The 144,179-nt window shown below is 42.7% G+C and overlaps 1 protein-coding gene across 1 annotated transcript; it reads left to right on the top strand.

Annotated features, from left to right (window-relative positions):
- Nucleotides 1-33,468: 33,468 nt before the first annotated feature.
- Nucleotides 33,469-143,675, top strand: LMTK2 (lemur tyrosine kinase 2). Its single transcript, XM_030213629.1, is given in 15 exon segments — nucleotides 33,469-33,937; nucleotides 64,544-64,671; nucleotides 66,440-66,584; nucleotides 70,523-70,596; nucleotides 72,338-72,456; nucleotides 73,401-73,488; nucleotides 88,329-88,462; nucleotides 101,963-102,047; nucleotides 116,849-116,970; nucleotides 121,472-121,494; nucleotides 121,497-121,620; nucleotides 124,762-127,840; nucleotides 135,582-135,723; nucleotides 137,569-137,814; nucleotides 140,887-143,675. Coding segments are annotated over 15 exon segments (4,650 nt in total). The 5' UTR covers nucleotides 33,469-33,825; the 3' UTR covers nucleotides 140,916-143,675.
- The last annotated feature ends 504 nt before the right edge of the window (nucleotides 143,676-144,179 follow it).

Here is a 144,179-nt window from a genome sequence, read left to right as displayed (position 1 = left end):
CCAGTAGCAGCATACCTATGATGTGACTGACAGGGATCCCGAAGCCCCACAAGCTGAAAACTCTCAACAACTGACCCTCCTGCATACCTTGTAAATAGCAGATCTTCGCCTGGAGTGAGCAGCGACTGATATATACTGCTCGCACCAGCCCCACAGCCTTACCTCTGACGTATTCCCACCTATGCGGAAACAGGAAGTTCATCAATGGAAAGGCTGTGCAGCCAGCATGAGCAGTGTGTATTAGTTGCTGCTCGCTGCCGGTGAAACTCTGCTATTTAAAAGGTATGCGGGAGAGGGGGGATGTTTGAGAGACCATATGGCATGCAGGTGAGAGAAGGAGAGACCAAATCACCTGTGGGATGGGGCGGGGTTCTTCTGCCCACCCATCTTGGCCACAGGCCCACCCAAAGTTGGGTGTCTGGCTACGCCCCTGGTGTCGGTATTTAGTCTGTCAAATAATCTAACATGGAGGACTGCAGAAGCAATGAAATGATTAAATGTATATTATAAAGCAAGCAGTACTCCTTTCTTGAAGGTTTTTCATGGCCAGTGATGAAGAGAGGATCAATTGGATCCGATTCAGCTCTATAGAGATTAAATATATCCTTGAGCTCTTTGAGGCCGTTTTCCTTCTTTAAAACTCTAAAACCGGGGAATATTTTGCAGATAAATTAACAAATGTTATCATCGATTAATAGGATTTAGTTGACTCTATATATAATCTAGCAATTTGATAATCCTACCCTTATATTTATATTTTTTAAATTTTTGCCAAAAATGGACGTGCGGCAAAATGAAAGATTACCGCATGTCCATTTTGGGTCTGAGACCTTACCGCCAGCCATTGACCTAGCGGTAAAGTCTCATGCGGTAACCAGGCAGTAATGACCTACGTGTGGCAAATGCCACTTGGCGCGCGTCCAATACGCGCGGCAGAAAATAAAAATTATTTTTGGGCCACGCATATCGGACGCGTACCAAAAATGAAATTACCGCAAGAGTCACGCTGTAGCCGTGAGGTAACTCCATTTTGGCACACATTGGGTACGTGTAGAAGCTTACATGGCTTAGTAAAAGAGCCCCTCAGTCTATCAGATTGATAATAGTATATAGCCAGGGCTGGCGCTACCATTGGACAAACAAGGTGATTGCCCAGAGTGCCAAATATTTTGGAGGGGGTGACAGAAAGTGCCCTCCAAAAAGCCCCCACAGTGTAGTCTGAGTGACCAGATGGGGAACTCTTCAGCATCTCCTCTTCAATCTCCTGCTCCTTCCACCCATCCCCCCTCCCCATACAGGTTTCCCTTCCAATCGTGCTCCTGCCATCCTGCCAGCTCACCATTAACACTCTTGCACCACTGTTGCATATGCCTAGGAACTGTGACAGCAACAATAGCCATAAAACAGAAAGGAAGCACAGCACAGGGCTTTTAAACCCATATGTGCTCTGAACACCCTGCTGCATCTCAGCTGGCGATAACAGGAAGTCTTCATCAGAAGGGGTGAGATGAAGCTGAGTCCACGTAAAATGCCAATTACCGCCCGATTACTGACGTTCAAATATTTGAAAGGTATTAATCTGCAAATGAACCTTTTCCGGAGACGGGAAGGCAGTAGTAACATAGTAACATAGTTGATGACGGCACCTTTAAATCTAGACTGAAAGCCCACCTCTTTAACATTGCTTTTGACTCGTAACCACTTGTAACCACTCGCCTCCACCTACCCTCCTCTCTTCCTTCCCGTTCACATTAATTGATTTGATTTGCTTACTTTATTTATTTTTTGTCTATTAGATTGTAAGCTCTTTGAGCAGGGACTGTCTTTCTTCTATGTTTGTGCAGCGCTGCGTACACCTTGTAGCGCTATAGAAATGCTAAATAGTAGTAGTAGTAGTAGAAAAAGACCTGTACGGTCCATCCAGTCTGCCCAACAAGATAAACTCACATGTGCTACTTTTTGTGTATACCCTACTTTGATTTGTACCTGTCCTTTTCAGGGCACAGACCGTATAAGTCTGCCCAGCACTATCCCCGCCTCCCAATCACCAGTCCCACCTCCCGCCACCAGCTCTGCCACCCAATCTCAGCTAAGCTCCTTAGGATCCATTCCTTCTGAACAGGATTCCTTTATGTGTATCCCACGCATGTTTGAATTCCGTTACCGTTTCATTTCCACCACCTCCCGCGGGAGGGCATTCCAAGCATCCACTACTCTCTCTGTGAAAAAATACTTCCTGACATTTTTCTTGAGTCTGCCCCCCTTCAATCTCATTTCATGTCCTCTCGTTCTTCTGCCTTCGCATCTCCGGAAAAGGTTCGTTTGCAGATTAATACCTTTCAAATATTTGAACGTCTGTATCATATCACCCCTGAACTAGAACTAGAGGACATGAATTGTGGTTGAAGGGGGGCAGACTCAGGACTAACGTCGGGAAGTATTTTTCACGGAGAGGGTGGTGGATATGTGGAATGCCCTCCCGCGGGAGGTGGTGGAGATGAAAACGGTAATGGAATTCAAGCATGTGTGGGGTAAACACAAAGGAATCCTGTTTAGAAGGAATGCTTCCGTGGAATCTTAGCGGAGATTGGGTGGTGACACCGGTAATTTGAAACAAAAAGGGAGCTGGGCAGACTTCTACGGTCTACGCCCTGATCGTGATTGAATAGATAGGGATGGGCTGGAGTGTAAATTTTAAAGGACTTCGATATTAGCTTCAGAACTTAGTACAAGAACAGTACTGGGCAGACTTCTACGGTCTGTGCCCTGAGAATGGCAAGGACAAATCAAACTCGGGTATACATAGAAAGTATCACATATCTTGTTGGGCACACTGGATGGACCATACAGGTCTTTATCTGCCATCATTTACTATGTTACTATGTTACTGCCTGCGCGCCAGAAAATAAAAATATTTTCTAGCGCGCGTAGCAGACACGCTTCAGAAATGAAATTACTGCAAGAGCCACGTGGTAGCCGGGTGATAAATCAAAATTGATGCACATTGGGCGCGCGGAGGCACCTACGCGACTTAGTGAAAGGGCCCCTTAGTAACAGATAGCCAAGCAGATACAAAAGTGTTTCTTAAACCCAGTCTGCAACAAAAGAAATGCCAGTGACATAAGAAATACTTATTATACTTATCTACCGTTATATTTCCGGCTTCGTTCTGACTTTGATCGTTCCAGGTGTGTCGGTTCTTTGTTTATATTATCTTTTCTGAAGTTGTTTGATAAGTATTTCATCGTTTTCTTTTGTGCTTTCTATCTAAAGTGTTATCTACAATTAATCTATAATTTCTTCATTCTTCTGAAGTACAATGCTGTATTCTTTATTTCTTTCCAATTAATTTCTATTCTCGGTTGTGAAGTATAATGTGTAATTGGCCTATCATTTAATTTCTGTTCTCACTTCTGAAGCATGGTGTTTAATTACACTGTCACTGATTTTTCTACGTTATGTTCTAAAGTTTTAACGTATAACCCTTATCTAACTTCAATTTCCTTTTCCCTACTGCAGTGGTAGAAGGGCTGAGAGATTATCTTAACCAGCATCTGGGTTGTCTTCTTGATGGGATGCACCCTTTATAGCTGAGTGCCGATATTTTTGGGTACCAAATTTTGAGCATGATTTACTGAATTCAGTCCTAAGTGCTGTATGGCCCATAGGAATAAAGGATCAGATTTTATATATGGCACCTAAGTGTTATAAATTGTAAGGCAATAATTGGTGAAGGGTGTTTGAATTCACTTCCCTGTCTTATTATGCCATTGTATAACGCTTGATAAAATACATACATTACAAAAGATATAAAGGCACTCTCCACTGCACAACAGAATAAAAAGAGAAGATGGTAGAGGAAAATGACAAGAAAATAATCAAAAACAAAAGATGACTGTATTTGATTGAAAAGCTGCTACGTGTAATAAACCATAAAATATCAAAACATTCCAGTATACTGTAAACAATTATTATCAGAAATATCATACCAAATACTGAGTGACAAAAATAGAGAAAGCAGTTCACAAAGGTACATTAAAAACAAAGAAGTCTTGATGTCCTTGTCTTCAGGTTTTGGCAACCAATGCTTGCTGCAAAGAAAATTAGGCAGCTCAGTGTAGGTGTTCTGCAGTAGAAATTTTCAAACACAACCAACTAGCTTCCTAACTCCATGTTTCGGTGGTTAGATCCGCTTTGAAAGCTGTCTCTTTTTGTCTGGAGAGTGTGATGAGGTTCTGATATTGGAGTGGAGGAGTGGCCTAGTGGTTAGGGTGGTGGACTTTGGACCTGAGGAACTGAGTTCAATTCCCACTTCAGGCACAGGCAGCTCCTTGTGACTCTGGGCAAGTCACTTAACCCTCCATTGCCCCACGTAAGCTGCATTGAGCCTGCCATGAGTGGGAAAGCGCAGGGTACAAATGTAACAAAAATAAAATAGATACTATTGGAGATTCTACATGGAATGTTGCTACTATTGAGATTCTGTTGCTACTATTGGAGATTCTACATGGAATGTTGCTATTCCACTAGCAACATTCCATGTAGAAGGCTGAGCAGGCTTCTGTTTCTGTGAGTCTGACGTCCTGCACGTATGTGCAGGACGTCAGACTCGCAGAAGCCTGCACGGCCACATTGGTGATCTGCAAGGGCCGACCTCTACATGGAATGTTGCTAGTGGAATAGCAACATTCCATGTAGAATCTCAAATAGTAGTAACAGTGGAGGAGTGGCCTAGTGGTTAGGGTGGTGGACTTTGGTTCTGGGGAACTGAGTTCAATTCCCACTTCAGGCACAGGCAGCTCCTTATGACTCTGGGCAAGTCACTTAACCCTCCATTGCCCCACGTAAGCCGCATTGAGCCTGCCATGAGTGGGAAAGCGTGGGGTACAAATGTAACAAAAAATAAATAAATAAATTGCAAAACTGTACCAAAAGAACAAACCAAAATCCTGCTTTGATACATGTTTTTGTACATATGCTGGCATTGAAGAACCTGTATAAAGGGAGCTCTTAGGAGCAGCAAGATTTCTTTGTGCCCACATTCCTTCTTAGGTACAGACATTTGCATATGGTTATGACTCCTAATCAAGGACTAGGCAGCTTTCAGAATACTCGGGGAGATGCGCAAAGCTTATCGTGCTTGCAACGTTTGCTTTAGACGATTGTAGCAGGTCTAAAGCAAGCATCATTTAGCATCTAATGCACAGAAGGGTTCTGCATGGCTTTAATTATTTGCCCTAGCAGCAAATGATCCAATGCAAATCCAATGCAAATATATTACAATGAGCTGAGCATTCCGAGTGATGCACAGAAAGGAGCACCTACCTTTAATGTGCAAAATTTCCTGCAGGTCAGGAGCTGTCCTTGTGTGACCGATACCGGGCCTGGGACTGAACAGAGAGTACCCCACGGATTTGGGGGTGGCAGAGAACCCAGGAGAGGGAGGGGACCACCAGAGACCATATAGCACACAGCCACTGTCCGAGAGGAACGCTTCTCCATCCGGTAACCACCCTGGCAACTTTGGGGCTGACCCCCTGTCATGTTCCCTTCTCTCCTTCACCTTTTTGCAAAATATTTTCAGACTCTTTTCCTCAAGGGTGGGGGTGGGGGGGTTCTTCTTTTCATCTCTATCATGCTCCACATTCTCTATGAGCTTTCTGCGTTTCGCACATGAGCTCCATGTGCTTCTGTACTTCCTTCCAGGATATGGGGATTCATGTGGCTTTTCCTTTTCTTCTTCTGTTTGCTATTTTTTTTCCAGTTTTTCCCTTTCTTCCCCTCTCTGGCCTAGGCACAAGCAGAAAGTGAACCCCTGGATTTGGCACAGGCAGGATTTCAGCCCACTGGTAGGGCATGCAGCAGCGATTCCTGGGCAGGCGCAGAACATGGACACTTACCAAGAGACTGTTCTGAGCATGCCCTAGGTGCTTTCCTTCACAGAATTTCCATGCATCTAATTTGCATGTGATTCCCTTTGTGCATTGGTCGCTGTTTATGAATTGGCAGCTTCAACCGCGGCTGCCATATTTAACATTTGAGCATCAGGGCCTCAGTGACTTCACAATGTGCTTTGGCTTCCCTGAGATTTCAACACAACTGATCTAGCCTTATTCCCTATTCCTTATTCAGGAAATCTAGACTGCCCCAACTTGGCATTTCGTCCTTTAGATTGTAAGCTCCATTGAACAGGGTCTGTCCTTCTTTGTTAAACTGTACAGCGCTGCGTAACCCTAGTAGCACTCTAGAAATGTTAAGTAGTAGTAGTAGTAGTAGAAGTATTACATATAGCAGTGATTTAACCAGAGCTGAGATTGTGATGTCATAATGCCTCATTCCACCAATGCCTAAGAGCCAACCTCATCAGTGATGTCACAATGGCTTGATTGTCCTATATTTGTCTCACTTATCTATTAGATTGTAAGCTCTTTGAGCAGGGACTGTCTCTCTTTGTTAAATTGTACAGCGCTGCGTAACCCTAGTAGCGCTCTAGAAATGTTAAGTAGTAGTAGTAGTATTACATATAGCAGTGATTTAACCAGAGCTGAGATTGTGATGTCATAATGCCTCATTCCACCAATGCCTAAGAGCCAACCTCATCAGTGATGTCACAATGGCTTGATTGTCCTATATTTGTCTCACTCTTATCTATTAGATTGTAAGCTCTTTGAGCAGGGACTGTCTCTCTTTGTTAAACTGTACAGCGCTGCGTAACCCTAGTAGCGCTCTAGAAATGTTAAGTAGTAGTAGTAGCAGTATAAGAAATAAAAAGAAACAGGAATTCCAAGTGCTGTGGGTGCCAAGGGCATATGGATGGAGTGAGCAAGGGGTCGCCCAACACTCTTTGACCTGTGAATGGAACTGGATGAACAATTCTAAAATTAGTGTGGAGGGTATACAGGAGTGGATGCAGACAGGGCACTTGAGAAAAAAGGGGATTGCGTTATTTTCGTATTGATAGAGAAAATAGGAACTTGTTTATAGGCCAAATAAGAAGAAGTTTGCTTTCCAAAGAAGCAGCACTGGCGCCTCTGAAACAGGGAAATGAGCAATTCCTGTAGAACAAGGTATACAGTGTTTACTCTGCTTATAAGGATACTGTTATCATGGGCGGACTCTATCGACATTAGTTTCAACCTACAAAGAACAAAAGAAGGAGAAATATGAAAAGGGATAAAGGTGGGCTTTGAAAAACTTGTACTTAAACCTGGTTTGCATGGTATGGTTTTGCTTAGGTGGTGAGCTGCAGTCTTTAATGTTTCGTATTGACTCGGTATAAGAGATAGCTAAAGAACTTATAGCATTACATACTGGCTAATAGCAAAGTTTTGCAGGTCCAGCTCCAGTGAATTTTGAAAGGAAGGTAAAAGGAATGGAATTTGACATACCACCTTTCAGGTGGTAACAATCAAGGTAGTTCACATTGCAGTGTTAAGTGATTTGCCCATGGTCACAAAGAGCTGCAGTGGGAATTGAACCCAGTTCCCCAGGGATCCAGGACTGCTGCACTAACCACTAGGCTACTCCTCCACTAGCAACATTCCATATAGAATCTCAAATAGTGAAAGGGAAATGGGACTTGATATACTGCCTTTCTGTGGTTACAATCAAAGTGGTTTTACATATTATATACAGGTAATTATTTTGTACCTGGGGCAATGGAAGGTTAAGTGACTTGCCCATAGTCACAAGAAGCTGCAGTGGGAATCAAGCCCAGTTCCCCAGGGATCCAGGACTGCTGCACTAACCACTAGGCTACTCCTCCACTAGCAACATTCCATATAGAATCTCAGATAGTAGCAACATTCCATGTAGAATCTCAAATAGTGAAAGGGAAATGGGACTTGATATACTGCCTTTCTGTGGTTACAATCAAAGTGGTTTTACATATTATATACAGGTAATTATTTTGTACCTGGGGCAATGGAGGGTTAAGTGACTTGCCCACAGTCACAAGGAGCTGCGGTGGGAATCAAACCCAGTTCCTCAGGATCAAAATCCACTGCACTAACCACTAGGCTACTTAACAGCTTGCTAAGACAATTAATCTATGTATGTAGTTATAGAATACGCCTAGATTTATGCACAGAACCACATGTAACTCTAGGCGCACTATTAGAATCTGGGGGTTAGTGCTGGGAACCATGACTACATTTTGGCACAACCATTTACAGCAGTGAAACCTTGCTCTAAATCCCTGCACCTAAATTCTATAACAATGCGCATAAATTATAGGAATACCCATGATTGGCCCAAGACCCTCCCAAGGCCACCCTCCCGGTGCACCAAAATATGTGCATAAATTTTAATTAATGCCAATTAGCATTGATGATTGTTAGGACCCAATTATTGGCACTAATTGGCTCGCTATTCAATTAAGTTGTGTGCACAACTCATAATGCCATATATAGAATTCAGGGGTTAGTGCTCAAATTTGCACGCACAAATTAATATAATATTTGGCTCTTAATTGGCCTTAACAGCCAATTATTGGCTATAATTGGGAGTTAATTGGTACTAATTGGTACCAATTTGCAGTTGTGCGCACAACTGTCCTTAGTCGCTATCCTGTAATCTGGGCATGTAAATTCTAGGGCGTGCATCTGCAAAGGGGGTGTACACATGGGAGGGTATGGCAGGTCAGAGGGGTGCCCAGAATACACGTGAATAGGTTACCCAATGCTTGCATTTCCATGTGCTTTTTGCAGATTTAGGCATCTGCATTTACAACGGCCTTTGAGCTGGGTGTGCATGAATGCAGCCTTACCTCCCTGTTTAATAAGCCAAGCTAGCGTCTGCCTTGCGCTAATGCCGACAACGCATTCACTTTGAATGGGTTGTGTCAGCCTCTAGCGTGGCTTAGTAAATGGGGGGAGGGGGTTAGTTGCTATTATATAATGGAAGTATGCACAATCTTTCTGTCATTGAATAGCCGCTTAGCATGCAAGTTGCTGGTGCTTAAACGCGGGCACCCTGTACAGAATCTATACCCAAGAGTCTAATTTATTCAGTCTATGGGGGAAAAAACTTTTGGTAAATCACATTCAAAATATAAATATTTGGCCATAGCCAACAAAACTAGACCTACCTTCTATATATGCTGAGCGCTGAACCCTAGGGGGGACAGTTTAAAGGGATGAGCTAAAATCAGGCAAGTGGCAGAAGAAGAACCAAGTCCTAACAGTCATTAAAAACAGCTTCTGAATGTTGACCCCCCCCCCCCCGTCAAAATCGTGTGAAGGAATGTATTCTTTTGCTAAAGCTGGAATTGTATATGGGGTATTAAAATGATGTTCAGAGATCTGGCCAACAAGCTGACAACTTCCAAATGAAAAGAGATGTCTCAAATGATAGAGGTCTATAAAATCCTGCGTGGTATAGAATGGGTAGAAATGAATCAATTTTTCACTCTTTCAAAAAGTACAAAGTCCAGGGGACACTCAATGAAATTACACGGAAATACTTTTAAAAGAAATAGGAGGAAATATATTTTCACTCAAAGAATAGTTAAGCTCTGGAACTCTTTGACGGAGGATGTGGTAACAGTAGTTAGCGTATCTGGGTTTAAAAAAGGTTTGGACAAGTTCCTGGAGGAAAAGTCCAGACGAGACATGGGGACAGCCACTGCTTGCCCTGGGATTGGTAGCATGGAATGTTGCCACTATTTGGGATTCCGGAATATTGCTTCTGTTTGGGTTTCTGCCAGGTACTTGTGACCTGGATTGGCCACTGTCGGAAGCAGAATACTGGGCTAGATGGACCATTGGTCTGACCCAGTATGGCTATTCTTATGTTCTTAAATAAACTTTATGGGTGAAGGAAGGTCGGAAAATTCTGGCTGCCTATTACATTGCATCATGCATGCATCCACAGGATGATTTCAAAGGCTATGCTCTTCTGGTGTGTCAAAGTCTTCCTCTACAGAACCAGAACACTGCAAAAAGAGGGGACACTATGATATCCATGTACTCTGAAACACTGTTGAATTCCTGCATTGGATCCCTCACACTCACAACCCCTGGGATGTGATGAGAGGCTGTTACTTCTTTTTAAAGGGTACAAAAATAATTATGAATGGTTAAACATTGACAACTCCTCCTTAGAAAGCTTTTCAGAGACATTTCACCTTTCCTCACCCCTCACCACTCCCTTTCTTCTCTCCTCTAAGCCTCTTTGGAAAGCAGAACACCTCACTGCTGAACTGAGTTGCCAGAAACGTTTACACTCGCCCCGGTAATGTTTAGACTGGCCACAGTGCCCGTTCAATACTATCAGATAACAGGAGCTCCACATCAGCATTAATATATATCTAAGTAAGTACAATAGGAGGGTGAGGTAGATGTGAAAGAACGGGAAGAGTAAAAGTATAAAAACCTAAAAGGATATAAAAAGAGAGAAAGAGTGGAAGAATCAGAAAACTATCCAAAGATCCCTAATCTTTAGCCAGTCATCATTTCAATTGTCCTGAACCCCAGCCAACCAACCTTCTTGCCAAGATGTCTCTTTACTGTAAATATCAACAACCCCATGGATGACCTTGTAATATTATCCTAAAAGCAAAAGTCAGATGGGCACTGGGCACAGTATAATTCCTGGCACTTATTTTACAGCACCAAGCTAGGGGCTGACCTTGGCAAAATCTCAACCCTTCTCCACTCCATTTCCTTGCTGCGGACTTTTGAGACAGAAGACAAACATTTGAGAACTCAGAAGGTGATTCTCAAAAGGTTGCCTAAACATAGGTACCAGGATGATGTGCGCTAATTGTGAATTCTATAATGGCAGAATACTGACGTTATAGAATTCACATTATAGAATAACGTTATGGAATACTAGCGTAAGTCCGAAGTTACGTGCCTCACTTTGGGCATGAACACATGGTGTAAATTCTCATGCCTAACTGTACGCTACTTAACAATTGTCACCAATGTCCAAAAACGTAGGAAAATCTTTAACACATTTTTAAAATTTTGTTGTGGATCCTCAGAAGCATGGCTAGCTGAATGCATGTAACTTTTTCAATTGCATACGCTGCCCTTTCATCATTTGATTCAATGGAGAGTGCCACCTGAGGACCCCGCCTCAGTTGGCCTAATGGTAGGGCTGCCACTGGGTATACCCATATCACTTCAGTTTAAAATAAAATTAATTGGTTGCCAGTTGAGCAGCAAATAAAGTTTCCTCTCTTATGAGGAAAGGCTAAAGAGGTTAGGGCTTTTCAGCTTGGAAAAGAGATGAATGAGGGGAGATACGATTGAAGTCTACAAAATCCTGAGTGGTGTAGAACAAGTAGAAATAAATCAATTTTTTACTTGTTCCAAAAGTACAAAAACTAGGGGACGCTCGAGGAAGTTACATGAAAATACTTTTAAAACAAATAGGAGGAAATATTTTTTTACTCAACAAGTAGTTAAACTCTGGAACTCTTTGCCGGAGGATGTGGTAACAGTGGTTAGTGTATCTAGGTTTAAAAAAGGTTTGGACAAATTTTCCTGAAAGTCCATAGTTTGCTATTGAGACAGACATGGGAAGCAACTGCTTACCCTGGGGTTTGTAGTGTGTTGCCACAATTTGGGTTCTGTTAGGTACTTGTGACTTGGATTGGCCACTGTTTGGAAAACAGGATACTGGGCTAGATGGACCATTGGTCTGACCCAGTATGGCTACTCTTATGTTCGAAGATTGTCTGTTTGTTTAGTTTTCAAAGCACTTCATCAAACGATCTCTCCTATTCTTACCTCTAGTTTGTGTCTCTCTATCAGCCTGTTAGGACACTCTGTTCCGTAGTCAGAACCTACTTGAAATACCTTCTTTCCATCTTATTAGACTTAAGGTCAATAGGAAATCTATGTTTAGAATTGTAGGTCCTAAACTTTGGAATGAGCTTCCTATGACCCTTCGCAGGATTACTTCCTTTGTCCAGTTTAAGAAGGAACTAAAAACATGGTTATTTCAAAACCAGGGACGTAGCCAGACAACAGATTTTGGGTGGGCCTAGGCAAGAAGTGGGTGGGCACCAAGTGTTCTCCCCCCCCCCCCCCAAACAAATATATCTTAGCTGGCGGGAAAACGCTTCATTCTACTTTGGCAGTCTGAAGCAGGCATGACTGAAAACTGAGAATGCAAAGGTGCCGGTATCGTGAAGAGTAGTGCTTTCATTACCATCAGGGGGAAATCTTCAGCTGGCGGAGCTTGGAATCCCCACCAGCTATGGCTAAACATGTGCTACTGTTGGGTGGGCCCGAGTCCTTAGTGGGTAGGCCCTGGCTCACCCAGGCCCACCTGTGGCTACGCCACTGCAAAAGGCATATGGAAATTAGAACTGTTAAAGTATGCTTTGTTATGTCTGTTATGTTATTTTAAGAATATATTTAAAATAGGGTTATTTTATGAGGTATATTTTTTAATATATTTATTTATTTTTCTTACATTTGTACCCTGCGCTTTCCCACTCATAGCAGGTTCAATGCAGCTTACATATTATATACAGGTACTTATTTGTACCTGGGGCAATGGAGGGTTAAGTGACTTGCCCAGAGTCACAAGGAGCTGCCTGTGCCTGCAGTGGGAATCGAACCCAGTTCCCCAGAACCAAACTCCACCACTCTAACCACTAGGCCACTCCTCCACTCTATAGCAATTAGACTTGCTAATTAGTTTATGTTTTTCTTTTTTCTATTTTTATTCTCGGTCTTAATATAGTGTCAGTTGTATGTATTGTCATCTTTATTTACTATGGGGCTAATTTTCAAAAGAGGAAACCATCCAAAAAGTGGCATAAATCTGCATTTGGATGTTTTTTTCTCATAGAAACATCCAAATTAGTATTTTCGAAACTACCAAAGTTGGACTTAGACATCATATCGAAAATGCCCCTCCATGTACAGTGGGGGAAATAAGTATTTGATCCCTTGCTGATTTTGTAAGTTTGCCCACTGACAAAGACATGAGCAGCCCATAATTGAAGGGTAGGTTATTGGTAACAGTGAGAGATAGCACATCACAAATTAAATCCGGAAAATCACATTGTGGAAAGTATATGAATTTATTTGCATTCTGCAGAGGGAAATAAGTATTTGATCCCCCACCAACCAGTAAGAGATCTGGCCCCTACAGACCAGGTAGATGCTCCAAATCAACTCGTTACCTGCATGACAGACAGCTGTCGGCAATGGTCACCTGTATGAAAGACACCTGTCCACAGACTCAGTGAATCAGTCAGACTCTAACCTCTACAAAATGGCCAAGAGCAAGGAGCTGTCTAAGGATGTCAGGGACAAGATCATACACCTGCACAAGGCTGGAATGGGCTACAAAACCATCAGTAAGACGCTGGGCGAGAAGGAGACAACTGTTGGTGCCATAGTAAGAAAATGGAAGAAGTACAAAATGACTGTCAATCGACAAAGATCTGGGGCTCCACGCAAAATCTCACCTCATGGGGTATCCTTGATCATGAGGAAGGTTAGAAATCAGCCTACAACTACAAGGGGGGAACTTGTCAATGATCTCAAGGCAGCTGGGACCACTGTCACCACGAAAACCATTGGTAACACATTACGACATAACGGATTGCAATCCTGCAGTGCCCGCAAGGTCCCCCTGCTCCGGAAGGCACATGTGACGGCCCGTCTGAAGTTTGCCAGTGAACACCTGGATGATGCCGAGAGTGATTGGGAGAAGGTGCTGTGGTCAGATGAGACAAAAATTGAGCTCTTTGGCATGAACTCAACTCGCCGTGTTTGGAGGAAGAGAAATGCTGCCTATGACCCAAAGAACACCGTCCCCACTGTCAAGCATGGAGGTGGAAATGTTATGTTTTGGGGGTGTTTCTCTGCTAAGGGCACAGGACTACTTCACCGCATCAATGGGAGAATGGATGGGGCCATGTACCGTACAATTCTGAGTGACAACCTCCTTCCCTCCGCCAGGGCCTTAAAAATGGGTCGTGGCTGGGTCTTCCAGCACGACAATGACCCAAAACATACAGCCAAGGCAACAAAGGAGTGGCTCAGGAAGAAGCACATTAGGGTCATGGAGTGGCCTAGCCAGTCACCAGACCTTAATCCCATTGAAAACTTATGGAGGGAGCTGAAGATGCGAGTTGCCAAGCGACAGCCCAGAACTCTTAATGATTTAGAGATGATCTGCAAAGAGGAGTGGACCAAAATTCCTCCTGACATGTGTGCAAACCTCATCATCAACTACAGAAGACGTCTGACCGCTGTGCTTGCCAACAAGGGTTTTGCCACCAAGTATTAGGTCTTGTTTGCCAGAGGGATTAAATACTTATTTCCCTCTGCAGAATGCAAATAAATTCATATACTTTCCACAATGTGATTTTCCGGATTTAATTTGTGATGTGCTATCTCTCACTGTTACCAATAACCTACCCTTCAATTATGGGCTGCTCATGTCTTTGTCAGTGGGCAAACTTACAAAATCAGCAAGGGATCAAATACTTATTTCCCCCACTGTATGTTCTTTTGTAACCTGCCCTGATCTATGGATGGAGCGGATATAAACCTGCAAAATAAATAATAAGTTGTCTTTATCATTGGGTTGAAGAATTTCTGCCTGGAGCACAGTACAAGAGACCGATGGAGTTGAAGGGAGTTGCAATGGATGGGGAGACCGCAGACACAGGGGAGGGGGACTTTGAGACAGAGAGCGAGAGGGCAAGGGATCAGGTGGGGCTTGAGAGAGAAAAAGACCACTGGGGACAAAGTAGGGCTAAGAAAGAGAGACTTCTGAGGAATGAGACTGGTGTGGATGACAAGGGTGAAAGAGGGAGAGAGAGAAAGGAAGTTGAAAGAGAGGAGGACTGGGGGGGGGGGGTTTAAAGAAAGGGAACTGCTGAGGATGAGGTGGAGGGTTTGAGAGAAAGAGAGACTGCAGATTGCTGAAGACAAGGAGGGTGACAGAGAGAGACTGCTGGGGGTGAACGGGGTTGAGAGAGAGGGGACTGCCATGGATGAGGTGGAGGGTTGAAAGACGAACTGATAGGGAGAAGCAGGATTTAGTGAATGGCGGCTGCTAGGAATGAGTTGGAGGGTTTCAGAGAAAGATTACTGAAGACAAGGAGGGGAACAGAGAGGGGAAATTGCTAGGGATGGGAGTAGAGCAGGGTCTCTCAGCCATTGGTTTTTCCTTTGGGTCTCCTCCTCCGGCATCTGGCACCTAGATTTTTGGGCTGACTCCTAGATCCAAAATTTATCTATCTATCTATCTATCTATAGATATAGACATATACACAAAACATCACATTATAATAAAATATAAACACAGCGCTCCAGGAGTCCAGATGCCCAAGAGAGGTTATGCTCTAATTTATTCATATAGATTTCAGTGTCTGTAACACTCTACTCTATTTGTCTACATTTAGCACACGCAGTATTTCCCGGAGTTTGGCAATGAAAACAGAATTAATTAATCAACTGCAGTCCTTGTTAGTACCCACATCAAACTCCAGGCTCCAAAACAAATTTCTGCACTGAAGCTAGAGCTGATTGAAATCATGTGGGCAGTGAATTATCCAGATGAATTCCAAGCAGCGTGCTAGCAGTATGACGGTAGCACCCCCGCCTCCTGGTACAGAAATGACTTAGCCATCACGCTGATGAATTTGAACTGAAGCCCTATAGTCAAGAACACTGTAGACTGAAAATCATTGATAAGCAGAGCTGGGTCAGTGCAGACAGCTTTGGCAACAAGGAGCAGAGCTAGCATTTTGAAATATTTGTTTCCTTTTTCAGACGCTTCTATTACAACATAACCTTTGCTGCAGTGAAACTACCCTTAGGAACCCTTATCCCCAGCACGTTTTAGCGTTTGCAGTCTGGATTGTACTGGTGTCAAGAAAAGAAGTTTCCAAACTGTGGGCTGAGACCCCAAATGGGGTCACAAGACCTGTGTTTGGGGGTCACAACAGCCCTGGATTAGCCATTAAGCAAAATAAGCAAGTGCTTAGGGCAGTGGCATAGCCAGACAGCCGATTTTGGGTGGGCCTGAGCACAAAGTGGGTGGGCACAACATTTTCTCTCTCCCCCCTCTCCCCCTCACTTCCCAACTCAAAATATAAATACTTTAGCTGATGAGGATCCCCAATCTCTGTCAGCTGAAAACCTCCACTAAAGATGGCCAGAACTCCTCTCCACCAAGTCCAGCAGGCAGCAGCAACTCCTCGAGCCACTGGTGCCAGCACCCCATACATGCTTAGTTGTCAGTGGCTCCAGGATGCTGCCCCCATCTGCCAAGCTCAGTCGAAGGCAGCTCTGGCCAGCTTCAGAAGAGATCCCCAGCTAGTAGGGCTTGGGGATCCCCACTAGCTACAGCAAGGGTCAGGGCTGCTGTTAACCATGCTGGTTACTTGGTGTAAATGGACATGCCTAGAGGCATGGCCACTAGGCGTGTTGCATAAACCAACTAGGCGTATTCTATAAATCATGCCTAACGTTAGGCATAGTTAATAGAATACGCCTAGGCATATTGTTTTTTCAGTGCAGGTTTTTAAGGTGCTATATATAGAATTTAGCCCTATACCTAGATAATTTTACAAAAGGGCTATGTTCTGAGCAGAGGTGTCTTACAAAATTACCCCCAATAATATCTTGCTAAAAAGCTGAGGCATAGGAGTCAGCTCTGTAGGTGCTTGAGCACATGACTGTGTCTAGGGAGGGATAATTTCCATTGGGTTTGGCACCTCCAATCATTTTGAAACGTTGGCTCTTATGAGCTGGGGATCTATATAATGACCATCTTAGCAGTGAAGTGCAAAAATGCATCCTATTGGAGGAGAGAAATATGTTGGAAGACATAGGCATTGCAGCTCTGGGATCCTGTGACTAAGAAGCCTTCAGCAACGAAGTACAGAATTTGTATGTGTGTGTGTGGGTGGGGGGTGGACTGTGAGTGACCACAAAACAACTAAAGACAGGCTGCAGAAGGTCTAAGCTGCATTTGGTGTAAACACTTTCATCTTGGCTAAAATTTAATGAGGAGCAAGAAGGTGTTAGAAAGCAATAGCACCCACGCTGCTCTACCTATCTGCTGTCTCTACTGAAATTCTATTTTTGTTAATGCCTGAGAGTTTCCATGACAACCAACTATTTCTGGGCTTTTTTTTTAAGTTGAATTTGCAAGGCCGTCAGAGCACAGATGAATCTTAAGGTGGCTAAAATATTATTACACTTTCAGGCTCATTTTTGAAAGAAAAGGACACCCATCTTTCGACACAAATCGGAAGATGGGCGTTCTTCTCCCAGGGTCAACCAAATTGGTATAATCGAAAGCCGATTTTGGACGTCCCCAACTGCTTTCCATCGCAGGGATGGCCAAAGTTCAAGGGGGCGTATCGGAGGCGTAGTGAAGGCGGGAGTTGGGCGTGCCTAACACATGGACGTCCTCGACTCATAATGGAAAAAAAAAGGGCGTCTCTGACGAGCACTTGGACGACTTTACTTGGTCCTGATTTTCTTACGACCGAGGCACAAAAAGGTGGCCAAAATGACCAGATGACCACAGGAATCGGGTATGACCTCCCCTTACTCCCCCAGTGGTCATTAACCCCCTCCCACCCTCAAAAACATCTTTAAAAATATTGATTGGCAGCCTTAGATGTCATACTCAGGTTCATCACAGCAGTATGCAGGTCCCTGGAGCAGTTTTAGTGGGCGCAGTGCACTTCAGGCAGGCGGACCCAGGCCCATCCCCCTCCCTACCTGTTACGTTTGTGGAGGAAACAGCGAGCCCTCCAAAACCCACCAGAAACCCACTGTACTCACATCTAGGTGCCCCCCCTTCACCCATAGGGGCTATGGTAGTGGTGTACAGTTGTGGGTAGTGGGTTTTAGGTGAGGGTTGGGGGGCTCAGCAGACAAGGTAAAGGAGCTATGTTCCTGGGAGCATTTTATGAAGTCCACTGCAGTGCCCCCTAGGGTGCCTGGTTGGTGTCCTGGCATGTGAGGGGGACCAGTGCACTACAAATGCTGGCTCCTCCCACGACCAAAGGGCTTGCATTTGGTTGTTTCTGAGATGGGCGTCGTTGGTTTCCATTATCGCTGAAAATCAGAAACGACCAAGTCTAGGGACGACCATCTCTAAGGACAACCACATTTTCAAGATTTAGGCGTCCCCGACCATATTATCGAAATGAAAGATGGACGTCCATCTTGTTTCGATAATACGGGTTTCCCCGCCCTTCCATCGGGACGTTTTGTGAGGACGTCCTCAACAAAACTTGGGCGTCCCTTTCGATTATGCCCCTCTTTGTAAACTCTTTTCTCTTTCTCATCCTATTAGCAGTGGTGAATTTAACCCTCTGGCCGCCTCCAGGCACTGGGACAGCCAGCTGCTCCCCTTCAGCTGGTGAAGGGGCTGCTCCTCCAAAATTGTTGATTGCCATAGGCCGGGAGGATTTGCCCTCTCAATGTCACATTGGTCAGCAGGCCCAAAATAAAGATGGAGCTCAATCTTACACACTAGATTTACAGAATACTGTAAGTTATATTATGGGCATCTGCAGCATTTCGGTACTAACACTTATACCAGCTCTATGGTTGGCATAAGAGCTTGCATCTAAGTGCCTAACCCCTGGATTCTATATATGGGACCCAGATTTGGGCACACTGCCAAGATGCACGCACACTTAATTGGCAAATGAGCAGTTAACCATCAATAACTGGATGCTAACAACCAATTATTAATGTTAATTGGCACCAATTAGAATTTGCACACACATCTGGCTCCAAAAGGGGGTGTGGCTATGGGACAGGCATGGGAAGGTCATGAGCAGTCCTAAACGTTGTGTGCAGGGTCATGGGTGGCCCAAGGCAATCTGCTGCCTGAGGCAGGGATGAAACCCACCCCTACCCACGCCCAGTCTGGCATCTCCCCCTTCCCTCCTCAACCCTCGTCCCCACTTTTACCTTATTTTCTTCTTTTCGAAAAGGCAGCAGCCATTCCCATAGGCTGCTCTACCATGGTGCCATCGGCACCTGCCTCTGTCCTCTACTGCATACCGCCTCTGAGAAAACAGGAAGTTACGTCAGGAAGCAGGCCACAGTAGGGAGAAGAGGCCAGTACCAGTGGCAGAGCAGCCTATGGGAAAAGAGAAAAAATATGATAAACATGGGGAAGAGGGTTGAGGAGGGAAGGGGAGAGTGCTGGTCCTAGAGAGTGTTGCCTGAGGGCCCTGCCTTGGTTGGCCTAATGGTAGGGCCGCTACTGTGCAGGGTTATAGAATAATGGGTCTCTGCCTCTCACTTGGACACCATGATTTACACCATCTTTCAGCAGGTGCCCAGAGTTGGGAACGAAAACCGGCGCTAAGCGCTCTTCTGTAAAGAGTATATGCCCTTTATAGAATAGCGCTTAGTGCTGAACTTTTACGGCACTCACTTTTAGCGCCATTCATAGAATCCCCACCTTAATGGGAAGATTCTATATATGGCACCTAAAAAAATCAGCGTGGAAATCATTGCTGACTAAGCATAGTCCATAAGCAGCACCTAGATTTAGGCGCGGTATATAGAATACGTGTAGCTGATCTTTCAGCACCTAAATCTACGTGCCTCCATTTACACCAGTGAAAATGTGGCGTAAATCCCGGTGCATAGATTTAGGCTCACTGGGCCATATTCTATAACTTGGCATGTAAATTTTGGCACACCCACGAAATGCTCATTTCTCCGTCTATAAAACCAGGCCCCTTTTTCCTGCGCACACTAGAACTTGGGCACACTGCATTACAGAATACACTTAGCGAGTTCTGCATGTAAATTCAAATTATTGCTAATTAGACCTCATTATTGCTTGTTAAGAGCTGTTATCAATGTTGTTTAGCTTGTTAAGCCAATTAAGTTATGAGCGTTGTTATAAAATACGCTTGGATTTCGGCGCAGATTTCAAGGCGCACTATACCGGGGGGGTAAGTGTGTATATTTCCAATTACACTACTATTAAGGAAAGTGGCTCCTGCTTTCCTTTCTAGAATAGGCTCCTACCACGTGCCATCTGGGCATCTAATTGGGATATCATCAGCGTAATTCATGGAACACAACCTTGTTCTTGAATAAGTGTAAATAAAGGAGAGAGGAGGAGGTTGAAGAGAGTGGGAGCAAGAATTATTTCCAAACCCTGTATGTTTGCCTTTGCATATGTGCATGTATCTGTGTTTTGTTTGTGTATCTGTATGTATGTATATCTGAGTTGGCTCTGTGTCTATCTGAGACTGGGAGAGTAGAGAAGAAGGGAGAATCAGTCAGAAAACACCATAGAAATGCATTGGCCCATTTTTTTTAGGAAGCTTCTTTTAACTTTATGTATCTTACTGCTGGTTTTTTTTCCCTCCATGCCAAATTTGGTCCCATTTCATTGAATTTTCAGAGAGTTATTTTGCCCCTAGACAGACAGATCCTTTAATATAGGCATATTTTAGGGGACATATGAGGGGTAGTGTCTCCCCCCCCTAAAATACTCCTGGTTTCGCTGCTGAATTGGATCCCCTACCCCACTGCTAATAAGCCCTCTATACTTCTTGCCCTAGTGTAGTCTCATGGAACTACCACTAAAGGTCAGGCTGCCTTATTTGTGAATTTATTTGGTAGCCCATGGTGACTTATAGTGCATGTTGTTGGTTTTTTTGGTGGGCTTATTGGCGTTCGACTGATTTCCACTGTACTCGAGTGACTTATTGATCATCAGTTGTACAACCAGCCCCGCCTCCGCCACCCAATCTCGGCTAAGCTTCTGAGGAGGGAATGGATCCTCAGAAGCTTAGCCGAGATTGGGTGGCAGAGCCGGTGGTGGGAGGCAGGGCTGGTTGGGAGGCGGGGATAGTGCTGGGCAGACTTTTACGGTCTGTGCCCTGAAAATGACAGATACAAATCAAGGTAAGGTATACACAAAAAGTAGCACATATGAGTTTATCTTGTTGGGCAGACTGGATGGACCGTGCAGGTCTTTTTCTGCCATCATCTACTATGTTACTATGTTACTATGTAATTCTGCGCCCATGTTGTGAGATTCTCTACAGCAAGTGTCAGACCCCTGATGCAGACAGTTGTTCCGTCGAAACACAGCCCCGTGTCAGGTCATACACTACTGCGGTACTGAATAAATGGTGTTTTTATTGATCCCTGGCTGTGAAGATTTCTTGGTCCACCCCTACTTCTTGGTTTGCTGTTTGGACTACGCGTAGGGTTTTTCTTACCTCTACCTTTGGGTTTGGTTTGGTGTTATTGCTGTTTAACATATCTTAAGCGGCAAATAATGTGCATTATTGTTTTAACGCACCTTAGTAACTACCCCCCACACCATATCACTGCTATCCCAATCAAAATCAACTTCACCCTGTCTGGAGAGTGCCAGGGCAGAGAGTGGGTCTTATTTAGCTAGCAGTGATATTTTTATACCTGAAGCAATGGGAAGGTAAATTGATTTGCTTAAGGTAACAAGAATCATTCAGTAGGATTCAAACCCTGGCTTCCTCTAACCAATCTGTTCTACAAAGCTTGGTGTATATAGTACTACCAGCTTGAGCCACAGAGCTAACCTAAATGTTTTAAGTGTGGTCTAGCTAGCAGGTGGTATACTGACTGCTTTCCAGCTGCCTTCAATATTACCCAAGGGTTTTCCTCCATGGATCAAATAGAAATAAAAGCACCGTTTGATCATGGAGATCAATCAACCAAGGTTTTTTCAAGTAGTGGCAACTCAGCAAGTTATCATATATCAGACAAAAAAAGGGGGAGAAGGGTAGATAGGCCCTCTTCAAACACAAAGCCCAATGTAACAGATAGACATACTGGGCCTCTTTTACAAAACCGCACCACCGATTCCCAGTGCAGCAATTGAGAGGAAGCCCATTCAATTCCTATGGGCTTTCTCTCATTTGCCGCACAGGAATTGCTAGCACGGCTTTGTAAAAGAAGTCCACTGTTCCTGCTTCCCATCCCAAGTACTAGCTGCTCAAGTCCGTCCAAGTTTCCTTTTGTATTTCACCTTGCTTTCCACCTTTGATATCCCATGTAGCTTAGCATTCTCAAGTAGTGTAACCTTCAAACCTTGCAGAAGGAATAGTCAAATACAAAACGTCACATGAATTGATGTGATATATAATATTTAACTTTAAACTCCAGATGACCTGATTAAAGGGAGAGAGAGCCAAATCAAGAACAAGTCATGAAACAGTGAACAGATGCCACAACTGATCGTAAAAAAAACTTTAGCAGTGATCAGAAGCAGGTAGAACAATATCGTCTGACCTCTTTGATAGCCTGTCTAGGCTAGTATCACTTTGTTCTCATTTCAAACTATGGTTTTCCCTCTAATTCTTAAAAGATGCATGCCCAAATTTGCATGCATGAGTTATTGAATAAGGTCAGTTACATGTGCAACTTAATTTAATAATGAGTTGATAATTGGTGTTAATGAGCAAAAGAGAAGGGTAGATAGTGGGGTTCCTCAGGGGTCTGTGTTGGGACCGCTGCTTTTTAACATATTTATAAATGATCTAGAGATGGGAGTAACTAGCGAGGTAATTAAATTTGCTGATGACACGTGGTTATTCAAAGTTGTTAAATCGCAAGAGGACTGTGAAAATTTACAAGAGAACCTTATGAGACTGGGCATCCAAATGGCAGATGATGTTTAATGTGAGCAAGTGCAAAGTGATGCATGTGGGAAAGAGGAACCCGAACTATAGATACGTAATGCAAGGTTCCACATTAGGAGTCACTGGCCAGGAAGGGGATCTAGGTGTCATCATAGATGATAGGTTGAAACCCTATGTTCAGTGTGCGGCGGCAGCTAAGAAAGCAAATAGAATGTTAGGTATTATTAGGAAAGGAATGGAAAACAAAAATGAAGACATTATAATGCCTTTGTATTGCTCCATGGTGCGACCGCACCTCGAATATTTTATGCAATTGTGGTCACCGCATCTCAAAAAAGATATAGTGGAATTAGAAAAGGTACAGGGAAGGGTGAGAAATGATAAAAGGGATGGGACAACTTCCCTATGAGGAAAGGCTAAAATGGCTAGGGCTCTTCAGCTTGGAAAAAAGACAGCTGAGGGGAAATATGATAGAGGTGTATAAAATAATGAGTGGAATGGGTAGACATAAATCGTTTTTACTCTTTCCAAAAATAAATACATAAGTACTTAAGCACATAAGTATTGCCATACTGGGACAGACCGAAGGTCCATCAAGCCCAGTATCCTGATTCCAACAGTGGCCAATCCAGGTCACAAGTACCTGGCAAGATCCCAAAACAGTACAATACATTTTATGCTGCTCTAATTAGCACCAATTAGCAGCTATGAGTGTAATTGTTCTTAGTCGCAATTCTTTAAGTTGCACGCACAGTAGCATTTTTAGTGCATGCTAAAAATAAGCATGTGCTAAATTCTAGAAACGTCCATATATTCCCATGGGTGTCTCTCCCTTACATGGTCTGTAGCCCCGCCCAGCACATCCCAGGATGCAATGGGCGAGGCTGGGCACCACCATTTTGCGGTGGCATCAACAGAAGGAAGAGGAGGGAGGCAGGCTGCGTCCTTCCTCCAACTAAAGGTAGGGGGGGCCGGAAGGGGGGGGGTTGTCCTTACTACTACTACTACTACTTATCCTCACACTGGACCACCAGGGATCGGTCGGACAACGCTGGAGGGGGGAGTTGGGGTGGGCTGGAGGTCCACCGGACCTCCAGCCCCCCCCCTCGCTCGCTGGGTGGGAGGGTGGGAGAGGGTTTGGCTGGCGGCCACTTGACATTTTCTGGGGGTTTGGGGGGGCTGGAGACCCACCGGATCTCCAGGCCTCCCTGAACCTGGAGGGGGGGGGGTAGGATCGTCGGGGGGACCGGAGGTCCACCGGACCTCCAGCCCCCGTTGCTCGGGGCAGGGGTAGACAGGGCCTTGTGGTCCCATGGACCTCCAGCCCTGTTGATCATGAGGGTTTACAGTCACAAAAGAGAGGGAATACAGCATACAAGAGCAACCAAACAAACAAACAAAGCAAACACTGGGCCTTCAGGATTGAGAAAAATTTAGTTCTTTATTTATAATGGAGACCCGACACGGTCCGTGTTTCGGCGTACGCACACCTGCATCAGGGGTCAAGGGACTCCTATAGGTCAGCAAGATAATAAGTTGACAGAGATGTGGAATAAACAATCAGGTTATATTATCTCAGCATAGCTGGTCAGTGTGATATGCTAGTCATTTCAGGAGAAAAGGCATTTATAACAAACCTAGGCAGCCTTTCTGATCTTTTTTAAATTTTATTTCTTTTTAATGCTGCCAGTGAAAGACCCCGTTGCAACATTCCATGTAGAATCTCCAATAGTATCTATTTTATTTTTGTTACATTTGTACCCTGCGCTTTCCCACTCATGGCAGGCTCAATGCAGCTTACATGGGGCAATGGAGGGTTAAGTGACTTGCCCAGAGTCACAAGGAGCTGCCTGTGCCAGGAATTGAACTCAGTTCCCCAGGACCAAAGTCCACCATCCTAACCACTAGGCCACTCCTCCATCACTCCAGTCAGCACTACTTAACCGGCCAGAATGGCTGCTGACCTGATAATAGAGCTTAACTGGCAGTTAACAGCTAGCAGATAGCTGGTTATATCGCCTAATATAACTGGCTATCTGCTGATTTTTAAAGCCGGTTTAGCAGCCATATTTGTCCGCACGAAAACGTGGGATATCTTTGGCCAGTTTTAAAGATAACTGGCTGAATATCGACTTAGCTGGCTATCTTTAAACTGGCCAAAAATAAACCAGATATTCAATGCCGGTCACCAACCGTGGAAGTTAGTTGATCTATTGGTTGTTAAGGCTGATTAGCATCTAATTAAACAATCAAATTACACATATAAATGCCCTTATTCTATAACTTGCATGCACAAATTCAAACACTAACTCCTGGATCCTATATATGGCGCACAAAATTGTGTGTACAAATCTGTGCGCACGCCTAATTTCGGTGCACAATTTAATTGAATAGTGAAACAATTAGCACTGACAATTGAGAGCTAATAATCAATTATCAGCACTAATTGACAACAATTAGAATTTACACACACATCTTGCTAGGCATATTCTATAAAGATGAGTGCATAAATTCTTGCGCATTGATCTGAAAAGGGGGTATGGTCATAGAAGGGGCATGGGCAGGTTATGGGCATTCCAAGAATTTGCACACAGTGTTACAGAATATGGCAAATCAACGCCTAATTTAGGTGTGGGGATGTACACCAGGTTCAGTAGGTGTAAATCCTTGCACCTAAAAGTTAAGCACGGATCTCGGCTCTAGGCACTATTCTATAAAAGGCGCCAGACTCAGAGCGCTGTTTATAGAATAGTGCTTAGCGCTCATTTTTTTTTCAGTGTCAATTTTTCAATGCCACATGTATAATTTGGCCCTAAGTCCTGGGTTCTATATAGTTCGACTTGAGTTGCGTGTGCAAATCTGGTCGTATTCTGGATTTGCATGCGCAACTTAATTGGTTTAGCAAGCCAATCTGTGCCAATAACTGAACTTTACAAGCAATTATTGACACTAATTGGCATTAATTAGAATTTATGCGCACAAATGTCTAAGCGTATTCTATAAAGTGATGCGTGTAAATTTTAAGATGTGGATCTGAAAAGGGGGCATGGCCATGGGAGGGGCATGGGTGGGTCTTGGGCTCTCCTATATTTTATGTGCACTATTATAGAATATGCCTGTTCCATGTATAATTTAGGCGTCGGCATTTACACCAGGTTTTCATTGGCGTAAATGACCGTGACTAAATATGGTCCCAGAAAATGGCTGTTGGGCGTATTCTATAAACTATGCCTAGATGTAGGCGTATTCTAAAAACCATGCCTAAATTTAGGCACAGTTTATAGAATACACCTAGGCATATTTTCTTACAGCGCCATTTAGGCATGATAAAGAGAATCTAGCCCTCAGTGTTCATTTACACACATAAGTTAATAGAATCAGGGGCATAAAGGTCAGTTTTCAAATTTGCAGTCTGTGCACCAATTTTCAGAGAGAAAGTATCAGTATTTTAAAGTTTATTTATTTCATTTATATCCCAATAGATCAGGTTCAGTGTGGCTAACACACCGCCTTGGGTGATTCTTTTCATAAAGGCAGTCAATAAATCCCAATAAATAAATAAAATTAATTGTGATCAACAATACAAAACGCGATGTGGGATAGTATACATTAATAACAAATAACAAGCTGAGTGTTTTTGCCAGCAAAATAGCTTATGTAAGATAACTTGCTGGACTGAATGCTATACCAAAACTTTCCTATGCCATAAAAATAACAATTCATAAAAATAGTCTACTGAATACCTAAAACCAGCAGGTGACAGGAAATCTCAATCAAAATTTCATGGAGACTGAGTAACTGGATATCTACTACTACTACTACTTATCATTTCTAAAGCGCTACTAGACGTACGCAGTGCTGTACACTTGAACATGAAGAGACAGTCCCTGCTTGACAAAGCTTACAATCTAATTAGGACAAACAGGACAAACAAGAGATAAGGGAATATTAAAGTGAGGATGATAAAATAAGGGTTCTGAACAAGTGAATAAGGGTTAGGAGTTAAAAGCAGCATCAACAAAGTGGGCTTTTAGCTTAGATTTGAAGACGGCCAGAGATGGAGCTTGACAAACCGGCTCAGGAAGTCTATTCCAGGCATATGGTGCAGCAAGATAAAAGGAACGGAGTCTGGAGTTAGCGATGGAGGAGAAGGGTGCAGATAAGAGAGATTTACCCAGTGAATGGAGTTCCCGGGGAGGAATGTAGGGAGAGATGAGAGTGGAGAGGTACTGAGGAGCTGCAGAGTGAATGCACTTATAGGTCAATAAGAGGAGGTTGAACTGTATGCGGAAACGGATAGGAAGCCAGTGAAGTGACTTGAGGAGAGGGCTAATATGAGCATAACAACACTGGCGGAATATTAGTCGTGCAGCAGAATTTTGAACAGATTGAAGAGGAGAGAGATGGCTAAGTGGGAGACCTGTGAGAAGCAAGTTGCAATAGTCTAAGCGAGAGGTGATAAGAGTGTGGATAAGGGTTCTGGTAGTGTGCTCAGAAAGGAAAGGGTGAATTTTGGTGATATTATAGCGAAAGAAACGACAGGTTTCTTTCTATCTAGCCTGACACAGTCTAGGAAAATCTTCTAAGAAGCTAATTGTTTGCTGTTATTAGTACATTTAACTTCTAAGAGAGGTTTCCTGTCAAATAATTATCTGCATATAGCTCTCACTTCTGTCAGTCTGTCAGTGAATTGCTTGATGGCTGCCCCTTTCCCCATGGTTCTCTCTCTTAACTCCCCGGGCCAGCATATATAAGATCTGGATGAATGGGAGTTTCGGTGCTTTTTTTGCTCATCTCTTGTTATTCCATCTGGCACTAACAGAGCTCTCAGAGTGGTTACTTAAGGATTAATCAGGCATGTATTCTCTGGATCAAAGATAAATGAACAGAAATGTTTATCAGATAAGGAAGCTAATGAAAGAACCGTTCATAAAAGGGAATGTAAACCAAGCAAGTGCATACGTTAAAAACACAAATTAAAAATAAAGCCTCCCCAAATTATTAACATTATTTATGCTTTACCCACAAAGGTAGATTGTGTTCTGCTCTTTATTTTTTTTTGTTTATGATAATTTCACAAACATACAAAAGTAGTAACTTGAACAGCAAAGCCAAACCAACCTTGTGTTCTATTCTAAGTCATACCTGTAATTTCATATCAACGTTAGATAAATAAGCAAGATATATGTGAGGCTATATTTAGAATAGCAGAAATTTAGGGGTAGGCGGTGGCAGGAAAGAAGAGATTGTGGATCGGTAAGTCTGTCACTGGCTAAGCTATGACACTTGCCAGCGAACGCCAAGTAGCTCTGCAGCTATTTTAGCGAGATATACATACATTTCCTGCACCAGAGTCTTCTATAACGATTTTTGTCAGACCGTGCACACAGCCTTTTTAAAGGTAGAGTGTTGTTGAATAAAGGTGCGTTTAATTGAATACTCTTCAAGGACTGATATTACCAGATAATACATACATGGTGTAACAGACTCCTGACGCAGGCCAGTTGGGCCGAAACACAGCTGTGTCGAGTCATATCACCTTAATAAATTTATTCAGTTTTTTTCATTTTGCTTGTGTCGTCTCTTTTTTTGATTTTCATATTTTATTCATAATTTTGTTTTTATAGTTTTTTCCTCCTTTTGTATATTTTGTATTTTTCAATTTTTAATTTTCTTTTTTCCACTGTTCTTTTGTTTACCTTTTGTTTTTATCTTTTGTTCGTTCTCTTTTCCTTTTTTCCGTTTTTTTGCGTCATCTTCGCTGTTTTTGATTATTATACTTGCAGGTCTTGAAACTGATTTGAAGGAAATACTACTTATATATTGTCACATACACAAGAGAGTGGAGGAGTAGCCTAGTCCTGATATCCTGAAGTACTAGGTTCAAATCCCACAGCTGCTCCTTGTGATCCTTGGTAACCCACCTAACTCTCCATTGCCTCAAGTATAAAATTACATCATGAGCCCCTGAGAGACAGGGAAACACCCAGGGTACCTGAATACAACCTACCGTATTTTTCGGACTATAAGACAAACTTTCCTCCCCCCCCCCCAAATTTGGGAGGAAAATGTGGGTGCATCTTATAGTCTGAATGTAGCGTACCTGCTTGCTGTGGGGGGGGAGGGGCAGGGCCAGTCTTAGGCCGAGGCGAGTGTTGCAACCTCATAGGGCCTCGCGCTCAAAGGGGCCCTGCGTGACGCGCCTCAACTCTGCCCAGTGCTTTTTTTGTGAGCTCCGGCTCACCTGCCCGTTCCCTTCTGTTCGTGCACCAGTGCTCCCTGTTTTGAAATCTTTAATATACCCAAAGTTGCGGCGAATCAGCAGTAAAAGCAGCAGGCAGGCTCACCTTCTCGTCGCTTCCCTTCCCTCTCAGCGTGTCCCACCTTCCTCTGATGTAACTTCCTTTCCATGAGGGCGGGATGCGCTGAGAAGGAAGGGAAGCGATGAGGAGGCGAGCCTGCCTGCCTGCTGCTTTTACTTACTGCTGGTTCGCCGCAACTTCGGGTATGTAAATTAAAGATTTCAAGGCAGGGAGCACAGTTGCATGAACGGAAAGTCAGGGAGCTGAGGGTGGACAGGCAGGCGGGTGGGCAGGTGGGCGGGGGTTTGAACGAATCGCTAGACATTAGGAGGGGAGAATTGCTGGACATGGAGGGGAGGGGAGGGCAGGGGAGAGAGGAGAATTGTTGAACATGGATGGCAGGAAAGGACAAATTCCACTGCAGAGCCACACAGGTTGTGCAAAACTGCTGTCCCCATACAAGAGTGTTGCACAACCTGTGGTCCTTCAGCAGATCTCCGCCACACTTTTTGCATCAAAAAATTTTTCCCTATTTTCCTCCTCTAAAACCTAGGTGCGTCTTATGGTCTGGTGCGTCTTATAGTCCGAAAAATACGGTACCTTGAGCCACCACTGAAAAAGGCATGAGCAAAATCTAAATGACTAGGAATCCAATTAAGACTGTATAGATTAGTACTTCAATGCTTTTAAAACACCAGCTGCCATGATTAAATATGTATATTCTGCGCTGCTATCCATAACATAAGCGTGTATGCTAGGCCTGAGGGGAAAAGCAGCCGCAGGGGAAGGCCACGCGGCAAAACAAAGAAGTTCAGTGCTGGAGGACGATCTTTTCTGCTGGTGGGGCCTTGGAGTCCCTGCTAGCCAAGGTACTTAACAGTTGCTGCAGGCAGGCGGCAGCAGCGATCGGGGAGGGTGGGGTGGAGGCAGCAGCGATGAGGGGGGTGGCGACAGCAGTAGTGATAGGGGGCAACGTTAGCAGCGATTGGGGGCGGTGGCGATGATCCTGGGGATGGCGCAGTGATGACGATCTTGGAAGGGGGGGGCTCAGCGGCGGTCCTGCCCCAGGCCCGGCTCAGCCTCTCGGCGGCCCTGTATAAAATTTATCAAGACAGCAGAGGGAGGGAGAAAGTTTTACTGTGAACATTTGTCTGGCAAACTTTCAAGGTTAGTTTTACAAACCTTTTGAATAATAATAATAATAATATTGCTGTTTCCCTGAACCTCTGAAGGTAGCCATATTAAGAACTGTGTCACAAATGATCTTACATGGAATGGAATCTGATTGGTTTATCCACTGTGTGATGTCATTTGTAATGTTCTAGTCAACTTGGACCATTCATATACAGGGAGTGCAAGTAAACAGGGATGAGGCTGTTAACCTTGCTTCCCCATCAGCAGGGCTGGTGCTAGGTTATAGGCACCTTAAGCAAATCATCAGCCTTTCACCATCTCCATGCCCCTGGACTTACCAACTGGCAACAGCTCCAGCACATCATTGTCTTTTACTAGTGATTCAGGTACAGCAGTTCTTTTCCTTTGGCAGTGGTGGCTTTGGAAAAATAATTCCCTTTTTTTTCTCCTCCCCTCTCTCTTTCCACTATTTACCTTCTGCCTCCTTCTCCGTTTTCCCAGCATCCATCTTCCTGTTTCCTTCCCCAGCATCTGTCTCCTATCTTCTTCCTCCAACTGCTCCCTTTCCCAGCATTCAACCCCCTTCCTCCACCCACTTCACCAGCATTCATACCCTTTGCATCTCCCTTTCTCTCTCAGCCTCAGCTTTTCTTCCCTTCCTGACCTCAGTATTTGCTTCCAGTGCTTTTCCACACTCTGTTCATTAGCATCTACCACCAGTGCCTCCTTTGCTTCCTCACACAGTATCTGCTCCAGTACCTCTCTTCCCTCTCTAAGGGGTCCTTTTACAAAGGCACACTGAAAAATGGCTTGTGGCAGTGTAGGCGCGGGTTTTGGCCACACGACGATCCATTTTATAGCGCGCCTGTGAAAAAGGCCTTTTTTTAAAATTTTTGCCAAAAATGGATGTGCTGCAAAATGAAAATTGCTGCGTGTACATTTTGGGTCTGAGACCTTACCATCAGTCATTGACCTAGCGGTAAAGACTCACGCGGTAACCGGGCGCTAATGACCTTCACGTGCAAGATGCCACTTGGTGCGTGCCCATTACACGCGTCAAAAATAAAAAATATTTTTCAGACTCACGTATTGTACACGCACCAAAAATGAAATTACCGCAAGAGCCACACGGTAGTCGGGCGGTAACTCCTTTTTGTCGCATGTAGACACTTACACGGCTTAGTAAAAGGACCCCTGAGGCCTAGATGCACTAAACATTTTTCATCGTTAAATGAGCCCTCAGGGAAGAATTTCCTATCCTTTCCATGCACTAAAGCCTATTTTCCGACGACAGTAGCAGCTAACGAAAACTGAATGCAGATGAGCAATTCTTCTACAAATCCCATTGAAATGACATGCACTAACCTTTTCCGATTCGTTTAACGTAGAACACCGTGAAATCTAACGAGAGTCTGTACCTCTCGTTAGGGCTGTCTGTCTGCTAGAAGTTAACAAAATCCAATAAAAAAAATAACTGGGGGGGGGGGCGAAAACACTTCAGGGGCGTCCTTTATTGACGCCCCAGGTCGCCACTGCTCCCCTCTCCCTCAGCACCAAAAAAGAAAAAAAAAAAAAAAAAGGATCGGGAGGGGGCAAAGGCACTCGTCATGAGCATCCTGTATGGACGCCTTGCCCCCCCCCCCCCGCTGCTCCCCGCTTCCCCCCCCCCCGCACGAAAAAATCTCCAATTTTAGCAGCCCCGGGCCGGCCTTCCTCCCTTCCTGTATTCTCCCACACTAGCTCCGCCTCCTGCCATGCTCCAGTCCCGTGCCCCGCCCCCGCCGCCCCCCTTTGGTCGTGGCTGCCGCTCCCCCCCTCCAACGACCCCCCCCCTTTGCCTTACTGGCCCGTGCAGCGCCTCTCACCTCTGCTGCACGGGCAAGAACAGCTGATCGGCGAGTCAGAAGGCCTCATCAGACGTCCCTTCTTTCTTCCTGGGCCCGCCCTCCTCTGACGTAGTATCAAAGTCCACTGCACTAACCACTAAGCTACTCCTCCACTAGCAACATTCCATATAGAAGCCTGCAGGACATCAGACTCACAGAAGCAGAAGCCTGCGCGGCCACGTTGCTGATCTGCAAGGGCAAGCTTCTACATGGAATGTTGCTAGTGGAATAGCACAATTCCATGTAGAATCTCAAACAGTAGCAACAGAATCTCAAATAGTAGCAACATTCCATGTAGAATCTCAAATAGGGAAATGGGACTTGATATACCACCTTTCTGAGGTTTTTTTGCAACTACATTCAAATGGGTTTACATATATTCAGGTACTTATTTTGTACCAGGGGCAATAGAGGGTTAAGTGACTTGCCCAGAGTCACAAGGAGCTGCAGTGGGAATTGAATTCAGTTCCCCAGGATCAAAGCCCACTGCACTAACCACTAGGCTACTCCTCCACTCCATAAATGAATGCATACTGGGTTTCCAATATCTGCAAATGTATCATGCATATTCATTGTGGATATTCTGAAGATTCAATTGGCTTTGGAGTCCTTGGGAAAGTTGAAATTGTTCTGGTATAAAAATATTGCACATAAAGTAAACTTTTGCATCACCCTAGTGCCTATCTTTAGGCAATATATAGAGAATTACCTCTTATTGTAGATGCCTGGAATAAATAACAACAGAGGTCCTATTACTACTAATAATTTATACAGCACTGTACCCTAGAGGCTCACAATCTATATTTTTGTACCTGGGGCAATGGAGGGTTAAGTGACTTGCCCAGAGGTAGTGACAAACAAAACTGTGACAGCATTTAAGCCTGCTTGACAGTGTAAGGGAAGGTAGAAAGGGGGCATTCAGTCTATGTAGGCGCAAAAAGGATGAAGTTGGACAGGGAGCCTCTTATTCTTCAGTGCCTGCCCCCCCCCCCCCCCCCCCCACACCCCGAAATTGTTTTTGGGTGCTCCTGAAGCCCCAAATCTGATCCAGGGCAAAGTGAATGGGATAATTGGTCCTTATCTGCAATCATCTGCTATGTTACTAAGCAAAGCAAATTATTTAACTACAGGTTGTAATATAAAATTCATATGGGATTTGCCTAAGGAGCAACATAAGAAAATGTTTCTTCTCAGAAAATGTGCTTGTGGTGGTGGAGGCCAAAACGGAGGGATTGCGGGGTTTTTTTTTTTTGTGGACAGCAGATAGAGCTTCATAGATTACATTGCAGGAGAACTGTCCGAATGCAGTAAGGGCAGCATCTGAGGATCGGATCACCTCCCCTTTTTTCCCCTGCCGCTCGCAGCCCTTTAAATCGGCCTTCGACTGACTGATGGCGTAACTTTTCCTTACAGCTGCCGGGCGACGTCATCAACTCACCTTTCCTCAAACCCCTCCCACGGCTTAATCCAATTGGCTCCCGCAAGCCGTCGTTCTGCTGTTAGTTAGTGTCCGCTCCGCCCCCGAGGCGTGACGTAAGGTAACATGGCGCCGGGAGGAAATGGAGCTGTGTGAGGGCTGCCTTGGAAACTGTTCGTGTTATTGACGGCGGACGGAGACGGTGGTTTCGTGGGCTCTGAGACCAGCGCTCAGGCGGACAATATGCGCTTAGAGAAGCGGCGGGGAGGAGCGACGGCGGCGAAACCCGAGCGTCAGACGGGCGGCGGCAGTAGAGTCCGGCGGTGAGGCGAGAAAGTCGCCGGAGAGACGCTCCTCTGTGCTCGCGCCTCAGCGCTAGAGCCGCAGCCGCCGGTCGAGGAAGCCGCCGGCTCCCAACGTGGCCCTGGGGTCGGGGAGCAAGAGGTTAAAGCGTCTGTGGCCGGTGGAAGAATGAGGAAACAGGACTGCTGCCACCGGTGCGTCGCCTGGGTGCTGCCGCTGGTCTTAGCAGCTCTTGCACCGGCGGCCGAGGGAGCTCCACTTCCGGGAGCAGCAGGTGCAGGTGAGCCGGGACTGGGATTCGGGAAGTAGGTCGAATTGTGAAATTGGGACCAAGTTTCGGTTCACAGCAGCAACACCCCAGGGTCCTCCCTTCCTTGTCAGATCTTGTGCCTTCGCCCCGATTGCATCCTTTTGTGCTGTGTGCAGGTAGCATTGAATTCGAGGAGCCGGAATAAACCTTTTGTATTTGAAGGTTAATCGTTTCTGGTTTCTTATGAGACAAAAGACACCATTGCAAACAGTTGGGTAGAATAAAATCAAACGTTGGGCAGACTGGATGGACCATGCAGGTCTTTTTCTGCCGTCATCTACTATGTTATGTATGTAGTAGCGTTCATCCACTCTGAATTTTTGGTTTTCCCATTTTGAAGTATCGCATGAAAATAATCCTTCCCTTCGTTCCGTTAGGAAATGGTCTCTTAAATTTCCTCGAATTATATCGTGAAAATTTTGTAACGAAATATATGCAATTGAAACGGCTTCTAGTATTCTTAAGTAGTGGGAGCAAAGGTTCCAAATTTCTTTTGTCTGTTGAGATTTTTGAATTTTGTGGGTTGGTATGTTGCATTTAAATTATGAAAAGGCTCTGTACATAAAAGGAATTTGTTTCCTTTAGTAATTTCATACTGGAAAAATATTTGATTCTATATAAGGGGAAAACTGTACAAACTTCATTGTTTCTCATATTACCTATATTGTGGTGGGTGCACATTTAACAAGTTTATATTTGAGGGGTTCATAACTATAGATGGTGTACGACTTGACCTAAAACTTACAATTTTGATAAGTGTAACAGTACCAAAAAGGGCAAATGTAAGCATAAAATACAATCTGAGGTAAAGTTGAAGAGGGCAAATTGAATTGTTATATGACTAAAATGATCTAGATATAAATCTAAGTATTTAATAGCTCTTTAAAACAATCATATAGCAAAAGTGTGATAAATGTCAATAGAATGTGAGTGGTACCATAATGAACAGCATGGAAGAATATCATGTAACTGATACGATGTTATTCATACAATACAATGACATATTGATAAGTAACTCAAGTGAGCAAGTACCGTTGTTTATATAGATGAGCAGTACAGAGTCATTGGGATAAACTGATGGGTGGCTAAACATAAGGTAAATTAGATGTACAGCTAAAAAGGTATGAGGAACAGATCTAAGTTATGGGGTGTGCAACAGCTACTCCAGATGCAGAGTGAGTGGATAGTAAGTAGAGACCTGTACAGGAATGGGATTCACTGGAATCCCCTCTGGGGCTGCGGGATTACTGTGGGAAGCAGTTCCTGCAGGATTCCCATGTTAAGTGTAAGCTGCACCTGTGACAGGCTCTCACCTACCAAGTACCAAGTTCTTTGAGTGCTGTCTCCTGCTCTTCCTTGCTTTAACAGTGCAGATGTGGAAAGTCTTCAATTTAACTCTCTGCTCCCAGGCTGATGTGCAGGCCTCAGTTCTGACATAGGCACAAGCATCCGAGGTCACCTGACCTACTGGCGCATGCATGTGGCGACCTCTTGGTGATGTACTGACGCATGTATGTGGTGACCTCTCAGCACACGGTGCCAGCGAATTAGAGATGACTCTTACATGTGTGTACCAGAGAGAGCCGAACCAGAATTTTTTTTTTATTTTTTAGGTACCATTAAATTGCTGGGATGGGTAAGATTCCAGTGGGAAAAGTTAGATTTCTGTCCTCATGTAACTCAAGTTGCCACATATATTTTCTTCAGAGGACCTATGTAAGGTACTGTTGGCCAGTGTAGTTCTTGCAGGAAGGGTTTGATTTGGATATGCCACTTGCGGCCCTGCTCAATTATGCTGCAGCTAGTGTAAATTCTTTTTGGTTTGACCAGTGTACATGCCATTACAGTAGCCCAGTCGTGATGTTATGACATGGACCACTTGTCCTTTTGATATATGGAGAGAGATTTTGTAGTTTCATCAATTATATAGTATTTATTCAGTGTTCAAAATTTAGGATGTATGAAGAATATATTAAACTATTTTTAATTTTAGATCCTTGTTTTTCCTCTGTCCATATTTTAATTCAAAATTACATATTTGCGACTTGTAGTATGAGATGTTTTGCACCTTTATAAAAATCACCATGATAGGTCTGCTTGTTCTCTATACGTAGAACAATGTTATATGGGTATTTTCTAAGAATACGTTTGCTGTTGAGGAAACATTTTGCAATGACTCTAATACTATTTTCATTCTTGTCATTGTATTACAAACATTTTGTTTATAAAGGAGCCTATTCAAGAGTTGGTAGGCAAATGTTCTGCAAATTTTATCTTGTGGGTTAGTGGATTTTTCATGGGAAAGTTTGCTACTGATGCAAATTATCTGAGGAGTAAACCTTCTCAAGAAATGTAGCCATAGAGGCAGCCATTAAAAAAAGATGTTTTTCTTTTTGGTGAAAATGGGCCTGTGAACGGTTTCATGTGCCTATTTTGCAAAATTCCTAATTAATGAATTGCTTTGCATCACAGCAGCTCGATATTTTATAAATTTAGAGATCGACCCGAATACATAATATACTACATGTGAAAAGAGGACAACTTTTTTTTTGTGGTGGATGCATGAAAAACTGCACAAAATGTTGAAAATGTAGTGGTTTACATGCCTAGGACATGTTACATTTGTGTGTCATGCATTGCCTCTTAATTTTTTGCAAAAAAAAAAAAATTACATTTTAGTACAGTGGCACTTAAGTGTGAAGGTCAACTATGATACTCGGTTATGCAACTGAAATTCTCAGGGAAGGTAGAAAAAGTGGTATAATATCCCGTTGTATGTGTAAGATTTGAAAAATGTGCTCATTTACTTTCCTGCTGAGAGTCAATGCTCATTGCTGTCAAGAATGAGGCAGGAGCAGGAGGATATAGGCAAAAGTATAGGAGGATGGAAGAACAGGAGCTTGCCAGCAAAGAAATGGATCATTCAATGAGAAGGGATGACCTGGTGAAATGGGCACATGGGAAGGTAAAGTAGGGCAGTGGAGCTGGGCCATGAAGAACACACCATTTCAGAAGGGAAATGGAAGGAATGCTAGGTAACTGAGCCACAGCACTAGGATCCCTATTCCTCCCAGAAGAGAGGAATAGTAAGAAGCATCTTATGCTCCTCTTGAGGCTTGGGTTATAGAGGCAGAGGGGGAAGGAATTGCAGAGAAGATGTTTGCGTTGGGTGGGATTGTGTGCATTCTTCATGAAGAAATGTACTCGTATACTCCTGCCATCCCTTCAAAAATAAACCTATCTAGTGGTGGCAGGAGTGTAGGGCAATTGTATATAAAATGTGTTTGGTTTTGAATAGTTCATTTTAAATTTGTAGGTTGCTTTTTTTGTTTTGTAAATTACTCAGATTAAATAGGCAAATTGTTTTGAGATCATGGCTGGAATGAATGGATTTTTTATCTAAACAAACCATTTTATAAATGATTTAAATCTAGGGTTTTGTTTTACTAGCTTCAAGTTTATACCTTTTATACCTCAAATTTTTGTCCTTTTGTTTCCTGCTGTAACTTGAATATAGGTGTAGTTTCTATACTGAAGGATTATTTTTAATTCTGTTCCTTCCCAACAGTAAAACAACTGTTCTGATTTAAGTTTGCTGTTCCAGTTGCCTTATAAATATCCTCCAAAGCCATATTCCACATCTCAGGCTTAGGCATAAGGTCCATTACTGTCATGGAATGTGCAAAAGTAACCCATTTGGAGACATTGGCCCTCACCCCAAAAGAAAATGTACTGTAATCCAGCCTTTCTCAGAGAGACCCAGGACCCTCATGACAGGCCTGGTATTCAGCCTATTTGTACCAACCATACATAGTTTCTCTGAGGACAGGCAGGCCGTTGTATTCTCACAGATGGGTGATGTCATTTGACAGAGCCTGGTGTGGACGCTGATTAGTATTCCTAGCACTGGAGGATAATGCAAATTTTCCTGCAGGTTGGGGTCAGTCTGTTTTTTTGGGATTGGGAGTCTGGGGGTTGCAGGTCTTTGGCTAGTATTGCAGAGTTGGAAGCCAGTTCTTTTCCTTCCTTTTTCCTAGATCCAGGACAGGTGGCACCTTTCCCACAAACATTTGTTTCTCTGGCCTTGATGTTTGGCATTACTGGAAGACACTGCCCCAACTATATGCCAACAAGTGGGACATTGGATATGCCAACAAGTGGGACATTGGATCCTTGGATCAGTTGCTCCATAACACGCCTGCTTCCCTTAACAAGTTAGTTGAGAGAGCTCTGGAGGAGGGAGATAGGACAGGTTTATACAGAACGGCAGTTTTCAGAGCTTTTTGTTAAATTGAGTGAGTTAACATAAGAATAGCTATACTGGGTCAGAACAATGGTGCATCTAGCCCAGTATCCTGCTTCCAGCAGTGGCCAATCCATGTCACAAGTACCAAATTTGTTCCCCCTACAGGAAATCCAACATAAAATTCTACATAGAGCGTACTTGACTAAGGAGCGGAGGACAAATTTTGGGTTGTGGGAGGATGGGACTTGCCTTAAGTGTAAGTATCTGCCTGGGACCCTGTTGCACACTCTTTTGGAATGTTATCTGGCACCAGGCCTTGCAGCGTACTCCTGAATGGGATTATGGTTCTTTGCTTTTGGGATCACAGGAGCCTCTGGAGGCACAGGGTTTGTCTGTATCACAGAGTTGATGCTTATTCAATGCAACCTTCTTAATTAAAAAAAAAATCCTGTACTTCTGGGTAACCGCAGCAGCACCAATGGCTGACAAATATGAGAGAATTAGCCCTTTTCGAAATTCAGGCTTACTGCCACATGCCAAACAAGTGTTTCTATGTAGCCTTTCTCTGGCTGTCTCTCTCCCAGCTCCCCTGCTTTTGCCTTCCTTCAATGAGTGGTTCCGAGCCGTGCTCGGGGGAAGAACTGGCACTGATGCTGCAGCTGTAAACCACTCAGGCATCAAGGGTGCTTGTGCCAGCTGTGGATCAGCCCTGGAGTCTTCCTGAGGCGCATTCCATGCCTGTATAGCGATCCTCGACACTGGCAACTGGAAAGGTGTCCACATCGGCACATATGGTACCGCTCTCGATGTTTGAGGAGGAAGCTTCCATGGAGTCAGAGGGTAGGGTTGTACCTCAGCGCTTTTCAGGGCAAGGACATGGTTCCACTGAGCTGAGGCAGCACAGACTCATTCAGCCAGAGGAGGGTGGGTATGCAATATTGTATTCGGAAGGCTCCCAAATTCGAGAGGTCCACTCTCTCTGATGGTCAAATCTGCCCTCAAATGAGCTACGAGTTCCAGTACTCATGCCTTTGTGCCCCTAGGAAGGGAGGCTCAGACACTGGACTCGTTTGGTAGGAAAGCTTTTCAGGCCTTAATACTTATGGCCTGCATCCAATCTTAGCAGCTCTACATGACCTTTACTTGCCATCTTTGGTGTGCAGTACACTAGGTCTTGCGGATTCTCTCCCACAGGAGCAGGCCATAGAGCTTTGCCAGTTGGCCAGTAAGCAGCTGTTGGGAAATATCTGGCCAGGGACGCATACAGTTCTTTTGGTATAGTGTCCAGACTTTCTGACATGGGTGTGGGGATGCGCAGACTCTCATGTCTGCGGTTCAGGAAAGATTGGTGGACGTTCCATGCCAAGGTGATAACCTGTTTGGAGATAAGGTAGTGGAGGAATGAACCTCAAAATGTACAGATACCATCTGTCTCTGCTACCTCCAAACTGCAGCCTCCTCTTCTAGGAGATTTTTGAGTGGGCCTAGGTGGCGACCCAACTACTCTGAGACGTAAGTTTCCACAACTTTCTTGCTCTTCCAAGAACCCCCATGACCAGCATGCTCGGCCTCACCAGTCCTGCCCATTAAAGCAAGGAATGAGCTTTTGACTGGTTCTAAGAGAGCAAAGCTGTGCTCAGTGACTGTTTCAGACACCGGTAGGGGAAAGGCTGAATTTTTACCAACACAGGTGGTCTCTTGTAATCTCCGACCAATGGGTTCTTCAAATAGGCCATCTTGGTTACACTCTGCATTGGCATCAAAGAGACCACCAGATTGCCCACCGAGAGCTTTGTACATCAGCTCTCAGCACAATTAGGTATTTATAGAGGAAATCTCCACCTTTCTGTAGTCCATTGTGGTCAAACCTGTGCCGCTGTCAGGGCAAGAAGGGAAAGGATTCTATTCTAGGTTCTTCCTTGTACCCAAGAAGATGTGGGGGGGGGGGGGGGGGGGGGGGAGGATTGGATTTTATCCCATCCTAGACCTAAGGGCTGTGAAAAATCCCTAGTCAGACAAGCTCAGGATGGTTTCCCTGGGTGCCCTTCTCCCCATGATTCAGGAAAACAATTGGCTGTGCTCTTTGGACTTGAAGGATGCCTATACCTACATTTTTATACTTCCCATTCACAGGAGGTATCTCTGATTTCAGGTAGGGAAACGCCACTACCAGTACCACGTCCTGCCATCTGGCCTCGCATCGGCTCCCAGGGTATTCACCAAGGGTCTAGTGGTGGTAGTGTATTTATACAGACTGGGAGTCTGTGTTTCTTTATCTGGACTATTGGCTGGTCAAGAGCACATTGTAGGAAGGGGGGGGGGTCGGAGTCCATGCACCTAACTATTCAGGTGTTGGAGTTCCTAGGGTTTGTCATAAACTACTCCAGGTTCCACCTTCTCCTAGTCCAGTGATTGGTGTACATAGGAGGCCTGCTCAGTACATTGCAGGCTTGGGCTTTTCTCCCACAAGCAAGGGCAGATGTATTGACAGCACTGGCCGCGTAGGTCTGCAGTGGGCCCTAGCTTCCCAGTAGTCTCAGGCAGCTGGGAATCTAGTGGATGCAATCCAGGTTCTGCCAGAGTTAACTTGTGGACAATTTGATCAAATTTGACTGTGGGACTACCATTCCAAATTTTTCATCCTGAAAAGGTGTTAACTATGTATGCATCCCACCTGAGATGGGGAGCTCATGGCTTCACACCCAGGAAATTTGTTCAGGAAACAGATCTTCATATCAACCTCCTTGAGCTGAGGGCCATTTGGAATGCTGTAAAGGCTTTCAGAGATTGGCTACAGTATCCAGTTATTTTTGTACAGACAACCAGGTTGCAATGTTCTATATAAACAAGCAAGGGGGTACCTACCCTTTCTGTCAGGTGGCAGTGGATCCTCTTTCACAGAATGGTACCTCGAGCCACATACCTACCAGGAAAGGATAACTGCCTGGCAGACAGCGAGGTTTTGCAACTGCACAAGTGGTCTCTCAACATGGGCATAGCCCGCAAGTTCTTCTGAGAGTGGGGGGTACCGCTTCGGTGGATCTTTTTAGCTACTCATTTCAGCAACAAAGTCTCCCAGTCTCCAGGCTCAGGTCACACAGCAGAATAGTGTCAGATCTTTCTCCTACATTGGGGGGAAGGGACTTCTGTATGCGTATCCTCCAATACCTTTCATAGACAACTTTGCTGAAATTCGAACAAGATCAGGGGACTATGATCCTAATCGCACCTTAATGGCTGAGGCAAATCTGGTTTCCTCTTCTTCTGGAGGTGTCCTCTGAAGATCTGTGGATTCCAACCTCCAATCCCTGGCCCTCACAGCTTGGATATTGAGAGTATAGTCTTTGAATTCTTGAACTTGCTGGAGGGAGTCGTCCACATCTTGCTGGCTTCCAGGAAAAAATTCACTAGAGGTGTTACTTATTTAAGTGAAGGAGGCTTGCTGTCTGGAGCGAGCGCAAGGCCTTAGATCCCCCTCACCTGCACTACCCAAAAACTACTTGCATTTTCCTGGGTCTGGTTTGAAAACCAACTGTAAGCATTCATCTAAGTGGAATTGGTGCTTATTACTGTGTGGGAGGTAAGCCTATCTCTGTATAGCCCCTAGTTTGCTTTATGAGAGGTTTGTTACTGTCATGGTCCCCTGTCAAACTTCCAATTTCATGGGATCTCAATGTTACCTTCACCCAGCTGTTGAAAGCTCCTTTTGAGCCACTTCATGTCGCCTCTAGTTGTTTGCTTTATGAAAGGTTTGCTACTGACAGTGCCCCCTGTCAAACTTCCAGTTGTGTCATGGGATCTTGATGATATCCTCACCCAGCTGATGAAAGCTCTCTTTGAGCCACTTCCTGTCATCTGAAGTATTTGGCCTGGAAGGTTGTGTTTTTGGTGGTGGTCACTTCAGCTTGCAGATTTGGTGAGCTTTCAGGACCTAGTTGCTGATCTACCTTACACTAAGTTATTCACCACAATAGAGTAGTTCTCTGCACACCAAGTTCTTCCTAAGATAGTGTTGGAGTTCCATTTTAATCAGTCCATCCATCCTGCCAACATTTTTCCTGAAACCTCATGTCCATCCTGGTGAGGGTGTACTGTATACCTTAGACTGCAAGCGAGCCCTAGCCTTCTATCTGGAGTGGATTAAAGCCCATAGACAGTCCATCCAGCTTTTTGTTTCTTTTGACCCAAACATGATCAGTTGGCTGCAAGATTGCATCTCCTTTACTTGGGCTGACTCTAGAGGGTCATGTCAAGGATCATAATGTTAGAGCCATGGCAGTGTCGGTAGCCTACTTGAGGTCAGTATTCATAGAGGAGATTTGCAAAGCTGCGACATGTTTATCTGTACACACATTCACATCTCATTTCTGCCTTGAGCAGGATACCCGACTTGATAGCTGGGTCGGGCAGGCAGTCCTGATGAATTTGTTGGGTGTCTGGCACCCAACTCCAACCCCCTAGCCCTAGCTTTGTTCTTTTCCAGGCTACACCTCCACACCTAGTTTGTCTATAGTTTCAGGTTGATTGAATTTCAGGCATCAACGTTTAAAGTCCCTATTGTCCTAGCATTGTTGTTTTCCAGTGAGCCTGGTAGCTAGGGATTCTCATCTGTGGGAATACAATGGCCTGCTTGTCCTCAAAGAAAGCAGCTACTCACCTGTAGCAGATATTCTCCGAGGACAGCAGCCAAGTATTCTCACATACCCTCATACCTCCCCTTGGAGTTGTATTCTTCAGCTTTATAAAATGACTTGAGAGACCCATGCTTGTGCATCGGGTGGGAAGGTGCCAGCCCATACGCAGTGGGACTTTGTTAGAAAGTTCTATTATCGCTAGTCAGCATCTGTATCTTGCTCCGTTGGATGACGTCACCCAACTGTGACAATTCTTGACCTGCTGTCCTCAGAGGATGCCTGCTACAGGTGAGTAACTTTGCTTTATCCGTTAACTGAGTATATCCTGAAAAAACAGTCCTGTTGAAAGACTGTGTGACCAAGCTGGGAAACACTTTTTTGCAACCTTTTCAGTGCCACTTTCAAGTGTTATCCTTATTGTTGACCACCAATCTTCTGGACACACTCTTACTTTGTTTATGACATAGAAACTAAAGCAAGGGCATCTTAATGCTAATAGCAAGGATGCTGACCTTGTTAGAGTGCATTCTCTCCCTCTCCCTTACAACTTTTGCCTTCACAAATTTTCTATTTTAATTTTAGTGATTTTCTTGCTTGCTTATAAGTGAGCAGGCTAAGAAGGCACACAGACAATTTTTTTTTTTTTTTTAGAAAAGCTGTACAGAAGTAAAACAACTGCAGCTAGAAACAATTAGAAATGTCTTCAATGCCCTTTGACCGAGGAAAGGTTACTTGATAGCAGTGAACTATATAACTTGGGAGATATTGTGCTCCAGTGAAATAGCAAGGCAGGCTTAACCAAACATTCTTATGATTCTTGATCTTGTAGATTAGAAAACAGAAACTAGTACTGTGCAAAGGGCTAAGAGCAAGTGGACAGTGAAATCACAAGACTGGTGGAACCTGTATCTGTGTGGTTTTTTTTTCAGTAGAGCTCAAAGAGAATGCTAGGTATTAGGAAGAATAAAAATGAAAATATGATGCCTCTGACTCCATGGCGTGACTGTACCTTGTATACTGTGTACAGTTCTGGTTGCCTTCTCTTGAAAAAGGTACAGGGATGAGTAACCAAAATGAGAGAGGGGATGGAAGAACTCTTCTGTGAAGAAAGACTGAAGAGCAGTGGTGTGCTGGAGCAGGCTCTCACAGGCTCGCAAGAGCCGGTTGTTAAGTTTTTAAGAATTTTGGGAACCGGTTGTTAAAGTAGGGCCCTCCATGGCTACTTTAACAACTGGTTTCCAAAATGTGGGCTTGGGCCCCCTGCTGAATTCTCTTTTACTTTGCTGGTAGGGATGCTGAGCCCTGCCAGCCAAGTAAATAGACTACTGCTGCTCCCTGCGCCTTGTTTCCAGCTCTGGGCAGCAGGCTGGGACTTCTGGAGCATGTGAGAGAAGTTCCAGCATGCTGCTCAGAGCAAGACGTTGGGAGTGGTGGCAGTCCATTTACTGGCTGCCAGCAAAGGTATGCCTATCATGCCCACATGAAGGGAGGGAGGAGATAGAGGCAAGTGTTGCTCCCCCCCACCCGGCCCTTCCAACTGCAGAGCTGGCTACGTCCAGAGAAAGAGCCTGTTGTTAAAAATTTACCAGCACACCCCTGCTGAAGAGATAGCTCTTAGTTTGAGGAAGAGATGATAGAGATTTTTTTAAATCAAGAATGGGAAGGAGCAGGTAAAGTGAGTTGTGTGGTTTTTTTTAAATATCTTTTCAAATGGTACCAAGACTAGAGGATATTCCATAAAGCTAATAAACCTCACTTTAAAAAAAAAATCTAAATGGAGGAAGTGTTTTTTTTTCACCTAATACACAATTTAAGCTGTGGAATTTCTTGCCAGAAGATGTAGTTTGTTTTAAAAAGAGTTCTGATTAAATTCCTGGAGGAAAGATCAATAAAACTCTGTGGCATAGACATGGGTGGACACAAGATAGAGGGATATCAGTTGTATAATCCTGCAAATTTTCATTCTCAGATGTGGACTAGTTATGTCTCTAAAAAATGAGAAATGTTTATCAATAAAGTACATTTTTCTGAAAAACATGAAAAGTAGCAAACTAAAAACTCTCTGTAATTCAAAATTATAAAACAGTTGCATAAGCCCCTTTCTGCTGACCCTATAGGGAACAATAACACAAATCTTTCAAAAATGGAGGTTGCCTAATTTACACCTCCACACTTTATAGCCTTTGTCTCTGTTATTTGTAATCCCACTTGTGATATACTTTTGATAAGTGGGTCAGAATTTTATATGGTAATACCTTTTTTTTAATTTTATTAGCTTCCAGGAGCTAATACTCCCTTCCTCTGGTTCCAAGCAGAATAAGGAAAGATAAATTGAATCATAATGGAATGCATTCCATTTTTATGAATAATTTTTTATTTTCTGGCAGTTACCATCTTTTCTTATTTTATTTTGATCTAATAAAGGGAGGGCCAGCTCCTGAAAGCTAGGCAAGAAGACAATTCTATAAAGTGTGTGCTTTTACATGCCAGTTATGAGTGTAAATCATTAGACTGATGGCATGTAAGCTCATCTGTGTGCCCATCAAACATATAAACGGCAAGTGACCGACTCACCTGCAAATGCGCAGTAGAGACTTCCCTCTCTGTCCCGCCCTCGCGTCGAGACGTGATGACGTCGGAGGGCGGGACAGAGAGGGAAACGGAGTCGGAGTCACTGTCGGACGCTGTCGCCTGGAAACGAACATCCGGCGCACCAACCTCCACCCTCCCCGCCACCGCTCCCGCCTTCCTCTGCATTGGGCCCCCTGCACTGACCTGACAGCGCCTCTCACCTCCGTGTGGAAGCGCTGCAGGCAGCAGCAAGAGCGATCTGCTGCTGCCTGCAGCGCTTTCACACGGAGGTGAGAGGCGCTGTCAGGTCAGTGCAGGGGGCCCGACACGGAGGGGGGAGGGAGCGGCGGCGGCGAGGATGGTAGCTGGGAATCTCGCCCGTTTTTATGGGCTTAACGGCTAGTATAAACATAAGCTTCAAAATTCCACATAAGTGCTATTCTCTAAATAAATGCATGTTTATTAATTTCTACTCTATTCATAATAAAATTACAGAAACTATATGCAACCAGATCCAATGAATACATGTCATACAATTAAGATTTACATCCTTGCTGTACAGCCCATGAAACACTGTCACTAACTGTCCCATCACACACCAGACGCCATATCTCTCTATATAAAAGGCAACACCAACGTTCTATGAAGCCTCCAGACGGAAGTGTGAAGGGGGAGAGATATCCGGTTTCCCCCCGCCCTCTCTGTAACAGTCAGTGAAGGAAAACAGCAGGGCACGAAATCAAATCACTGGCTCTGTAACAGTGAAGGACTCAGAGGGGGGAGGGGAGAGAGGCCAGAGGGCAGGGACACACACACTCCCACATGCACACAGAAGAAAACATTGCTAGCCCCCGTTTTATTTGCATCAGAAACGGGGCTTTTTTACTAGTCTTACATAGTGTGTATTTTACAGGTAGGCATACAGATAGAGCATGCATAACTTACAAGATACTGAAGCTTATATGCATACTAGTAAAAAAACGCCCGTTTCTTGGAGAGATGAAACGGGCGCTAGCAAGGTTTTGGGGCACGGTGAGATCGGGTTTTCAGCATCGACGTACCGTCAGCGAGGCAGCTGTCCTGCAACCCCTCTGTGATGCAGGTTCGGTGTGAGGCATGGCCACCGAGGGCCGGGCACGGAGAGGTAGCATTTGCAGCGTCGCTGTCCCAGCCGGGAGATTGAGTTTGTGTCCTCCTGCAGTGTGCTCCGCCCCCGTCATCATGACGTTCTGACGCGAGGGCGGGGCATATGGCGCTTCAGAGTTCTGAGTTCCGGTTTGGAGGCCTGGGCAAACAGGATATCTCTGACGCCTCACACTTCTGGTTTGGAGCAATTTGGAGGCTTCATTTAGAACGTTGGGGTTGCGAATTGTATCCGGAAGGGGTGTGGCTGGGGGGCGGGTCTATGAGTGACAGTGGTGCATGAGTGTGAGAGTGAGTGTTGTGTTTGCCTCCCACAGAGTGAGCTTCAGCACAGATTGAGCTTCAGCAGGTGAGAGAGAAGGTGAGAATTATTTATATAGATTACTGGAGGTTAGGTGCACACATGCCAGATCTACGGCTGGCTTAACAGCTCACACCTAATGTAGGTGTGTATTTTTCCTGTTATACTAGTATTCTATAGAAGCAAGTAGGTGTCTAGATTCCTTTATACAATAAAGTCCTACCAGATGCCCAGTTATAGAAACGTGTTGTATAAGTGATAACATTTAATCTGATAAAAAGGTGTTTTTTTGTACAGAAATAAAAGTTAAGGTAGTGTGTGGTTTGTTTGATGTTTTTGTTTTTTTCCCCCCTGGATGAATGTTTTGTAATGCAGTTAACCTATGATGATATGAACATTGTAGTTTGTACGGCAGTTGCTTTATTCAACAAATGTGAACCAGAGTTGCTATGGTAGCCTTAGTTACAAGGTACTTTTTATGTGATGTTACTGAACATCTTAAAATGGTAGGAGAAAGGCTTGTAACATTCAAGGCAGAATAATTTAGTTTCCCACAATACTCAGTTACTAGTCAGATATATCAAAAGTTTTCTTTTGTGCCACAGGGATAGCTGCTTTTTCCCTAGTTTTTTTTTTTTTTTTTTTGTTACATTTGTACCCCGCGCTTTCCCACTCATGGCAGGCTCAATGCGGCTTACATGAGGCAATGGAGGGTTAAGTGACTTGCTCAGAGTCACAAGGAGCTGCCTGTGCCTGAAGTGGGAATCGAACTCAGTTCCTCAGGACCAAAGTCCACCACCCTAACCACTAGACCACTCCTCCACTGTTGCTACTATTTGAGATTCTACATGGAATGTTTCAGATCACCAATGTGGCCGCGCAGGCTTCTACATGGAATGTTGCTAGTGGAATAGCAACATTCCATGTAGAATCTCCAATAGTAGCAACATTCCATGTAGAATCTCCAATAGTATCTATTTTATTTTTGTTACATTTGTACCCCGCGCTTTCCCACTCATGGCAGGCTCAATGCGGCTTACATGGGGCAATGGAGGGTTAAGTGACTTGCTCAGAGTCACAAGGAGCTGCCTGTGCCTGAAGTGGGAATCAAACTCAGTTCCTCAGGACCAAAGTCCACCACCCTAACCACTAGGCCCACTCCTCCACTGTTGCTACTATTTGAGATTCTACATGGAATGTTGCTATTCCACTAGCAACATTCCATGTAGAAGTCGGCCCTTGCAGATCACCAATGTGGCCGCGCAGGCTTCTGCTTCTGTGAGTCTGACGTCCTGCACGTACGTGCAGGACGTCAGACTCACAGAAACAGAAGCCTGCGCAGCCTTCTACATGGAATGTTGCTAGTGGAATAGCAACATTCCATGTAGAATCTCCAATAGTAGCAACATTCCATGTAGAATCTCCAGTAGTATCTATTTTATTTTTGTTACATTTGTACCCTGCGCTTTCCCACTCATGGCAGGCTCAATGCGGCTTACATGGGGCAATGGAGGGTTAAGTGACTTGCCCAGAGTCACAAGGAGCTGCCTGTGCCTGAAGTGGGAATCGAACTCAGTTCCTCAAGACCAAAGTCCACCACCCTAACCACTAGGCCACTCCTCCACCTGAAAATATTTAAATACTTTTAGCGAGTTAAGAACCTTCAGTATGCACTTCCACCTGTGTCCTGTGCTGCTAATTGCCAGCAGCTTGTACACTGTATCACTTTTCAGAAGTCAGCTGAGGACATTCACTTACACACAGAATATGTGTCAGAATATGGGTTTATCTTTGCTAAAGTAGTTTGAGTCACATACAAAGAACTTTGCCACAGAATTAGTAACTCTCAACATGAAGGGGTTTGCATTGTGGGCAGTGGGATAATTCTCAGTAGAGGAAGCAGGATTCTTGTTTAAAAAAAAAAAAAATCTTAATTCTAAAACTTACCAGATTTAGGGACTTTTTACCAAAAGTAAATGCACATTATAAACAGGACCCAGGATGTATTAACGTTTAAATACTTGAAAGGCATTAATATAGAAACAAATATTTTCCAGAGAAGAGAAAATGGTAAACCTAGAGGACATGAATTGAGGTTGCAGGGTGGTAGACTTAGGAGTTATGCCAGAAAATTCTTTTTCACGGAGCGGGTCGTTGATGCCTGGAATGACCTTCTGAGTCAGGTGGTGGAGGAAAAAAACCAGTGGCAGAATTCAAAAAGGCGTGGGATGAACGCAGAGGATCTCCTTATTAGAAAATGAATGGTATAAAAAAAACAAAACTTAAAGGGTTGCATATCTGTTTGCGTATCAAGTGGTGCTTAGATGGCAACTCTAGCTGTAAAAACTAAGGCTCGTGCTGGGCTTGCTTGTATGGTCTATGTCCCGCATATAACAATCCAATTTAGAATGGGCTGGAGAGGGCTTTGATGGAAACTCCGGTAACTTGGAATGTGAGGACAGTGCTGGGCAGACTTTTATGGTCTGTGTCCACAAATGACATGACAGATTCTGATAGGTTGGAGTGGGCTTTGATGGCAACTCTAGTAATTGGAACATCCAGTAATTGGAGCATAAGGACAGAGCCGGGTGGGTTTCTGTGGTCTATGTCCCAGAAACACCAAAGAAAGACCATGATCAAGTATATAATCTCATGTTCATTGTTGATTTAATCTTAATTGATAATGAATGTAACTGTTGGGCAACCTAGATGGACTGTTCAGGTCATTATCTGCTGTCACTATGTTACTAGGGGGCTCATTTTCAAAGCACTTAGACTTACAAAGTTCCATAGGTTACTATAGAGGCATATTTTCAAAGCACTTAGCCTTCCAAAGTTCCATAGAAACCTATGGAACTTTGGAAGGCTAAGTGCTTTGAAAATATGCCTCTATGTAACTTGTAAGTCTAAGTGCTTTGAAAATACGCCTCCATGAATCTTAATGGGACTTTTTACTAACCATGTACGTTTTCTCTTATTCAACACACACAGTTAAGGTGAGTAAGACAAAGGGATATTTGTAATTTTAAAAGCCTCTTCTAAATCTGTGATTTGTTTGCAATAAGAGAACAGTAAAAAGCAGTCCCACAAAGAAAGATTTTATGGTGAACTTCAGTTTTATTTATAATTGGTCTATTTAGTTATATATTCTATATTGATGAGATTACACACTGTGTGGCATGATATCTGGGGAACTAGGTTCAATTCTTACTGCAGCTCCTTGTGACCCTGGGCAAGTCACTTAACCCTCCATTGCCCCAGGTACAAAAACTTAGATTGTAAGCCCAACAGGGACAGAGAAAGCACCTGCATGTTATGTGTACAGTGCTATAGGAATGATTAGTAGTAGTAAATTGATGAAGGAAACAAATACTTTAAAGGTGGTGTTTGAAGTGAAGGAAAAGCCTAATGGTTAGTGCAGTGGCCTGAGAACCAAGGGAACTAGGTTCAGTTCCCACTGCAGCGCCTTGTGATTCTAGGCAAGTCATTTAACCCTCCGTTGTCCCAGGTACAAACATTCCTATATATAATATGTAAACCACTTTGTAACCACAGAAAGTCAGTGTATCGATTTTTCTCTTCATTTTAAGAGGTTTACATTTATGTCTCTCAATGGATTCAACAGGCTGCAAATTTAAACCAAACAGCAATTCATAATAATAAATGGTCTATGGCAGTCCCTGCGATAGAAGTAGCTTTCCCAGTCACAACTAATCAGCAATTATTTTGCCACACAGTGTGCCAGCAAAATTAAATGTCTTCATCGGTACCTACATATAGTTTCATTGAGCATCTCACCAGCTAATAAGGAGAACATTTCCCCCTCACCCCAATCACGACCATCAGGGACTCATTCAGCTAAGTTGCAGAGAGGGCTGTTATAAAAAAAAAAAAAAAAAATCTTGAAAGCCCTACAGCTGACATCATGTTGTCTTGGCCACTGCCAAGGAAAGGGCTCGTTGAAGGTTAACTCCTCTTGTGGAAGGGCAGTTGCCAATGACACTGAAAGGGCAATGGAGTTCCTTGACAGAAAAATAACACTTTAGGACCAGCTTGAAAACTACCAACCAGTCTCTAATATCCATTTCCTGGCAAAACTTATAGAACAGACCTGCTACATTCAACTGAGTGGCTCAATTAAAGAAATTGAGTAGACTCATTTAAGATCTGGGTATGGAACAGACAGTTCTTGTATCCCTGCTTGCTTTTTCTTGGGATCTGCCTCTACTGACGATACTGGATTTCTCTGCATCCTTAGAGACACTGTGGATCATAACGTCATGCTTACATGGTTGCTAAGTGCCGCCGATAACTGTTTCTATTTGTCGGCGGACAATCGATTCTATTCGTCAGTAGCACATCATCTCAGACATTGAACTGTGGCGTGCCACAGGGATCCATACTATCACCTGTTTTATTTAATTTCTGCCTCAAGCCTTCAGCTGACCTGTATCAGTTGATGGACATAATTCCATATTTGTGCCAACGATGATCAGTACTCATACCTATTGAAACAGATCTACCCATGGCTTTGGGTAACCTGACAGCCTGTCTAACATCAACTCAGGAATGGGCAAATTACAACAAATTCTGCCCGAACCCAAGCAAAATAGAGTCTCTGTGAGTTCCTAATACAAGTGGTCAGGTATCTGACTTCAAAATAAATAACAATACCATTTGGAAAAGTAAGAACTCCTCTAAAATTGCAGTTCAGGAATCTTGGAATACTGCTAGACTCATCACTTTTTATCCTCCAAATTCAACCATTTAAAAACTTTCTATCACCTGTGGAAACTATGAAATTTCTCCATATATCAAAAATGATTAATCTGACTATACTGGTCTGTGCAATGGTATTACTGTACTACTGTATAAAGGCTTTTTTTTTTTTTTGCATTGGATCCAACTAAATCAAAATGCTATAACATGACTGAATGATAAAGGGCTGCGAGTGGCCTGACCACATAGTACCCTTGCTGCAAAAATTGCACTGGCTACCAATACCTTACAGAGCCAAGTTGAAAACTGGTTGTTTTTTTGAAGGTCCTCAGACAAAATGGGCCAGAATTCCTAAAGAATGTTGGTCCCCTACACGCCATTGAGGCCTCTAAGGTCCTCTCAAGGAGCATCACTATCTGTGTGATTTCTTTTCTGGGGTTACAATGTGATATCAGCCAGCAAGCTTTCTAAGGAGTAACCCCTACACTCTGGAACTAGCTCCCAGAGGAGCTATGCCTATCTCAAGACTACCTGTTCTTTAGGAAGCAGGTAAAAGCCTGGCTTTTCACATGTGGTGACTGGCTATCCACTCATCTGGACTAGCTTGCCATATACCCTGCAACTAAGACAATTTCTCACAACTTATTCAACTGTACATATAATTTGCCTTCAAGTTAGCCACCCATGTTCTAATTTGTGCCTATTAGGTGTGTCCATTTGTATTTATCATATCTGTTATATGAATGTATTTTCCATGTTTCCTGTTATGATGCATCATTTCTACTGTTATGTATTATATTTTTATTATATGATTGTTTCTGTGCTGTTTGTATATATTTCTGATGCCATATCATGTTACTGCTATTTCTAGGATTCAATTTGCCATCTCCAGGTTTACCTCATTATTTGTTTATACCTATGATTGATCATTTCATTATTGTTATGCAGTTAACAAAACTAAGTTGTGTGTGTGGGGTTTTTTTGGGTCAAGTTGTACCTGCTATATACCGCCTCTGGTGAACCCCTGAGAGCATAGAGGCAGTTTTAAAATCCCAATAAATAATTTTTGTAGCCTCTTCCGTAGACTTATGTTGTAAAGATCTTGTCTATATAAGGAGTTCCACAAATGAAGAAGGTGTTTTAATCTGTCTCTTCTCCCCCTCCGGATAGTGTGCATGAAAATTAAGGAAGAAGTTGAAGAGCGTGCAGGTGATAGCTGTCATGGACTGCATATTAACTAAAATCTGACCCATGGTTCCTGTTCCTTCTACTAGGTAGTGTGTCTTAGGGGCCTGTTTACAAAAGTGCAGTAAGTAATCATGTGAATTAGTTTCAGATAAGAAGCTCTCTATCACTAGAGATCAAAACTTCCATTTTGAATCCAGGCAGTAATGGAGCAGGAGCCACCTGGGCATTGCTGCCGGCCTTAGCCTAGTAAGTACTGAGGGGGCGGGGTCAGTGGGGTGAGAATGGGCTGTGCAGATGCTCATTGGGGGATCTTGTGGGGTGTTCTAACATCATAGACTATGGAAATGTCTGCCTGTGCAGTAACTCTAGGGCAGATGCTGGCCATATCCCTAACAGTTATTGCACTGGCTTTGCACTTTGTGCTAATTTTCGCTCTTAATGTGCGGTAAGTGCAAAACTTCTGTTAGTAAACAAGCCCCTAAGTTGATTTGCTTTAGTTAGCAAAGCCACATAACATTTTTCAACTACTACTAATTTAATTGTAGCTTACAGTACATAAATGTATGCTGCTGACAGGCAGAAAGTGCTATTCTGTTTTGGAGAGTAGGGAAGGGTCTTGCTATGAATGCCATATAATTTATTCCAGTGATCTAATATCTCAGTAGGAGGAATAAACTAGTTTAACCACTAAGATAAGACAGCTTGATCTGAGTTGTGTCTAAAGCATGCAGTTTTTACCGGCAAACAGTTGTAACATCTGGTTTTTAGCTTGGGGATGTTGAGTAAACTCTAAAAGACATCATTTAATCTCATTTAGATATGATCATGCATTACAAATTTTGTAAGCAAAATTAGCCCTATTGTCTTTGGGAGTTTTGTCCTGAAGAATATCAGCTGAAGTGTGAAGCAGGTTGGAATAAGTCTTCATTTTGTTGAGATCCTCTCCAATTTTGTGTAGAGCTGCTGGTGGTGAAATGCTTACATGGAAAAGGCCTAGGAATCAGAATATATAGAGTAGTGTATAGCTTTTAATAGAGTAGAGGTATTAGAATAAGGAGACAAGTGTGACACTAAAGCAGTTCTTTCCAAACTTTTTTTTTTCTCATGCATATTCATTGTAGGTATCCTGAAAACCTGACTGGATTGAGAACCTTTGCTCTAGAACAGTGTTTCCAAAGTCTGTTCTGGAGTACCAAGCCAGGTTTTCAGGATATCCACAATGAAATATGCATGAAATTTCATGTTCATGTACTGCTGTCATTATATGCAAATTTTTCATGCATATTCATTGTGGATATCCTGAAAACCTGACTGGCAAGGGGGTACTGTAGAACAGACTTGAGAAATACTGCTCTAGAAGAAGGAAAGTAAAGAGGAGCTGCAGTACAAACATTCAACTATCTAGTGGCCTTCAATAAAGTACCAGAAGGTAATGTTTCTATGGAATGAGAAATTCAAGGGCAAGGGGTTGTCATAGGAAGTTGAATGGAAGGAAGCAAAAACATTGAATACTTTTTTTTTTCACTGCAAGGATGGTTTGATATCAAGAACAAGCTTCCAGCAGTGATTGTAGGGTCAAAATTGTCAGAATTTAAACGTGCTTGGAATGGACAGAAAGGGACTTACTCTGGAAAAAATTCCAGTTGGAGAGATGCATGATGTAGCACAGTAGACTTAAATGGGCTGACCTGTTTGTGGTCTTTTGACTCATTTTAATGGCACAGTTGGATGACTTGGAGTCTAGCTGTTTGATTGCTTCTTGGAAATATCAGGAGATATCAAAAGATGAAATTTTGAAAAGGTAATTGAAGTGCTAGTGAAATGAGCATAGTATAGAATGCTGTAATAATACTGCTTTTGTGAAGACAGAATTGAATTGCTTAGGCATTTTTTTGTTTTTGGATAGGTTGTGAAGATATTTACTTTCCTTGTAAATCAGTTAGTTTCCCTTTATTCCTCTGGGTCGTTGTATTACTGCTTGCGACTTTATATGTTGCAGTGTTGAGATTTTGATAATTTGAGGGTGATGCTGTAAAGCTGTGTAAAAGTATATGGTAATAGGTTTTATATTAGGTGTTGCCCTTAAATGAGTGCTGTGAAGTATGACTGCATTAATTAGAGACGTATCACTGTTGTCGTCAATTATAGCACTTGGAAGTACTTGACCTAAATATTGAGTGACTGACACTGCAACTAAAAGATTTGGAGACTTCCATGTAGATGAAAACAAAATTGAAATAATCTGATGAATTTTTGCTACAGTATAAATCACTGGATACAATGTCACCTTGAATACAAAATCATTTTCATTGCTTCCTGGAGTTAAATACAAATTCGATTGGCTGTCATGCCAACAGTAATTTGGATTTATCTTCCAGAGTATATCCACATCAGCTGCTGAATGTGTCTGAGGGGCCAAGCTTTAAGAAAACATTAATGCTGATCAGGTTTCTCCTTCTCGTATGTGTGTGGTGGTGGGGGGGGGGGGGGGGAGCATAGGAGAGGGACTGTAACTTCATCCTTTTTCTTTGGGCTTCCAGCTTATCCAGAACCAAGACTGGGTTTCCTACCCATATCCTCATTGAAAACATAGTTACACAGAAGAAGTTTCTCATATTTGTATCGTTTAGCCCTCTTAGAATTCCCCATTCCATAGCATCCCACAGATCAGTCCAGAGACTTGTGGGTTATGTCCCCCTACCAGGAGGTGGAGATACAGGACCATGTATAGCAGACCTCAGACATTCTCTCTACCTAGCGGTGGATGGGTCATAGTTGTGCTACTCTGGGTTGTTTTGGCTCCTGGCCTGGTCCTCTGGGTCTGGTAGAGCTTCTGGAGTTGAGGTATCCCTGTCCTGGGACTTTGGAGTACACCTGGTGGTGCCAGGTTCCTCCTCCTCCCCCCCCCCCCCCCCCCCCCCCCCCAGTCAGCTCCCTCTTTGGCTGTCCAGGGGCTTCTTGCCTCTCATGGCTTTGTTTAGCTCCAGCTTAATCTCCTACCTCTTGTAAAAAAAAAAAAAAAAAAAGTTCAGCTGTTTGAGCGAGTGCCAAAAAAAAGACCAGGCTAAATTTAGGAGCACAGCGTACTAGTGCCGGTATTCTGTCGACAGCAGTGTGAGGGGACCAGAATTGGTGCTGCAGTGGTGAATTTCCTGTGGGGTGAGTAGTGCATGTTTATGGCAGCGCTGGAAGAATCTGTAAAGCGCTGCTTTTGATGTGGGAGCTGGAGAGCAGCATCGAACGTCTGTTCAGCCTGTTCTTGCACAGACCTGCTGAGTGCCTCTCAGCTAGATCCTGCCGAGCGGCCTTGGACCGGGGAGCATATTGAATCATTGGAGTCAGTTTTGATGGGCCCTGTAGGGCTCTTTTTGTCCTACACACCTGCAGGCACCATTTTTGCTATTTCCCCATGTGGCAAGGCTGTGGCATCGGTGGTGGAAAGTTCTTGGAGCCCAATTTGTCATCGCTTCCAGGTCCTGTGGATAGCAGCCGGGCTGGGAATATGCCTGCAGGCTCTGGGGTTGATGTCCCATTTTCTCCTGAATTTGTACTGTTGATGCACAAAACCTTTTTAATGAAGAGGCCTGGAGGGTTGCAGGATCCTCTGCTCAGCAGACTCTTGTTGGAGGTTTTGGGGTTCCTCAGCTGCCCAAGCGGCAGAGATTGGAGGTCCAAGAGGAACTTTCTATGGTGTCTGATGTTGATGAGGGCCATTTCTCAAGTGTGACTCTTCAGGCCCTTTCATATCCCTTAGAGGAGGGGGAATTGCCACCAGATAAGGGTGATGACCCCAATACAGCTAGGTCCCTGCATTCGTTATCCGGGCCCTGGAGGTCCTGGATATTTTTTGATGCCTAGACTGCGGAATCTTCTTCCATTATGTCTGTGACGAAGTGGCTCCCTATAACTTTCTATATTCATGAGGCCGTGAAGGTCCTTAGCACAATGGGAGATGCCAGATGAAGGTTTGCGGGTGGCTTGAGCCATGTCGCATCTTTACCCCCACTGTTCGAGGGAGCTTGAGTCTTTTCAACTCCCTCAGGTGGATTCCTTGATCACTGTGGTCACCAAGAAAACCACTTTAGAGGGTGGTACAGCCCTTAAGGATGCGCAGGACAGGAAATTGGAGTCCTCCCTCAAGATGATCTTACGCAGTGGTAACACATATGCAACAGAAATGGAAAATACATTTTCCTATATTGATCTCCTTTAAAATGTTTACTGTGCCAAATTGTATGAGTTTTTGTGGGGCCTGTACTGTGAAGTTATCACCGCAAAACTACTGCAGCAGGTTATAATCCAATAAGCATTCAAATTACTGCCACATTTTAAAATTGTGACAGTAACCTGCAGCTCATTGCAATATGTCATCCTTCTTGTCTTTGCCTGAGTGAAACATTTAAAAAGAATACTAGTGCCAAGCAACCTGCATCTGCATTGGTCCCTGACCCAATGACTTTCCCCCTCCCCTTGTTCTGACAAAAAGAAGTAAACCATGGTGTCTACTGGCACCCACCAACCTGATGCTGTCTACTTCTCTTTCCTCTCCCCAGCCGACTCTGAAAAAAGTCTCTGGTGTCTAAACGGCACCTCCTCTTCCTTTCCCTTGAACTTAAAAAAAACAACAACAAAAACTCCCCCCAAATTTCCTGGTATCTATTGGCACTTGTCATATATTAAGAGGCATATATTTTGAGCCTTTGTGGAAGGCAATGTTTCTGGTGGCTATTGTGTCTGCCAGGCACGTTTTTTTTCTAAACTCCAGGCCCTATCCTATTGGGTTCCATTCCTCTCTTTTACAGTGATGGGAGTGTTCCAGCATACAGTCCCCTCCCCCTCCTCTTTTTTTGCCTAAGGTGATTTTGGCTTTCCTCTCGCAACCAGATGTTTTCTCCCATCATTTACGAGGGAGGCCTATGGGGGAGCCTTTCCTTCTCTTTGTTCTCTTGGTGTCCGAAGGGTACTGATGACATTATCTAGAGGTCACTAATGAGTTCTTTAGATTGATCTTTTTGTGCTCTTGTCAGGGCCCAATAGGGATGTGGCGGTTTCCAAGGCTTCGATGGCTTGTTGGATCAAGAACTGTGTTCTCATCATACTTGCTGTCGAATATGGCGATCTCCACCTCTTGGATGGAGACTTGGTCCCTGTCACTTGAGGAAATTTGCCACACGGCTACTTGGTCCTCTCTGCATACCCTTGCGCAAAGCATTATTGGGTTGATGTTGTGGCACCACTCCTAAGCGGGTTTTGGGGCATCAGTATTCTCGGTGATGGCATCTGCTTCCCACCCAACTTGAGGACTGCTTTGCTTAATCCCATTCGTTTCTGGATTCATCTGCTTGATGACAAGGAAGAAAAAATTCTTACCTGGTAATTTTCTTTCTTTAGTTATAGCAGATGGAACACAGAGCCCCACCCTTATGGATTCTGCTGTTCTTGATTTCTCAGTTCAGGATTGCTGTGAGAGTTCATTGTTCTTCTAGTTATTGCTATATGATTCTTCCTTTCTGAGGAAGGGGAAGTTTTCCTCTTATCTTCTGCTTTGTGAGGAGTATACTGACTGACCAGACTGTAGACTGTCCTATATAACACAGTTTGTGTTCTCTTTCTCCACCTGCTGGTAGATGGACACAACCCATTCGTTTCTGGATTCATCTGCTATTGGCTAAAGGAAAGAAATTTATCAGGTAAGACATAATTTTCCTTTGCATTCATTGTAATGCGGTTAGGGTTTCTGTGTGAGTTAACATCCATGCTGAAACCTTTTCTGTATTGCTAACCTACAGTAAACCAGTGTTAAACCCGCAGGAAGATTTCTTCATTGGCCCCTTTGTATTGAAATGTCGTGTAATGGCTCATCATATTACTTGCATGTCCTCATTTTTTTGATATATTGATTTAACAGACTTAATTGGGGCTTGAGTTTGGAATTGTTCCATTTTCAGTGGATTATGAAAGTATATAGCCTTCATGATTGTCATTCCCATGTTTAATATTCTTTGTTTACAACCTGACGGGCGATTCTTATCTGCTGATATTTTTAAAAGGTACTATGGTTTAGGATAAACATTTTAAATAGATTAAAAAGCAAAGATTTAAACTGATAAGGTCAATATAGAAGTCTAAGATAATTTACAAGAGAAGAATTAGTGTTTTTTTTTTTGGTTTTTTTTTTGTAAACCTGTTTATGGTTGTGATGTGTGTTTTTGTTTATTACACAATAAGTGTGTCTTGCCGAGATTCTTGCTTTTTAATGGAATTTGTCCATGAAATCAATACTGGGGACTGTGATACATACGTGTTTCAAACTGTTTTTATTTATACTGTGTATTTTGGTACCCGTCTTCAGTTTCTTCACATCAGTGGTTTAGCTTCACAAGAACAGCCATAGCAATTCTGAGTATTCTTATGATGCATGTATTTTGGGAAGGATAGTGGAACAATAGTCAGTTGTTTTGGATTTAGCTCATGCCCTTTTTCAGCTGTAGCTCAAGGCAAGTTACATCCAGGTACTGTGGGTATTTTTCTGTCTTTGAAGACTTACATTCTTCTTGTACCTGAGGCAATAGAGCATTAACTGACTTGCCCAAGATTTCAAGGCCCCACAGGGGGGGGGGGGGAGGGGTGTAAGGGTGGTTGTGCTTGCTGCTCCTTCTTGACTACTTCTGCTGCTACCACAAAGTGCCTAAGCTGCTGCTTTCTCTTATCAGCTTCTGGTTTTTTTTTTTCACTTTGCCTTTGCTTTTCTCAAATCTTTTCAGTTCTTACATACCCTTGCTCCTCCTCCCAGACCGATGGGCTATGCTTCTCCTGCCAGTAGATGGAGACAAAACTAGATTGTTTGCCTTTTTCTACACATGCTGGAGTAGTAGTGAAGCTAATCATTATTGCATTGTCTCCAGTCTGTGGAGGATATGTCGTTGTTGGGTTCAGCAGTTTAAGGCGGAGATGTTTCCAGAGGGTCTTACGATGGAGTTTGTGGCAGCCTTTGTTTTGAATGTACTTTTATTTAAAATACTTATAGACCATTTTAGGCTGTGTACAGTGAAAACATGCATAGTAAAATAATGTGTTAAAATCCTGATTGATCAGGGAGATGGGTCTATAGGAACTCATGACCTCTGGGTCCTTTCTTGGTTAGGTAGAAGGACATGCGACGGGTTAGTCATGGGAGGGGAAGATCCATAAAAAAAACTCATTTCAATTGTCTGCATTCATACTGTCTTGACCTTATAATTTCTGATAGAAACCTCAGAAAGCATTCATTAAACCTTCCTGTATCTGTATTAGGGTATTAACCCCCTCTCCCCATTTTAGTAATACTTTTTTTTTTTTTTTTTTTTTAAACTTGGTCTAACTATGTTAGCCAAAAGCTTCCCAGTTTTATTTCCCTACTTATATAGTTTATATAGAAATATAACTAGCTTTTTGATCTAACAATATCCAGGACCTTTTGTTTTCTGTACCTCCTCCCTCTTCTGCAGAGACAAAGTTGCAATATGCTTCTTTCTCCAGGAGGTAAGATATGTATTTTGGAATTCACTAAAAAACGGATCAGTCATGCAAAAAAGTGCAGCGACGTGGGTAATTCTTTCTCTTTAACATCAGCAAAATTCGCCCTTTCCTCTCTGAGCACACCACCCGAACTCTCATCCACGCTCTCATTACCTCTCGCCTTGACTACTGCAACCTACTCCTCACTGGCCTCCCACTTAACCATCTATCCCCCCTTCAATCCGTTCAGAGCTCTGCTGCACGTCTTATATTCCGCCTGAACTGATATACTCGTATCACCCCTCTCCTCGGGTCACTTCACTGGCTTCCGATCAGATACCGCATATAGTTCAAGCTTCTTCTTCTTACCTACAAATGCACTCAGTCTGCAGCCCCTCATTACCTCTCTACCCTCATCTCCCCTACGTTCCCACCTGAAACCTCTGCTCACAGGACAAATCCCTCCTCTCAGTACCCTTCTCCACCACTGCCAACTCCAGGCTCCGCCCATTCTGCCTCGCCTCACCCTATGCTTGGAATAAGCTTCCTGAGCCCTTACGCAAAGCCCCCTCCCTACCCATCTTCAAATCCTTGCTCAAAGTCCACCTCGTCAATGTTGCTTTCGGCACCTAACCTTTATACCGTTCAGGAAATCTAGACTGCCCCAATTTGACTGCCCCTACTTGACTGACTGTACATTTGTCCTTTAGATTGTAAGCTCCTTGAGCAGGGACTGTCCTTCTATGTTAAATTGTACAGTGCTGCGTAACCCTAGTAGCGCTTTAGAAATGTTAAGTAGTAGTAGTAATTTCCCTCTCATCACATCCTTAGCTGTTTCCCAGAGACAGATAGCATTGTAAGCAGCCTCTATCCTCTCGTCCAGCTAACCCATTATCCTCCAGGATCTCCTGTTGGGCCTTGTGGATATAAATTTGAAAATTACCATTTTGATACCAGACTGGACTTAAGGTAAGGGCCCTTTTACCAAGTGGCGGTAAAATGTGGCCGCAGTGGCATCAGTGTGTGGGATTGCTGTACCTTTTACTGCAGCAGGTAATTTTTTTCAAAAGAGTCAGTAAATAGCCACGTGATACTTAGAAAATTGGTGAGCGGCCATTTACTGCCGCAGCCTTTACCACCTCCTAAATAGGAGGGCTGTGGTGGTAATTGGGAAGCACACTGCGCTGCTGATTGCCAACCCGCATGCCTACACTCTTCCCACTGGCACTAGAAAATAGAACCTATTTTCTAGCACCAGAAATACTGCTGAGCTCCTAGGCGAACCCAATTGTAGGGCTGGTTTGCTGCATACTGCACTGGCGGTAGCCAATGTTCATTCTAAGCGGATCACATAAGCAATTGGTCATACGTTTTAGGAGCGTCGCTCACAGACTTTACATGGTTGCTCTCAATTTTTCTATATACAGAAATGCATTGCTAATACTGACACTCAAAAATAGTTGGTTTTTAAACTTGTTGCTCACATGAAAAAAAAATTGCACACACCATCCAGGAAACATTGGCAAATAGCCCCATCGCTAGTTAGTAAAGGGCCCCTTAGTCTCCAAACATAATCGGGGCCACAGGCAATGAAGTCTAATATCAATTCAACAGTTCAGTAGTCCAGGGCTGCCGAGGGGGGAAGGGGGCAATGTTCCCCAGGCCCCGCACCAGCAAGCTGTTTCTTGTTGCCTACTTTTGGGTCTGCCCTCCCCTGCTCCTGCATGCCAACCAGGATGATTGTATTAGCGCGATTACTGCATTAATGCAATCATCCAGGCCCTGACTCCTAACGCGGACAGGAGCAGGAGAGGACAGACTATGGGAGCAGGCACACAGGAAGCGGCTCGCCGGCGCGGCCCCCCCCCTTGGAGGCAAAGACAAAAAAGTGCAAGAACATCGATGTGAGGGGGGTGGGTGGCACAAGTTGGGGGCGGCAGTCTGGTCCTGGCCCGGCAATGACTCAGCAGCCCTGGAGCGGTCAGACACCATGGGAGGATCGATCTTTGCTTTGGCCAGGCAGGACAGCAAAGATTCAGATACTAAAATACTCAAGTCTAGCATAAACAACATAGAAAAAGTATAGTTTGTTGTCCAAAAGGATATAATGTGCACCAAGAATCCAGCAGCTGTGACTTAAGATTAATCCCTTTTACTCTACAATTTATCAGCGGGTTGACTGTGATATTGAAGTCTCCCCATATGATGACTGGATAGCTTTCAAATGATTTAGAGAGAAAGCAATGTTAATAAATATTGAGGGCATACAAATTAAGTAATAGCAATTTGTCCTTATAATTCCCTTACCACTACAACAAATCAACCATTCGGGTCTGTGAGGAATTTATGCACTGTCATGTCAACTCCTTTCTTTACTAAAATTTCTATTCCCTGCTGTCTGCCATTGAAGGCTGATGCCAGCACCTCTCCCACCCAATCCTGTTACAGTTTTTTTTTGTGTGTGTTTAGAATCGGTGAGTCTCTTTAAAGAGAGCCACCGCCACTCTCTTTTTAAACTATATTAATATTTTTGCCTTTTTTAATGGGGGAGTGGACACATCCACTTTTAGTGAGAAATTTCAGTTATCCCGCTGCAGCTTAGGGGATGAGTATTGTAAGAAAAACAAGATTTGCATAAGATCGTGATTAGGTTGGTGGGGCTGCCAATCTCCATCCTCAACCAACAATCCCCCAACCCCCATCCTCGACCAAAAATCTCTCAACTGATAACCTTTTAAGGTCCATCCTTTCAGCATATCTCACATAATTTTGCTTCACCAGTTTCCCAACCCCTTCTTGGAGTCCAGCATACACCCTTCCACATCCCTGACCCTAACCTCAACCCCCATCCCCCCCCCCCCCAACTAAAAAAATAAACCCAGCTGGGCCACCATTAAATCCAAGCATATACACGCAACATGCTCTGTTAACAACCTGTTTATACCTTCCCTATCCTTGAGCAACTCCCCAGTCACTCCTCCTTCCCCACACACACACACAATAACTTACTAACCTAGCCCCAATAGAACATATAAAGTGTGAGCAAAGAAATGGGCAAGAAACTCTCCCCGTCCCCATCAACCCAGAGTTACTCCACTGGTTGCTTTACATAATATCCATACCCCATTGCAGAACTAGAAATGTCTACAAAACCAATTACATTTACTGTTATTTACAGTAGTCCATTTTGTAGAAGCTAAATCATTCATTTCCTATTTCCACTCATAACCCTCATTTCTACTCACTGAGGCCCTTCTTGTTTCTCATAATCTTCTCATATACTCAGTCACTCATTCAAATCCCCAGGTATTTACTTGGGATTTATTAGCCATCTTATGAAGAGATTCACCTGAGGCAGTGTACAGTTCAACATAAAACTTCCAAATGTGTTGAACAGCATAACAAAAGGGAAATGATCATTGCTGGCCCATCCACGCACTGAGCCTTTTCGCTCGCTCAAAATCCTTCCATCCACTCATTCAGGTATTTTCTAAGCACCGGGAATCTTTTGTAACGCATGCCCAATCTGCTGCAGCTGATCCACGTGGCCAAAGGGACCTTCTGAGCTTTCGTGGAGAGTTCCAGATAAAAAGTTTAGTATCGGTACCATAGGACAATGAGATTTTCCAGTGCGAGTACTGATTTCGTTCTTTAGAGAACATCTGCTGCAGGCGAGCGCTACAAGAAAAATACTAAATACTAAACATGCGTGGGATATGCATAAAGGAATCCTGTGCAGAAGGAATGGATCCTCAGAAGCTTAGCTGAAATTGGGTGGCGGAGCAGGTGGGGGGAAGAGGGGGTGGTGGTTGGGAAGCAAGGATAGGGGAGGGCAGACCTATACGGTCTGTACCAGAGCCGGTGAGGGGAGGCAGGACTGGTGGTTGGGAGGCGGGAAATACTGCTGGGCAGACTTATATGGTCTGTGCCCTGAAAAGGACAGGTACAAATTCAATTCAAGGTAAGGTATACACATATGAGTTTGTCTTGGGCAGACTGGATGGACCATGCAGGTCTTTTTCTGCCATCATCTACTATGTTACTATGTTTGTCACAGTAATAAATAACACACATTGACATTACATTGTCAAAATTTTGGTCTTTGAAACAGAAGGATGTTTAATTGACAGAACCCAGTTGATGGTATGATCCAAAATGCTTGGTATTTGTGTTCCTTACAGGAGAAGGTTAAATCTACTCTATTGAATATGGTAGTGTTAGAAATTCATTATTAATGTGTTATTTTAACACTGCATTTATTTTTACTTTGATTTCAGGGGGAACAGCAGCTGCTAATGAAATTTCGTTCTCTTATGTGATGCTGGCAGCATGTAGTTTAGTTGTGCTGATAATCTTGCTTGTGAACTGCATATCCTGCTGTAAGGAGCCAGAAATAAACTTTAAGGTGTGTATTTAAACTATCGTTGACAGAAAAGAGCTACAACCAGGCATGTTTAATGCCACACGTTATAGCAAAACTGGACAATCAACATTTTGACATGATTTATCCTGACAGATGAAATTCTGCATGTTTACTATCTCCAAAGTAATGCTAGGTTTTGTCACCTGTGTGGAAGGCTGTCTCATGATCATTATTTTCCTTGATTTATTCTTTGGCCTGACTTTTTTTTTTTTTAATTCCCCTCCTGTTCTTTGGGCTTATTACTCAATCGGAACAAGCCTCTATTGGGCTACATTGCTACAAGCCTCCAACACAACTACCTAAGGTTTCCTCCCTATTGTATTTCTCCTTCCCTAGCCTAGACTGCAATGACAGTCTTTGGTACCTCATGTTCCTAAACTTGACCAATAGGTATCACCATTTTATGACTGGGATTTCCGACCTCAGGGGTTGTGAGTGCTGCTTCTGCAGAATTGCCAGCCAACCTTGCTTGGAAATTGATTTTAGGTCCTCTGAATGGCAGTGGACAGCACTGAGCCAGCAGGCCAGCCCTCTGGTTTTCCTTTCTGTTCCAACATAGTAATGGTATACTTGCTGCAAGTCTATAATGGAGGGACTTAATTGGTTTAAACAAGTGGAAAGAAAATGTTTGTCTTTCATCTGATGCTTTCTTTATACTTCTTATTTATAGAGTGCTTATGATGTGAACAGATCTTGTGAAATAATGTGACCAGCACATATAAACATCTAATTAGGATATGGGAAAAAAGGAGCAAATACTCCCCTACAAGTAAGGATATATCAAACTGATGAAAGTAGGGAATGACTAATCCAGCTTAAAAATTTAATGCAATATAAAATCAACAACAATAAAAATAGCAAGTTGATAGGTCCAGGCTTGTACAGTATGTCATAAAAATAAGTATGTGTAACATTAAAAAAAAAAGTCACATTTTTATGACATACTGTACAAGCCTGGACCTATCAACTTGCTATTTTTGTTGTTGATGATTTTATATTGCATTAAATTTTTAAGTTGGAATCAGATTGGTCTTCCCCTACTTTCTTTCGTTTTCACACTGTTCCTAGTCTGGTCATTGCAGCAGCAGTTGAGGCTAGAAGTCATGTACTAGACCTCCTTCTGAAGATGTTGGTTGTGGTGCATGGTTCTCTGAGTAGGACCCAGTAGGGATTAGGAAGGGTAATTAAAAAAAAAATAGTTGTTTTTGTCCCTCAGATCAGAGGAAGATGTGTTAATGTATTTATTTTTTTATATCTATTGATTAAGATTATGTAAGCAGTATTTGTATACTCCAAAATGTTGCATGGTCATCTTTGAGGTCAGTAATGTTGCACACATTGTAAAGTTGTTCAGTAATGCTATATATATATATCCACATCGTATGGGGGCTACAGTGTAATTTGGTATATATCGATTTCCAAAAGTCTTTTGTGACCCAAAGGGTGCCTTCCAATTTTCATTTTGCTGAAATGTTTACTACAATGGACCCTTGTTTGTGAATTAACTCTTTTTGGTATGAGCATTACCTGTAATCTGCTTATCCAATTAACCCGAGCAGTGGGTATTAAGGCTTATATATTTATAAAGCATCTATCATGCACATATTCAGAACTTGTGTCAAAAGTATGGCCTGACTTATCAGTCTGACTGGCTGACTGATAAAAAAAAAATGAAATTATTAGATATGGAATGTTAATAAGAGTCTATATTGTAAAAAGTGTTCCTCAATAGCTAAAATATTTCTTCTAGGAATTTGAAGACAATTTTGATGATGAAATTGATTTTACACCACCAGCAGAAGATACCCCATCAATTCAGTCACCTGCCGAAGTTTTCACTCTTTCTGTTCCAAGTATTTCTTTGCCAGTTCCAACTCAGCTTCAGCAACCAGAAGGTATTTTACTGTGGATGTCCAAATATATAGAGGTCCTTTTATTAAGCTGTGGTAAGCACTAATTCACGCTTACTGCAGGGTTACCGCTGGAGGTGCTCAGGCATCCTGTGGTAAGTTTGAATCTGCGTGTACAAGCCACGTGCTAAAAAATATATTAAAATTTTTTCTGGTGGGGGAGGACGTGTGGGGGTAGAGTAGGCATTTACGTGCTAAACAGCGTGCTGACAGATTAGTGCAGGATTAGCACACGAACCCTTACTGCTTACAAAATAGGTGTCTGTAAGTGCTCACATGGTAATATTTTTAATGGCTGTGTGCTAATGGAAAAATTAGCTCATGGCCATTAATTCAAAAATTAGGAAAATTGACCATTTTTTGACTGGTAAAAATGGCCTTAGCAAGCAGAAAATACCCCTGTAAGGGCTAGTTAAGGACCCTTTTTATTGCAGCTTAGTAAAATCACACTTAACTTGGTTTCGTTGAACAATATAGTAACTAGCTCATTATAGTATAATTCAGCTTAAAACACAAAATAGGAGAAACTTGTTGGAGAAAAAAACCTTTCCCACTTATCTACCAAAACTTAAAACCATTCATGAGAAAGATACAAAAAAGAAGGTGTCATCTACAAACAACTTCAGGTTTTTTTGTTTTGTTTATTTTTTCCCCACAGACTGCTCCAGATATTTATAGCAGTCAATTTACTAAGAAAGAAGTAAGCATAGCAAAACTCTTGAGGGTGGTTTGATCAGGGAGCTCCCGGTCCTCCAACATCTAATTATTTCACATTGAGCTACCACCAAATACTGAAATACTTAAGCTTAGCTTTCCCCATGTTGGGGGAAGGTAGAATTTTTGATGATACTTCAGGTAAAGGGAGTTTTTCAGATAATAGAATATGAAACCAACGAATTTTTGGAAAATAGGAAATTTTTCAAAGGCTTGACCATGTGTCAAACGAGGTCTTCTGTTTGGACTTGGAAGATTTTGAATATTGGTCAATATACATGCACTAATTTATGTGCATATATCAGAAAGGTACTTCTGAAGGTTGGTTTGGGGTGGACATTATGCATCTTTTTATTAAAAAAAACAAAAAGCTTTTAATCCACTAGATCAGCGTTTCCAAAGTCTAGTCCTGGAGGCAGAGCCATAGCGAGGGCGGCTGACACCCGGGGCCGGTCGCCACTGTGCACCCCCTCCCGGGTGCAGCACGGCGCCCCCCCCTCGGCTTGCCTCCCCCCCCCCTGGAGCGCATTCTTAATTGATGAAGAAATGAAGAAGCGAGGGCAGGCGGGAGGGCCGATCCGCCCTCGAGTCCACGTCGCTGGGAGCTGCATCAGCTCTGTTGGTTCCTTGCTCTCTCTGCCCAGGAACAGGAAGTAACCTGTTCCGGGGCAGAGGGAGCAAGGAACCAATGGAGCCGACACCCCCCCAGCGGCGTGCACCTGGGGCGGACCGCCCCACCGCCCTCTCTTCCTACGCCACTGCCTGGAGTACCCCTTGCCAGTCAGGTTTTCGGGATATCCACAATGAATATGTATAAAAAAGATTTTCATGTCCTGCCTCTATTATATGCAAATTTCTTTCACGCATATTCATTGTGGATGTCCTGAAAACCTGACTGGCAAGGGGTACTCTAGGACCAGACTTGGGGAAACACTGCACTACATTACCAAATGGTTTAGTTTAGTGTGGATTTCAAAAGAGATTAAAACAGGGGAACAAATTAAATAAAAATGTAAAAATCAGGACAAACATTTAAACAAGATAATATTTAACAATTTCCTAAAATGAAGATTAGATTTTATCTGAATGTAGGAAGGTAACGAATTCCAGTGCTTTACTGCTTGAAATGAAAAAGAGTTTTAAATTTTTGTAAAATATAAGAGTAATAGTCATAGTTTGAGTTTTTGGTGGTAGTTTTTTTTTTTTTTTTTTTGAAAGAAGGATAAGCCTACACATATAGGGCGTCTTTTACTAAACCGCTCTAGAGATTCCCAGTGTGGCTAATGAGCTACAGGCTGCATCGCATTTGCCGTGCAGGAATCGCTAGCATGGGTTTAGTAAGAGAGGCCCATAGTTGGGCCCATTCCATGGAGGGCTTTGAAAAGAATGTCTTTGGATAAAATATCTATGTAAATAGGTGCAAATCTGTACCTATACTTGTCTAGAGCCATTTTTCAAAGGAAAAATGACACCTTTTGTAAAATTCCCACAAGGCTGCAGGAAGGGCACATATCTGGTGGCGTGTACAACGTATAGAGAGATGGCCAAAAAAACGAGTTGTTTCTCAACACCTGTAAGTGATGGATTGTATAAAACTGCATGTCCAAAGAAAGCCAGTTAAGGAATCAAGCTCCAAAACTCAAATGTTTAGATTTTTGAGCTGGTTGCAATTACCACCTTTAATTACTTTTCCAAGCCCCAGTTCTGAATGAATAGTTGGCTAAAACTTGTGTGCCAACAGGGAAATTTTGTAGACGTGTATCTCCTGTATTGAACAGAAATAGGTATCTAAGCATTCTTTTTAAGCCGACTTGGATAACACCAAGAACATCCCCCCTTCCAAACTGTGCATGTTGTGTGTATACACGTGTAAAGAGCAGCTTTTCTAAAACTTATACATGTATGGTGCCTAACACTTCTAAAATGTTTTTTGATTTCTTTTTTTGTTGTTTTCAAATGATGTACGCAGTATTACAGAATTCTGGGGATCTGAGCCCAACTTGCACACCAGAATTTACCCCAGGTTTCAACTGGCATAAGTCTTTGTGCCCAGGGAATCCCCACTAGGTGCTATTCTATAAAGGGCACTTATCCTAGAGCAACCTTTATAGATTACTAGTAAATAAGGCCCGTTTCTGACACAAATGAAACGGGCGCTAGCAAGGTTTTCCTGGGAGTGTGTATGTTTGAGAGAGTGTGTGTGTGTGATAGAGTGAATGTGTGTGTGTGTGACAGAGAGAGAGTGAATCTGGGTGCGAGTGTGTGTGAGACAGTGTGAGAGAGAGTGTGTTTTGCACAGATACACTGTGTGTGTGAGACCGAGAGAGTGTATAAGACCAAGTGTGTGAGACCGACTGTGTGACGCATAGTGAATGTAATACAGTGAGAGACTGTGTGAGAGAGTGTGTGTGACAGAGATACCTCTCCCCTCCCTCTGTGGTCTCAGGATCCCCCCCCCCCCCCGTGGTCTCATGACGCCTTGCCTCCCTCCCCCCCCCCCCCCCTCTGCGTGGTTGGCAGCATCGTGCGAGTGTGTGTATGACAGAGAGTGAGACTGGGTGCGAGTGTGTGTGTGAGAGAGAGTGTGTGATTGTCCTCTCTTCCCTGCCTCTCTCCAGCCACCCAGCGATTCTCGTCTCCCCTGCCCCCCCTGCAGCCACCCAACGATAAGTTCCTCATACCTTTGCCAAACTTTGAACACAACGTTCTGAAGCTGACTCCGTGGCTTCACTCAAGGGTTTCGTAACGGTGTAGATCTCTCTCTACCCATGTCTCTCTGCCCTGCCCTCGATGTCATGACATTTTGATGTGAGGGCGGAGCCCGCCCTCAACGTCATCACGTTTAGACGCGAAGGCGGGGCAGAGAAACATGGGCAGAGAGAGATCTACACCGTTACGAACCCACGAACCCTTGAGTGAAGCCACGGAGTCAGCTTCAGAACGTTGGAGGTGCTTTTTATTATATAGATTCTCACTGCTTATTTTTCAGTGCCATTTACTGAATCTGGCCCTAAGTATCAAGCTGCTGTGCACTAACTTCCACATTAACTGCTTAAAAGAGCCTACAACTTTCAAAATACAAAATATTTTTAGTACTGAATTTAAAGTTTGTTTTATAGAGCATTTTATTTCCAGATGTTTCCAAGTTGTAGGCATTGAAAAAAATTTAATGGATGTATTTTTTTTTTTTTTTTTTTTTGGTGAAATAGATGGATTAAAGTCTCAAGTAGCACGTCATAGTCTGAGCTACATCCAGGAAATCGGACATGGCTGGTTTGGAAAGGTAAAATATCCTTCCTTTAATCCTCTAGTTTTGCCACTAAGTTGCCTATCTCTCTCCCATACTGCAATGACAGGGTAAAACCATTTTGTCTGGACTTCTGTTCCTTCTTGCATGCTCAGATTTAGTTTGTTCTTGTGTTTCCTTTTGGAAGGAGCAGATTGTTGTATTTAGTTGAGACTCCTAAGTAGCTGGAAAGATTTTTCAACAAAAGCCGTCTGTTTAAAAATATCACAGTGGTTCCTTTTTATAGCAAATGATTTGGGAGTCAGTAGGCTTGTTACAAAACGAGTTATTGTAGCAGAATTTGAATACTGTCAGAACTGCTTATCAGTTTATTAATAGTGCCTTTATACAGATGGAGAATAGTTTTCAAAGCCATTTTTCTATGGAGTATATCTTGGCTAAAAATAGCTGTCCTCTTCCTAGGTGAAAGTATTTATGGGCTTCTATAGTCTGTCCCTATCAGATTGTGAGTGTGTGTTCTGGGGGGTATGCTCAGTGGCGTTCCTGGCCTGGATGGCACCCGGGGCGGAGCGCCGATGCGCCCCCCCCCAGGTGCAGCGCGCCCCCCCTGCTAAATGACACCTTCCCCCCCCCCCCCTCCGGCGAAATGACACCCCCCGGGTGCACGCCGCTGGGGGAGGGGGGTGCCGCGGTGCATGCCTGCTACGAGTTCGCTAAAGTTCGCTTCGCTGCAGCTCCCTCTGCCCCGGAACAGGAAGTAACCTGTTCCGGGGCAGAGGGAGCAGCAGCGAACGAGCGATGAAGTTTAGCGAATCGGAGCAGGCGAGCGCCGTGGCACCCCCCTTGGTACGCCACTGGATATGCTTAGGTTTGAAGAGGAAAGCAATGTGCATAAATAACACTTTCACAAGTATGGTGCACAGATAGGTGCTAGGTATGCCAGCTGATATATACAACACATGTGCACTGATATTCAAAGGAAAGTTACCCAGGTAGTTTACATCTGAAAATTTAGACAGAGTATGTGGTGAGTGTGTGCAGTCCTGGATTAACCTTTAAGCAAAATAAGCATTTGCTTAGGACACCGGGGGGGGGGGGGTGGCAGCATTGTTTTTTCCCCCCTAGCTATCCTGCCCTTAAATCTTTCACTGCCATCTGCCACACCTATTATCCAACACTAATTTCAGTGTTTTTGTAATCGTTATAAATATGATGACTCATTTCATTCAATAGTGACATTTCTGAGCACTTATTGAATCGTAATGTCAGTTAAGCAATGGAAGGGCCGAGGGACATCGTCGTTAGTCTGTGCTTAGGACATCAGTTGGCCTTAATCAGGCTCTGAGTGTGTGCATACTTTGCATGGAAGTGGGCTATTGAAAAATTGCTCCCTTGACTTCTATTGTGAAATATTACAGCATTTGAAAACATTTGTTGCATGGGAATCGCTAGTGCAGTCTAGTAAAAGAGGCCCATAATGTGTTTAAAGCTTTTTAGCTTAATTTATTTTATGAAAAAGCAGCACATTAAAAGATCTATCCTTGGTAACCTTATGACCTTAGGGGGGAGGGGTGATGTCACTAAGGGATGAGTACAACACTTGAATAAGATGGATTAAGTTTGAGAATAAGAGTAATATCCTTTTATCACCTGTTTGCAGTGACCTTGTCGTCCATGTTTTCTGCTGGAATTGTAGTTTTAGAGGAAATGAGAAACTTCCTGTTTTAAGTGTCACTAAAGTTATATAATGCTGAATCACTCCATTGTTTTCACAAAGGTCCTGCTTGGGGAAGTCTACACAGATACTAGTGTAGCAAGAGTAATAGTGCAGCAATTAAAAGCAAGTGCTGGCCCCAAAGAACAAGACCAGTTTTTAAAAAGTGGAGAATCTTACAGGTAAGTTCAATTTAAAATTGTCTGCTTTGAAAATGTATAAACTTGCTTACTTATTTAAACAAAGGAAAGCCTTGTGTGTAATATTGTACTTTAAATGTACATTTGTGGGAGGTCCAGCAGTTTTTACTACTGTTCCTTTGGGCTTCTAACTTAATTGGAACCAGCTCCCTCTCTCTGCTGGGTACCTTCCTTCTAGCCCAGCCATTCTAGTGATGGTTCTCAGCTAGAGGTCAAAAATCATGACTTGCTCAGATAACACTTTTGGCCTAATCTGGCTACCAGATGTTGCCATTGTGTGTTAGACATCGCCCTACCCCAAGGGCTGTGAGTGCACATTCAGTATTCTTCTCCGGCCCAAGAAGCATGAGCTAGGCTCAAGAATCAAACCAGGTCATTTTTACATCAGTATGAGGTACTTCCATTTGCCTATTGGACCAGCCTATCCTATGCAGTCTTTTAAGATTTAGATTAATTATTTATCCAGGGCGAGGTACAATATACGCACACAAAAATACGTAAAAAATACAAAAACATTGACATTACATAAAAAAATATTAAGATTATCTGAATGCTAAGGGCTACTGAAGGTTGTAAGTGATGTTTTCTCTCTGTAGCTTTTTAAGTTTTGATATAAGTATAAATACTGTGGGTTGAGTTATAAAGCCGATTATTTCATCGAGGCACTGGGCTACGGTCCTAGCATGGTTACCTCTGAGACTTTTAACCCACTGTTATCGTCTACAAACCCTGCCTTTTTGTAAAAGATTGAAGAAAGCTATAGCATTGGATTGAGTTTATTCTTTACATCTTGTTTACTGTTAATACACTAAAGTTTATTAAAAAGTAAATTCCTTTAAAGAAACAAGCACTTTTCCATTCTTATGCTTACAGATCTATGTATATCTTGGTGAATTAAAATATTATTATTTAAATTGTATTTGTAGCATTCTTCAGCATCCGAATGTCATACAGTCTGTTGGGCAGTGTGTGGAATCCATTCCTTACCTCTTGGTGTTTGAATTCTGTGACTTGGTAAGTTGGGTTTTCATAGTTTTTAACAAATTTGTTTTTGGTTGGGGGGGGGGGGGGGGACTTCTTTCTGGTTGGAAATTGTAGGACCAGATTACTTGTTCACTGTATGTTTCATAGATGAAACTTTCTCAGTTTAATTTGCAAATGCAATTCCAGAGCTAGATGGAAGAAATGAGTCAATGTCTGTTTTTAGGTCAGGGGAGTGGTATTCAGCATGTCTATTAAAAGGATGAAATTTAACAGCAGTTTGCGGTTCTATTTTCTCAAGTGTTTTGTAAAGATTGTGCTGAAAGTAAGTTCTGGCATTGCAGTCTTCATAAACATGGCTAGGTTATATTAGGATTGCACCTTTTTGTAGTTGATGGCCAGTCATGCTAGCCACTGACCTTCTTTCAGAGTTTAGCAGGAATCCATTGTCTGATGGCCTCTGCAGGGACTTCCACATCACTGGGTTAATGTTAAAATGTTTCTTTGTGTGTGGCAAGCACTAAATTGCTTGGGAAATAATTTAAAATGTAAATACTTGTTTTGGATGTTTTTAAGATGTAAAATGCTCTTTATATATCCCTTATCTTATAATTTTTTGTGAGGTTTAAAGGGGCTTGTCGAATTCCAGTTTTGGAAGTTTTGCTGAAAACATTCAAAAATCAAGTGGTGAACATATCGATTTTTGAACCTGAAAAATGTCTCTCGTTATTCAGGATATACCTTTCAAAGTAAGGTATTTCCCAAAAACTAACAGAGTAGCATGGAATTCTGTTAGTTTGTTTGAGACATACCTTATTTTGGAGCACTCTGGATTTTCTCTGTGTGCCACTTGCTGTTTGGCCCCCTTTATTTTTTTTATTTTTTGTTACATTTGTACCCCGCGCTTTCCCACTCATAGCAGGCTCAATGAGGCTTACATGGGGCAATGGAGGGTTAAGTGGCTTGCCCGGTAACAAGGAGCTGCCTGTGCCTGAAGTGGGAATCAAACTCAGTTTTTCAGTTCCCCAGGACCAAAGTCCACCACCCTAACCACTAGGCCACTCCTCCACTGTTACTACTATTTGAGATTCTACATGGAATGTTGCTATTCCAACATTCCATGTAGAAGTCGGCCCTTGCAGATCACCAATGTGCAGGACGTCAGACTCACAGAAACAGAAGCCTGCGCAGCCTTCTACATGGAATGTTGCTAGCAACATTCCATGTAGAATCTCCAATAGTAGCAACATTCCATGTAGAATCTCCAATAGTAGCAACATTCCATGTAGAATCTCCAATTGTAGCAACATTCCATGTAGAATCTCCAATAGTATCTATTTTATTTTTGTTACAATTGTAGCAACATTCCATGTAGAATCTCCAATAGTATCTATTTTATTTTTGTTACAATTGTAGCAACATTCCATGTAGAATCTCCAATAGTATCTATTTTATTTTTGTTACATTTGTACCCCGCGCTTTCCCACTTATGGCAGGCTCAATGCGGCTTACGTGGGGCAATGGAGGGTTAAGTGAGTTGCCCAGAGTCACAAGGAGCTGCCTGTGCCTGAAGTGGGAATTGAACTCAGTTCCTCAGGACCAAAGTCCACCACCCTAACCACTAGGCCACTCCTCCACTGTTGCTACTATTTGAGATTCTACATGGAATGTTGCTATTCCACTAGCAACATTCCATGTAGAAGTCGGCCCTTGCAGATCACCAATGTGGCCGCGCAGGCTTCTGCTTCTGTGAGTCTGACGTCCTGCACAGGACGTCAGACTCACAGAAACAGAAGCCTGCGCAGCCTTCTACATGGAATGTTACTAGTGGAATAGCAACATTCCATGTAGAATCTCCAATAGTAGCAACATTCCATGTAGAATCTCCAATAGTATCTATTTTATTTTTGTTACATTTGTACCCTGCGCTTTCCCACTCATGGCAGGCTCAATGCGGCTTACATGGGGCAATGGAGGGTTAAGTGACTTGCCCAGAGTCACAAGGAGCTGCCTGTGCCTGAAGTGGGAATCAAACTCAGTTCCCCAGGACCAAAGTCCACCACCCTAACCACTAGGCCTTTAGCTACTTGATTCTCACTTATGCATTATCACTTGTAGATTTGCTGTATTAGTTTCATTTTGCTACATTGGCACTTGCCTCTGTGGTGCATTGTAAGCCACATTGAGCCTGACATTGTTGGGAAACAATGAGATAATAAATAAATTTTATCTGCAGTTCTAAGCTGTCCGGACTGCACTGGATACTCTGTAGTAAATGATTGATTGATTGCTTCTCGCTGATATGCTGTTTTCCCAGTCTTTTAAAGGATGATATGTGCAAATCTAGCAACTTTCTGTTGGTTATATTCTGTTCCTGGGGCTGGCTGGTGGTGCTATAGCAACTGCACTTACAGCTGTGCATTCAAATAGTTCTGATCTTGGTGCAATAGATAACATCTGATAGATGACTCAAAGTGCATTTGCATTGTGTTTTGCATGATACGGTGGCTTATGCCACTTAGCCAGAGAGCTGCTGTCAATGACTGAACTAAATAGAATGGTTAGAAGTAGCTACAATTGATGACTTTGAGGCTGTTGCTTCTGATCGAACTGGAAGTCCAAAGTAATTGATGAAAACTGCCAGATCCCTTCTCACGTACCACAGGATGTGCGGTGCCAGATCACACCTCTAGTTCTGATTTGAGCTTAAAGTACCAAACATGGAAGTGCCATGCTGAGTCTCACCCATGTCCATTGAACCCAGTATCCATTCTCCAACCGTAGCCAGTCTGGGTCTTAAATACCTGACAGATCTCAAAGGTGCAGAAGGAAACTGCTAGGACAAAAGAAAAGAAATCTTATCAGCATAACATTAAGCCTCTGTAGAATATCCTCTTGTGTCAAAAATGTGTGTTCAACAGTTCTGTTGAGTAAAACTGTACAAATGTCATGTTACAATAAATAATCCCCCCTTCTTTCAGTTATCTCTGCTCGGAATTCATTCATATAAGATAACAGTGTTCATTCTATATCCAGCCTCCTTCATTTTGAATGATTTTATCAGGTAAAAAGAGCTATCAGTGAACTGAGAATTGTGATCAGTCAATCATTGAACAGTGAAATAGTTTTAATCAGAAGCAATTAATACAGTTGGGGCTGCCCTTAGGAGGAGGTGAATCTTGGCATCTACCTGGGGCTCCCTGCTTTGGAGGGCACTGCATTTCTCTGATAGTGTCCATCTTCTACTGCTATTGCTTCCTGTTTTGGGTTACTGGTTGACTACTTTGTAGCTTCATTTCATGCCCTCTAGTCCTAGTATTTTTGGAAAGAGTAAACAAGTGATTCACGTCTACCCATTCCACTCCACTCAGTATTTTATCTCCCCTCAGTCGTCTTTTCTCGAAGCTGAAGAGCCCTAGCTGCTTTTTCTTTCCCTCAGAGAGAAGTCATCCCATCCTCTTTATCGTTTTCGTCACTCTTCTCTGCACCTTTTCTAATTCAACTATATCTTTTTTGAGATGCGGTGACCAGAATTGAACACAAAATGTGAGGTGCGGTCATACCATGGAGCGATACAAAGACATTATAATGTCCTCATTTTTGTTTTCCATTCCTTTCCTAATAATACCTAACATTCTGTTTGCTTTCTTAACTGCTGCTGCACACTGAGCAGAGGGTTTCAACGTATCATCAACGATGACACCTAGATCCCTTTTCCTGGTCGGTGACTCCTAATGTGGAACCTTGCATTACGTAGCTATAATTCGGGTTCCTCTTTCCCACATGTATCACTTTGCACTTTCTCACGTTAAATGTCATCTGTCATTTGGATGCCCAGTCTCTCAGTCTCATAAGGTCCTCTTGTAATTTTTCACAACCCTGTTGCGATTTATCAACTTTGAATAACTTTGTATCATCAACAAATTTAATTACCTTACTAGTTATTTTTACCTCTAGATCATTTATAAATATGTTAAAAAGCAGCGGTCGCAGCACAGACCCCTGGGGAACCCCACTATCTATCCTTCTCCATTGAGAATACTGACCATTTAAACCTGCTTTCTGTTTTCTAGCTTTTAACCAGTTTTTAATCCACAATAGGACACTGCCTGCTATCCCATGACGTTGCAATTTCCTCTGGAGTCTTTCATGAGATACTTTGTCAAACGCGTTTTGAAAATCCAGATGCACAGCGTCAACTGACTCACCTTTATCCACATGTTTGTTCACCCCTTCAAAGAAATGTAATAGATTGGTGAGGCAAGATTTCCCTTCACTGACCATGTTGGCTCATTAATGCATGCTTTTGAATATGCTCTGTAAATTTGTTCTTTATAATTGTCTCTACCATTTTGCCTGGCACTGACGTCAGGCTCTCACCGGTCTATAATTTCCTGGATCTCCTCTGGAACCTTTTTTTAAAAAATTGGCATTACATTGGCCACCCTCCAATCTTCAGGTACCACGCTTGATTTTAAAGATAAATTACATATTACTAACGGTAGTTCCGCAAGTTCATTTTTCAATTCTATCAGTACTCTGGGATGAATAACATCTGGTCCAGGAGATTTTCTACTCTTCAGTTTGTCAAATTACGCCATTGCATCCCCCAGGTTTATAGAGATTTCATTCAGTTTCTCTAACTTGTTGGCTTTGAATACTATTTCTGGCATAGGTATCTCTCCAAAATCTTCCTCTGATTGTTTTTTGGACTCCTTGTGCAGGCAGTACAGCCAAAACATGGCTGCGTCGAGTCCTTCAAGCAGTCATGGATTTTTATGTAGTCCATGTGTCGATAAAGAAACCTGTCTTTCAAGACATCCTTGACTGCACTCTGCTTCTTCAGTCATCTCCACTGTTTCGTTTGCTGTGTTATGGGCTTTTCCTTCAGGAATTTGTCCAAACCTTTTTTTTAACCCCAGCTCCATTAACTACTTTTACCATTCGCTCCAACAATGAGTTCCAGAGCTTAACTATGCGTTGAGTGAGAGAACATTTTCTCCTATGTGTTTTAAATGTGCTACTATATAACTTCATTTAGTGTCCCCAAGTCTTTGTATTTTTTGAAAGAGTAAACAGTGGATTTACGTTTACCCGTTCCACTCCATTCAGGATTTTATAGACCTTTATCCTATCTCCCGTCAGCCATTTCTTCTCCAAACTGAATACAACCTCTTTAGCCTTTCCTCTTATGAGAGTCCTTCCTTCCCCTTAATCATTTTGATCATGCTTATTTGTACCTTTTCCAGCTGCACTGCAACTTTTTTTTTTTGAGATGTGGTGATCAAAATTGCACACAGTATTCAAGATGTGTACTTGCCATGGAGTGGTACAGTGGCATTATGATATTCTCTGGTCTATTCTCTGTTCCTTGAAATCCTAAATACTCTGCCTATTGCCATAACCATAAAAGTGGATTATATATAAAGTTGCGAAAACAAACTGATGGTTTGGGGAAATGAGCGTGCAACTGCTGGAAATGTGGGAGAGAGGCAGAGCTAGAGAATTTGGAATTACTGTGAGTAGTGAAAAGTTCATATTGGTGTGAGAGCTGAGTTGCATAACTTCCCTCCTTATGCTGCATGTATGATCTAACTCCCTGTGAAGTCAGCCACATCATCAAATATTCTTCCTTTTGATAGAGTGAAAGTCCCTCAAAATGGGTAAAGCAATGTAATGCTGTCATTCAGTGAGTTATGGGAACAGTAAATCAAGATGTAGCTGTTTTCAGTTTCCTTTTTAAGTCTGTGCAGTTTTAATATCTCAGCTATCTAAGAGATCCAAACTGAAGACTCTGTAGGTCTTCAAGGACTCAAATTGAAAAATGGTGGGATCCAGGCTAAATAGTAACATGATGATTTCTTACATATTACAGTGGTTTCAGATGTTAACATTTTGCTGGAATTTGGAAGTCATATATGTAAGATCCATGCTTCTAGATGCGTTTGTTCTGTAATTCAGGATGAATTTAATCCCTGTAGGATTTCCATTAAAAATTATTTTAAACATTTTTAAGATGGCAGTTCTGGTCACATGGGGTCATATATTGCCTCTGTATTATGCAAATAATTTAGGGGCCCTTTTACAGAGCGGTGGTAAGCTCAACGCGGGCTTACTGCTCGCTCTTCCGGTACTACCACCTCATTAGCTTTGAGATCCTGTAATTTATCAGCAAATCAGCACTTAACTGTTTTTTTGAGGGATACATTTACCCAAGTAAACATCCAGTTGCCATCTAAAAAAAGGAAATTACACTTCCTGGACACAACTAAGAACATTTTAGCTCTGCTTTAAGAAGATATTCGGAAAATAATGTATAATAGATATTATTTTTAAGTCTTCATGTGTCTTTCTCCTGGTTTTTCTGAGTCTTCTGTGCAAAAGTCTGCAAGAACTTAGTGCCTATGGCAGGTTTCAAAGGGGAAAGTGTACTTGCATCTCCTCTCTCAAACTTGGTGCAAGATTCCTGGTTTTAAAGTACATACGGATTTCAGGCTTATAAATATGTTAAGCCACATCTGTTAAGAACTCAATTCATTTGATCTGCTCTATATAGAGAGGACCATAAAACTTAAAGGGTTCATTTCAAAGTTGTAGCTAATTCTTAATGATGTCATGGAGCAAATTAAGACATGCAGCCACTTGGGAGAAAGATCTAAATTACAACTTGACAGAGGAGCAATGGAATGATGATCTACTTACCATTAATAAAGCTTCAATGTAAGCCACTCTGATGGAGAAGAGCTATAAAATTCATTACTGCTGGTAGGCAATGCCACAGAGTGAATATGATGTGGCCAGGTATTGGAGACTTTACTGACTTCTGTGTGGTTAAGGCTTATTAATTTACTAGTAAAAGAAGCCAGTTTCAGAGCAAATGAAACGGGCGCTAGCAAGGTTTTCGTTGCCAACACCCTCCTCCGTCCCTGGGCAACCCCTTCGTTGTTCTGGCATTGCTCCGCCCCCAACGTCATGACGTTTGATGCGAGGGCGGGGCCCGGAGCGATTTCCTGCCTCCCTCCCTGCCAACCCCTTTGTTGTTCTGCCATTGCTCCGCCCTCGAGGGCGGGGCCTGGAGCGATTTCCCACTCCCTGCCTCCCTCCCTGCCAACCCCTTCGTTCTGCCATTGCTCCGCCCTCAAGGGCGGGGCCCGGAGTGATTTTGGTGGCTTCACCACCACGAACCTTCGAACCTTTTGAAGGAAGTCAGAGCTTGGCTTCACTGACGTCAGTGTCCTCAGAACGTTGAGGGTGAGTTTTATTATAGTAGATATTCTGCCTGTATCTAAGTAGAGTATGAAATAACACTCGTACATTAAAATAGAAATGTAAAAACAAAATCTGTGAAAATAAAATACAATAATCGCATCAAGACAAAACTGCAATCACTAATACATACTTTTTGTCTAATACAGTGTTTTGTTTAAAGATCAGAAACCATTCAGTTTGACATATATGCAATAGTATGGGAAATGGGGGGGGGGAGGGAGTTTCACATCATTGTAGAATACTTATGGTCAAACAATTACAGCAACCAAAAAGGATAAACTAACTTCTGTTCAACTCGGAGACTCTTCAAGACCTCATTGAAGACAGGACTGGTCATGTCCTCCGGTTTCCCAGATATGTGAAGCTTCTTACCTACTACTCTCTTATATGAAACTAAAATGATAAATGTTGTCTAATGGAACTCTGATATTCAGGACTGGGATTTTTGTGATAACAGAGTTAGGGATGGGTAGAGGGTAGGGTTAGATGAAAAGGCTAAAACTGTATTCACTGTGTAATATGCAAAACATTTTTTACAGAGGTTGTTTTAGGGCTTTTTACTAAGCCTTGCTTGGCAAATGAGAGGAAGCCCATAGGAATTGAATGGGTTTCCTCTCATTTGCAGTGCTGGAAATCACGTGTGTGGCTTAGTAAAAGGAGACCCTTAGACTTTTTTTTTTTTTTTTTTTTTGCTTTTCCAGACTATCAGATGCCACCAGCATGTCATACATGAGGATTTTGTTTTCTTTCTTGTAGGTATGATTTATATTGGAGCTCTGGAGTTGGAAACAGAAGCAATTTGGATCTAAAGTACTGGTAAATAATAATTTATATTTACTAGTACTTTAGATACAGAACAAAAAATTTAAAGCCTACTTATCAGTAGGAGTCCAAGCTAGAGTCTGAGTTGGACAGTAGAAAACTAGAGGAGTGAGTCAAAGGTTTGGTGTACTGGCTCCACAGTCCTGATTTTGTATAATGATTTGTTAAGTAAGGTCAGTGCTACATCTTAAAATAAAAAAATTGAAAAAAAACCCACCAATACAATTTAGCACAAGGAAGACTTTGACTCAAAAGCAGTACCTGCAAACTTCACTTGAAGTAGACAATGACATGGTGATAGAGTTTTGTCCCATTCTCCACCCTGTCCCTGTGGGCTCTGATCCCTCCCCATTCCTGCAGCGTCATCTGCAGAAGCCTCAAACACATATGATTTTTTATTTAAATCTTTTTATTAAAGTATTAAAAGGAACAATATTCTGTACAACTATTTATAAATAACAAATAGAAAACAACAACAATGAGCAACTTTCATAACATCCACCACCACCCTCTACCCTTCCAACCCCAACAATAGCTGACTTCTACTACCCCAAGGAACCGTAATGCAGGAAAATGTCCAGGGGTACAAAATGCACCTTCTCTGTATGCCCTACAAAGCACTGTTAATGATTTTTTAAATGTATGGATGAATAGGTCATGAACAATACTGGGATTCAGTCTAGCTCTCCTGTCTTATACAGTCCTTCCTGCAATAGAATGTCTTCTCAGAATCCCCCCTGCAAAATTTTCCAGTTATGGCCAGCACTTTTACTTGTTTTTCCAAAAAATGAAAACATTGTCATGTGCATCACTTGAACATCAATAAATTTCCATTTCATTAACAGCCATAAAAATAGAGAATGACACAGGGACAAACTTTGTCCCTGTCCCCGTGTCATTCTTTAACTTGACGCAGTCGGTCTGTAAATTTGCCCTTCAATGTTGATCTCTGATTCCGTGATCCGAAAATTAGTTGCATGCTGCCACCTAGTGTCCAACAGTCACAGCAGAGATCGGCAGGGACTTTCAGTTGAATTTTCACAGCATAGAATTATGTGGATAAACTTCTTTTTGTTTAAAAATCTTTGATAAATCTAGTTTTCCAAGGACAAGCAGGCCATAATTCTTACAAGTGGGTAACGCGGTCCTACATTGCCTGGTTTGGAGCTTATAACACCTGAACTTCAGGAAATCAGTAAAAACCAACCTCTTCAAAACGGCCTACCCCAAAGACCCCACGTAAACCTCTTCACCCAGCAGCACAGCATGACTATAATCGTACTGGACAACACGCAATCTTCATCCCTTCTGACCCTCCACTTATACCTCATACGATCACTATACAACCTTGTATTTGCTATCAACCGACTGGGCAACCACTTTTGACGGTACTATGTAAGCCACATTGAGCCTGCAAATAGGTGGGAAAATATGAGGTACAAATGCAACAAATGAGAAGATAGCAAGAGCTTTGTGGAGTGCAAGACACACTCCACTGCACATGTGTGAGTGCCTTCCCAAATGCGAGAGTGTGGTTACTGCAGTTCCTTTTTTTTTTTTTTTTTTTTTTTAAACCGCAGTGAGGAGTGGTTGCGTTTCACGTCTGCTCTTCACAGCTCAGTCCTAAAGAGCTTTTTGAGTGCCTTTGTGGCGTTTTTTTTTTTTCTGATGTTTTTGCTGTTCCCATGTTCGGGTTCCCCTTTTTGCTTTACCCTTATTGTTTGTTTGTTTCTTCCTGCTTTTTAAGTTTCCTTTATTTTCTTCATCATTATGCCGCTTTTAGGCCTTGACCGACTGGATTCATATGTTCTCTTCCCCCCCCCCCCCCCCCCCCCCAAGTGCTTTGCCCCTTTTTCAGCACCATCGAGTCGTTTGACTCGGCCATGGAATTTTTTCCGTCCATGTCCTTGAGAGTTTAGTGGCTTTAAGCGCTGTGCCCAGTGCAATTGACCATTTCTGGAATGGACACCCATTCTTGGTGTCTTCAATGTTTCAGGCCAGATCTTCACATGAAGAAAAAGGACCCAATTGTCCAGAGAGGCTCAGTGTGAGATTTTTGGAGCCAGGTCCAAATCCTCAACGTCTGCAGAATCTGTTTGGGGTCTAGAATCCAACTCCCCCTCCCCTCCCCCCCAGGCCTGTTTTTTAAAATTTTGTTCCAAGCTGCATGATCACTTAGTTTGTGGTCAATCTATGTTCTGTCCTTGCCATTGTGAAGCCCAACTGACCAGTGGTGGTTGTTTTCAGTGAGCCTGGTTGCTAGGGATTCCCCATTTGTGAGAATTATGGCCTGCTTGTCCTCTGAGAAAGCAAAGATGCTTACCTGTAGCAGGTATTCTCCGAGGACAGCAGGTCTTATATTCTTTTTTTATTTTATTTCTTTTTATTTCTTATTTATAATCTACTATAATAAAACTCACCCTCAACGTTCTGAAGACAACGTTCTGAAGTCACTCAGTCACTCCCTGAAGGGTTCATGGATTCATGGTGGTGAAGCCACAACACTGACCATGTCTCTCTGCCCCCGCCCTCGCATGACGGACCAATCAAAAAAAAACACCCTCAACATTCTGAAACACAAAGGACCATCACAACACCGTTCCCAAGCAACACTAGGCAACGTAAGAGGACCAATCAGAGGAAACTACGTGATAATAAGGGAGGAGCATTCCCCAGCAGAATGGCTCATTATCTGTGCAGCACGGAGAGCACAGAACCACCGCTGGAACGAGAGAAGAATATTCCTGCTGTGAGTATGTGCAAAAATAGACCGGGGGGGGGGGGGGGGGAGAAATTTTTAAATGCCTAATGCCAGTACTGAAGAGTGCCAGAGGGCCTATAGCACAGACTATATTTGGGATCGCTTGACATGGAGTCAGAGGAACCGGAAAACAACGTGCCCGTCACCATCTGGGACGTGGGCGAACAGGACAAGGGACAAGCTGCGGCCCAGCTGGAAGGATTACCCGCGACCTAGCCAGCAGCAAACAGCGACCAAGGACAGCACAGCACATCCCCCAACCCCCAAGCAAAAAACAAAACAAAAAAAAGACACACATCAACAACCTGCACACACACCGCACCCTCACACACGCACACAAAATAACTCTGTGACACATACACAAACACACACACAAAAAGCCACATGCTAGCGCCCGTTTCATTGGTTTCGGAAACGGGCCTTTTTTACTAGTTTTACAATAATGTTTCAAGCATACAGTCTTGAAAGAAAGTGATTATCTTAAAAGAAAAAGGTAAAATCATGATTCTATCATCAAAATAGGAAATTCACTCAAGTCCTCATAAGGATTCCAAAACTTAAACTAGAGGAATCTATTTAAGGCAAAAAATCAAAGGAAAATTGCTATTCGCGAAGGATTCTGGTGAAATATATTATGTTGGTCCAGCTGTTGACTTAGAAGCAATTAGTTTGGATAGCTGAGGTGGATCGGTAAAGGAATATTTAACATTATCAAGTCTAACAATACACTTGCAGGGGTACCTCAGAAAAAAGGATCCCCCTGCTTGAACAACAGCCGATTTCATTATGAGAAATTGTTTCCTTTTCTTTTGTGTCTCTCTTGAGAAGTCTGGAAACAAGGAAATCTTCAAACCAAGGAATGGTTTCTCTCGATGCTTAAAAAAACATCAGAAAAAGCAATTGCTTATCAGGAATTAAGGCCACAGACGCGACCAAAGTTGCTGGTGTGGCCTGCTGAGTATCTGAAGTCTCAAGAAAGGCTGAGATATCTAAAGTCTGTTGTACATTTGTTTCTGGAATTTTTTGAGGAAGATAAAAGACCTTTGAAAATGGTGGTAAATTGTTCTCAGGTATAAGTTCTCCATTAAGTATCTCTTCAGCATATCTCCAGGTTTTATCATAACTATATAGGGAAAATTAATAAAACGTAAATTTTGATTCCTGGTATAATTTTCAAAGCTTTCAGATTTAAGTCTTAGACTGGATACATCTTTTTTATAAGGGAGAATTGAATATTCTCCAATTTCTTTACAGATTGTTCAATTGTATCCACTCTAGAAGTCATTTTTTCAACCTCAATTTTTTGTTTTTCAAACTTTTGATCCAACTCATTTATTAATACAGAATGCTTAGTTGTAGCAGTTAGAAACATTTGTCCCAATCGAGACATAAGATCCCACAATGAATCCAGTGTCACCTCCTTAGGCTTGATAGTAAGTTCAGCAGGAAATTCAAATTCTACATCAGCTCTCCTCTCCCCAACTGCTTGTAAATCCCCCGCCGATTCTGTAGGCTGATGAGTCACTACGGGAGGTAATAACCTCCCTTCTCCCACTACTAAAGATTGTATCTGAGTCCCCTTCGCCGTCGCTACCTCACCTCTTTGGGCGGACGCTGACGAACCAGGAAGTGGGGAACTCACCGCCATCGGCTGCGGGGGTGGAATCCTCTGCTCGGGGCTCAAGGATGTTTCAGATGCGAGAGACGCTGATAATTCCTCATTCCCGCCAGCGTCCTGCCTCGCAGTGGTCCCGGCTTCAACACCATCCCCCCGCTGCATGAGGAACCGTTCTATCGGCCCAGGAATCTGGGGAGAGGTCTGGGGAACTCGAGCAGACGTCTTTCCCCGCCGCTTTGGCATCAATGCGGTAAGCAGTGATCGATAATGCAGCAGCTAGTCGCGTTAGCGTGCGGCCATCTTGGAATCTCCAGCAGGTCTTATATTCTCACAAGCTCTCCCGCATCCCCTTGGAGTTGCCTCCTATTTTTGTTTTTCTATGCTGTAGTATTGTACTTCGGTAACTGCGCTCTTGTGATGGGCAGGAAGGCACTCGTGCTTGCACAGTGGAGCGTGAAGAGCAGAGGCGAAATGCAACTACGCCTCACTGCGGTAACCACGCTCTCGCAGGAGCTGGGAAGGCACTCATGCATGTGCAGTGGAGCATGTCTTGCACTCCACAAAGCTCTTAGTAGCTTGTTAAAAGCTCTGGACCGGGCAACGTGGGACCATGTTAGCCACTTGTGAGAATTTAAGGCCCGTTGTCCTTGGAGAATACCTGCTACAGGTAAGGATCTTCGCTATATAACAGACACCATAGAATAAGCTTAATAGTAGATTCTACAGTAGTTTCAGAGTTCTGTTATAAGACGTTCCCTTATTATACCAGCCATCTTAAACTTTTAAAATGCTATAGATCAGTATCCTTCTGTGCAACCTTTTCTTCTATTTCCTATGTTTGTGGACACTTTTTCACAAGGTCACAATAGCCTTTAACTTGTAGATTCATTTTGCACATATGGTACCCTGGTTCTCATTCCATGTTTGTGCAGCGCTTTTAAGCACTTGTACTAGTGCAGTTTTCACAGCATATGCAAGTGACCTTATCATAGACTGAGTTCAAAAGACAAGTCTTCAGTTTGTCTCTGGTATTTTTCTCTTTATAGACTAGAGGACTCTGGTTCTATATCCTGAAAATGTTGTGATCCCTGAGCTGTGTTTGTTTATTCAGAAAAAAATTCTATTATCAAGGATTTGTGCCTTTAACCTCATCTTGGCCTTTTGTTTCATATACAACACTTTTTAGATGCTTCCCACATTTAGAAACCATCTTTTGTTTTTATTTCCTCCCACCCCAGACTTCAGCTTCTGATATTTGGAAAATTGTGATGATAAATAACCTTTGGCACATGTGAGTTTGTTGTCTGGTTAACACAGGTATGCAGGAGGGTGCTTAGAAATTCTTTTCACTGGTGAAATGACTGTTTACTTCATACCAGTATTTTTCTGTAATGAGTTCATTCCTCTCAGTGTTTAGAAATATGCTGTACATCACAGCTGTACAGCCCTAGTAGCCTCCTGCACAAAGTTTATTCTCTGTGTTTCTACCACTTCTCCTTCCTTTCAGTGCCCACTGTTAAGTTCATGTAAAAGTGATTTGACGGTGGAGCGGAGGAGTGGCCTAGTGGTTAGGGTGGTGGACTTTGGTCCTGGGGAACTGAGGAACTGAGTTCGATTCCCACTTCAGGCACAGGCAGCTCCTTGTGACTCTGGGCAAGTCACTTAACCCTCCATTGCCCCATGTAAGCCGCATTGAGCCTGCCATGAGTGGGAAAGCACGGGGTACAAATGTAACAAAAATAAAATAGATACTATTGGAGATTCTACATGGAATGTTGCTATTCCACTAGCAACATTCCATGTGGAAGGCTGCGCAGGCTTCTGTTTCTGTGAGTCTGACGTCCTGCACGTACGTGCAGGACGTCAGACTCGCAGAAGCATGCGCAGCCACATTGGTGATCTGCAAGGGCCGACTTCTACATGGAATGTTGGAATAGCAACATTCCATGTAGAATCTCAAATAGTAGCAACAGTGGAGGAGTGGCCTAGTGGTTAGGGTGGTGGACTTTGGTCCTGGGGAACTGAGTTTGATTCCCACTTCAGGCACAGGCAGCTCCTTGTGATTCTGGGCAAGTCTCTTAACCCTCCATTGCCCCATGTAAGCCGCATTGAGCCTGCCATGAGTGGGAAAGCGCGGGGTACAAATGTAACAAAAAAAAAAAAAAAACTACTGAATTAGTTACCAAGGAAGTGCCCTTAGGAGGAAAGTGTTGGATCTAAGAATCTTTGAGGGATGAAACTTGAGTTGGAAACTTTGTATTAAGCTTGAGAGCTCTACTAATAATTGTGTTGACTGATTTGAGTTAAGTAATGCATGCAGTTGCTGCTTCAGTGTCTGTAGGTTGCACTCAGCAGATTAAAGTGATGTTTGTTTGTTTGTTTTTTTTCTATTTTGTTTTATAGGGTGACCTGAAAGCCTATCTGTGTAATGAGGAAGAGCTGATTAATGGCGATTCTGAAGTCCTGCTGCTACAGAGGATGGCTTGTGAAATCACTGCAGGACTTGCTGTGATGCATAAGCATAATTTTGTGCACAGGTATGTTTGCCAAATTTGGGCCCTACATATAAAATATTGTTTCTTCAGACTTCAAACAGTATAAATGTTGATGTTTTATAACTATTTGACATTTGTGATGCTTATATGTAATTACTATTTGGGAGTTTCTAACACAATCTGGGCCAGGGACAGTCACCACGAGCCTTCATTTGTAACTATGTGGGTTCTCCCCCCCCCCCCCTATTTTATAACATCTCCCAACTTGCTTTAGCCCCAGGGGCTGTACACTTATGCAGTCATGGCACCTATACTAAACCATTGAATGTGACCTTTACACAGTAACTGATTCTTCTTTTCCCATGGGCTGTGGACACTGATTCCATAGCGTCCTCTTATAGCAACACACTGTACACTCTTTCCTTTAAGACACACCAAAATTATTTACCTTTAAACAAACACCTCTTGAGGAAAAAGCCTCAGTAAAGCTAAAGGTAATGCAAACCCTTCTGAGCTGGAGTTATCGCCAACGGCAGAAAAAACCTTCCTTACTTTGCCGCCATCATTTTTTATTTATGTTTAAACAATTTTATTGTTATTAATGACAAACAATATAACAATTGAACAATTGAACCAGTATTCCACATTATCTCTCGCTCTCCCATCACAGATATCGATATGTTCTTATAACAGATTCAATGACTTCCTGTCTTAATACTCCCCTTGTAGAGAGATCGCATAATGTCTACAAACACAATCTATACTCTCTAGAAACACGATTCCGTAGATAAACAACAATAAGGTACCTACTACATAATCCTCCCTCCCTCCCCACCCTAGCCCTCCCGTCCCCCCCCCTCCTCCCCCCCAGCCACCCCCCCTCCCCTCTTCCCCTACTCAGTCTGGTCGATCTTTATCGAATCAATAATAGGAAGTTCACTTTGCATTAAGAAGCAGGCTCCGGCCTCTTGGGCTTAGAATACGTAAGTAAGGGCCCCAAAGAGCCAAAAATGCGATCCTCTTTTTCTGTGAGAATCTAATCTCATTAGATCATTTTTTATTTAATGCTCCACAAATGCTTCAATTTGCTGTATTAATGAAACACCTTTAAAAGGTGTACTAGAGAGAGAGAGAGAGATCCCTCAATGATAGTCGACAGTAGCCAGCGTTGCGCAAGGCTGCTCTTCAGGATATCATCATCTGGGAGTCTTCACAGGACACTCATGGGAGTGTGGAATAAACACAAAGGATTCCTATATGTAAATAAAATGGAATCCAAAAAACGCAGCCATGCTTGAGCGGTAAGGTTAGTGTAGGGCAGACTTCTACCATCTGTGACCCGCAGGGATCAGTACTGGGACTGGTGCAATTTAACTTTATTTATAAATGATATGGAAATCGGAATGGTGATTAAATTTGCAGATGACACAAAACTATTCAAGGTTGTTAAAACACATGCGAACTGTGAAATATTGCAGGAAGACCTTAGGAAATTGGAAGACTGGGCAACCAAATGGCAGATGAAATTTAATGTGGACAAATGCAAAGTGATGCACATTGGAAAGAATAATCCAAATCATAGCTACCTGATGCTGGGTTCCACCTTGGGGTCAGCACTCAATAAAAAGATCTAGGTGTCATTGTAGATAATATGCTGAAATCTTTGCTCAGTGTGTGATGGCGACCAAAAAAGCGAACAGGATGCTAGGAATTATTAGGAAAGGAATGGTGAATAAGACAAAAAATACTATAATTCCTTTGTATCGCTCCATGGTGCGACCACACCTTGAGTATTTGCGTTCAGTTCTGGTCGCCATATCTCAAAAAAGATACAGCAGAATTAGAAAAGTTCAAAGAAGAGCGACCAAAATGATAAAGGAGGTGGAACTCTAGATGGAACTCCTCTTGTATGAGGAAAGACTAAAGAGGTTAGGGCTCTTCAGCTTAGAAAAGAGACGGCTGAGGGGAGATAGGATTAAGATCTACAAACTCCTAAGTGGTGTAGGACGAGTAGAAATAAATCAATTTTTTTACTCGTTCCAAAAGACCAGAGAACATTCAAGGAAGTTACATGGAAATACTTCTAAAACAAATAGGAGGAAGTATTTTTTCACTGGAGGATGTGGAAACAGCAGTTAGTGTATCTGGGTTTAAAAAAGGTTTGGACAAGTTCCTGGAGGAAAAGTTCATAGTCTGCTAAACTTTCAGCAAAGCTTTCGACACGATTCCCCACAGGAGGCTCTTGAATAAACTAGATGGGCTGAAGATAGGACCCGAAGTGGTGAACTGGATTAGGAACTGGTTGACGGGCAGACGCCAGAGGGTGGTGGTGAATGGAGTTTGCTCGGAGGAGGGAAAGGTGAGTAGTGGAGTGCCTCAGGGATCGGTGCTGGGGCCGATTCTGTTCAATATATTTGTGAGTGACATTGCCGAAGGGTTACGAGGTAAAGTTTGCCTTTTTGCGGATGACACCAAGATTTGCAACAGAGTGGACACCCCGGAGGGAGTGGAAAACATGAAAAAAGATTTGAGGAAGCTAGAAGAATGGTCTAACGTTTGGCAATTAAAATTCAATGCGAAGAAATGCAAAGTGATGCACTTAGGGAGTAGGCGGGGAGAGTCTGATTGGCACGGACGGGGAGAGGGATCTTGGGGTGATAGTATCCGAGGACCTGAAGGCGACGAAACAGTGTGACAAGGCGGTGGCCGTAGCTAGAAGATTGCTAGGCTGTATAGGGAGAGGTGTGACCAGCAGAAGAAGGGAGGTTTTAATGCCCCTGTATAAGACGTTGGTGAGGCCCCACCTGGAGTACTGTGTTCAGTTTTGGAGGCCATACCTTGCGAAGGATGTCAAAAAAATGGAAGCGGTGCAAAGAAAAGCTACGAGGATGGTATGGGATTTGCGTTCCAAAACGTATGAAGAGAGACTTGCTGACCTGAACATGTATACCATGGAGGAAAGGAGGAACAGGGGTGATATGATACAGACGTTCAAATATTTGAAAGGTATTAATCCGCAAACGAATCTTTTCCGGAGATGGGAAGGTGGTAGAACGAGAGGACATGAAATGAGATTGAAGGGGGGCAGACTCAGAAAAGATGTCAGGAAGTATTTTTTCACAGAGAGGGTGGTGGATGCTTGGAATGCCCTCCCGCGGGAGGTGGTGGCGATGAAAACAGTAACGGAATTCAAACATGCGTGGGATGTGCATGAAGGAATGGATCCTCAGAAGCTTAGCTACAATTGGGTGGCAGAGCAGGTGGGGGGAAGAGGGGTGGTGGTTGGGAGGCGAGGATAGGGGAGGGCAGACTTTTATACGGTCTGTGCCGGAGCCAGTGATGGAAGGCGAGACAGGTGGTTGGGAGGCAGGAAAAACTGCTGGGCAGACTTATACGGTCTGTGCCCTGAGAAAGACAGGTACAAATCAAGGTAAGGTATACACATGAGTTTATCTTGGGCAGACTGGATGGACCGTGCAGGTCTTTTTCTGCCGTCATCTACTATGTTACTATGTATGCTAATGAGACAGACATGGGGAAGCATCTGCTTGCCCTGGGATTGGTAGAATGGAGTGTTGCCACGATTTGGGTTTCTGCCAGGTACTTGGGCACTGTTTGGAAAACAGGATACTTGGCTAGGTGGACCCCATTGGTCTGACTCAATATGGCTACTCTTATGTTCTTATGCAAAGTAAACAGTGTTTAATTTCTACTTTAGACCTCTGGCTGCCCTTTCAAGATATTTTGGTTGCTACATTTAATAGGAAGGGTTCTCCATCTGGCACTTTCAAAAATGATCACGACACAATTTGGTGTCCTCATGATTCCATTCCAGATTATTTCTGCACTCTCTCTGCCTATCATACCCCTATTGATATTCTTCTGGTTTCAGTGTTCTATAATTTCTTGATTTATGAGGCTTCTTCATGTCAAACCACCATTACAGAAACCTTCTGAAACTTGGGACTTTAGTGTCATCCTTGTATCTCTCATGAGGCTGCCTTGTGAGCCAGTGAAATTTTGCATCATTCAAGCATGACATCACCTTGTTTAAAAGAATAAAAACGTCAAGCTTTTAGTTACGTGTGAACTGTATGTTTGGCTTAATGAGTACAGAGTAATTCTTTGTATCCTAAGTTCTTAAGTAGTGATATTGTTTCATGCAGAGGAGACATTTTGTCCTAAACCTCATTAAGAATCCAACGATAAGTACTTTCATACTCTGGATGGCCAGTAGGCTCTTTTTACTGCTTCAAAGGAACTTTAATCTTTCAAAGTCTATGCAGCAGTTTCCTTTTGATCCCAACAGAGTGGGCATTACCAGAGCCAAAAAGACTGACAAATTGGATGCAGGAAGCCAGCTAGTTTTGTTGCAGGCAAATTGCTGCTCAAACCCATATGGTAACCACCGCAAATCGGAACTATAACTGTAGTGGCTGTCACTTCTGCTTCTGTAGTCAGGGGCGTAGCCAGACTACCGATTTTGGGTGGGCCTAGGCAAGAAGTGGGTGGGCACCAAGTGTCCCCCCCCAACCCCCCCCCCCACACAAAATCTCAGCAGGTGGGAAAACGCTTCTTTCCACCTTTTCAGTCTGCAGCAGGCATGTGCAGAAAACAGAGCATGAGCAAGTGCCGGTATCATGGAGAGTACTGTTTTCAATACCATCAAGGGGAAGTCTTCAGATGGCTGAGCTTGGGATCCCCACCAACCACCAGCAAATGTGTGCTACTGTTGGGTGGGCCTGAGCCCTAAGTTGTTGGGCCCTGGCCCACCCAGGCCCACCTGTGGCTACGCCACTGCTGTAGATTCCTTATGCAGAACAGCATCTTGGTCCTCGTTCTGTGCCTTCACTTTGTACTACTGCATGGACAAGTGCACAGTCAAGGACAGTGCTTTTTATTTGAGCTTTGCTGACCAACCTGTTGTAACACTGGCAACTCCTTGCATTTTTTCTTGATATCCAGGCTACTCTTGGACAATGGACAGTTTGTTTATTTATTTCCCACAATATTCCCACCCATGGGCAGGCTCATTGTGGCGTTCAATAGTTAATAAGCAAACAATAGTTCAGTAGACAAGGTCACAAGTGGGACAAAGAAATACCTGAAGAGGAAGAGAGGGAAGGTGATAAATTATCACAGAGTGAGCCGTGGGCTAAAAGGGGGTGGCACCTGTAGGGCTCATGGCGTATGCACTGCCAAAAAGGAAGGTCTTGAGTCGCTTCTTGAAGGTCGGGTGATCTGAAGTGAATTTGACCTCTCGAGGCAGCCCGTTCCACAATTGAGTGCTGAGATAAGGGAAAGAGGAACCATAGATGGTCTTATATTTGAGGCCACGGGGAGCAGGGTAGTGGAGATTGAGGTACAAGCGGGCCGACCTTCGGGAGTTCCTGGGCGGCAGGTTTATGAGAGTGTCCGTATAGGAAGGGGCATCTCCATAGATGATTTTGTGCACCAGTGCGCAGGTCTTGAACGCAATGTGGTCTTTCACAGGAAGCCAGTGCAACCGCTCATGTAACGGTCTCGAGCTTTCAAATCTAGATTTGCCAAAGATGAGTCGAGCTGCTGTATTCTGAGCTGTTTGCAATTTTTTTAGGAGCATACTTGTGCATCCCCCGTAAATACTATTGCAGTAGTCAAGACAGCTAATCACCAGGTACTGGACTAGAGCCCTGAGCTTGGGAGTCACCTGCTTGTGTGCCTTATTTAATCTTGTTTGTTGATAGAAAAAGCTTTGATTATCACCTGTAACAAGTGTCCATAGATGGCAGGATTGATCGGCAATGCAATCCCTTCTACCTTCCTGAAATGGCATGCTTTTCTTGAGCTATGGAACTAAATGGGCCTTTTACAAAGGCGTGCTAGCATTTTTATCACGCGTTAAAAATAAGCGTACGCTAGAGATGCACTTATATTCTTATGGGCGACTGTACAGTAAATGCTACCGCGTCTTTGTAAACTACCCTCTAACTGAGGTGCTGAGGAGACTGCTATTTGTGGGAAGGGCTTCACTTGCATAGAACTTTCCACTCAATTCTGAGCTCTGAAAGAGCTGTTCATCCTGGTGACGTGTCTGATCAATCCTGCTGTCTACAGGAAACACCTGTTAAAATATTAAAAAAATTATACTTATTTAGTTTCGTGTTTCTACATGTAGCTTTTTAAAAATTTCCATACCTGAATCTGCTCTTCAATTTTTTGTACTGTATTAGTGCTATTTATATCTACAGACACTAACAAGGATTAACAGTAATATCCCAATTTCTTTAAACTGTAGATTCAAGTTCAGTTTATTTGATATACTGCAAAATTTTCAAAAAGAAATCTAAGCAGTTTACATAGATTAAAAAAAGAAAACCAAGGGAAGAATAACAAGACCAGTGGAGATAAATATCAACATGTCAAGCAAAACATTAGTATAGTGGGGGCAGAAGAAAGTACAATTTAAAACAGAGGGAATCAGCAATTAGATGGGTAAGTTAACAATGACTGACACTAAAGACGTGATGAGCGAAGCGGAAGAATACGAGTTAGGCTCCAGGGCTGGAGGAAAATGCCAAGGAAAACTAAAATTTAAGCTGAGACTTGAATTTAGTAAACGTGCCTTCAAGCCTTAGATAAAGAGGCAGGGTTTCTATCTGACTGCAAAGTAGGCATCATAAGGAAAGGAGGGGCAGCCACAGAGTGAGCATAGATGCTAAGTTCCAATAGTGGGTGCTACCTGCTTGTTTTTTTTAGCTCCTCGCCTCAAAGCACCCAAAAGTGGAGATGGGAGGGAGTTCAATTTAGACCAGATAAAACCTGGAAGTCTCCTAAAAATACCTGGGAGACGTGAATACTTCGGAATCGGAGGCAACGTCCTCAACTGGTTCAAGGGATTCTTAACCACAAGATCATACCAAGTAACATCCAACTCGACTATTTCAGCTGCATGGATACCTGATTGCGGAGTACCACAAGGATCCCCCCCCCCCCCCCTTTTGCCAACTCTATTCAACTTGATGATGATACCCTTGGCAAAATTACTTTCAAATCAAAACCTTAATCCATACATTTATGCAGATGACGTAACGATCTACATCCCATTCAAACAAGACCTAAAAGAAATTTCCAATGACATCAACCAAAGTCTCAATATCATGCATTCCTGGGCAGACGCATTTCGGCTAAAACTCAATGCAGAAAAAACCCAGTGCCTAATACTCACCTCCCAGCACAACAAGAAAGAATTTACAGCCATTAACACACCAACTTTAAACCTTCCTATTTTAGAAACCCTAAAAATTCTTGGAGTCACCATTGATCGACACCTAACATAGAGAGCCACGCGAAAAACACAACCAAGAAGATGTTCCACTCAATGTGGAAACTAAAAAGAATAAGACCTTTCTTCCCAAAGAGTGTTTTGCGCAACCTGGTACAATCAATGGTGCTCAGTCATCTAGACTACTGCAATGCACTATTTGCCGGCTGCAAAGAACAAATAATCAAGAAACTACAGACAGCCCAGAACACTGCAGCTAGACTCATATTTGGCGAACCAAAATTTGAAAGGGCCAAGCCTTTACGAGAAAAACTACACTGGCTCCCACTTAAGGAATGCATCACGTTCAAAATATGCTCACTAGTTCACAAAATCATCCATGGAGACGCACCAGCTTATATGTCTGACCTGATAGACCTACCGCCTAGGAATGCCAAAAGATCATCCCGCACATTCCTTGATCTACACTTCCCCAGCTGCAAAGGAATGAAATACAAACTAATGCATGCGTCAAACTTTAGCTACCTGAGCACACAGTTATGGAACGCACTGCCGCGCAGCTTAAAATCGATCTACGAAAGAATGAACTTCCGCATATCACTGAAGACCCATCTCTTTAATAAAGCATACCACAAAGATCAACCAATGTGAATATGCACAACTCACCTATCTATGTTTAGAACTATTTCTCAAATATCTGCTTGTATACTATAACTTTGTTTAATTATCATCATGCTGACCAATACTCTGTAATACTAAATGTTTATTTACTAACATTCCTCCACTACTCATGATGTATTGTAAGCCACTTTGAGCCTGCAAAGAGGTGGGATAAGGTGGGATACAAATGCAACAAATAAATAAAAAAAAATAAACTACCTGGTGACATCTGTAGACTTCCCTAGCATCTGAAAAAAAAAGTAGTTAAGCCTTTATCTTCCTATTCCTTGCTTAGCAAATGAAGTTTTGTTGTAAGATAGGCTTATCTAGGTTACTTCTGTTCTACACGCTAAGGAAGACAGGAGCTATTGACTTATACAACTCTTTGAAATTGTTGGGTGTCATCTGTTACATGAATATGGTGATCGAGCAATTTAATGATGAAGCTCATTTTATACTGGACTTCTTTCTGGACTCTGAGTTAGTGTTTAGAGTTCGTAGGGCAGCGGATTCTTAGCCTGTTCATCCACCGGTGGCATGACACAGCAGTGCCATAGGAACTGCTGACATGATTTATGAAAGTATACAAAGCTTAGCTTTGAGCACTTTCCTGTTCCTCCTATTTTATGACTTTCAGGAAAGTTCCACATTGCATATAGTCTGCCTTGTGCAGGTGTTAATCTGTGTTACACAAATATTGTCTAAAGTAGTGATTCTGAAACTTTTTCGGTCCACCACCCCCTTTGTTCCATAAATTTATTACAGTGCCCCCACCCCTTGAGGCTAGTACTCGAAACAAATTATTCAAAATTTAGGTAAGTTTTTATTTAATTGTTTTTTTTTTTTTAACGTGGATAACTGAGCTTAAAATTTTGTTTTACCATTTTTCAGAAAGTTATTTGTAAACAAATGATGATTGTGAGAAATTATTTGCAATAGTTGCTGTGTTCCTTATGATGGAACTATTTTCATTTTGTAGCCGTGGCATATTTTTAACTGATCTGTTCAAATGTTTCTCTTTCATTGATTTCAGAGTGTTCTGTTAGCGGTATTTACTATAATTTAGATATTTTTCTGTAGGCTTAATGATTTATACAGAACTATAGTGATAACATATGGATCAGTGTGGATACTGTTTTATATCAAATTCAAAGAAGCCAATTACCTGTTTCTACATAAGTAATGCCACACTGGGAAAAGACCAAGGGTTAATCAAGCCCAGCATCCTGTCCACGACAGCAGCCAATCCAGGCCAAGGGCACCTGGCAAGCTTCCCAAACGTACAAACATTCTATACATGTTATTCCCGGAATTGTGGATTTTTCCCAAGTCCATTTACTAGTGGTTTATGGACTTTAGGAAACCGTCTAACCCCCTTTTAAACTCTGCCAAGCTCACCGCCTTCACCACGTTCTCCAGCAACGAATTCCAGAGTTTAATTACGCGTTGGGTGAAGAAATATTTTCTCCAATTTGTTTTAAATTTACTACACTGTAGTTTCATCGCATGCCCCCTAGTCCTAGTATTTTTGGAAAGCGTGAACAAGACGCTTCACATCCACCTGTTCCACTCCACTCATTATTTTATATACCTCTATCATGTGTCCCCTCAGCCGTCTCTTCTCTTCTAGGCTAGAGACTTTTTGGCCAGTCTTGGTTTGGAACTCGAATGCCAAAATAGTGTGGGGTTTATAATGCCTGATCCTGCTTATTTGAAATCGGAGCTGCAAGTCCCATAATGCACAAGGATGGGATAGTCAGAAGTCCAGGACTGTCCCAAAATCTCTAGCTGGAACTGGGTAACTTGACATCTTTGCAAATTAATCTCAATATGAGAATGATGGCTATGATATATTTCTTCCTTAGAAAATAGAATAGAAATTCTGAGGTAATGGTTCTCAAGTTATTTAAGGATGTGTTGGAATGTCTTTTTTTTTGTTTGTTTTTGAAGTCTGTTTGGTTCTCTGTGAAGCTGCTCTGGAAATGGGTGGTAGCCAGATCTGCAGAAATAATGCAATGCAATTGTTTATCTCTGGTAACAATATCCTGATGCTGTCTGAGTATGTGATAAAGCTCCAGCATCAGTGATTTTGTTGTTGGTGGTAAATTCAAGCAGCCAAAGCTGTTCTTCAGCAGAAACGTCAATAGAAGAGAATCCAAGATCTTGACGGTTGTGATCCAAAGTTTGCCACACTTTGCTCTTTTTTTTTTTTTAATTAGTTCCTGGTGCAAGTGGTGGAAGACCTATGCTGCTTGTGACAGCGTTAGCTGATATAAAAAAACTTCTGCTATCTGTATTTCAGGTTAGAGTTTCTGGTGAACTTATCCAAGGCATTGCTGCTGATTTGATTTTAGTGCTGTCAACCTCACACTCAAGATTAGCCCAAAAAAGTGTGGCTCAAGGATCTGACCTACCTCAGCTGGAAGGACAGAGTGTTAACTGTAGGTCTGAAGGCTAACTCTGAGTGAACGGGACTCTAAAATGAGAATTAAGATTGGGGGGGGGGGCAAATAATTTATTTGCAAAATACAAAAAATTATCTTCATTTCTAAGTAACAGGAGTAATTTCTAGGACATTATGGAAGTTTTCCTCTGGTGTTGTGGTTCGTTTAGGAGATAATGGGAGGAAGCATGAGTATTGTATATTTTTCATATCACCTACCAGAGGATTTCTGTTACTTCTTTTAAATTAATTTAGATCTAAGGGAGCCTATAGTATCTCTCTTCTCTTTCCGTGTCCCTAAATATGAATTGGGAATCAGGTTGAAATTAATCTTTGGCTACTTAGATCAGGATAAAAGGTGTGGAAGAGGAAAACCTCTAGGGTGCCATCCGTTGTCTAGTTGTAGAGGTATTAAATGTTTCTTTTAGAAATAGCTCCTACTTTAGAAAGAGGAAGTTTATGTAAGCTCAAATGTTGAATTTTGCTGGAAGTAGGAGGCATTTCTATTTTTAATATATGTTCAGCCAGACAGATAATTCAGTTATACAAAATTCATCTTCCTTTTAATTGCCTTTTAGACAAGAAAGCTCATGTGTTTAAGTAGTGCTTTTGATAGTTTGCTCCCTGGAGTTATTCCAGCTGACAAACTGCTTTTCAGTTCATAAATCTTGCATCCTTACCAGTAAACATATCACTTGCTATCAGGGGTAGAGAGTTTCTCCTGTATCTGGGACAAAAATCTTTCAAAGGATAACAGAATTTCTATTAACTCATTTTCAAGTGTTCATACTCATTTATGTGACTGCCACATGATTAGATGTTCTTAAATATTAAATTTTAAATAAATGTATAGTGGTCCTTCTTAGCGAAAAGACACAGTCAATAAATCAATTCTTCAGAATTATTAGTTTTCAATTTTCTTTGTGAAGAATCCCATGATGAGAGGTATTGGAAAATTTAAAATATAATTAGGGCTTCTGATTTTTAGCTATAACTAGAAACACTGCTACACCCGTACACTACAAAAAGGAAGTTTGTTTTTCTATTAAAACCAACCCCCCCCCCCCCCCCCCCACCGTAAACACTGATGCCATCCAGGTCTGATCACCTTTGAAGAAGCAGCAGCACAAGCCTATATCCTATGGCCTAGCATCCATGTCATCTTGCAACCCTGTCCCTTAAACAGTAGCAGAAAATGGGCTTTCTGAGCAGCAGCAGCCGGATATCCCTTGATGGGGGAGAAGGAGCTGAAAGTTCCCCCCTCCGATATATTGGTAATTGTTCAAGACCCTCATCAAAAGAACATAAACAACGAACATCATGCTGACTAGTTTCTCTTTAAAACAAAGACTTGGTATATTGTGATCCAGCTGTTGTTATGCTAAAAATAAATAAATTATATGGTTATGAGCTTGTGCATCATATACTTTTGCTGTATGTAGCCTTCTGAAAAAGACTAATTTATAAGGTGGAGGAGGGAAATGTCACATTTTTGGTGGTGGTGGTTTTATTGGTTATTCAGAATAGATCCTGTTTGTGGCACTCTGAGCTCACGTACACCTTACATTGTTTACCTTTGAAAATCAATGAGCAGCAATCCTTTTATTTATACAGGCTGCTGAAAGGGATAAAGTAGCCCATTTACTGTGGGAAAACAATGTATGGATTCTCGTTAATATGCCATGAGTGTGCCTCTTTAACCCAGCCTAAACGTATTTCTAGGAGGGTGATTTTCAGAGATCATTTTGCTTTGGTAAATAACTGAAAACTGTCTTTAGCTGCAATTTTCAGATTGCATGGACCAACTGCCGGCTCCTGAACAACTTGCAGGTGCTTGGCAACAGAACCACATTAGGATCAGGTGGGAAAGTTAGACCCAGCAGCTCTTGTGAATCTATCTCAGATGTGTGACTGTAAAACTTTGGAAAGCTTTCTGTTTTAGAATTGAATTCTAAGGTACGTTTTAATAGGTTCTGTGAATTTATTAGTGATGCTTGTTGAATACCATGTGGAAAGTTTGAATCCTTTTAATATTCATAGGATCCACAAGACATTTGGGTGAGGAACACAAAGAGTAGCTTGGACATTTTGACCTGAAATCAGACCATTTTTAGTTTACCTAGCTTGGCAAAGGGTTTTCATGGCATTTTGAGGCAAATGTGGAGGAGTGGCCTAGTGGTTAGGGTGGTGGACGTTGGTCCTGAGGGACTGAGTTCGATTCCCACTTCTGGCACAGGCTTCTCCTTGTGACTCTGGGCAAGTCACTTAACCCTCCATTGCCCCATGTAAGCCGCATTGAGCCTGCCATGAGTGGGAAAGCGCAGGAAACAAATGTAACAAAAATAAAATAGATACTATTGGAGATTCTACATGGAATGTTGCTACTATTGGAGATTCTACATGGAATGTTGCTATTCCACTAGCAACATTCCATGTAGAAGGCTGCGCAGGCTTCTGTTTCTGTGAGTCTGACGTCCTGCACGTACGTGCAGGATGTCAGACTCGCAGAAGCCTGCGCGGCCACATTGGTGATCTGCAAGGGCCGACTTCTACATGGAATGTTGCTAGTGCAATAGCAACATTCCATGTAGAATCTCCAATAGTAGCAACAGTGGAGGAGTGGCCTAGTGGTTAGGGTGGTGGACTTTGGTCCTGGGGAACTGAGTTCAATTCCCACTTCAGGCACAGGCAGCTCCTTGTGACTCTGGGCAGTCACTTAACCCTCCATTGCCCCATGTAAGCCACATTGAGCCTGCTATGAGTGGGAAAGCGTGGGGTACAAATGTAACAAAAAAAATATTTTTTCCTCTTGAATTGAGTAGTTTTTAAAGCTGCAGCATAGCACAGCGTTTCTCATCACTCTCATGGAGACACATCATGCTGGTTGGATGTTCAGGAGGACTGCAAAGAATATGTACAAGAGAGTTGCATATAATGGGTCTCTGCTATATTCAGATTTATCTTGTGTATATTCACTATGCCGATTCTAACAATCGACTGGCTAGATGTGCCTCCAGGAGAATGTTTAGAAGTGCTGGTGTAGGGTAATGCTCACAAGGTTGAATTTCATTCTGGGATAACTGCTACATTAGCCAAGCCATTGCTTGATTTGTCTGAGAGTCCAAACTTTTTTTTTTTTCTTTGCTCTTATTACTGTATTCTTTTTGTCTTCCAGTGACTTAGCCTTACGGAATTGTTTTCTTACGTCTGATTTAACGGTAAAAATAGGAGATTATGGAATAGGATTCAGTAGGTATAAGGTAAGTTAATGGTTTTGGTAGTATGGTGTTTACATGCTTGTTTGTACACACATTTGAAACTGTAAAAGAGGCTATTTTATGGTCATCCATTCTGACTTCTGTTTTCCTTTTAATTGGTGGTTTTACTGTATCCTTTAAATTGCATAAGTACATAAGTAATGCTACTCTGGGGAAAATACCAAGGGTCCATTGAGCCCAGCATCCTGTCCAGGACAGCGGCCAATCCAGGCCAAGGGCACCTGACGAGCTTCCCAAACGTACAAACATTCTATACATGTTATTCCTGGAATGGTGGATTTTTCCCAAGTCCATTTAGTAGTGGTTTATGGACTTGTCCTTTAGGAAACCGTCTAACCCCTTTTTAAACTCTGCCAAGCTAACTGCCTCCAGATGCAGAGTAATTATGTCCCTGCACAAGTATTAAGATAATCCAGATGCAGAGTAATCATTCCTCCTCCCCAGATGCAGAGTAATTATGTCCCTCTACAAACATCAGGATAATCCAGATGCATTTAACTTGTGGATTAGTCCTGGGAAAGTCAATTTTGACATTTTATAGCTAAGCGGGGGGTGGCATATAATGAAAATGTAAGTCTTCAACTGTATTTTAATCTACCTATTTCCTGAATGATGTATTAGAAATTATATAAATCTGTAAGGAGACTGTTCCTGGAGGAACATCAGGAAATATTTCTGCACAGAAAAATTGCCAACTATGTCCTCCAGGAGACACACAGGACAATGGAATTCCGAAAGGTGTGGGTTAAAACTAGAGGATCCCTTAATGTTGAATGTAATCCAAGCATTGAGTGCTTCAGCTCAAAACAGCGGTGAAATGGATTTTTGCAGTACTAAACAAGCACGGAGGAGGGGTAACCTGCACAGAGTGGCAGTTCTAACTCTAACCACCTTACTGGGGAAACTGGATGGGGCCATATTGGCCTGTTTGCTGCCTTCACCTATGATTGATTATAGCTTAGAAATCTCTCTATATAAAAAGCAACACCAACGTTCTATGAAGCCTCCAGCCGGAAGTGTGAAGGGGGCGAGATATCCGGTTTCCCTATGAGTGTCTGCCCCGCCCTCTCTGTAACACAGTCAGTGAAGGAAAACAGCAGAGCACGAAATCAAATCGCTGGCTCTGTAACAGTGAAGGACTCAGAGGGGGGAGGGGAGAGAGGCCAGAGGGCAGGGACACACGCACTCCCATATGCACACAGAAGAAAACATTGCTAGCCCCCGTTTCATTTGCATCAGAAACGGGGCTTTTTTACTAGTTAGGTAATAAGTTTAATTTTTGTTTTGTATTTTCAGAAAAGGCTTTACCCGTGTAACTTATTTTTAAATATAACATTTTTTGATTATTGCTCCTTCAATGTTTTCTTGTAATTGCATTTAAATCACTGTACATGATTTGCACCTACTTGAGTGCAGGCACAGAGTACACAGCTACAGAAGTACCTGAGTATATTCAGCTGGGAAACTCTATGTGGAGGGAATGGCAGCTTTCAAACCATGCCAGTAAACACCTGTGTAAATGAGAACTGCTTTCATAATTTTTGAAACCTTTTGGGAAAATATGAACAAAAACTATACATTTAAACTTGTTAAAGAATTCCTTATGTATGCTGGTTTCTGAGCTATAGTCTGTATTGAAAAAGGTAATGTGGTTAAGGCTGTATAAGTCTTTTTCTTTCAAAATTCCTTGCTGGCTAATTGATGGTTTTGATCTGTCAACTTGGTCTGGCCAAAATGTATCCATATAAAGGGATCCTTTCCCAAAGATGGGGGAAGAAGTGGCCTTACTGTGCCCTGGTTAGTGCAGCGGACTTTGATCCTGGGGAACTGGGTTCAATTCCCACTGCAGCTCCTTGTGACTCTGGGCAAGTCACTTAACCCTCCATTGCCCTTGGTACAAAATAAGTACCTGTATATATGTAAACCGCTTTGAATGTAGTTGCAAAATACTACAGAAAGGCGGTATATCAAGTCCATTTCCCTTTCCCTATTTGAGATTCTACATGGAATGTTGCTACTATTGGAGATTCTAGATGGAATGTTGCTACTATTGAGATTCTGTTGCTACTACTTGAGATTCTACATGGAATATTGCTATTCCACTTGCAACATTCCATGTAGAAGCCTGCCCTTGCAGGTCAGCAATGCGGCCGCGCAGGCTTCTGTTTCTGTGAGTCTGACGTCCTGCACGTATGTGCAGGACATCAGACTCACAGAAACAGAAGCCTGCGCGGCCGCATTGCTGATCTGCAAGGGCAGGCTTCTACATGGAATGTTGCTAGTGGAGGAGTAGCCTAGTGGTTAGTGCAGTGGACTTTGATCCTGGGGAACTAGGTTCGATTCCCACTGCAGCTCCTTGTGACTCTGGGCAAGTCACTTAACTCTCCATTGCCCCAGGTACAAAATAAGTACCTGAATATATGTAAACCGCTTTGAATGTAGTTGCAAAATACCACAGAAAGGTGGTATATCAAGTCCCATTTCCCTTTCCCCCTTAAGTAGGTCTTTCTTACACGCTATGGCCATTTGTCTCTGCAGCTGAAAAAAGTTGATTTCCAATTTCTAGCATTAATGGCCGCGCACCAATTTTGTCAGTGAATGCCCATTAAAGATTAACATGGGAGCCCTTAACTTCCAACTATTTTTTGTAGGTGGTAAGGACTCGCGCTAATCAGTGCATCAGTGCTCACTGATTAGTGTAGAAATGCCCCCATTCTCCACCCCAGACATGCCCCCTCTGCAAAAAAAAATTTTTAGTGCGAGGTGTGTGGGCATAGATTGCAAAACTAGTGTGGGTCACCTCGCTGCATCCCACGGTTAAACCCTTTCAAGCTGTGGTAAGCTAGTGCTAGCGCTTGCTGCAGCTTGGTACAAGAATCCCCAAATTAGGAGAGGCTGTGGTGGTCTGGTGGCAGGACTAAAATTTATCCATATGATGGTGATCTTTAGCTGCTGTCGAGAATCTTGATCAGTCTAGTAGAGCCACACAAATATCAGTTTGTCAGGACTGTTGAAGTTATCTGATTAAGTTTAGGGCCACTTAATACTGAGCATAACGATAAGTGGTACGAGAAATGTTAGGAAAGTGATTAGGGGGTGTAAAAGATATACTTGATCTTATTGCCCCTATAAAAGAGTTTTCTACAAACAGACAAAAGTTCCGTCCCTGGATTAATCCGGCGTTTTTCATGTGGTGTGTGTGTGCCGTAGCTGCTTCCCAGGTGTGCTGCAGGGATCCCAGAGATCCGCTGCATCTTCCACCCATGCCACATGCCCCCCCCACCCGAACTGGTGTCTTTTACACACACACACCCCCACCCGAACCTGCATCTCTTACCTGTGCCCCCAACCCAAACCAGCGTTTTCATCTGCGCACCCACCCATCGAGGTCCGCCAACTTTTTATTCCTTTCCTCCTCCCCCAACTCTCTTCCAACCTTCAGTACCAGCAATCAAGGCAGGCCAGTCCTGGAAGCTTTCTTTCTGCAGCTCCCACGTCTTCTGATGCAACATCCCACATAGACAGGAACTGCAGAAAACAGCTTCAGGGAGCGGCCTGCTTGGATCGCCAATGCAGCTGGCATTGAATGAGAAGGTTGGAAGAGCTCAAGGAGAGGAGGAAAGGCATAATAATAATTGGTGGACCTCGGGGGGAAGAGCACAGGTGGAAGATGCTGTTTCTCGGGAGGGGTCGGGTGCAAGATGCCAGCTCTTGGGGGAGAGAGCACAGGTGGAAGATGTCGGTTTTCGGGAGGGGGGGCCCACAGGTGGAAGTTGCTGGTTCTGGGGGAGGGCACAGGTGGAGGTGGAAGATGTTGGTTATGGAGGGGCACAGGAGGGGAGGGGAGGGGGCAGGTGTGGAAGATGCCGGTTTTGGGGGTAGGGGCACTGGTCTGGGTGTAAGATGCCTTAACTTGGGGGGGGGGGGGGGAGAAAATGCTGCCCATCAACTGAGCAGTACAGGGTGGGCAGGGACATAGATGCATGACCACGAGGCAAGGATGGAGAGATGCTGGGCAGGGGGAGGTGACCTGGAGATAAGAGAGATCGGTGAGAGAGAGTGGGAGAGAGGCTGGAGTAATGGAAGGAAGAGAGAGAGAAGAGAGGTGCTGGGGGGGGGGGGGGGGAGGAAAGTTGGTGAGCAGAGGGAAGAGTGAGGAATGTTGCTGGACCCAAAGATAGAAAAATCGAGAGATACCTGCTCTTGGATGAGGGGAAAGAGCTGGGCAGTAGAAGGGGTGGGGACACGGGGAGGGGTGGGGACACAGTGGGCAGGTGCTAAAGAGGACAAAAACAGATCAGTGGCAGACAGATGTAGAGAAGGAAAAGGTGAGAAGAGAGGGTAGGGAAGAGGGGAGACTGGCTGCACATGAAGGGAAGAGAAAGGGAAAACAAGATAGATTTGAGGAGGTGGCAGAGAAATTGATGAAAGCTAAACACAAAAGATCAGTGCCAAACAGACATAGGGCAAATGGAAAGGAGGCCCTGGAAACAGAATTAAGAGAACAGACAGAGGAAAGCAGAACCAAAGACTAGGAACAAGATGATTGGAATAATAAATTCACCAGACCACAAAGGTAGGAAAAACGATTTTATTTTCAGTTTAGTGATTGAATTATGTTGGTGTTGAGAATTTACATCTATCGGCTTTATGTTGCACAGTACATGGGGACATGCATTTCTTTCTATTTTTCTGGTGTTGCAAGACATATAATGTCTGCTATCTCTGCTTTCAGTTTTTGTCTGCATGTTTTTTTGCAGTTCTTTATTTTGTATCAGGTGAGAGTCATGTTTGCATCTGCAACTGAGGTGAAGGATTCTGCTGGTCTCTGTATAGAAATCTGTAACAGTCTATCCTGCTCCAGTTTCCCAGTACCAGGCACATTGGTGCTCCTAATGTATTTCAGTAGCATAATTAAATGAAATAACTACTTCAGAAGGTTACAGATATGGGTGGGGATAGAATGGATCTTAGCGGGGACGGGTGGGTATGGGTTAGATTTCAGTGATGTGCTTTGACAATTTTTGTGCCTTGTAAGTGTGCCATGAGATGAAAAAGGTTGAAAATCACTGTAAATGATTAGAAAGGCACATTTAAACTTTGAGAAAAGAATTGCATGGAAAAGGGCAGTTAAAATGTATAAAAAGCAATTATTCTAAGCTAAGAAGAATCTATTACTCAGATCTGGTAGGAAAATATCAACTTGACACTAAAAAAAAATTGTTTAAACTTATTCAGGATCTCACTAATATAAGCAATCTTGCTTCTGATATATCCCCTAATGTATTGGCAGATTATTTTCAAGAGAAGTTATTGAAAATCAGAAAACACATTAACTCACTACAAGGTAGAAACAATTCAATTACTGATGTCACTATTGAAAATGACCATAATCCTAATTAATAGATAGGATGTAGCCTAACATTAGGGGCCCTGTTTACTACGCTACTCTAGAGGCGCATTAGCGTTTTTAGCACGAGCTGTGTAGACATCTACACTATTCCTATGGGCGTCTACACGCGAGTGCTAATTTTTAGTATGCGCTAAAAACACTAGCACACCTTAGTAAACAGGGCCCTAGGTTAGTAAGTATTAAAGAGATATCACTATTGAACAAATTTTCTTCAGCCCACTGTCCGCTGTATTTATATTTGTTTATGCCCAATGCACTTGCTCAAATCTCCTCCATAGTTTCATAATTGGATCAGTCTTTGAGTTTGGGTCTTTTTTTTCAACATTATTAGACGATAACTCCTTTTATTTAAAATTCCTCAGGGAGTAACGAAGGTCTTACAAACTACACCTGTAGCAAATACATCAATATTCACTAAGATTTTAGAGGCAATAGTGGCAACGTAATTGACATACCATAACATATTGCTTCCATCACAATTTGGTTTTAGTTTAAATCTATTTTATTGATGGAATAACATCAAATACAGCAGTTAAATCACAGTGAAACATTTCTTGAACATGTAATTCCATACATTTTCTTCCCCCCCCCCACTTTCTCTTCCCTCCCCCCAACCCTTCCCTTCCCTATACCCCAACCCCATTCCAATCCCAACGTTATGCAAAAACTCCAACAAGTGCTTACCCATATTAAATCTCTAACCCACTTAATCCTTTATAGAGCATAAGGTCGCCCACATAACAAACTCTGCTATGTCATAAAAAAAAAAAAAAAAAAAAAAACTTCCAACAGTGCCCCACTCCTTTGATGTCTTGCTAACAAAAATGCGCAAGGGGCTTTTGGCTCTTATAGCCCCCCGTCGCAGTAGGTCACCACTGTGGAATACATGTTCATTGAACCCTTGTTAATATTTGCCATTAGGATTTACGCATATTATGACATTATATACTTGCAACAAATCAAACTCAAAACTTGAACATACCTTTCGACAGCACTCCCAATGCCAATTAAACATTATCCCGTACCAGTCAACCTTTTCTTCCCCCCTACCCCTCCCCCAACTCCCTCCCTCTTACCTATCCCCTATCCTCTTCACTATAGCACCACTTAGTAGTAATTGAGCATGTGATAAGACACAGAACATACCCCCCCTACAACAACTTGATATCCCAATCTTCTCATGTGGGTACTGTAGCGAACATGACATTAAGAATTGAGGCTTCCAACCTCCTCTTCCACTCATCACACCTTTAACTTCCAGTCGTGACGGCTTACCACAAGTTCTCGACACATTCATTCCTATCACATCTCTTCCATGCACCCGATCTAACCTAAAACATTCAATACTTGACTCCGTGCTCTTGGAGATATTTTTTGCAAATAGGCCCCCCAGACTTTCATGAACCGCTGCCGCCTCTTTGGTGAGCTACGAGCGTCCTGCATTTCCCATAACATCAGCTCATGAAGCTTGTTCCTCCAATACCAATAAGAGGGGCCTTTATCCATGATCCAATGGTTGAGAATACATTTTTTCCCCAAAATGCAAACTTTGCTAAGAAAATTCTTTTCCTCTAGTGAACCTCTATTCCAAACCCTCACTGAACTAAATAAGACCCGCTCAATGGACAGGTCCACCTGATATCCAAGGACCCAACTTAGGAACCGGGAGAGAGCCGACCAGAACCCCTGTATCACCCTGCACTGCCACACACCATGAAGAAACGATGCATTGTCCACTGCACACTTGGGGCATTCACTGGTTTCCACCACACCTGCATACCACGCCTGTTTAGCTGAAAAATATGCCCTATGGATAGTTCTAAAGTGGCATTCCTGTAACTCAGAACTATGCACCACCCTTACGCCTCCCTGAAGCGCGGCTAATATAGTCCCCTCTATTATTCTACTTCCCACCTCCTGACTCCATTTCTCAGCTAATGGTTTAACATCTCTTTTAGGTTGTTTCCCTATCAGCACCCTGTGAAACCAGGATACTGATATTTGTCCAGCTGCATCCCCGGCCAGGAGCTCCCTGATACTCATCCCAAACTCTGGTAGTAGGTCTGCGGCGGGGAGGCTATATATATAATGTGATAATTGGTAGTAGGCTAGTTTCGCTAATATTCCTCCCGCACAGAGCCTCTCAAATTCTAAATAAGTCATGACTTTCCCATCTCTCTGTAGGAAATACTCTAAAAGTATCACTCCCTTTTTCTCCAGATCTCGAAAGACCTTATTTTCCCTCCCTGGCACAAAATCCCCATTGCCCATAATGGGCAGCAATACACTCTGCTCTGGATTATGCCCTAAAAGTCCCGCTACCTCTCTCCACAAATATCGCAAAGGCTGCAAAAGGCAGCTACGTTTTACCCCTTGCGGGAGATTACTAAATTTTGTGTGCAAGAGGTAGTTAAGGTGCCAGGGGCTAAAGTACAGACGCTCCAATTGTGTATCAGTGTATGTAGCCGTGCCCAAAACCCAATCTCCCAGATGGCGGAGCAGACATGCTTGGTTATATGTGCGCATATCAGGAATCCCCAGTCCCCCACTCACCTGGTTCCCGCCAAGACTATGCCACCTGAGTTTTGGTTTCCGCCCCGCCCAACAAAAACGATTTACCTGTCTCTGGTGGGCTTTTAAATCTTTTTTCCATAACCGTATTGGCAATGTTTGTAACATGTATAGCCACTTCGGGAACACCAGCATACGATACAAATGTATCCTTCCCATCAGTGACAACGGCAAGGAGGTCCACTTGACCAACTGTACCTTTGTGTTCTGCAATAACTGAGGAACATTACAGGCGTACAGCCTTGCTGGATCTATTGTTAATTGGATACCCAGATACGTAAAGGATCCAGTCACCCAGCGCAGCGGGAACTGTTCCCAGTCTGCCCTCCTGACCTCCGGACTCGCCAGGGCCTCAGATTTCATATAATTTAAATGTAACCCCGAAAATTCTCCATATTCCTTTATGCTTTCCATAAGATATCCCAAGGACCTCTTTGGGTTTGTAATTAACACCAGCAAATCATCGGCGAATGCCGCAATTTTAAATACCCTATCTCGAATATGTACTCCTTGTATATCTGTATTAGTCCCAATCTCTCGTATCAATGGGTCGAGTGTTAACACGAAAAGGAGTGGAGAGAGAGGGCATCCCTGGCGCGTTCCCCGGCCTATAGGAAACCACTCCGACCCTAGACCATTGACCAAGACTCGCGCCCGAGGGTCGTTATATAATACCCTAACAGCCTGTAGAAAGAATCCATTCATCCCATACGCCTTAAGTGTTTCGAAAAGGAACCCCCAGTCCACCCTGTCGAAAGCCTTTTCGGCATCAAAACTAATTAACATTGCCGGCGTTCCCTCCCTCTGCACTTTTTCCAAAGCTAGAATTATTCTTCGCATGTTCTTTGCTATTTTCCTTCCCCTTATAAATCCCACCTGTGGCTCCTCCACCAAAGCAGGGAGATACCTGGCCAACCTATTGGCTAACAATTTAGCCAAAAATTTAGCCTCTGAATTCAAAAGTGATATCGGTCGATATGATTCTGGGCGATTGGCTGGCTTACCCGGCTTTAACAGCACTGTTATGTGAGCCTTATTCATATGTAATGGCATGGATCCCCGCTGAACTGTTAAATTAAAGACCTCAGTCAGAATCGGGCAAACTTCAGTCTGCAATAGCTTATAAAATTCGTTCCGCATTCCGTCCGGGCCTGGTGTCTTCCCCAAGGGGCTCTGCTTAATCACCCACATCACCTCCTCCACCGTAAAGTCTGCATTTAATACCCGGAGTTCTTCCTCTTCTAATCTAGGTAGATCTATACCAGTCATATAAGTCTCGCTAGGCGTGACTAAGTCATCTTGCGGCTGATACAGTTGCTCAAAAAATTTCTTGAATACTCCTGAGATTTCACTATCCTGATGTACCATGGCTCCTTGTTCATTTGCCAGCGTGAGCACCTTACGGTAGCCTGCCTTCCTGCCCATCACCCGTGCCAAAAACTTCCCTCCCTTGTTAGCAAACTTATATAGCCGATACTTATAATAGGCCAGGGACCTCTGAACTATACGATGCACTAGCTCATTAAGACTCTGTTGTGCCTCTAACAGCTGAACCCGGAGCCTCTGCGAATGTCCCTCACTATATTGTCGCCTCAGCATAGTTACTCTCTTCTCTAATCTAAGTATCTCTTGTTTTCTCACTTTCTGTATAAAACTTGTGTATGCTATAGTCTCTCCCCTGAGAACCGCCTTAGCAGTCTCCCAGTAGAGCATTGGATCCGCCCTATGTATCTCATTGGTCTTGCTAAAGTCTTTCCAACATTGAACCAAGTGGGGAAGAAACTGCCCATCCCGATATAGCCAGCTTGGAAATTGCCACACCCTGTCCCCTCTCCTCCCCTCATCTAACTGTAGTCTCACCATTACCCAGGCATGATCAGAGACCACAACTGGACCGATCCGAGCGGTGTCTACCTGTGTGAACAAGTCCTCTGTGACAAATATATAGTCAATTCGAGACCAAGTGGAGTGAGCCCTCGATAGATGGGTATAGTCCCTCTCAAGAGGGTTAAGTGTTCTCCACACGTCCACCACAGCAAATGCCTCTTCTAGCGCCGCTATTCCCCTCCGAGGTCCGGCCAGCTCTCTCCCCGTTGGTTTAGACCTGTCCAGTGCTGGATCTGCTGCCTCATTAAAATCTCCCCCCATTATAATGGGTATCCCTCCCAAACCCTGCAATATACGAATAAGCTGCGTATAAAATTGTTTTTCAAATGTGTTTCGTGCATAGATGTTACAAAGTATAACCGGTTGCCTATCCAACACTACAGATGCCAGCACATATCTCCCTTTGTCATCCCTCACTACCTTGCCAACCTCCACATGTATTCCTTTTCTTACCAATGTGAGCACTCCTCCCTTCCCTCTCACTGCTGGTGACTCAAAAATTTCGCCTACCCACCATCGTTTCAATTTAGTATGTTCTGCCTGTGTTAAATGTGTCTCCTGCAGAAATGCAATTGACGCCTTTTGATCATTCAGAGTTTTTAAAATTTTTTGCCTCTTAACTGGTGAATGTATACCCCCCACATTCCAAGTTAAAACCTGTAGTGGAGCCATGTAGTCTCTACATATCTGTCAATGCCTCCATATGAGATTCCTATAATCTCAGCGGCGAGGTGTCCCAGCCACCACCTCCCCGGTGCATCCTTCCATTCTATCACAGCTATTTCATCACACCACTCATCCTTCACATCCTCACCGTGTGCATATTTGTGTTCTGTGTCCCCCCTAATCCCTACCCCCTCTATTTCCCCCTGTGTCCCGTCCCCACCCTCCCCCCACCCCTCCTCCCTGTAACTCTTCAGAGTCTTCTTCTTGTCTCGGACTTCTCTCACTCCTGGAAGCCCCTAGCCCATCAGCACCTACTTATTTTTCGAACCCCACCCCTCAGGACGCCACCCAACTCATGGTCAGATGGCCCTCACAAATCCCAAATCCCCCACAGCCACTGAAACCTCTCTGTGTTCTTACCATTGTAACTGTCCTACCAAAGAAAAACATTGACCATTAACTTACAACCATAACTTTCACGTAACCCCCACATTATTCATCACCTCTGGGTCCGTGGCCCCCACCCACAGAAAAGCGTAGGAGGGGGCCACCCAACTGTCCAGCAAAGTTCATACCCAGTACTATCTCATGTGTTGGGCTCCTTCATATCCTTGTCTAGGAACTGCTGGGCCTCCTGTGTGGTCTGGAACGAACGCCACTGGTTCAGATGGTGAATCTTCAAAATGGCTGGATAAAGCAGCATGAATCTGGTCTTCTTAGCAGCCAATGCAGAACAAATGGGGTGAAAACGGCGTCTCTGCTCCTGTACTCCTGCCGAATAGTCTTGAAAGATCTTTACCTGGGATCCCTCATATATAAGGGAATCTCTCTTCAATCTGTAACCCCGCATGATTTCTTCCTTGTGCAGGTAATTGAGCACTTTAATGATGACGATTCTCGGTCTCTGCAAGTTTTGTTGCCAGCGCCCCAACCTGTGGGCTCGTTCAATACACAGCTCTCCGTAACTGTCAGAGAGAGCCAATTCTTTTTTCAACCACTGTTCCAGTAGATGTCCCAACGATTTTTCCGGAATCCTTTCAGGGATTCCCACAAGTCTCAGGTTACATCTCCGTGCACGGTTTTCCATGTCTTCTATTTTTTCCTGTTGCAGCTTAAGCTGATTCTGGAGTCTGGCAATCTCCTGTGTATTGTGTGAACAACAGTCCTCCGTTGTGGCTATTCGATTTTCCGCCTCTCCCACCCTCCTCTCCGTGTCTGCTGCAGATGATTCCAAATTTTTTAATTGCCCCGCCAGCAGATCAAGCCTTGGGCTGAGGGCCGCACTCACCGCTGCTGTTATTTGTGCCAGCTGTTTATCAGTAAACTCTACCTCCACTGAACTTTTCAAGTCCTCCATTTTATGGTTGGGCCTGAGAGGTGTGGGCTTTTCTTTATCAAACTTCGTCCCCTTGCGAGTGGTCCCAGGCGACATGTGTTTCAGGTATTGCTCCATACACAAAGCTCACCAGTTCATATGCGTCCTCCGCACAGCTTGCCTCCCGAATTTACTAGGCTTTAGTTGTCCAACTTCTGTGGGGACTGAGCTCCTATGCGTATTCTCAGCGTCCTCGGGGCACTCCGGAGTTCTTCTGGCACTCAGCCCGTACCTTCCGTGGTCTCTCAGGTTTGGAGACTGGGTGGGAGAAACGTTATACCACTTAGGCTACCGTCCAAAACCTTCACCCCCAGACTGGGGGGAGGGGGGCAAACAGGAAGCATACACCGCACTATCCTGCCCGAAACTTGTGCCCACGATATGCCTCAGAGAGAGAGAAAAGAGAAAAAAAAAAAAAAACTTGTGCCTCCCCCAGACTCTCTGCTGCTCTCTGTCACTTGCCTGCTCAAACCCGTTTGAGCCTCGCTTCTACTCCGGGGTTCGCATTGCGTCTGGGGGATCTGCTGTGCCTGCTTCCGATCCGCACCTCTCTGCCTCCAGTTTTTAACAGGTGCGGACTTCTCCCCTCGCGTACGTCCCTTCTCCCCTGATCACCGCTGGCCTCTGGGTTTCACTGGTGTCGTTTCTCTTCTGCCGCCGCCATCTTGGAAATGCGGGTCGTGGGAAACTCTGCGCGGGGGCTGTCGGCTTCTGTGGTGGGGCCGTTCGTAGGTGCTTCCTGGTCTCCGCTACCCTCCGATGCCCCTTAGAGCCATCGGAAGCGGTGCCGGTGCCGTTGGTTTCGGGGCTTCGCTCGAGTGGTACGGAGCTCACAGCTTGACGGCCATCTTGCCGCTCGGCTCCACCGGAAGTCCCACAATTTGGTTTTAAAAAGAATGCAAGTACGAAATCTGTGCTTGGATTATTAACTCATGATATCAGAAATTATGGAGTACCTGATGACAAGCTATTGTCCTACAGTTGGATCGTTTGGCAGCCTTTGATGTAATAGACCATTCCATCTTGTTGAATATGCTAAGTGAAATAGGTATAGCCACAATAATATTTGCTTGGCTAAAGGGTTTTTTTTTTTTTTTTTTGGAAAATAGAACCTACGTAATAAAGTATAAAAATGTTGCTGTCAAATTTGTAGAGAGCTGTAAGTAGAGTCCCACTTGGGTCTCCTTTGTTTCAGATTCTATTTAATGTTATCATGAGCTGTCTGGATAAATTTCTGGTCAGTCTTGGAGGTAAATTACTATAGATATAGATGATATTACTCTGCTCATACCTGTAAAGTGTAAAACTTTTATTCCAACATGGTCTGGCCAGGCAAAATTATCATCTTAAGCTAAATGCTGATAAAACAAAAATGATCTGGCTAACTTTGACAGCACCGCTTATAGGTAATGCAATCACTCTTTTTAAAATCATCTTTATTAACAAGCTCAAGAAAAACAGAAGTACGGTATCAATGTTTTTGTTTTTTTGTGTGTGTTAGTACAGAAACAACCAAAACCCCTCCCCCTGCCACGTCCATTTTTTGGCAAAAGTTTTAAAAAGGCATTTTTTTTACAGGTTCACTGAAAAATGATTCTGCACACGCCTAAAACACGCATCTGCACCACCTCAGGCCATTTTTCAGCACGCCTTTGTAAAAGGGCACCTTACTTGGTTGGTCAAGGATGTTATGTAGGACACTGCAGTCACTGCAGAATACTGCAGCTAGATTAATCTGCCAGATAAACAAATGGGAAAGAGCAACTCTGTTGTTGAGAACTACATTGGCTTCCTATAGACGCATGAACGCTGTTTAAATTATGTATGCTAATATTCCATTTCCTTAGTGTCCCTCTGTACTGGCCCAGGATTGGACTGATGGGTTGTGCATGCCTTTTAGCAGGTGGAGACTGAGAAAATTCTCACTCTAGAGAGCCAATAAGAGCCCTGGCCATGTCACTTTAGCCTCTGTATTTTCTCAGTCTCCAGCAGGTAGGAGGTGAGCCCATTAGCCTCTTTCTGTCTCTATTTAAAAAAAAAAATAAATAAATTTAGTTTAATCCTTCTGTGCCTGGGGAATCTAGTGGGGGCTAGGTTAAAGGATTTATTCCTCTCCAGCTTCTGGGGTGTAAACTCGGGTGTCCTGGGTCCCTCCCCCCCTTCCTCCTCATCTCCCTTTGCTGTTCTGGGAAGGGCTACACCTTTGCTGAAAAGGGTCCTTGCCTTTGGGAGAGGCAGCCACTTCATCTTAAAAAAATAAATAAATAAATAAAATCCATCAGAAGCCTTCCTCTCCCCTCAGCACTAACAAGCAGGCAGCTCAGTTGTGCTCCATTTTGTTTTTTCTGTGCTGTTTCCCTCTCAGCTGTTCTTAAAAACAAAATAAATAAAGAGCCCCGAGGCCTGAATGAGCAGTTTGGCTTTGTACTACCTTCGCTCCTCCGCATGTTCCTCGCGTTTTCCCAGTGGCTTTTCTTGTACTATTTAAAAAAGAAAGGTGCAAAGCATTTTTTGTCGTGAGAGTGCGCTATGGCGGAGAAATTGAAGCGCTGCACCGTTTGCCAGTGCCGGGGAGTAGGCGTCATCAGCTCTTGTAAATACTGTACGGTGCCTTCTCCACTTGCGTCTTCGACCGCACCACCATCTGCGTCGTCTCGTTCGCTCCCCCCAATAGGAGGTTCAGTTTTCAAAGTGTTTTACTTTTTGTGCTACAGCAGAAAGACTTTTGAAAATAGGAGTGTATTTGTGGAAGAATAAATAGTGTTTTGCATCCTAAAACTGCTAAAGAAAACTTGGCTTGTTTTGCTTTTTGTCATTTTCAAATGTTTGTTTTTTTGTTGTGTAAAATCATATTTTTACATCAAAATACAGGAAGACTATGTGGAGACAGATGAGAAGAAGTTAATTCCACTTCGATGGACTGCTCCAGAACTGGTGACAAGCTTTCAAGACAAATTGGTGGTGGCAGCTCAAACAAAGCCTAGCAATATTTGGTAAGTGACACATCACAAAGTTTGAATGAGTGACAGGATGCTGAAAGTACTCTTTGTGCTTCCTGTGGCATTTGATATTTATTTGGATTACTTATTGTAGTATTTCCTGTTCCTGCTGATCTACTGATTCACAAAACTGCTATGGGCATTAAAGTGTGAGCTGAGCCAATTTCTGCTGTGACAAATGAATTATATCCAGTGACAATTACTAGGTGGTGTCTTAGTTTTATACAGACTAAATATTTATTGCTCAGAAGTGTCTTTAAAGTCTCATCTGCCCGCAACCTCGGAGTCATCTTCTTCGACTCCCTCTCCTTCTTGGCACACATCCAGCAGATAGCCAAGACCTGTCGCTTCTTCCTCTTCAACATCAGCAAAATTCGCCCTTTCCACTCTGAACACACCACCCGAACTCTCGTCCACGCTCTCATGACCTCTTGCCTTGACTACTATTTCCACACTTGGACTTGTTATGGCATGAAGCTTCTTAGAAGTTTCCTTGTATTTTTATTTCCAGATCTCATTCATTCTGAAGTTGGGGTCATTTAGCTTTGAAAGGATACATTGCACAACAATGGGTTGGCACAACCGCACACATGCTGTGTTTCTGTAATCATGGCTCAAGCAGCTAGCTGATTGGGTTACGTGCATTTATGCAGCTATAGTGAGGCTGCAGTATATACCTATAAGGTTCTTCCACATCGGTGATCTATTGGCACTGGTTGCAGTTGCCTGTAATGGCTTCACAGCTCCATGTTACAGCTTCAGCAGCAGCTACCGTGTTTCCCCGAAAATAAGACACTGTCTTATATTAATTTTTGCCCCCCCAAAATGCGCTAGGTCTTATTTTCAGGGGCTGTCTTATTTTTCGGGGAAACATCGGGCTTGGATCGGGGTTGGCCCGCCCACCCTCCGTCGCTCCAGGACCTAACCTTAAACGATTCCTTTCACCTTTGCAGCAAGCAGCAGCAGGGCAGGCCACGCCTTCCTTCCGTATCCCAACCTCGCCTGATGTAATGTCCGCGAGGGCGGGGCATGGAAGGAAGGAGAGGTCTGCCCTGCTGCTGCTTGCTGCGAAGGTGAAGAGAGACGTTTAAGGTTAGTTCTGGGAGTGACGGCGGGGCGGGTGGAGGGGGGGCCCGGCGACCTCGGGTGTGGGCGCGGCCCGGGGGCAGCCTTGTCCAACTCTCGGCGGCCCTGCTTTCAAACAAAAATTTGCTAGGTCTTACTTTCGGGGGAGGCCTTATATCTAGCAATTCAGGAAAACCTCTACTAGGTCTTATTTTCGGGGGATGTCTTACTTTCGGGGAAACAGGGTAGTTGCAGGGCTCAATTTTGTCATGGTTAGCTGCATTATTCCTTTCTGCATCATGCAGCTTGATCAATAGCAACTATCATCATGTGGCTTCAGTGGTAGCTAAGACATGGAGGTGAGAGGCGCTGTCAGGTCAGTGCAGGGGGCCCGGCACGGAGGGGGGAGGGGGCTGTCTAATAAATCAGGGAAATGAAGAGAAAAAAAAAAGAAGGCATTATGCCCTCTAATAGTAAATTCAACACTGTATTTAATAATTGGACATTCCATGTCTATATCACTTATTAAAATAAAGGAGCAGGAAACCATCAAACATATAAATGGCAAGTGACCGACTCACCTGCAAATGCGCAGTAGAGACTTCCCTCTCTGTCCCGCCCTTGCGTCAAGACATGATGACGTCAGAGGGCGGAATAGAGAGGGAAACGGAGTCGGACTGTTGGACGCTGCCGCTGGAGCCTGGAAACGAACATCGCACGCACCAATGTCCACCCTCCCCCCCCCATCCCCGCCGCCGCTTCCGCCCCCTTCCGTGCCGGGCCCCCTGCACTGACCTGACAGCGCCTCTCACCTCCGTGTGGAAGCGCTGCAGGTAGCAGCGCTTTCACACGGAGGTGAGAGGCGCTGTCATGTCAGTGCAGGGGGCCCGGCACGGAGGGGGGAGGGAGCGGCGGTGAGGAGGGTAGCTGGAAATCTCGCCCGTTTTAACGGGCTTAACGGCTAGTCAGTAATAAAAAGTCATTGAAGTAGAACCATAAAGTGCTCACCTTTGTCCCTTCCTTAGACCACAAAATTTGAGGGGGCTGTCCAATAAATCAGGGAGTTTTATAAGGAAATGAAGAGAAAAAAAAAAGAAAGGCATTATGCCCACCCACAATCCATTATTAATTTCCAGCCTTAGATATTATAACCCTGGTATCTTCTTCATGTCTATGAAAACTCTAAGTTGGTCTGGTGAAAAAAAAACATACTTAACTCCCAAATATTTCACTGTACATTTACATGGGTATGCTAGCAAAAACGTTGCGCCCATAGTTTTTGTCTCTTCTCTCATCTCTAGAAAGTTTTTCTGTTTTTCTTGCGTAACTTTAGTGACGTCAGGAAAAATCCATAATTTTTGCCCACAAAACTTTTGATGAATATTCTTGAAGTATAATTTAAGGATAGCATTGAAGTCTTGCTCAAGTACGAATGAGATCAGAAGTATAGCCGTATTTGTGACTTCAGATAGTGAGTCTTCTAATATTAAGGAAATATCTTTAAAATCTTCATTCAATTCTTTTAATTGAATTTGTTCCCATCCTTCAGCTGCCATCTCATCTCTACAGTTAATGCGGACTTACTTACATGTCAATATCGTATTTTGCACAGAGCATATCTACTACTACTACTTAACATTTGTAGAGCGCTACTAGGGTTACGCAGCGCTGTACAGTTTAACAAAGAAGGACAGTCCCTGCTCGAAGGAGCTTACAATCTAAAGGACGAAATGTCAAGTTGGGGCAGTAAAGATTTCCTTAATAGAGGTGTAGTGGTTAGGTGCCGAAGGCGACATTGAAGAGGTGGGCTTTGAGCAAGGATTTGAAGATGGGCAGGGAGGGGGCCTGGCGTATGGGCTCAGGGAGTTTATTCCAAGCATGGGGTGAAGCGAGGCAGAAAGGGCGGAGCCTGGAGTTGGCAGTGGTGGAGAAGGGTACTGAGAGGAGGGATTTGTCTTGAGAGCGGAGGTTACGGGTAGGAACGTAAGGGGAGATGAGGGTAGAGAGGTAATGAGGGGCTGTGGACTGAGTGCATTTGTAGGTTAAAAGGAGAAGCTTGAACTGTATGCGGTACCTGATTGGACGCCAGTGAAGTGACTTGAGGAGAGGGGTGATATGAGTATATCGGTCCAGGCGGAAGATAAGACGTGCAGCCGAGTTCTGAACGGACTGAAGGGGGGATAGATGGCTAAGTGGGAGGCCAGTGAGGAGTAGGTTGCAGTAGTCAAGGCGAGAGGTAATGAGAGAGTGGACGAGAGTTCGGGTGGTGTGCTCAGAGAGGAAGGCTCAAAATTTCAACATGGGGGGAGTAGAGGAGCCTTGTGTTCCAAATGTAGAAGACAAGTGGGGACTTTTTTTTCACTCTGGGAATGTCCAATGATCCAAAACTTTTTGGCTTGCTATATTTCATTTTTGGGGAAAACTATTGAGGGTGCCAATCCCTTGTTTCCCACTTGGAGTGCTACTAGATAAAGACTTTTTGTGCTGCAGGGTAGAGGTGCTCAGCTCTTAGAAAGGCTTGTCTCCTGGGCAAACGACTCATTTTGAGCACGTGGACTAGTGATCAACTACCAGATTTTTGGCATTGGCGCAATCAGCTCCATGAGCTTTTGTTGTTAGAGTGCAGGTTGGTGGGAATGTCCCCCAAATAGATGAAATTGTTTTTGGCGATCTGGGACCCGTATATTCAATATGTTTCTCCAAGGGCCCACAGTTTTATCATGAATTCTCTTTTGGGATGATCTGGGGGGGAAGGTGGAGGAGGACCCTTTTTTTGTGTGTGTGTGTGTTGTGAGGGGGGAGGGAGTTAGAATGAGCTTTCATCCAGTTAAGTTGGGGTGTTTTAGTTTGTGGGGCATCTAAATGGTATTAGACATACAGAACAGTAGCAGATCCGGTTGGAGTTATAAAGAATGGTTAAGTTTGAAAGAGGGGAGCCACAAAAGTCAGTTTTGGATTGGGGAATTTATCAGTGCAAGATCTCCAGAGGACTCATGATAGTAGTGAGTACATTGAATGTATCTCTTTAGCACCTAGACCTTGCGTCCTACTGAGCAACCGAGTGTAAAGGTTGCACAAAATGACAGGGTGTAATAACTAAGTCCCAGTGATTAGCAGTGGAGGGAGGGGTGGGATAGGGGAGGGGTTAGGGTGGGACAGAAAATGTGTAAATGTGGATGATGATAGTCTGCACATATTTGAACAAATTTTGGTTCGCAATTTGAAATGTGTAAAGGTTGCTGAAATATTCTATTTTTGTGGGTTTTAATATATCACCAATAAAAAAACGTTGAAACATAAAGACAAACCAAAAAAACGAAAACCAAGAAGGTGTGAGAGATTCATAGACTGCCCTTTCAAACTACTCTTAAGTCCTATTTTAAAATGTCATATGATGTATAATGCTCTCTTCTTGTTTCCTCATTACTAGGTCTCTCGGTGTAACGTTATGGGAACTTTTGACAAAGCCATCCAACCTTATTCACACTTGTCTGATAAAGAAGTCCTAGCCCATGTTATAAAAGAAAACAAGGTTAAACTTTCTAAGCCACAGCTAGAGCAGCCCTACTCTGACAGATGGTAAGTTATTACTTGGCTCTGGACTATAAATACATTTTTATTACTGTTCCATCTTGTGTATAGTGTTGGCCATAACTAACAGATGAGAGATTCCTATGTACTGAATATGAAATATCTTGGTGCTAATATTATATGCCAACTAAAAGGTCCAGGAACTGGTTGAAACGTCAGATAACTTAACAATTCAGCAAGAGATTGAGAAACTGCAGGTGTCACTGATGGTGGTGAATTAATGCTCGCAGATAATAGACCCCCTTGCTTCTGTAGAGTTGCAGGTATCTTCCCTAGGCTAGAAGCTCCTACTTTTCACTGCTCTTCCCTGTTGGTGGGAAGCATGAGAGAGCTGGAAAGAAGAAGGGTGAGGTTCTTATACTTGCATGTTTTGCGTCGCCTTCCAATCTGGAGTTGGAGACTTTTGAGTCATCTAAGACCCTTAAGGTGCTTGCTGACCCCATTATCAGTCTGTGAAGCTAGCACAATTACCTCATCTCTAGTAGAGGGGTGGCAATGAGGGAGCATACTAATGATGACAAAACATAGAAAGGTAGCACTCTGGGAATGTAGATCAGGTATACAAATGTATAGACCCAAGCTCTCAAAGCCCAGAATACACACTGAAAAGAATAGAACACAAGGCTCAGTTGTTATAAAAATATAAAAGCTAATTTATTATTTGGCAGCAATAGAAACAGTGTAATATCATCAAGCTAAATTACCCAAATTAATGGTAAGGCAATGAGTATTTATGTACCTGTCAAGGCAAGGTAAAAGAGATCGCAAACTTTATTTTATTTTTAGTAAACATTTTATTGATTCAAAGATAAGCCAATACAATAGAAACATAGAACAATGCAACGGTGTACAGTATCGTACGACCACCTAAATTTCCGGAAAGAACTAAAAACACACCTGTTCAAAAAGGCATATTCCACCGACCCAACATAAAAGCCTGAGTACCTGCAACACAGCAAAACCAAAGATCGGAATGGACACACCCTTAACTTCCCTCTTCCTCCCTAAATTCCCCATCTTACCTACCTTACATGAACCTTACTCTACTACAATAACACCTTGTATTTGTTCATGCCGGAACTGGTGAATGCCACTACGGTACTATGTAAGCCACATTGATCCTGCAAATAGGTGGGAAAATGTGGGCTACAAATGTAACAAATAAAATAAAAATGAATAAAAATTCTCTCTCTCCCCCTCCCCTGGTGAGTACAAGTGTCCGCAATAGAACAAGGGTCATTGGTAAACCAGTGCTTGGAAAGACCATCTAAACTACCCAGAACGGTGACTCCTTTAAATTTTGGTGTGCTGTGGCATATATGTATGTCTGTGCTAAAATTTGCTTACTTATATGTATATGCTGATTTACACATGTAGACATTTTTCATATGTAAATAGTGTGTAATAACTTTGCTTAAGTTGCATACAGTTTTATCATGATAGGTTTTTGCTTTGTTTTTTCTGATTTCCAAATCCTAGTTAGCCCTCCTTATTCATAGTAACTGTAGCTGACTAGGTGAGTCAGTCTTAGTGATGTGTAGCTAATCCTGAATCAGTGGCGTAGCCACAGGTGGGCCTGGGTGGGCCAGGGCCCACCCACTTAGGGCTCAGGCCCACCCAACAGTAGCACACATTTAGTGGTAGCTGGTGGGGATCCCAAACTCCGCCAGCTGAAGACTTTCCCCTGATGGTAATGAAAACGCTACTCTTCACAATAACGGCACCTGCGCATGCTCAGTTTTCAGTGCATGCCTGCTGCAGACTGCCAAGATGGAAAGAAGCGCTTTCTCACCAGCTGAGATATTTTTGGGTGGTGGTTGAGGGGAGGGGGAGAGAACACTTGGTGCCCACCCACTTCTTGCATAGGCCCACCCAAAATCTGTTGTCTGGCTACGCCCCTGTCCTGAATGCATGTTTTCATTCTTTCTATACTGAAAATGCTTGCATATGTATTTTTAAAGATACATATAGTCAGTGGAGTCCATTTTGAAATCAAACTTACCTTTATGGACATCTGTTTAGCATACACTGGATTATATGGTAAATATTGTTGTAGTGTATCCCTTCCCTGCCTAGCAGATGCTTGTTTAGCTTCCTTTATTTTCTTAAATTCTCTCCTCTCCTCTGCTCATAGCCAGCAGATTGCCAAGACCTGTCTTTTCTTTCTTTACAACATCTGTAAAATCCGCCCCTTTCTTTCCGAGCACGCTACCAAAACCCTCATCCACACCCTTGTCACCTCTCGTTTAGACTACTGCAATCTGCTTTTTGCTGGCCTCCCACTTAGTCACCTCTCCAGTCGGTTCAAAACTCTGCTGCCCGTCTCATCTTCCGCCAGGGTCGCTTTACTCATACTACCCCTCTCCTCAAGACCCTTCACTGGCTCCCTATCCGTTTTCACATCCTGTTCAAACTTCTTCTACTAACCTATAAATGTACTCACTCTGCTGCTCCCCAGTATCTCTCCACACTCGTCCTTCCCTACACCCCTTCCCGTGCACTCCGCTCCATGGATAAATCCTTCTTATCTGTTCCCTTCTCCACTACTGCCAACTCCAGACTTCGCGCCTTCTGTCTCGCTGCACCCTACGCCTGGAATAAACTTCCTGAGCCCCTACGTCTTGCCCCATCCTTGGCCACCTTTAAATCTAGACTGAAAGCCCACCTCTTTAACATTGCTTTTGACTCGTAACCACTTGTAACCACTCGCCTCCACCTACCCTCCTCTCTTCCTTCCCGTTCACTTTAATTGATTTGATTTGCTTACTTTATTTATTTTTGTCTATTAGATTGTAAGCTCTTTGAGCAGGGACTGTCTTTCTTCTATGTTTGTGCAGCGCTGCGTATGCCTGTAGCGCTATAGAAATGCTAAATAGTAGTAGTAGTAGTCTTCCTGACTATTGATACCTAGCCACAGAAATGACCCTGAAATGCTGTAGAATATCAAGACGGTACTTTATCATTTGTTACTAGTACTTACTAATGTATTAAATGGCACGTAGAAGTCTCTCTCCTATTTTAATTTACTTGATATAAGGACATAAATTGGACCTGTGATGCCTCTTAATGCGCAGTACTGTTGCTAAGTTGTAGAGAGTGACCTTTTTCTTTCTTTTTTTTTTAATGCAGGTATGAAGTCTTGCAGTTTTGCTGGTTATCATATGACAAAAGATTGACAGCAGAAGAAGTCCATAGACTGTTAACATACCTTCGCATGCAGAGCCAAAAAGAATCAGAAATTGATTTTGAGCAGCGATGGAATGCTCTTAAGCCAAACACTAACAACCGTCAGTCTTCAGCAAATAACTCCGCATTTCCTATCCTGGACCATTTTACAGGGGATAGGCTGAACCATGAAATGGATGAGGTTCTTACAGTAACTGAAACAAGTCAAGGACTCAGCTTTGAGTATGTGTGGGAAGCAGCTAAACACGATCATTTTGAGGAACACGATCATATTAATTCAGACACAGAAGTGAATTATAAAAGCATCATCTTCCCTGTTCCTGTAGATGTTTTTGAGAAGACCGTTTTAGAACATCAGCATGAAGATTGTCAGAGTGTACCTCCTGAGGTGCCTGGGCAGGTTCCTGTTTTTGATGCTCACAATCTTTCTGTTGGTAACGAATACTATATTCAGTTAGAAGAACAAGGCGGAAGCAGCTTGCATTTTGATCACCAGCCATACATTCAGAACTCAAAAGTTAATAGTCAAAGGATTCTACAAAGCAAGAGCCCACAGTTCATTGTTCTTAGGGAAGTTAATACTGAAGAATCCAGTACAGATGCAGATTGTTCTCCATGTGGAACACATTCAAAGGATTTTAATATACCTGAATATTTGCATTTGACTCGAGACTCTAGTGCCCGTTTTCATAATAATTTGGAAGCTGGAGACCAGTCAAAAACATCGGCACGTGCATTTGAGCCACACAAACTAAATAGTAGGCATACAGGATCCGAGCCAGTTCCTTTAAGTTCAGAGCTGGGAATATTTAAGAAATCTCTTGTTACTCAGACGGGAAGTTCAAGTCAGCTTTTTAAAAATGACACCTTTTCCTTAGAAAATATGACTACACATTCAGATGTTGGGCCACTTCTTGACAAAGAGCTGTCTGATAACTTCTTTTTTCTTCAAGAGAAGAATTTACTAACAGATCCATTGTCTAACAAAGGCTATAGTAACTTCGCATCAGAAATTGGAAACAGAGCATTCACAAAGGATATATTTGAAACATCAAACCAGAACAGCTTAGACATTGAACTTAAATTAACTGAAAACAAACCAGATTTCTCCTTGTTGCGTGAGAATCTTAGTAGTGTCAATGACGAACTGAACTATATCTTTGCAGAGAAAGACTTCAATGATCCTGCAGAGTCACATGCACAATTAAATGTGGAAACACAGATACCCTTAGACAACTCTGTTACACATGAAGAGAACCACAGTTCACTTCAGAATTTTGCTGGACTAAGCAGTGGACTTAATGAAAATAACTTCTCTCATGTTGGGACTGCTGAAATCTCATCGTCTAGTATTAGAAATTTTAATCTCTGCCAAAATGTTGATTCAGGCACTGATGATGGTGTCCGCCTTGGAATGCTGTGCAGTGAGGCCAAAAATCAAACCTTTAGAAAGGGTCCATTTGATGATAGTGAACTTGAAGGATATGCAATGCAAAGTAGTCTTGGTAAATTAACTTTTTCTAGTGAAATCACTCAGAATAATAACCTTAATCAAGAACATGCAGTGAACCTGCAAGACGTACATTCAGATGGTTTCCAGAATAAATCTGTTGCATTAGACCACAGAAGTGGATATTTGCTGGAGAAAAATGAGGAAACTAAGAAAAGTCTGTCTCAGGATCTTAAAGATGCTTCACGTGAAGTGACATTAATGTCGGTGTTTTCTTCAGACTCCATTAGTCAAGACAGTCTGTTGGATGACAGTCCATCAGTTTCTGTGCAGACTTCAGAACAGCCAGTTGAAACACCAGACTCTCTAGACTCACTGGATGTGCATAAAGTGTTGGAATCGTTAGAATCCCACAGTCCTCAGAAACTGTTGCCTCCAGAGAAACCGACCGATAGTGGCTATGAAACGGAGAACCTCGAGTCTCCTGAATGGACTTTCCATGCTGGTGTTGGTGGCACTACAGGCATGGACAGTGCACCTCATGATATTATAAATACAGCTATTAGTTCGTTACCTCCAACCCCCGTTATTATAATTTCTGAGCCAACAGTTTGCCCAGGTACAGCAAATAACAAAGATAATTGTAAAGTAACCACAGAGACGTTTACAAAAGGAAGTCAGAATTCATACAGAGACTCTGCTTATTTTTCTGATAATGATTCTGAACCAGATAAGAAGCCAGAATATATCATGAATTCATCAGCAGTACCTACATTAGATTTGGCTTCAAATCAATCTTGGAGTGATTCTGTGAGCATAAGAAAAAATGGGGAAGAAAATAAAATTGGTAGTGTTAAAGAACCAAAGCAGTCTTTTGAAGGTGGCTTGGATTTACTTAATAAACTACAAACATGGGAACAACATGAAAATCTGGAGGCACAGCCATCGTACCTCTGTGAACGTACAAGGCAGCTGCATCCTGTGGAAGGGGGAAAAGAGATGCATTTGACATTAGGATCGGATTTTGTAGATAGCTGTAGTGGAGAAGATTCGTCCAGTGACATCTCTATTATTAGCACTAATATGGCAGAATTTATTTCTCAGACAGGCCTAACATCCAATACCGACCCATCAGGTCTAATAGATCTTTCTGATGCCTCATATACAACAGATATGGTCATTGAAAAACCTTTGTCCGACTCCTTCCACATTGAAGGGCACAAGCTAAAGGAACCTGACATTGAAGGAAAATACCTTGGTAAACTTGATGCATCACGACTGCTGGAAGATGGAATAGAAGGCTTAGAGGCAGATGAAGAAGATGAGGAGAATAGTGATGATTCTGATGATGACATAAGAGCATTTCACATGCACAGTTATAGCTCCGACAGCGAGGATGACATTGTGCACCCTGTGCCAGTTGTAATTTCAGAAAAGGATGATGGGAAGAATTTAAAGAGTTTGTTGAAAATTCCAAAATCTGTTGCATTAGAAACACCTGCTGGTAACTCAAGTAAAAACAAGAGAGAAGTAACCTTCTTTGATGATGTCACAGTCTACCTGTTTGATCAGGTATCCATGAATTCTAAGTGTGCTATATAGTTCAAATATGTAGCCAAAATGTTGACACACTTGTACTACCTAGGCACTGCATAACCATTACAGTGTGTGCATATATATATATATAGATAGAGAGCATCTGCCACCCCTAGTAGACTGTATCAAGAAATTGGGGACTGGAATGTATTAGGATGTGTGAAATTATTGTAAAATGAAAACATCAAGGAGGTAATGCTATAACTTGGTGCCTTGAATCAGTAAGTGCCAGCTTTATAATGGCACTTAGGTGTACCAAATACTATAGAATACTAGCACAAACCTGCTTTGGTGTGCCAAACATTAGACGTGATCATTTACATCAGGTCCATGGCTGCTGTAAGTGGGCAAGCCTAAGTATGCCATGCAATGTACACAACTGATAGTGTTCGGTAAGTTGTGCATGTTGGTGCCACACCATGACCCGCCACATGCTCTGCCCATATGTAAGCCCCCCCCTTAGAGTTATGTGCCTTAGCCCTTGTGCACTTCTTTATAGAATAGTGCATTTTGGGGGCATATTGCCAAGTAGGGCAGAACTTAACGTACCCACTTATAGAATTGCCTCCTAATTTTGTTAGTGAATCATAGTATTAAATTGGACCATGTGTTTTTATTGACAGAATTATTAATGCATGAATTGTACTTTTTAAATACTGGGTGCTGATATGTATCATTTCTCTGAAGACCAGGTGACTCTGCTAACGCAACTGGTTGATGCCATCCAAAAGTGCCAATATGAAACGTATTCCCAATACTTTATAAGAAGAATCTGAAGGTCCCTCTGGGCAATCATGGCATAGGTGTCAACATCTCAAAAATGATTGGGAATGCCAAGCACATTAAATATTAACCTTTCCTGGCCACAATGAAAGAACATTCTCAATATTAGGGTACTCAGCATGGTAGTTCTGTATTCCCACACTTATGCAGTATTTATTAGTATGTCTTTTTTCCACCAAGGGCAACAGATGTATATTTTCATTTCATTTTGCTAACCCACTTTTTGCCATAAGCCTCAAAATCAGTGAACAGTAAAATCACTGTCAGTAAAACGAAATACAATATTAGGACCTAACTAAACCAAAATACAATATGCGGTTTAAAATAAAATACAAGAAAGACAATCCCATAAAAACAATAACCCCTCATAATATATATACAACTACTAATAAGGAAAACTACTAACCATTGCAGATCCTCAATTAACCCTCCCCGTTCAACATAGTGAGATCACAAAGATTCCTACAAAATTGTCATTCTCTAAAAACAGGTTCTCTGAAAGGCTGTCTTGATTGTAATTCCTTTGTTTGGGTGCCTCCCCCCCCCCCCCCTTTAGATTTTTGGCGTTAAGTGTATGTTACTGCCCTTAGTATTTTACTTAAGGCTTTTCATCCGTTTTAAAGTTCCTATTTTGACATGCCTGTCAGTAGGTCTATATTTTGACAGTTTTCTGGTACACTTTTTTCACTGACATTTTCTTCTACATCTGTTGTAACATCTTCAGTTTTTCTAATAACGGCAGAAAAAAAGGTCCACATCAAGAAATGTTCAGCCTGCAGTCAAAAGATGTGCAGAGCTGAGCATCACAAGCCCTGCTACAAGTATTGGGACGTCTCATATGTCCCACTGTATTATTTTCTCCAGGATGTCACCAAGGGTCATCAAGCTCCATTTCGCCTCTTACCTGGAAGAAAGACACTGACCATTGGAGGCTCAGAAGAGTTAAGGTATTGACTCTATCTCTGAAGCCTAGAAATAGGTCCAAGAAATGAGATGGTTCTCATTCTCTTAACGCACACAAAGTAATAGGCTCTGACAACTCCAGTAGCCTATGAGAAATGTTGCCAACAGAAGATGATAGAGCAGCACAGGGCTCCTTTTGAGAGACAGCTTTGCAAGCAGGAAAATTCTGGAGTATACGTTTTTACCTTATTTATGACTCCCAGTCTTCTTACTCCCCATGTTGAATTCTGGAGGTCCAGAGTTAAGCTTTCAGCCATCTTAAGGTACTTTGAAGAAAGTCAGCTGTCCTGCTGGGCAGCATTAATTTTTTGGATAGACAAAAATCAAAACTTCAGAAAGGGTCCAATCAAAACTTTAGAAAGGGAATAGCAGCAGCACAATGGGCAAGAAAGAACATGTCTCCCCCCTCCCCCGCAGATGCCACTAGATCACCAGCAGCATGCCTTTAAAGGTGGGACCGGGGAGGGCTGTAATGTGCGGCAGGCATCCGGGTAGAGCCTCTGAGCCCTCGGGCATTGCCTGGTTGTCCGAATGGTCAGTCTGCCCCTGCACGTTAGTGATACTGACCAACTGTAGATAGAAGTCTTGATTCCAAGCACCAGATAGTTCAAAAGTGATCCACCTGCATGTGCTGCTTCTATCTGGCAAGGACTGATTTTTATAAGTGCAACCCTTCAAATATCTCATCCCAAGCCCAGCAAATTTCCTTCTAGCCTTTGGGCTTCTAGCTCAATCGAGACAGATTTGTTTGGACTTCTGCACCAAAAGACTCATTTGCTGCTGACCAGTTCTGTTTTTTTTTTAAAACTTTCTACCTTATTTTATAACCTCTGCATGTGTACCCTAAGTCCAATAGATGCCACCTAGCATGCCGTATGTTGTTTTTCATAGCAGCTCCAGCAGTCCTGGGAAGCAAAATCCAGGCATTGCACAGAACTCTGAGCCCCAACCCACAGGCAGTATGTTAAAGCGGGAGACTGCCAATGTACAAAGAATTGACAAACTTTATACTTTAATGTATATTTCTTATAGAGTTGGTTCAATGTGTAGGCGCCTCCTTAAAAAGGATATTTTGACAAATGTGGTTTTTGTTTTCGCACACAGATGCATGGATTGTTTGTATCCCTGAAGCAGTAAATATGCATGAATTTTAAAGACTTGAAGGAAACAAACCTGTCATCAGTTTACATTTTATAGTAGTGTCAGTCCAGCTCCCTACATTGGTGGCCATATTCTAATGGCAACAGACATAAGAAATCCAATTCAGTTATGATACATATCAAATGTACTTTACAGCTGTATGTTAAGATTTGTATTTATAAATATTGCAAAAACAGAAGAAACATCTTCACAAGGATATAGAAAGTAGAACAAAACAGCAAAGTCGACTAAAAAAAAATGGATGACGCTCCAGGTCAAAAACCTTTTATTGATTGATGAACACGACTCGACACAGCTGTGTTTCGGCCTAAGGGGCCTGCATCAGGAGTCTTGTGTGATCTAGAATTCACTCGTGTTCGGCATTTAGTGGGTGTTGTTGAAATGGAGCTGTAGCGTCTTATACGTCAGTTTGAAGTAATGCTCTTTGAAGCTTTTCTAATCTTAAGAGTAATTTTTTTAGTCGACTTCGCTGGTTTGTTCTACTATTTATAAATATTAACATATTACCTTCTCCTCATAAAGTAATGAGGCTGTACTACCAAATTCTAGTTATAAGTAATTGTGATATAGGGTGCACAGTCTAAACATATAGAGTCACAAAATATAATTTCAAGGTTTCCAGTTCAGGTATTCGTAATATGTTTAACGTAAGTATTCTCAAATATAAAAAAATCTGATTCAGGCTTATCCTGGTAAGGGATTCCCAAACTTACGCTAAGACCTTGCGAGCAGTTGGGTTTTGAGAATATCCACAATGAATATATATGAAAAAATTTGCATATGCTGTGTTTCCTTTGTATTCAAACACTTCCATGCATGTTCATTGTGGATATCCTACAAACCCAGCTGGTTTGTGGGGTCATTAGAACTGTCATGTTCAATATTTTTGCTGCTTAAACCTGTCGGATGTAAATCTGAAACATCAGAACACATACACTGTATGAGGTGAAAGCTGATCTTTAAAAAAGAACTAACCTTGAAATTTTTTTGTCATTTTTTTTTATTTTCCTGCTTATCAGTTTTTGACCTTTGAAACTCAATACTTAGCACATTTAACATGACCTTCTAAACATTATTTAATACTTGCCTGGTTTGGTGGCAAGGATTTGAGAGCTTTTCTCAAGTACCAGCGATACAACTTTTATCTATTAAGTAAAGGATTTAAATGCACTGGATTTGATAACCAAGCACAGGGCTGTTATTTTCCTTGAGCTCTTTTAATACTGTAGAAAAAAGTGAATGAAGGATTGTTGAAAGAAAAATAAGCTAAGATGACATTTTAGGGCCATCTTTTCATTAAGGAGCTGATGGAGACTTTGGAAGGCTCTCTGATTGGTGGAGTATTCCTACATTTTGTCTTCCCCTTATTGGATCCATTTTCTCCCAGATGTAACGTGATGAAATGTTGCAGCCAGAGGAAGTTGATGAGGGAGGATGTATAAAGAAGGCAACGCACGACGTAATAGGATGGTTTCTCCCACTGTGCAATTGGTCCCCAGTATCTGGTGTATATTATGTTTGTTTATTGTGCTTGATATACTGCCTTTTATTGGGATGAAAACAAAGGGGCTTACAATTTATTTTATTTGTTACATTTGTATCCCACATTTTCCCACCTACTTGCAGGCTCAGTGTGGCTTACACAGTACCGTAAAGGCGTTCGCCAATTTTAGTACGAACAAATACAGTAATGTTGTGGTAGAATAAGGTTCGTGTGTACAGACACGTTAGGGAATCGTAGAGAGGAAGAGATATTATATGTCCATTACGAGCTTTGGTTTCGTTGTGTTGCAGGATACAGGCATTTAAGTTGGGTCAGTAGGGTATGCCTTGTTGAACAGGTTAGTTTTTAATGATTTCTGGAAGTTTAGGTGATCATAAGTTTTCATGGCTTTTGGTAATGCGTTCCATAGTTGTGTGCTTATGTAGGAAAAGCTGGATGCATAGGTTGATTTGTATTTGAGTCCTTTGCATCTTGGGTAGTGGAGATTTAGGTATGTTCGTGTTGATCCTGTTGTGTTTCTGATTGGTAGGTCTATGAGGTCTGTCGTGTATCCCGGGGCTTCGCCGTAGATAATTTTATGAACCAGGGTGCAGATTTTGAAAGCAATATGTTGATTGGGAGCCAGTGCAGGTTTTCTCGGAGGGGTTTGGCACTTTTGAATCGCATTTTTCCAAGTATGAGCCTGGCTACCGTGTGTTTTAGCGGTCAGAAGTTTCTTTATAATTTGTTCTTTGCATCCCGCATAAATTCCATTGCAGTAGTCTATATGCCTTAGTACCATTGATTGTATCAAGTTGCGAAATGTTTCCCTCGGGAAGAATGGTTTCACACGTTTGAGTTTCCACATTGAGTGGAACATTTTCTTTGTTGTAGATTTCACTTGGTTCTCTAGTGTGAGGTTACGGTCGATTGTAACATCGAGAATTTTCAGGCTGTCTGAAATAGGGAGGGTATAATCAGGGGTGTTTGTGTTTGTGGGTTTATTCGTATTGTATTGGGATAAGAGGATGAGACAGTGTGTTTTTAAAAAAAATTACAACAGAAAGGAGAACACCATTTCATTGATAGGAAAATAAATAAATATAGACAAGTGGAGAGAGGAAAGGAAGAAGCAGCATTTTGCGACCTTCTTTTATTCTCATTCTTTCCTTATGCCATGTTTTTTGCTTTTTATATGTATTGTTTAAAGTTCAGTAGAGATTTCTAAAATCTTGTGGGGGTTTTTTTTTAAAATAGGTTTTGAACAATTCTGTATTATGTATTTATTTATTATGACATTTCTACCCCACATTTTCCCAAGAAAGTTCACATTCAAAGCTCATATAACAAATTAAGAAGAAGCATTATAAGACAATTACTACTACTACTTGACATTTCTAAAGCGCTACTAGGGTTACGCAGCGCTGTACAATTTAACATAGAAGGACAGTCCCTGCTCAAAGGAGCTTACAATCTCAAGGACAAATGTACAGTCAGTCAAATTGTAATATTAATACAAGAATATAGCTATTAAAAAAACTCCTTTTCATATTAGCTGAACACAGATCTAAAGAAGTGGTCTTTAAGTAAATTTCTAAATGACTTATAATCGACTGAGTGTCTGATATCCTTGAGTAGTGAGTTCCAGAAGTAATGGGGTAAGAAAAATTAGCATTATGGATAGTTTTGTAGGTTGTTTTTACAACTTGGGAAATGTAATATGAGATGTTCTCTAGATGTTGATATGGCATTTCTTGGTGATAACAATCAGATCTATCATACAAGATGGTAAGGTACCATAAAGAATCTGATGAAGAAGAACACAAAGCTTAAGTGAAATTCTTTCATTGATAGGTAACAATGTATCTCCTTAAGGAGATGCTTTAACGTAATGTGGCGATCTATATATAAGGCAGGCAACTGTGTTTTGTGCAGTTTGTCGTTTTCCTAGGAGACTCCGCTTAATACCTGCATAAATTGAATTGCAGTAGTTAAATTTAGTTAAGACTAACGACTGAACTAAAGTGCAAAAGACTGATCTTGAAAAGAGTGGTCTTAATCTTTTAAGTTTTCACAATGAATTAGACATTGGAGAATACTTGGAAAATTTGGCAATCAAAAGAAACCCAAGATTTTCATTGTTGAATCCAAAGAATAACATTATCAATCTTAAAAATTTGAGATGGTTATTTGATAAGGGCTAGTTACTAGCATAAATTTTGGTTTATCAGTATTAAGTTTTTCAATTTAAAATTGAGCTCAGGATTCCATTAAGTCAATACCTACTTTGATTTACTTTACTTTTTCAGATATTGCCTTTTTTTTTTCTAGAGGTTATTGCTCAGTGTAGTACTTGTGTAGGTACATTAAGTGGAAGCTTGTGTAGAAACACTCTCTCTTAGTCTCCAAATTTACAAATTGACCGTCTGCTGTCCTCATACTTCCCCCTTTCTTCTTGAGCCACAAAGTACATTTTACTTTGCTTTGCTTATGGATGCTTTATGCCTTCCTATCCCTATATATGCTCATATCCTTTTCCCATCCCTGTGGCTTTTCATTTAGATATTTTTAAAAGCTTAATCTTAATGCAGACGAGGTTAAGAACATAAGAATAGCTATACTGGGTCAGACCAATGATCCATCTAGCCAGTGTCCTGCTTCCAACAGGTCACAAGTACCTGACAGAATCCCAAATAGGAAGATTTATGCTACTGATCCCAGGGACAAGAAGTAGCTTTTCCCATGTCTGTTTCAATAGCAGACTCTGGACCTTTTCGTCCAGGAACCGCGTCCAAACCTTTTTTTAAACCCAGATACACTAATCACTGATACCACATCCTCTGGCAACGAGTTTGAGATGAACCATTCTTTTGAGGGAAAAATTATTTCCTCCTGTTTGTTTTAAAAGTAGTACCATGTAACTTGTCCTCCAGTCTTTGTATTTTTAAAAAAAGTAAAAAATTGATTTACATTTACATGCTCAACACCACTCAATATTTTGTAGACCTCTGTCATATCCCCCTTCATCTGTCTCTTTTTTTCCAAGCTAAAGAGTACCTGTTAAGCCTTTTCTCATATGAGAGGAGTTCCATCCCCTTTATTATTTTGGTCGCCCTTCTTTTAACCTTTTCTAATGCTGCTATATCCTTTTTAAGATGATGACCAGAATTACACACAATACTCCAGGTTCCTAATTTCATAATGTGAGCAGTATAATGGTTCAAAGTGCTTCATGGCCTGTGGGTTAAACTTGTGATGCACATGAAACAGAGTTGGCTACAAAACTAACACTATATAGAGTAACGTTTCACTTTTTGTCCTCTAAAGGAAACTCCAACCAAAGAACTGGGTCATCGTTCACCTGAAGCAAACAGCCAGGTTTTCCATGGTAGCAGTAGTCCTGTCTCTCCTGCAGGTCTTGGTTACTTAAACAGATTTACCAGCTCTGAAAGTTCTACTGATGAAGAAGGTAGGGAATGCATCTGAGACATGCAGTCATCTCCTAGTCCAATCCTTCAAAAATATGTCTCTGAACTGTACTCTGAGTGCTTAATTGGAAGACTTTTGTACAATCGTCGTTGATTTCTTTTTTCCCAGCAATTTAGTTCTTTTGAAATTTGGCTATCTGGCAAAATGTTATCTGTAGGCAACTGTGCGTTCCAGGGGCGTATCTGCGTGGGGCCTCAGGGGCCTGGGCCCCCGCAGATTTCGCCCTGGACCCCCCTACCGCTGCCAACCCTCCCCCTCCGTTGCTCGCCTACCTTCGCTGGCGGGGGACCCCAACCCCCGCCAGCCGAGGTCCGCGTCCTCCTGCCGCTGCCGGCTGCCTTTGGTCCTTTAATTCTTCCATTGAAGCTGGCGCCGACGAAAGTTTCTTTTGAGTCTGACGTCGTTGTACGTGCAGGACGTCAGACTCAGAAATTGTTTCTGAGTCTGACGTCCTGCACGTACAACGTGCAACGTGCAGCGACGTCAGATTCAAAAGAAACTTTTTCGTCGGCGCCAGCTTCAATGGAAGAATGAAAGGACCAAAGGCAGCCGGCAGCGGCAGGAGGACGCGGACCTCGGCTGGCGGGGGTTGGGGTCCCCCGCCAGCGAAGGTAGGCGAGCAACGGAGGGGGAGGGTTAGCAATGGCAGCGGCTGGGGGGAGGGGGATCGGCAATGGCGGCGGCGGCGGGGGGGGGGGCTATAATGTGCCCCCCCTCTCTGGCCCTGGCCCCCCCTACCGCTGCAGTTCAGATACGCCCCTGGTGCGTTCCCTATGGACCGAAAGACCATCCTGATGATGCCATTATGCCACCAGCTCTGGGCAGCTTTGCTGCATTTACACTTATCATTCATGTATTTTATTTCTGAACTTAGTCCTCAGTGCACACCCAAGATTCGGGTTTTCAGTAGGGATGGGCACCCAGAAAATGTTTTTTTTGTTTCCAGCGAATGTTAAGTCTGCTCTTTTCTTAGTGTGCATACTCTCTCCCAGTAGGGTGCACGTGAGCAATGTTTCGTGCGTGCACATTAGGGAGACGAGAGTGCACTATTACTAGTTGACACTATTCATTTGAAATGACAGCCCATCCCTAGTTTTTAGGATATTCACAGGATCATATGAAACTTGAATACAATGGAGACACTACGTTCAATGATTTCTCCAGGGTTGATGTAAGGGTATTATGAATCCTAAGTAGACCTTCGTTGCCCACCCCAGACCTCCAAATTAAGTGTCGTCCCTATTCCTCTGAAATTTTGACAGTTAAACTCGGCATTCGGTGATTACCCCAGCATCCCCCCCTTCTCAGAACAATCTTGCACAAGGTGAACATCATACTTTGTTTTGCATATCTTTAATGAGGTTAATTTCCAAAAGCCATTTATCCTCTCTGTGAGTGAACGTATATGTTGATTCTCTGTTTGCATGGCTGTCTGGACCTAATGGTTTTTGTTGAACGTAGCTGCTCCTTGTCTCCCTACCCCTAATGGTTAAGCCAACTGGCTATTTCATGCATATATCCATTGTGAATATCCTGAATGCCAATTTGGCTCTGTGTGTTCAAAGGACTGGGTTCAGAACCCTTGTGTAGCCCATCTGTTGTACACTGCCTTGAGTGAATTCCGTTAAAAAAGTGGTAAATAAATCCAGATATATAAATATCATCTTTTGTGTCTGAGGATCTCTATGTCACTGAGAACTGTTACTCCAAAAATAGTTGGGGGGGGGGGGGGGGGTATGTATAAACCAATGATGTTCCGTAAGATATCATCTTTTGGTCTGTATGAGGTGTTAATACATACATTTTTTTTTTTTTTTCACCCTAGGTGGAGGTTTTGAATGGGATGATGATTTCTCATCTCCGGATACTTTTTTCTCAAAAACAGCAAATAGTTTCATCAGTCCCAAGCCCTCTGTTCCAGCCTCGCGTTATTTTTCCCCTCCACCACCTTCCAGGAGTTTTGAGCAAAACTGGACAGAATCCTCACCTTATAGCAGGTTTTCTATCTCTCCTGCCAGCATTGCAACTTTTTCTCTCACACATCTTACAGACTCTGATATTGAACAAGGAGGTAAGCCCGATATACTATTTATTCCTGCATTACAGGTCAGTGAAAAAGGGATGCATCAGGTACAAGCATGAAACATTATTGATGTGCCTTGTGTAGCAAAGATTTGGTTTGATTTTCTTCATCTGTTCTGTTATCTTTGTGACTGACTGTTAACCCAGTACCACTTAGTATGGGTGAAGGACTTCAGGCCCCAATTTTATCTTGGCTCTGCAGTTTCCTCCTTTGTCTTTAGGCTTCTAGTGGTCTCTGGGCATGTCAGCTGAGCTTTCATTCTCACCTGCCCAGTATTTCCTTTTCATTTTGAGCTTTCAGTTCCTTTGCAACCTGACCACAGGAACCTTCATTTGCAACTTTCTGGCGTTCCCCCCCCCCCCCCCCCAACTTTGTATTACTATTCCTAGCTTAGTCCAGTCATTGTAGTGGCAGCCCTTAGCCAGTCATCTAATAGTAGTTGTATTTAGGCCCCATGATTACAGGGTTCTGGAAGTACCTAAGTGTTACTGTTGCATGAAGACTGACTCCAGACTCTCCAGGGGCTGCGAATCTTATCTCTCAGCATCCCCAAGCAGAGGACCCAAGCCAGAAATCTAGTCCAAGTCCTTCCATAAGGCACAGCACTGAGCTTCTGGACTGGCCTTTCCCCCTATTTCTATATTTTCTGCCAGCTTACACAGTTGAGCCACAAACTGTAGCTCCCTCTGGAGCATGGTAATGTGAACAGTGGCTGGCTACTAAGTTGTTGCCATTGAGTAATGGCACACTATTGCCTCAGGGGCCTGGCCACTTTGAACACAGTTGATGAGATAGCAGGCTAAGCCTCTCCTCACTGCCCCTATGTGCTAACATTTACCTAGTCTGAGAATGTCTTGATATCTAGGTTATATATGTGGATGTATCTGTGTCCCTCAGCTATGTTGGAGCTGCATAATTAGCATTCACCACTCTGGCATAATAACAGATTTGTGGGTTTTTTTTTTAAATATAAAGTATCAGTTTTATAATACTCTCAATATTGGTGTCCATTGATCAAGTATCTTATATCGCATTCAATGTTGGTTTAATCGTGAATTGATAATGTGTAGAGCGTATACAGATAACACACACTTTTGAGGTGTTATTGGGGTACCTGACACTTATTACAAATTCTAAGAGAAGAGGGTCTCAGACAAGACTAACATTAGTGAGACAAGTGTCAGAAGCAAATGTGTTCCCCCATTATCTTTAGATAAGCCCACAATGCCCAAACAATAGAAAAAAAAAACCAACTCCAAAACCAAGTATTGTAAAAATAGGGCAATTATTTTATTTACAATAGCAGCAAAGATAATGTGCAAGGAAGGCAAGGATATGCACACATCAGGTGTTATCATAGAAATGACTTAGAGCAAATGCACATAAATCCCTAACTAGACTCCGAAGTAAGAGAATCGCTCTGAACACACAGCACATATATGAAGGAACATGGCGCACGCACAACCTTGTGCAGACCTCTAGATGGCCGCATGGTCAGTCAGTCAGGTCCAACGCAAGTCTGCTCCTTGTGCGGGATGTCAACACAGCAGCCCTTGTCTCTGATCTTGGTTCCTGCGCCATTATCTCCATGGGTGTTGCCTGCCTCCAGGTTTCGTCTGCCTCTGGTGATCGTTGCTTCTCTCCTGGTCTCATCTGGGCACTGCTGCAGTTCCTGTTTGAAGATTGCCTTGCCGGTCCTGTTGAGTCGCTCTGCTTTGCCTGCTCCTAGTCTTCTGCCGCCTATTTTAGTCTCTTTTTCCTTTTCTCCCCTTCCTACCCTTTTTCTCTCCCCTACCTAATGTACTGTACTTGTACTTGATTTTCCATGTAGCTGTATTTATTTTAACTGTTCATTGTAAGCCGCTTTGAGGCTGCAAAACTGCGGCAAAAGGCGCCGGGGTATAAATGACCTAAAATAAATTAATAAATAAGAGCCCCTTTTTATACAGATCTCACGGATTGCAGCTGTACTAATGATGCACATTCTGACCTTGTGGGTGATGCATACATAATATTGTTATCCCCATTATTGTGGCTTCAGGGGCCCACATGATTGTCTCACTTGCACCACATTAAAAGGGGGGGGGGGGTACCATGACAAAGGGCCAAGGTTCATACACAATGTGCAGTTCTGCTAGCCACAGCGTCTCTCTGGCTACAGGGGTAATTCCAAGTCTTTGGCTTTACGTACATTGGGACCCTTGTCAGTAGTCTTTGGCTGTACACAAGGTTGCTGTACACAAGGTTGCAGCTTCAGCAAGTAGGCTTTGCATTGAAAGACAAAATAAGCTTGTCTACATTTTTTGAAGTCATCTTATTAATGCTGGATAGTGCCATGTATTATAATCCCCATATATCTTTGTTATATGGGAACACAAATAGTGCTTGTTTTGCTCCTACAAATGAGTGTGATCGTTTGGCAGACTGGATGGACCATTCAGGGCTTTATCTGTCATCATATTACTATGTGGTTGGAATTAATTCGTTTGAAAGGTGCACATACTGTGATGATACCAGTACAAAAATGTTCTGTCAAGCAGGTCTAAGACATAAACTTGAGAGAGAGAATTGAATGACTGTTTCATTTGTTCTCTTTCCCAAGGGGGAGAAAAAAACAATTTACTGCAAGGCTGACTGAAAGTATATATGCAGTTGCTGGCATCCAGAGTTTAAAGTAAATGGTGAAAAGTCAGCAACAGGGGAAAAAAAGACCTCACTTTGCTCTTGCATTATAGCTTTTGATAAGATTATATTCCTTGCTTGCTATTTTACTGATAAGGCAGGAATTGGATACCATTTTTGCATGATTCCCGTGCAGTGACATTGAACTGTGTGACTTGGTACAGATGTGCACATTTCTTTGAGTGTGAGACAGGTGCTGGCTAGTTCAGCTGATGCTGCTTTGTGGCAGGCGGTTCTAATGGAGGGAAGAAACCAATGTGATCCAGCACCTGGCTTGTGAATAATTGTCCAGCACTGAAGGGACAGGTTTAAGCGGTTTATAGCAAATCACTAGTTCAAGTATAAAATGCTATCACAACTTTCTTATTTTTCTTAAAGGAAGCAGTGAAGATGGAGAAAGAGATTAAAGTTGTGTGTAGTCTGGAACAACCAGTGTGGGAGGTACACACAGGAGGACTGCAGGATGTAGCAGCAAATGGTAGATGAAAAGAAATTTATGGACAAAACCCCAGGAAAAATGCTGGTACTTTGATGTGCAGAGATTAAAAGTGAACACTGAAACAGGCTACGTTGAAATGTGCTTTATAATTGTAATAATATATTTTGGTTTTAATCAGTGCAATTGGCTTTGCATATGAAAGAGGGATTTGCAGCTGTATTCTCAAATACTGGAAGTATTCTTCAGATATTTGTGGATTTTGTCAGATGCACAGAACAGTTATTTCCTTCTGGTTTGGGACTGTATGAAACGCCTTTTAAATATTTCTATATAGCACATAATTTAATTGAATTTAACCCTGTCTTGGGATTGTATATGTGTCAACAGGTGATGTGTTGCTGAAGGTATAAGAATGACAGTAGTAGAATATATTTATAGTAAAAACATATCTCTAATTATTGAATATTAGTTCGCTTACTATCATTGCACTATGGATTATGGTTCTTAAATTCTTTACATTTGTACAGAAAAAACTTAAATGTGTTTAAATTTAACAGTTGTAGGCCAACGCAAACTATTTGCGTGGGTGAGATATGGCTGAGCTATACTTTATGGCAAGGGCCAAATTGGCTGCTTGTGAATGGTTCAGCTTTTTCAGGCCCAAGTGTGTGATTTGCATATTCTCTGTGCAGATAAATTTTGTGGGCCCTTCATATATATATATGTGTGTGTATATTGGGGGAGGGAGGGTTTTATTTGCAGTAAAAGGTACCAGTTCATTGCAGATGATTTGGAGCATTGTGCTGTCGGGTGATTTCTGGATGCTTGCACATGTTGCTAACTTCTATGATGGATCAGAGGGTTATGAGAGTTTCAAAGACTTTGCTGAGCACTTTTGAATGGACAACTAGTTTTCATTTTTTTTCTCGTTCCTAGTGGGGAACTTAGCTTTTGATTACAGAAATGTTGATCTTATTTAGCTTTTAAGATCTAGGTTCCATGGTCCAGGACTGATAACTAGAAATCGAAATTCAGCTTTGAAAGAAATCGAAAAGTTTCTTCACGGATTTGAATCTGGATAGATTGGATGCCCAAAGTGCATTCATTAAATAAAAATGACAGTAACCATTAAGAACCATTCTGGAATGTGTGAAGAAAAATATATTTGCATAGTTGTCATTCTGCTGTTTGACAGCAAAATTGTCTTGTGATTCTCACCTATGATTGGTAAATATAATACAGATCTTTTTGACAATAGATTTACTATGTACCCTTAAATTTGGGTGCTAACAATATATATTCATCAGAAATGGTGAAGACTGTAGCAAAAGTAAGTTCATAGTGGAAATCTAGGATGAAGATCTACTGTTCTGTGACCTATTATCTGTCACTTTCACACAGTGTGCCAGTTTTTAATGCAGTACAGTATATTTTTAGTGACTATTTGAAAGTACCCTTTTCCTTTAACTTTTATGCTACAACTACAGTCTGAGACTGTTAAGCATCATGGCACCTTCCTTCCGTTGGCTGCTAGATTATCTTTTATATGGGCCATGATTAGTCTCGCATATGTAAGATGACTCTACATGGCTCTGTTTGAAAATGGAGAAGTGCTGCTGTTTAGATATTTAAAATAGTTAAGCCATTGATCAGCCGCCTTCTGTGATATTGATTTAAAACCTAGATGTATTTTTTTTTCTTCCTTTTCAAGTGCTTGTGGAGGGCAGTTTTCAAAGCAATTTATCTGTATGATTGCCTGTCTGAAAATTAGCCTTTGGCTAAAAGTCTGTGCAGGTTTTCATGGTATACATTTGTGTAGTTGGTTTAAAAAGGTGTTTGGGGGGGGGGGGGGAGAGGGAGATCATGAGAAGAGAAAAATATGTATATTTGGACTTGTGCAAGCTAATTTGATGCCTGTCTGGCACAAATAGCAGGTGCTAAGCATGGGGGTCATTTTTTTTTAGCTTCTGTACTTTGCTGGTTAATTTTCAAAGAGACTGGGTAATTTCTCTGAAAATGAACTACAAAGTATCACAGACTTTACAACTACTTAGACTATTTTTCAAAATTACCTCCTTAATGTGTACATAAACTTCTGTGAATCAATTTTAAAATGCCTATTGTTGCTTCTCTTGAAGATGCATGAATTAAACTCATTCAAATATGTCAGTATTCAAAGAAATACATTGGTATGTATTAATAACATGAGCTGGAGCTTTCCTTTGGTTGGGGTAAAGGGTTGTTGGATTAGAGATGCAATAATTGTGTCAGAATTAAGCACTACATTTTACTGAAATTTCAGTATAAAGCCAAGCATTTTGAGCATAATAATTTGGACATTACTAGGGGTGTTTTATTGGAAAAGCCTTATAAGAACTAGCCTTAAAACACAACTTGTGTATACAAATTCATTTCGGCTTTAAAAACTAAGAGAACACTATTCTGAAGTAGAAATGGATTTTGATTCAAGTCTCAGACTTAAAAATTTTAATGCTAATAAATATGGCTAAAATATGTATTTGTTATACCAGCAGCCTGTTAATCAGATAAACTTGAATATTATTTGGGATTGAGGGTTTTTTGTTTAACAAATTGCACAGTCATATAGGTGTAACGATGGTAAGTGATACAGATGTATATACAATGTTTAATTGTAAATGTGTAACAAAATCATAGGACTGAGGTTTTCCTGTTTTAATTTAAAACAGGTATATGAGGTAAATGGCAATACAGCATACTGAAATTTCAGGTTAAATTGTCTTTAAATGGTGTACATTTTTAAATTGTAATATTTTTACTGTATATGGATGATCATGCATAGTGATTCAGAGATGCTTGTAATTTAAAACTTTATTTAATATTCAAAATAAAAATACAATTATATATTTATAACATCTGAGTTGATGCCCTTCATTCTAGTCCTTTTTCATCCTTGTTCTGTAATTGTTTTAATAATGTTACAGCTTGGCTGATAACCAGTTTAAAGCAGTAGTTATGATCTAGATTGCTCATACCAACTTCCAAGTTTTTTGTTTTAGCTGTATTGGCTCCACTTTGGATCTTCTTTCTAGGGATAAAACCACATGGATCACACCTCCTGCAGAAAAGACATCAGTATTGTAAGTATCTGTTCCAGGGTGGTAGTGAGGGATGCCCCCCGAGAGACTAGGCTTGATTCCTTTTAGAGAAAGTGGTGGAGGGAATGAGGATGGCCTTGAAGGCCTGACTTTTC

The sequence above is a fragment of the Microcaecilia unicolor genome, chromosome 8 (genome assembly GCF_901765095.1).
Source record: "Microcaecilia unicolor chromosome 8, aMicUni1.1, whole genome shotgun sequence".
NCBI lineage: Eukaryota > Metazoa > Chordata > Amphibia > Gymnophiona > Siphonopidae > Microcaecilia > Microcaecilia unicolor.
This window is presented reverse-complemented; position numbering and strand designations above follow the sequence as displayed.